The 143,239-nt window shown below is 46.4% G+C and overlaps 2 protein-coding genes and 5 long non-coding RNA genes across 9 annotated transcripts; all 7 read left to right on the top strand.

Moving 5' to 3' along the window:
* The first annotated feature begins 19,024 nt into the window (after nt 1–19,024).
* On the top strand, nt 19,025–20,061 carry LOC122480678. The gene is made up of 2 exons (XR_006296623.1): nt 19,025–19,224; nt 19,833–20,061. It is a non-coding gene; the product is annotated as an uncharacterized LOC122480678 (long non-coding RNA).
* Nucleotides 20,062–34,834: 14,773 nt separating this feature from the next.
* Nucleotides 34,835–39,135, top strand: LOC122480674. 2 transcript variants are annotated; one of them, XR_006296621.1, is made up of 3 exons: nt 34,835–35,744; nt 37,070–37,266; nt 38,775–39,135. It is a non-coding gene; the product is annotated as an uncharacterized LOC122480674 (long non-coding RNA). The 2 variants fall into 2 exon arrangements; XR_006296622.1 differs by having other exon boundaries at nt 34,838–35,538.
* Nucleotides 39,136–46,722: 7,587 nt separating this feature from the next.
* AMER2 (APC membrane recruitment protein 2) lies at nt 46,723–57,132 on the top strand. Of its 2 annotated transcripts, XM_043575344.1 has the most exons (2): nt 46,723–48,473; nt 48,852–57,132. In XM_043575344.1, exons 1-2 carry the CDS (start codon nt 47,579–47,581, stop codon nt 49,742–49,744), a joined length of 1,788 nt encoding a protein of 595 aa, XP_043431279.1. In that variant the 5' UTR covers nt 46,723–47,578; the 3' UTR covers nt 49,745–57,132. The 2 variants fall into 2 exon arrangements, with proteins under 2 accessions (XP_043431279.1, XP_043431267.1); XM_043575332.1 differs by having other exon boundaries at nt 46,723–57,132.
* Nucleotides 57,133–71,619: 14,487 nt separating this feature from the next.
* On the top strand, nt 71,620–92,632 carry LOC122480671. The gene is made up of 4 exons (XR_006296616.1): nt 71,620–73,092; nt 85,184–85,303; nt 86,611–86,784; nt 92,091–92,632. It is a non-coding gene; the product is annotated as an uncharacterized LOC122480671 (long non-coding RNA).
* On the top strand, nt 73,441–75,892 carry LOC122480665 (methylglutaconyl-CoA hydratase, mitochondrial-like). The gene is given in 2 exon segments (XM_043575311.1): nt 73,441–74,710; nt 74,713–75,892. Coding segments are annotated over 2 exon segments (756 nt in total). The 5' UTR covers nt 73,441–74,517; the 3' UTR covers nt 75,276–75,892.
* A 2,337-nt stretch (nt 92,633–94,969) lies between the features above and the next one.
* Nucleotides 94,970–97,288, top strand: LOC122480657. The gene is made up of 3 exons (XR_006296613.1): nt 94,970–95,171; nt 95,512–95,610; nt 97,176–97,288. It is a non-coding gene; the product is annotated as an uncharacterized LOC122480657 (long non-coding RNA).
* Nucleotides 97,289–98,593: 1,305 nt separating this feature from the next.
* On the top strand, nt 98,594–103,507 carry LOC122480650. The gene is made up of 2 exons (XR_006296609.1): nt 98,594–101,689; nt 102,242–103,507. It is a non-coding gene; the product is annotated as an uncharacterized LOC122480650 (long non-coding RNA).
* Nucleotides 103,508–143,239: the final 39,732 nt, after the last annotated feature.

Genomic DNA, 143,239 nt, shown 5'->3' with positions numbered 1-143,239 from the left:
GGTGTCAGGAAGGTGCTAGAGGAGAAATGGTAGTTGGGTTGAGTTTTAGATGATGAGTAAGAATTCACCAGGTGGAGAAGAACATTTAAGATGAGAAGAGTGAGCAAACATGGAGGAAAGAGAAGAATCGTGACTAGTCCAGCCTCTGGTATGGCCAGGGCATTGGGGGGAATGGGTACGTGTGAGGGGAGGTCAGGAAGGCTGCAGTGCCCAGATCGTGCAGGCTGTATACTCTGTTCTAATGGGTATGGGTGCTATGTTGCAAGCTCACTGAACTGGAGGATTATAAATTGGGCAAGGGGGGTTACATAATCAGATTTATATTCTAGAAAGACATTTTAAACAAAGGTAGGTTCAACTGAGTAGGTGGCAGATATTTCGGGTGCCTGGCCCCACACCCCTTCACCTTGCCTTGTAAGTGCAGGAGATTTGACACCCTCATGGTGAGGAATGGAAACCCATGGGTAAATGCTTCTCCTGTCTCTTCACGAATAATACCAAGATGAAATCTACATGTGCCTGAGAATGGGATCAAGCCCCAGCTACCCACAGAGGTGATCTTGGTCACTCATCTTTATATGGGCTTTTCTTCCACCGTTCTCCCAGCTCCCTCATGCCTATTGCCTAGACTACTTCCAACGTCAACAGAACCTACTCACGGGTTCTAATCAAGCTCTGCTTGGGGGAGAAAGGGGGACACCTGGTCTGGGACAGAAAGTGTTGAAGAAGAAGCTCTTGCAGGAGTTCAGGAGAAGATAATGAAAGACCAAAGCAAAAAATTGATTGCCAAGATGTTACACAGGGGAAGGAGTGGACAGAGTGGCGGGAGTGAAAATGGAAAGGTCTTGGTGGCCAATTCAATGTGTGGAGTGGAGAGGGAGGGATTTCGGACGCCTCTCGGATTGCTAATAAGGATGGTAGTGTCATTGACCAAGTTGAGAAATAAAGTTGTGAAAAGCAGGTGTATATGGGGAAGAATATGGGTTCTGCTTTTCATGTGAAGGATGTAAGGCACTCTGGGAAACACAGGCAGAGATTGTTAGTAGGAAGTTGGATTTAAGAGTCAGGAGCTCCGGGGCACCTGGGTGGCTCAGTCGGTTGACTGTCTGACTTCAGCTCAGGCCATGATCTCATGGTTTGTGAGTTCAAGCCCCACATCGGGCTCACTGCTATCAGTGTGGAGCCTGCTTCGGATCCTCTGTCCCCCAGTCTCTCTGCCCCTCCCCCGCTTCAATTGCTCTCTCTCAAAAAATAAAACACTAAAAAAAAAAAAAAAAAAAAGAGTCTGGAGCTCAGGAAAGACGTCTGTACCTGGCAGTTTTGTGAATCATGAGCATACAAGAAGGAGAGGGTTCAATACACGTATGTTTATTGAAGTGTCTAATATCAGTTAAATGCAACTCTTTCCCCAGACTTTGAGAGGAAAGGGAAGGGTGTGGCTGAGAATGCCCCGGAAGTACCCCTATTTCCTGTATCCCACCGTATTACTTCCTGTCCCTGTTTTGTTCATTTGTTTGTTTTTTCCTAAGACAGCATTTGTTCGTTAAAAGTTCAATTTTCATAGCTTTCTGTTTAAATACTGTCTACCTCAGGAAAGGACTCCCGACCGGGTCCCTTGATCACATTTGAGAGCGGTGCAGGAGGTAGAGGAGGGCAGACAGACATGTTCACGCCTCGGTTAGGTGCTTGGTTTTGCTCCCAGTGTGCTGGGCGGTCGTTGGAAAATGCAGCCACCGAGGACAGTGCGTGCTGGGGAACTGAGACGTGCTTGGAATTGGGGGAGCATATTGGCTCTGCCAGGGTAACCCTCGTCCTCGCTCCGTGATCCAGTTCCAATCCTCGGACCCGTGATCCAGCAGGAAGACTTCCCGCAACCCCCAACCAGGGCTGAGTGGTTCACCTGTGATCTCCCAGGAGTTCAGGTAAATCCGCGTGTAGTGAAAGCGTCCACACGTCTGCCTCAAGGACGTGATGAGCTCCTCGAGGACAGAGGCCGAGGCCGGTTCCATCTTCGTCTCCTCCATGCCCACGTATCTAACATACCCCAGGCACCGAATCGTCATTGAAAAGAACGGAGTAGGACACGCAAGGGAACGTGTCAGGTATGGGTAGGGCAGGAGATACTGGAGGAGACTCAGAAGGAGCTGCCAGAGAGCAAGGAGGCAGTCAATGAACTATGACCGTCGAGAGTAATTTATGTTGTGTGCTAGCAGCTGGTAGTTGCGGCGAAGAAACCCAGGGGTCAGGAGGAGGGAAGGCCGTGGGTCGCGTGGGGTGAAAACGGTGGGCCTCGCCTAGGAGGTGCTGTGGGAACAAAGACGGGCAGGGCATGAGGAGTCGCCATCAGGTGGGAAGGCCCCAGGGCAGGGGCTGCCTGGAACAGGGGTGAGAGTGGGTGGGAGCGGACGTTGGCTCCCGTGTGCCCCTGTTTTTGCCCACCCTTGGGAGCCACTTGCAGCATAGGCCTCTTAAACTCTCCGTTGGCTCCCTTGAACAGATGTGCCCCATGAGGACAGGGGTGTTGGTGTGTGTGACGTCACTCCGGGGCTCCGTGTCTTGTGGACGCCGTGGGACTCGTCGAATGGACAAGTACACGCGGGAAGTCAAGAAGGAGCAAGGTTTGAAAGGAGAACGATCCACAATGTGAAATGCGACAGAGCGGTGGCAGAAGACACACCCTGAAAAGAACCTTCGCCTTCGGAAACCTCTCCCTGACGATAAGTTGCTATAAAGAAAAATACTCGAGTTATAAGGCCAATGTTCTGTGTGATTCTAAGATTAAATCATCTTCCGGGTGCCTCAGTCAGTTGAGCGTCTGCCTCCGGCTCAGGTCATGGTCTCCCGTTTCGGGTGTTTGGGCCCCGCATCGGGCTCTCCTGACAGCTCAGGGCCTGGAGCCTGCTTCGGATGCGGTGTCTCCCTCTCTCTCTGCCCCTCCCCTGCTCATGCTCTGTCTGCCTGTCTGTCTCTCTCAAAAATAAGCGAACATTAAAAAAAAATTGTTTTCATTGTAAATTAAACCATCTTCATTCTCCTCGGGCCACATTATTTACTTGTGAACGGCTATCTCTTCCAGCTTCTGTCTCTTGATTTGAGTTCATATGGGCCCCATTAAAATCAAAGCTCTAAATATTTTTTTCTTATTTATTTGAATTTATCTACTTTCGTCGTCTTCTATTTACTTATGGTCTCAAGGTTTGACCTGGAGAATGCTCAGTTGTTGTCCACAAGGGTTTTAGTAGTGTGTTTGGAAAATAGATGGGAATGAGCTACTTAAAGAATTATCGTAGAGTCCTATACCAGGGCTCAAATGCAGAAACACAAACATCTCCACTCGATGATGTGACTTCACATCCCAAATCAAATGCAGTAGTTCACTCTTGGAATATGGACTTCTTGTGTCTGTTTCTTCTTGGGTAGAACTCATGGTTCACATGGAGATGAAAATGATGGTCAAATGACCTTTCATAAATAGTAATGTGGTGAAACCCCTTCATCTAGGGTTCTAGTCTCTGGCATTCATTTTTTAGATCTAATTTATACCTAGGTATCTGTCATAGAGATTTGACATTGTAGGGAATGTGCAAGACGAGAATGCCTCCCTCTTTCCGGAGTGACAGTCAGTCATCTGAAAGCCAAAGGACAAGGTGAGAAGCGATTGTCCGAGGCATGCAGGGAAGGACTTTAAATTCTGGGATTCACTTTTGGTGGTAAAGTATAGTTGTTCTGACAGGGAAGGCATGCTTTTAGTCATGTCAAATATTTCTGTATTTGACTTCTTTCCAACTCATCCATAGAATAGGAGTACATTCGAAGATAAGCGTTTGAACCGTAGAGAAAAGAAGAGGTCCCTGATGGGGAAACACTAAAAATGTGTGCTCTGGATGGAAAGGACATGTTTTATTCAGTAAAAGCAAAAGTGAATATGTAAAATACCTTCACTAGTTTCTGCAATTATAGGGATAGATGGGAGAAAAAAAAAATTGGAGGTCCGCATTAGTGAAATTCACATAATTTCCAAACATATTAAGTCCAATTTCCTCACGCAAGATGAGGCCATATCTAGGAGGGTGGTTCTGTTTTGCTTAGGAATGTAGGGAGTATGGTCCCTGCTAGGTGACCCACTCCTCAGCCTGCTCAGTCTATCTATCTGAGCGACCCTTGCCCCCCTCTGCAGACCCTGGGCATCTGATGAACCTTTCCAGCTACCTGGGGTTCTCTCTGAGTACCAGCTTTAGAGTGGGATGTAGTTTATCTAGCTTTTATTCTTTTTTTTTTAAATAATTTTTAAAATCTTTATTTTTAAGAGAGAGAGAGACAGAGACAGAGCATGAGCAGGGGGAGGGGCAGAGAGAGGGAGACAGAGAATCTGAAGCAGGCTCCAGGCTCCGAGCTGTCAGCACAGAGCCCAACATGGGGCTCAAACTCACGAACCGTGAGATCATGACCTGAGCTGAAGTTGGATGCTTAACCAACTGAGCCACCCGGGCGCCCCATCTAGATTTTATTCTTACATCCTCTGAAACAAAAGCACACACATGCTATGGGGATTTACTGCTACAGAAATTTGAAATGTCAAGGAAGTTTCAAGTGCTCAAGAAGTCTCAAAAAGTTACCAATCACAGTAGCTGATGGTCTCCCTTTCAGTGTGGACCCACATGTCACCTGTCCTCAACCCTCCAACATTCCCTTGTGCCTCCTTCCTCACAAGGCAGGTGATGGCTTGCCTACCCTCTCCACCCACTGAGAAAACAGAGACTCCATCAGAAGGAGTGGCCTTAGCTTCTAGTTCCCCCATGATCTCCCTGTTGGCACCTCCAGTGGCCAGCTTTCATTGCTCCCCTTATCTGGTTTTCTAGGAATATTGAACATGTTTGTGGAACTTTTTCTGCTGTCAACTTCTATGTATTCCTCTGTCACTGTGTGCAGCTCTTGCTGTTTCAACAGGGCTCTGCACAGCCACTGGTTCTTCCTGTCACTGGCTTCTAACTTAGAGTCTAGTGTCCATGTCCTAACGCAAAGGGGGGTGGGAAAGTATCTGGGATTTGCATTTAATATAGAGTAGGCAAGGGACGCCTGGGTGGCTCAGTCGGTTAAGCGTCCGACTCCGGCTCAGGTCATGATCTCACGGTTTGTGAATTTGAGCCCTGCATTGGGCTCTGTGCTGACAGCTCGGAGCCTGGAGCCTGCTTCCAATTCTGTGTCTCCCTCTCTCTCTGCCCCTCCCCGGCTCACACTCTGTCTCTTTCTCAAAAATAAATAAGCATTAAAAAAATAAAAAACAATAATACAGAGTAGGCAAGTTGTGTTTCATATGATAATTCCTTGAAAGAATGACAATTATCCACATGGAACCTTGACCTAGTGACATTTGGGTCATTGATATAATGCCATCAGTACTCCAAAAGGTAATGTCTGGTGAAACGAAGATTTTGCTTCCTATCAGATTTATGGGATACACTGAAATCTCTAAATGTTTTTGACTTTAAAGGAAGCAACAAACAAATGAGCTAAGAATCAGAAAAGAGCAAGAGGGCAAAAAGTAAAGAGAAAAGTAGAAAAAAATCCTGGAGGTCAAAACACCATTGATGAATTATTAACAAGAGAACATTAGAAGAGTAAGTCAAGAAACGCAAGAGTTGTTTCTTAGACAAGAGCGATCAAGTAGGCAAACTTCCAGCATAGCTACCCAAGGGAGAAAAAGACAACTCGAATACTCTGAGAAAAGGGATAGGGCAACACCTTCACTTCTGCCTATGCAGCCACTGAACCCCCAACTAGTCTCCCAGCTGCCACTCTTGTTCTCTGCCCCAACACTTTGTATAACGGCCAAATAGATCTGCTTAAAATGTATGTTGGATCATGTCAACAACGCACAAAACCCTCCAGTATCTTCCCATATTGAGTGATCTCACCTGTGCCTGCCTCTCGGCCTCCTTGATCATTACCTATCTGCTTTTTCTTCCTGTCCTTTTTGTTCTTCATTCTGCTTTCTTCTAACTTCGGAGGCTTGGCCATGCTGGCCCCTTGGCCTTTGGAAGCCTGCTTCTCATGAAATCTCGGCTTCTTTGGCCACCATGCTCCAGACAGGCATGCTTCCTCATCTCCATCACATGGTCTTGTCTTCCCATCTTTTTGTCACTGCAATCATCTGTTTGCTTCATCTATGGTTTCCCCCACTAGGAAGTAAGCTCTTATCGGAAAGGACTTCTCGAGGCACATTCACAGCTGTGTCACCAGCCGTTAAATCAGTGCCAGGCATAGTGATTAAATCCCTAAAATGTGGAGTCTCTGTGGCAGACACCTTATTATGAATTGAATCTATAAAGGCAAATTCAATTGCTATTTGTTGAACGAAGGAAGAAATGAATAAGCGTAGAGGAGTTTTAAAAGATTATCTAAAAACAGTAAGTGTCAATAGATAGGAAAGTCTTTAACTGGACAAAATGGAAAACTTGAATAGACCAATAATAAAAAATAAGTTTAAAAAAATTTTTAAAAATTTATTTTCCCCTGGGGCACCTGGGTGGCTCAGTTAAGTGTCCGACTCTTGGTTTCCACTCAGGTCATGATCTCTTGGATCAAGGGTTCGAGCCCTGCCTCTGGCTCTGTGCCGACAGTACAGGGCCTGCCTGGAATTCTCTGTCTCCCTCTCTCTCTGCCCTTCCCCTGCCCATGTGTGTGCGCTCTCTCTCTCTCTCTCTCTCTCTCTCTTTCAAAAATAAACCTAAACCTAAAAAAGAAGAAAAAAGAAATTAATTTTCCCCCCAAATTGTAGGCCAGACTCACCTTTTAACATAGATGTGAAATCCTACATAAAATACAGTAAATTAAATTTGATAGCACATTTAAAGAATAATTTATTATGATTGCGTAGGATTTATTACAGAAATACAAGAATAATTACATTAAAATATATTAATAAACCAAATCAACAACTCACAAAGGAAATAGTTTATCTTGTTAGATGTGGAAGAGATATTTGTGAAATTTAAGGCTCTTCTTGCCCGATTGAGATAAGAAAAATCTTTAAAACACTAGGGAGATTAAGGCTCACATTTGGGATAGAATATGTAACTCCATTAAACAACATTAAATATGAAACTCTAGAAGTGTTTCCATTAAAACTGTGGAGGAACCCCAAGGATGTCTGCCTTAATTATTACTCACCATTGCCTGGAAGTTCTGGGCAATACAATTAGATATCAAAGATAAATAAGATATATTATAATTATTTAAAAGGAGGAAAAAATTGCAATCAACATTGTTGTCTATCTAAGAAAGCACCAGATAACCAACTCAAGAACCATTTCATTTGATAAAGAATCAGCAAAGTGGCTAAATGCAAGATAAATATATAAAAACTGATAGCTTGCTTCTGTACCAGCAAATTGTTTTTACCTGGTCTGAAACAAAGAGTTTGCCATCATTCCAAAGTAGACAGAGCCGTCTTCACTGAGAAGATATTATCCCCCCACTGATGGTGGTATTGGTTTTCTTCCTCACTCTGGGAAGTCGACCATATAATGTCATCCCACAGAGAAGTTTGGAAGCTGAAGAAACAGCTCTACTTAAATCTTAAAGTTAAGAGGCACTTAGATGAAGTAGAGGTGAGGGGGGTGGGGCACAAATATACAACACAGTGTCAAGGAGTCAATATCCGTTGGTGCAAGTTGAATAATTTAAGACTTATAAGTGTTCCTTTTTGGAAAAAAAAATCAAGAGTTAATTCATCTCTGGATATGATCAATTTTAGGAGGCAATGGAATCGCCTGGAACAAACAGGGTGGAATCTCTTCCTGAGCAAAGGCGTCAGGAGACTATGGATTTAATGGTCCTTACTTTTACTGGGGCAGAGATGACAAAAAAGAGGCTTCAGCTTCCAAGAAAAGAGCAGCATACACATTTGGTGCAAAATTCTGTTGCTTCCACATCATGCTGTGTATCCCTACCAGTTAAAAAAAAAAAAGAGAGTTTCTGGTTCTCCCGGGTGGCTCAGTTGGTTAAGCAGCTAGGTCGTGATCTCATAGCTCGTGGGTTCGAGCTCTGTGTCAGGCTCTGTGCCGACAGCTGGGAGCCTGGAGCCTGCTTTGTATTCTGTGTCTCGCTCTCTCTCTGTCCCTCCCCTCCTTGTTGTCTGTCTCTCTATCAAACATAAATAAACATTTAAAAAATTAAGAAAAAAAGAGACAGCATTCCTGTCAGGAGGGTCATCTTTCAGCCCAGTGGCTCCAAACACCAGCTAACCTGTGGGCTGATTTCAGGCCATGGGAAGGTTTTCCCAGTCTGGCAAAATGAATGAAGGACAGCATGGTGTGTATATATGTGTTTGGATCAGGTTGCAAACTGTCTTCTCCTGTGGTGGATGATCTTTTTTTCTGATTTTTAGCTGTTGTAATCTCTCTTCTTTGTTTTTGTTAGCTAATTGCTTAACAACCTTACTTGGAGTCATGGGATGCTATTGTTCTATTTGCCTAACTCTGCCTCCCCTTATACTCTTTTTCTTTTTCTTTTTTTTAACATTTTTTTACACTTATTCATTTTTGAGAGACAGAGCATGAACTGGGGAGGGGCAGAGAGAGACAGAATCTGAAGCAGGCTCCAGGCTCTGAGCTGTCAGCACAGAGCCCAATGTGGGACCTGAACCCACAAACTGTGAGATCATGACCTGAGCTGAAGTCGTACATTTAACCGACTGAGCCACCCAGGCATCCCTCCTTACACTCTTTCTAATACGTCTTATTGTTTTGTTTTGTTTTGTTTTGTTTTGTTTTGTTTTATTTTATTTTATTTTTTGTTTGCTTGTGTATTCATTTATTCCTTTATTCAACATGTATTAACTGACCATGGAATTTAGTCGCTCTTAGGCCAAAACTAAAAAGAAAAACAACAACAAAACTTTGCCCCTATTGAAACATACTTTGAGCTTCAACATTTCCTGAAATCTCAATGTGGGTAAGTCTTAGATTCTTTCCTGAGAAGACTGAATGGGGAGAGAGAATGAGTGAGTTTGGGATTTTAAAGACAGTGTAAATGACATAGAAAGATGCACAGGAAGTCACCACATTAAACTTTGTCAGTGTCCCAACTTTCCTCAAGCAGCTGAGTGGACAGGTGTTGACTTTGGTAAATTCACTAGCGTCAGCCAAAGAACTTGTTCCTAAATCATACAGACTTTAAAGACGACTGAAGGAGACTTCAACACATGAAAAGCTGCAGGATCTCAAAACCAGAGACAATTGGGGTATCCTTCTGTAGCTGTTTTCACTTGGGGTGAGTTTGAAAAACATTTAAAAGCCAGCCGAAATTGCAATGAGTCTTTCCCAACCATACCCACTCTTCCTGTCTCCAACACTAAGCTGCGGGCGTCTTAAGGGCAGGGGCTGGGCCTTGATCATCATTATTCCTGATGTTTAGCACAGTGCTTAGTGCATTGCTAGTATTGAATCAGCACTTAATAACCGATTGAATGAGAAATTGCTGCATGGTGGCCCAGAATGCCAAGATCCTTTTCCTGAATTAAGCCTTGATTCTGTCTTACAGTGGGATCCCATGAAAATAGCTGCTTGTAGGGTAAACCCTTCAGGAAATCAAGACGTTGGGAAATTGTTTCTCTTGACCCCAATTTTCTAACATGTCATTAAAATTTATGAGGGAGAAGACAGAGCCAATAAACTTTCCCCCACTTCCAGGCAGGTCTCTTAAGTTCGCCAGCACACATTGTCCTTGAATGGCTGCACCTTCCGATGACTTCCCAGTGTACTCGGAATAAAAACTAACCCCCTCACTGCACATGTCTCCTCTTCCCTGCCGGCCTCCCTCTTGTGCGCTGCGCTAGAATGTGATAAAAAGAACCTTTGTCCTCACCACGGGGAATGCAAAATCAAATACACTGTCAAAACCATGATATTACCACTTTTAGTATATGAATGCTTTGCTCATCGAAAAAAGACAGCGATAGGAAATGAAACAGTGGGATGGCGGAAAGAAGGGGCATTTTTCACAGCACCCTGGGCCTGGCCTCTCCTCTCTTCAGAAGGCCTGGGAAAAGAGCTATGTTTATGACTGAGTAGGCTCTGAAGAGCAGGACCTTCATTGTGCTGAGCTTGGTTCCCCACTGAGCTGCCACTCAAATGGCAGCGTGACTGGAAGTCAACAACCCCGTTGCCATGGCCAAGTGGGCGTTGGAGTACTATCTCCTCTGGGGAGCCGCTGTGGGAAAATGCGTCTGCTCCCACCAGCATCACCGGTATCATCCCCACCAGCACTTTTGGAGTGAAAGCTCCAAAACTCTAAATCCCCTTTTCCACTCCCATAACCTAAGATCAGTTGCTGCTGCTGGTGAGTTTCATCAGGTAGCCAAGAGACACGACTTCCTTGGCCATCCTTTCCGGAAAGAACTCATCTACTGGAGGAGAGCAGTCTGATTCAAATTCCTTTGGTGTCGTTGCAAATGCCATTCACAGTTCAGAGACGTATTCAACTGGGATTACCCAGCAGGAAAAGGAACAGAATCTGAAACTCAAAATTTAAATTGAATCATGGTCTAGTTAATCTTGTATAATTAATTACTCCGTGTACTGTCACTGAAAATTCAAAATCCTAAGTCTCAAATGTGAGGTAATTAGCATTTGGTAAAGTCGTTATCAGCTTCTGAGTCTATTTGTGTCACCTTCACTACTCTTGGAGGTCCAGGATCCAGGTGTCGTTAAGCTTAGACGTTTTTTTTTTCCCCATTCCTTAGTCTTATATAAATGGTAAGCCATTATATTGCTGTAGCTTAGGTTCATCTAATTGTTTTAAAAACGTTTGGTTTAAAAAACTTTTTTGGGGGGGCGCCAGGGTGGCTCATTCGGTTGAGCGTCCGACTTCGGCTTAGGTCACGATCTCGCGGTTCGTGAGTTCGAGCCCCGCGTCGGGCTCTGTGCCGACAGCTCGGAGCCTGGAGCCTGCTTCGGGTTCTGTGTCCCCCTCTCTCTCTGCCCCACCCCTGCTTGTGCTCTGTCTCTCTCTGTCTTTCAAAAATGAATAAACATAAAAAAATTTTTTTTGAACTTTTTTTTTAATGTTTGTTTTTGAGAGAGACAGAGCATGAGTGGGGAAGGGGCAGAGAGAGAGGGAGACACAGAATCCGAAGCAGGTTCCAGGCTCCGAGCTGTCGGCACAGAGCCGGACGCGGGGCTCGAACTCAAGACCTGTGAGATCGTGACCTGAGCCAAAGTCGAACGCTTAACCGACTGAGCCACACAGGCACCCCTAAAAAACACTTGATTTTAGAATAGTGTTGGGTCTATGGCACAGAGACTTCCAGACCCTGTACCCAGTGTCCCCTGTTGTTAACTTCTTACATTTACTACCTGTCACAACTGAGGGTCTAACATTAGTATGTCACTACTTAACTGTATACTTTACTCCTAATGTTCTTTTTCTGTTCCAAGATCCTATGTAGGTTACTGTATTCCACGTAAGTGCCGTGTGTTCCTAACTGCCTTTGGTCTGTGACAGTTTCTCAGCCTTTCCTTGCTTTTCATGACCTCGGTGGTTTTGAGGGGCACTGGTCGGGTATTTTGTAGAACGTCCCTCTGCTGGGTCGTAAGAAATCGCGGCGCCCAGAGACCCAATATCACAGGGAGGGGCCCTCAGCGATGAGATGCCAGGTGGAGAGGGAGGGGCTGGAGACCTGGAGGGACCAGACGTGGGAGTGACGACGTTGGCTTGGAAGGTGGCCTCAACTCTATCTCTCCCCACCTGACGCTCGAAGACCGGAGACGGGTGGCTCAACCACGCCTTCCCTGCACCGTGAGCAAAGTCAAACAGTAATTTCCAGAGAGTAAGTTTGGGGGCGGTCTCGGAACTGTTAAAGGGAAATTTTTGTGACACACGTGAAACCGGCACAAAGAGTTTATTCAAAACAGTCGCAGAAGGACTGGGCTGCGGTAGGGGAGAGAGACCGGATGCAACTGGGAATACAGTAGGAACCATGGGGATTTATAACCAACTGGTAGGATGAGACCCTGGATGGAAAATTACTAGGAGGAACTTGGTTCGGTACCGAAGTTGAGGGGGTGGGCGGGGAAGAGGAGTTTGCTTGGATATCAAGGGTAGGGGCCTCTCAATAAAGTGACCTAGAATCTTCACTAACACTGGACTCCATAGACCGACAACAGGGGCCAAAGATGAAGCCTGGCCGAAAAGAGGGCTGTGGAGCCTGGCCAAAGTTCGGTCAAGGAGGGCGTTCGTGTCTTGTGCGGCAATGAGACCGGAGGGCAGGAGGGAGGGGGGCTGGCAAGCCTGGGAGGGGGCGGTGTGAGCTTCCCCTGAACCCTGCTGGCTCCTGACTCGGGACTGACTGGAGGAGCTGGCCTCCTTCCCTCTGGCCCCCGGAGGAGACTTGGCTCAAAAGACAACGAGAACTTCAGCCCCTTTCCACGGTCTGAAGAAGGATCAGGGGGCGGAAACGTGGGGTGATCGCGTGGGGAAAGACTGTGCCATGGCCATGGTGGCCATGAGTGATGGCCATGACCATGGACACGAGTGATGGTGTCGGAACCACGAGCCCCGCGCTGTAGGAGGTGCCGGGGCGGGGGGTGGGTGTGAGCCCTCATTCTGCCCGCTCATCAGGTGCCGAGGAAGGCTTCATGGCAGAGCTCATGTCTGGGATCCTCACTTCCTCAGGTCATTTTAACACTAAATTGATTGCTCGCCTCCCTCTGTGAGCGAGAGGGACCGACACTGTGGCCCAGGACCCTTTGCTCGTCCTCATTTGCACCACTGTCCTTGAGAAGCCATCTGCCGTAGGATACGTTGCCTATAACAACGTCAGTCTTCCCACTGCCGTTGCCGAGGAACAGATGCATTTTCTGCGAAGGTATCTTTGCAATCATCACTGGTCCCAGCGTGATCCCTTCTGGTCGTGGCACGAGGCCATGGCCCTGTGAGAGTGTGCGCGGGGCGCAGCTATGCCCACGTCTCTGATGAGAGCCCCCTGACAGGTGGAAGCCTACTTAGTACCAGGGGCAGCAACAAGGACCCCTGTAGAGGGTGTTGGCACCCCCCCGCCAACACTTCCCGATCCAGACAGGTCCTGGGATCCGCCGCAAATCTGGAATTGGCCCCATTAGCCCCTCTTGTGTTCGCGGCCAGAGGGCCCCCGGAAAGTTCCAGGGGAGGTGAGATTCCCCTAGCACCACACACTGTCATGAGCCATCCCTACCTCTCCGTCAGCATCTTGGAGGAGAGCAGGAGGAGGGGGAAATATTAGAGAGACGCAGAATGTCTCTTAAGAGACTGAGCATAGAGCAAAAGCTTAAGTGGTTGCCTGATTACCTCAGACTGAATTTACCGAGTCCCGGGAAATTGAGATCCTCGCCTTTGCTTCCCTGCAGGGCACGGGCCTCCTGAGGAAGAGCAGCTCAGGAACGGAGAAGTGGCAGAGGCCAGTTCTCTCTGCGTGACTGCGGGGAGGGCTACACGGGCCACGCATCCCAGTACAGTTTACATCCTGGGCCACGGCGACGGGGGGGGGGGGGAACCCAAAAGCCATATCCTAAGTTCCACACGCCCGGCACATCCTTAAGTATCAGCAGTATAGATGGACTTCCGCGCGTCCTCGTCATAAATTTCATCTTTAATCATCACTCCCGCGAAAGGGACTCTCTACTGGCTTCGAGATCATCGCCGAATAATGTGATGAATGGAGCCCAGAGCCATAGACCTACTTCATGTGACATGAGCACCGTGGCTGGCCTAATGAGTTAGATGAGATATTTATGACCCTCATGTTTCACTTTTCACCCAAAGCCTAGAACATTTCACAAATATTATTTTATATCAAAGCTTGCGGGATCCGTATTCCAGAAGCATTTCATCAGGCCCGTATTTCCTCTCTGAAGTTGCGCTCGTGAGATCAGGGTTAAGCGTGTGGGTCTCACGTGGGACGTGCAATAGGCCAGCCGACCCGACGCACGGCCCCAGGGCTGTTGTATAGACAGCCACCCCTGGAGAGGAAAAGTTGGTTTCTGCTCTGCTCCGCCAGCACCAGTGTTGTGCATGGAAAGGGATGAAGTCTGAGACAGAATTGGAAAAGACCCCTGGGTAGGTCCTAGGTCTCCCCCCTGCGCTGGGGGCACACGGCCAAGCCATGTACAGCGCCACGGACGGGGGGTGGGAGGGACCAGAAGTGCGCTCCCCGCCGCCAGGGGTGAGGTGTTAGGGTTACAGAGCTCCTCCAGGGAGGGGGTGCGCTCACTCCCATGTTGCAAATGAGGAAGGAGAGTGGATCAACGTCCTGGGGCTGCTACGTGGGTACTGGGGCTCATCACCAGAAGCCTATAGGTTATGCTCAGCAGGAGTGTTCTTCTCATCTGAGTCAAAGAACCGGAAGCCCAGAAAGACCAGTCTCCCAGTTTAAAGCCGGTGCTGAGCCCTGATCCCTGCTGTGCTATTTCCGAGCGAGCGGCAAGGGGTGCTGGGGGGCCGCTGGCTCTGGTATTCACCTCCCCTCCTCCTCCCAGGTCACAGCCGGGATGGAGGCGGGGGGCTTGGAGGACCGATCAATCTGTGTGAGCGTCCCAGGGTCGCCCTGACAATCTGACGGGGTCGGGCTGACCTCCCGGAAGTTGATTTGTACCCCTGCCCCAAACCTCAGCTTCCTCTTTTGTGCAGTGGGGATGTGATAAATCAGCGCCCACACACAGCCGTCCTGAATTTGCTGTGAAGATGTGATGCAACGGGCTGTGAAACGGTAACGCGAGTCAACTCACGTCTAGAACTTTCCCGTGGGCTAAGCATTTGATGTGAATTGCCCCTGGATCCCTACAGCCCCCTGAGAGAGGTGGTAATATAACCCTGGCTTTAGGAAGGAGAAAGCCGGGGCACAGGGGGGCAGGTCCCTCCCTGAGGTCTCTTGTCCCTCAGCAGAGCGGTGGACATGTGGTGGTTTCCCTGGTCAGTCCCGCCTCTCAGGGTGCCTGGCATGTGGTGAGGCCCAGGAGGACAGCAGTCGCCCCTGGTTTTATAGCCACATACGTCCCTACACAGAGCTAGGAGATTTGGGACATGCCCCTGCCAGTCCCATGGGGGGAGGGGGGTAGCCTCTCAGTGTAAACCTGGCAAAAAGCAGGCTCCAACAGACGCCTTGTTTATTCTCTTGTCAGAGGATCTACACTGTTATGCTCAGTGGGTGTAAATTATTTATTAAAGAAATGGCTTATTTAAGGGGCTTAAGCACCAGGGCGCTTTTCTGACGGAGAGCCTTTGCGAACATTTATCCTTAATGACATAGACTGATATTAAAAAGTAATTAAGATGGTAAAACCAGTAGTATTATGAGAAAAATTCCCGGAGTGGCTATTTCTTGGTAGAGCACGGGACATAATGAAATGAGTCAGCTACCGAAGCCATCATTTTGTTCCTGGCGGTCTAAAAAAATTTTTTTAATGTTTATTTATTATCAAGAGACAGAGAGACACGGAGCGTGAGCAGGGGAGGGGTAGAGAGAGGGGGAGACAAAGAATCAGAAGCAGGCCCCAGGCCCCGAGCTGTCAGCGCAGAGCCCGACGCGGGGCTCAAACTCACAAACCGTGAGATCATGACTTGGGCCCAAGTCGGTCTGAGCCGCCCAGGTGCCCCACAAAGCTTACGGTTTAAAAGGAGGGGACCGCCATCCCAGTGGGCACATGTTTCCAATGGAGGGACGTGCTGTGAAAGTGCAGGGTACGTGACTGTTCAGCAGGGGACCTTCTTCGAGATGGTTCTCAGGGTTGGTAAGCTGTGAACTGAGCGCCAAACTCACGCGGAGCAGGAAGTGGGACGGGGTGGGAGGAGCCGGGGTGTGGGGAGACTGAGGCCAGGCGGCTGGGGCCTAGGGGACGACGGGACAGTGGCAGGAGTCGGGGTACGACAGAGAGCCAAGGGCCACGTCTTCAGGGACCTATGGACCCTGTTAAGGATTTCAGACTTGACCGTCCTCAGAAAACTGGGAAATGACCAGAAGGTTGTAAGCGGGAGAGGGGCTTTATTCCCAGAATCTCACCACTGAGGACAGAAAGGAGCCGCTAGCATGGCTGTGTGCAGTTTCTGTCACTCGTTCTCCAGCCCGTCCGGTAGGACCTCCGCACCCCCTGTACAGGTGATGTCGCTTACCGGGGCCTGGGTGCAGCTAGCTGGGCCAGGACAATCCTCCGCGATGAACACGAACGCTGAGTTATCCATTCAACAAAACTTACTGAGTCCGTCCTGCGGGGAGTGACAAACGACAGTTCCAACTGGGTGAGATGCAAGAGCTCTTTTTGAAGCGAGGGTTGTTTTGCGGGCTGTTGGGTATTTTCTCCCCATTTGTCATTCAGATAACTGGCCGCCTCTTCTCTCCCATTTGGGATGTGGGGGCGGGGGCGAGTACCAAATAGACTTTCCGGGGAAACCAGTGGTGATTTCTGTCCCCGCAGACCCATGGCTGTTTCTGCCTGACAAAAAGAAGTATCTGGGTGTCAGCATACAAAATATAAGGGGAAACAGAGCTAGGCCAATTTCCCCTCAGGAGACACCCCCCCTCCATGGGCATAATACATTCTGGAAGGCCGGGTTAGCTCCTCCAGAGTGGTGAGGAGAATTTTGTTATTGTGGAGAGTCAAAAAACATCATGGAGTCTTTATAGCTCAGTGCTTTATTCTTGTGCCCTATTTTGTTTTATTCAGATTAATAAGATAATTTAAGGTTTGTGAGTCTGAAGTCAAGGCTTTGTTTCCCGCTGGGGATTTTCTATCTTGGATCCATGTTTCTTTTTTTTTTTTTTTTTTCAACGTTTATTTATTTTTGGGACAGAGAGAGACAGAGCATGAATGGGGGAGGGGCAGAGAGAGAGGGAGTCACAGAATCGGAAATAGGCTCCAGGCTCTGAGCCATCAGCCCAGAGCCCGACGCGGGGCTCGAACTCACGGACCGCGAGATCGTGACCTGGCTGAAGTCGGACGCTTAACCGACTGCGCCACCCAGGCGCCCCTTGGATCCATGTTTCTTGGTGAGGGCGTTCAAGCGGGGCACAGTCCCTCCTCATTGTCCTAAGCATGAGCTGCTGAGGGAGGTGTGGGATAGACGTTTCACAGACAATGACAGTTGCCACTGTGTTTGGGTGGGTCCCATGCAGGGTGTCACAGTCCAGGCAGTGGTGATATAAAAATAGCAAATAGGAGCACATAATAATTCTTGGAGTATAATGTCCAAAAAGTAGGGCAAAAAGTAGGAAAATCATTCCTCCTTTTGAAGGTGTGCTTAGAGCTTATTTCTCATGTCAGGTTGGAAGGATTCTGATAGAACACATGAATCAATTGGACTCTGAATGACGCCACTTCCTAAAAATACAATTTAAGTGATGTGCACTTGAACCCAGCATTCAAGTCTTTGATTTTGGCCTTGAATCAGCCAATTAGTGGCAGCAGACCCTTCTTGATTATTCAAAGTATAACCAGCAAATGCTTTGGCACAATCCCTCATGCTAAAAAACCCTGGCACCTTTCTAGAAGTCACATTTCCTTCCCTTGGAATGCATCTGAAACCCTGGCACGCAAAAGCTCTCCCATCTAGGTGGCTCTTTTGGATAAATCCTGTACGACGCCGTTATAGTCGTACTTGGCCTCAAATACCTTTATTACTTTTCAGTTTTGAAAGCCAAACACACAGCCAGCACTGTCCAGAATGCAGGCCTTGTCCCAGCTGCCCCGGGGCCTTCCACACCCCCCATCAGGAGCACACAGAGCCTGATTTGGGGTTGGCCTGCACGTGCAGGAAGCCCCAGGGCCAAGGGGTGGCTCTACACGAGCGTTTCTGGCGGGAGAGTTTCGGGTTGTCCTGAGGCCTGGCCACCGGTCTGGGGACGACCTGGTGGCATTGAGAATGGGCGCTTTCGTCTGCCCAGGGAGGACCCAAACACATCCAGGGGATCCCTGAATTTCTCTCCCATCCCCACCAGGAAGCAGATGGCCTTGGGGTCCTTTCTCCTCCCCAGAAGCCATCGAACGTCCTTCTAATCTTTCTTCCTCTATACTTCTCTTGCTTCTGGTTTCAGCTTTTCTATGCTGTTTTCTGAGGCGTAAAATATTCCGGATCGAACGGTGACACGTTAATGCCACGCTGCTCATCCCAGAAACCTCATAACCTGGCAGCCGGTGCAGATTACATACGTGTTGCGTGAACGGGTGAACCGATGAATGAATCCATAGTTCGTCACGCAGGAGCACACCATCCGTCCCCGAGCCCTCCCGACAACGGCATCATGAGTGGAGAAGTGGAACACAGCTCACCGTCAGAAAAATGTTCTTACTGATTTGGGGTGAAAATCGAGAAGCAATACTTCGAAGGATAAAGAACAGTCAAGGGCCAACCAATGATCTTAATGAGCTCTTTCAGTGCTCTCGAAAGGGACTCATCTGGTTACTGGTGTGTCAGGAGGGATAGGTGAGGAAATAAAGAGGTAGGTGCCACCTGGCAGGGGACCCCGGAGGACAGGGTAGGAGGCCGGCTTCCTCATTCTGCACGGCAAAGCGGCTCTCCCGACAGGATGGCCTGGTCCCCCGGGCACCCGAAAGCGGCTGAGCTCCGTCCAGGCCTGGGCACCTCCGTTCCTGACATTAGCAAGCTCATCTTGATCACAGAGCGACTTCTTTCTCTCGTGATTCTTTTGGCCACTGCTTCCTCCCTGCAAACCCCGGGCCCCTGCCCCGCTGGCCTCCGAAGCCCGCCTTCAGTCCTGCGCTGCTCTGCCTTTATTCTCTGCTAGCTCCCTCTTTGTGTTTCCCATTCAAACTCCCCAAGGGGAGGCTCGGTCGGTGGTGGAAATTAAATGAAGCCCCAAACCCAGGGCCTGCCAGATATGCAAACGAATTAAAACAAGCCACACCCTGACCTGCTGAAGTGTTGGACAGAAACCAGAAAGCAGTAGAAAACAGAACTGGGAAGTAAAATCTCCCAAGAGTTGCCCTGCCAATCCAGACGGAGAGGGCCCTTTCCTCTCTCCTTCCCTGCTCCCCCACCCCCCCAACCCCTGCGCTCCACCTCCTTTCTCCCCCTTCTAGCTTCCACCCAGAGAGACGGGCCCGCACAGTCTCCCCAGTGGGGGGCGGGGGCGGCGTCTGCCGAGCAGAAGCCCTCGCCTTGCTTCTGGCTGATTTTCATTGCCTCCCGGGCATCCCCTAAACGACATCTGCGTTTCTGTTTCGACCTCGCGGTCCGGTGAGTCCTCAGCAGCGCCCCCCTCCGGCCGACCAGGGAAGTCAGAGGGAGGGCCCGCTGGCAGTGAGGCCCAGGGGAGCGGCGGGGACCCTGCAGCCTGGGGACCCGCGTGGGCCCTGTGGTGTCTCCTGCTCTCTGATTCAGCCCGTTCGGGGACCTCAGAGGGGCATCGGGTGCAGAAACAAGCCTATTTAAACGGCAGAATCCACTCACGCGTGTGACTGTTTTGTCCCTGACAAGGACTGATACGTGCTGTCTCATGACTTGCCCTGGGCAGAGTCATGAAATAGAAGGAGGTGGCATTTATCTTTGGAGCCTGTGAGGACAGCGTGCTGGTCTAGCGACACTCCGTCATTTCTTTCCCCGGTGAACGAAATCCCAGTTTTGTTCTGGGATTGGCTGCCTGAAGGAAGTTGGAACCAGCTCCAGAGGATGAATCACGAGGAGTCTCAGACTAACCTATTCCCTTTGTTAGTGATTGGGTTTGGGCAGCAGGGAACTGGGGGGCGGGGGGAGAGGGGTGTGTGTGACCCTGTCCTGACCAATGAGATGTAAAGGAAAGTCTGCTGGAGAATTTTGGGTAACATTTTCCCTTCTGACGCGAACAGAGGTATGTGAACGGAATTTGTCCTCTCCTTCCTGGCTTTGTATGTTATGGTGGATGATGTGATATTTGGAACTGTAGCAGCCATCTTGTGACCAAGAGGATAAAAAAAAAAAATCAAGAGAATGCGGAGAAGTTGACCTAGAGCCCTGATATCATCAAGCCACTGGATCAACATGGAACTTTCTACCTCTATACTTATACGTAATAATAAATCCTTATTGCTCAAGCTACTCTTAGTCAGATATTCTGCTACTTATTGCCAAAAGGTCCTTGACAGGCATATCAGGCCCTGACATACCTTTGGGCCTTCTGGGAGAGGCCCACAGTGGTGGATCTAGTCTGGAGAAACCTGTTGCATACGTGGCAGAGAGGAAGGATGATAGGAAAAAAATGGAACAGGTTCCCCTTTTGGTAATCCTTAGCCAAGAAACAGCACTAGACCTCATCCCCAGGAAACATCAGCATCCACTGTTGTCCCCACCACATCCCAGATTACCACCTCAGTCAAATGTGCCTACTTGTCTCTCTTGGGAGAATTTGGGAGGGAAACAAATGAAGGGACCCCAAAGTCAAGGAATACCATCTATCTTGTTCCTGAGGCATTGGGCTAGAATGAGATGTGGTCTACATAGAAGAGAGAGCCAGACTGGAGCCATCTTTAAAAGGACTTCATCTGAGAAAGCCACAGGCAACGACATTGGGGGCAGTAGTAACAGAGAGTCTGTGTATTCGTGGATGGGGGTTGTGTGGCTGGAAATCCGGAACCTGTGGGGTTGGGGGCGGTACCAAATGGCCAGCCTGAGGGGACATTGCCCATATTAAGGTGCCTGTGTGTGAGAGAGCCCTGCCTCAAACAAAAGTGAGCTTTGAATACCTGCCAGTCCCCAAAAGCACCCAAGGGCACCGTGAGGTGAGATGGTTCTTGCAGGGCAGGCTGAAGACCCATGGAAGAGTTACAGCAGCAGCTTGAATCTGAAGGCAGACTGGAGGCAGAATTCCCGCTTCTTCAGGGAGCCTCAGTCTTTTGACTCCTTCAGCTGATTAGACGAGGCCCACCATGTCATGGAAGGTAATCTACTTTAATCAAAGCCTACTGACTTAAATGTTAATCTCATCGAAAATATGTCTTCACAGAAACATCCAGACAGGTGTTTGACCGACTGTTGGGGTACCGTGGCCCGGGCAAGTTGACATATCAAATTAACCATCACAAGGCCTTACCTAGAATGAGGAAGGCAGGGAGCACCTCCCTAGAAGAGGTTCACTGTACTGTCGGCTAGAACCCCTGTAATAAATGCGAGTCAGTGGCTCTCTAGCCTGAAGGCACGTTGAGCTGGAGACGCACCCGGTGCTTGTGACAGGGGATACGGTCATTCACCTGAAGAAGAAGGCAGAGCCGGCCTCCCCGGCAGAGGGAGTAGGTGAGCAGTTCGCGTGTAACTGAGGTGCCGGGATCTGCCAAGTCCTGTTCAGGGAACCTCCCTCAGGGGTCCTGACAGCTGCAGGGCAGGCTTGAACACCAGTGCCGCCAGATGGGGGGTCTGATGAGGACACGCACAGGGCTGGAGAGGCCATCGTTTGTGCGTCCTTCCTGCTGGGTAGCGAGTTTGAGGCCAGGACCGTGACCCGCTGGCCGATTAAAGAGGGCCACGGCCTCTTGGATGCCGCCGTCACCTAGAGGCGGAAGGCAACTGCCCCGGCCCGTGAGTCTGTGCCGGCCTTGAAACTCACTTGGCCGATGGCGTGCGGCTACAGGGTCTCCGTGGCCCTGTCCCTGGGAAGACTGAGGGCCTCATCTCTGTGTTCTTGGAACCCGGCCACCGTGCTGGGAGGACGTCCGAGCCGGCCTGCTGGAGAGAGGCCACGTGGGGTGGCCCTGGAGCTTGACAACATGTGCACAGAAAGAGGGCTCACGGGGAGCGTGTGAACCGAAGCCCTCCGGCGGACTCTGGGCCCCAGCCCTGCCGTGTGCGAGGGACCTTCTCAGGCCTCCCAGGCCAGGCCACACCCACGTGGACGCGGAAGTGTGAACCACCTGCCGGGAGAAGAACCCCCCCCCCCCCCCCCCCCCCCCCCCCCCCCCCGTCAGACCGCAGAACCACAGAATCACGACAAAGAGGGTTGTCTGAAGCCTCCGTGCTTTGGGGTGATTTGTTTCTGCAGCAGATCACTTGCAAGGCGCTCAGAGCAGAAAAACATGGCCAGAGGCCAGATTAAAGAAATTGATTCAGGGAAACATTCTGCCCTCCTAAGAAAGGGAGAGTAAAGATCGGGTGGAAGGAAATGATTCACTTATGATCTGCTTGGACATATGCAAAGAATATAAGACAGGGTCTCATCACTGGAGCAGGAACTGATTTGGCGGCATGAAAGCTCTGGGATGCTGGAGGGGATGAATCTCAGCTTGGCCGTCACTGGCCAGGAGACCTTGGACCATAAATGCTCGGATCTGTGGCTTGGAAGAACACCCCTGAAGTTGTAGCTTCCAGAGCTGCTAAAAGAAGACAGTTGTCACGCGGGAGAAATTACTCCGGTGACACCTGTGTGGCAGCCCCCAGGACCCCACGGCCCCATGAAGGGGAGTAGCAGGGAGCTTTGATAAGATAGTGAAAGAAAACAAAGATGTTCTGGTTGAATTGCATGGCCCTGGGAGGATGACCTGGGGAATCAGGAGCCCAAGGGTAAAGAACTGAGGAAGAAGGTACACCGAAGTCTGGTTATTGTGAAACCCCATCAGCAATGGGCATTCCCAGGAGACCCCGGGCTTCTCTGCCCCTCCCCTGCTTTCTTTCTCTCTGTCTCTCCAAAGAAAGAAAGAAAATTACAAGAAAAAAAAAAAAAAAAGAAGTTAAATCCAGAACGATGAAAGTAGGTAGGAAGCGAGTGAAGTGATTAGCTGCCTGCAGTGTCTCTGCAATCCGAAATACAAACACGCCCCGAGGCTGGCTAACACCGGAGCCAAAGGAAGTACTTTGTAAAAGACCTTTCCGACAAAGATGGGAAAACCAGCAGGCACTCTGGCTCTGGGAGCGAAGGGAAACGCTTCATTCAGGACAGAGAGCAGAACGTAGGTGGGATGGGTGTCCTGCTGAAGGCCCTTAGGCTGCAACATCCAGTGGATGGTAGTGGTTTGGGGAAAGGCCGTCAGTGTTAGAGCAAATGCTGTGGACGTGGGGGTCCTTCATTTGGAACGGTGACAAATAAATGTGATAATGTTATCACTTGAGCATGTTTTGTCTTTAAATGTTTTCTTTTTTTTTTTTATTTTTTTAACGTTTATTTATTTTTGAGACAGAGAAAGACAGAGCATGAATGGGGGGAGGGTCAGAGAGAGAGGGAGACACAGAATCGGAAGCAGGCTCCAGGCTCTGAGCCGTCAGCACAGAGCCCGACGCGGGGCTCGAACTCGTGAACCACGAGATCATGGCCTGAGCTGAAGTCGGACGCTTAACCGACTGAGCCACCCAGGCGCCCCTAAATGTTTTCATTTTTAAATGTGGAAGGTGTTCCAGTTTTATCTTAAGAGACAATCTTCATTTCATTTATGTATGGTAATATTTACTGTCAGAGATTATTCATTTTCACCTAGTCACATCTTAATAGCTTCCTTTCCTCATTATATATTTTTGATCGGCTATTTTTTCAGAGTACTTTTAGGTTTGAGGCAAAAAAAGTGAAAATACAGAGATTTCCCACATACCTCCTGCCCCCACCCGCCCAATAACATCTCCCACTAACAAAATCTTGCACCAGGATGGTGTATTTGTTATTATTAACGAGCTTGCATTGGCCCATAGTTATCGTCCGAAGACTGTCATTTACGTTAGCGTTCACTCTTGGTGTTACACCTTCTTATCGGTTTTGACAAATGTATAATGACATGTATCCACCATTAGAGCATCATACAGAGTAGTGTCACTGCCTTAAAAATCCTTTGTGCTGTCCCTATACATCTCTTCCTTCCTACTGACCCCTGACAACCACTTGATCTGTTTACTGTCTCCGTACTCTCACCTTTTCCAGAATGTCAGATAGTTGACATCAAGGCAGTATATACCCTTTTCTGACTGCCTTCTTTCTCTTAGTCATATGCATTTACGTTTCCTCCATGTTTTTTCACGGCTTGATGACTCATTTCTTTTTATTGCTGGATACTATCCCACTGTCTGGATGTACCACTGTTTATTCACTCCCTGAAGGATGTCTTAGTTACTTCCAAGTTTGGGCAGTCCCACGTTCGGGCAGGTCTTTGGGTGGATGTGAATTTTCAGTTCATCTGGGTAAATAGCAAGGAGAGTGATTGCTGGGTCACTTGGTAATTTTTCGTTGGGTTTTGTAAGAAACTTCCCAGCTGTCTTCCCAAGTGGCGGCGCCATTTTGCATTCCCATCGGCAGTAAGCGAGCGTTCCTGTTGTGACCAGCATTTGGGGATGCCCATGTTGGATTGGGGCCGTTTTTAGCAGTCGTGTAGGGACATCTCACTCTTGTTTAATTTACAGTTCCCTCACAACAGACGATGTGAAGCATCTTTTCATGTGTTTATCTGCCATTTGCACGTCTTCTTTGGTGAGGTATCTTATCACTTTTGCCTATTTTTTTAAAATGAGTTGTTCCTTTCCTTGTTGTCGAGTTATACAAATTCTTTGTGTGTTTTTTACAACAATTCTTTATCCGCTGTGTCTTTTGCAAGTATTTTCTCCCAGCCTGTAGCCTGCGTTCTCATTCTCTTGACATTTCCTTTTGCAGAGCAGAAGTTTTTAATTTTAGTGAAGTCCGGCTTATCATTTACTTCTTTCCTGGATGGTGTCTTTGGTGGTGGATCTAAAAAATCATTGCCATACCCAACATTAGTTAAACTTTCTAAGAGTTTAATAGTTTTGCATTTTACATGTAGATCTATGGTCCATTTTGAGTTACTTTTTGTGAAGGGTGTAAGATTTGTGTCTGGGCTCATATTTTTGCCTGTGGATGTCCAGTTCCAGTACGATTTATTGAAAAAACTATCTTTGCTTCATTGTGTTGCCTTTGTTCCTTTGTTAAAAATCAGCTGACTCTATGTGGGTCTATTTCTGGGCTCTCTATTCTGTTCTATTGATCTGTTTGTTTTGTTTTGTTTTGTTTTGTTTTGTTTTTAACAGGTCCACACTGTCTTGATTACTGTAGCTTTACCCTAAGTCTCAAAGTCAAGGATCGTCAGCCCTCTGACTTTGTTCTTCTCCTTTATATTGTGTTTACTTTTCTGGGTCTTCTGCGTCTCCATATAAACATTTGAACCAGCTTGCCAATATCTTCAAATGACTAGCTAGGATTCTTATTGGGATTGCATTGAATCTACAGATCAAGTTGAAGAGAAATGACATCTTGATAATATTGGATCCTCCTATCCATGCACATGGGCTATCTCTCCATTAATTTAGTTCTTTGATTCTTTCATCAGAGTTTTGTATCTTTCCTCATAGAGATCTTCTACATATTTTGTTAGGTATATACCTCATTTTTAGGTATTGTTTTTGACCTCATTTGGGGGAGTGCTACCATAACTGGCACTAGGTTTTTTTATTTCATTTTTTAAAGTAAATTCTAGGCCCAATATGGGGCTAGATGCTTCATGACCGCAAGATCAAGAGTCACAATGCTGTACCTACTGAGCCAGCTAGGCACCCTTGTTTAAAAATCCCACTTGTCCACTGCTGATATATAGAAAAGTGTTGACCTTGTATGTATTAACCTTGTTTGCTGCAGCCTTTCTATAACTGTTTATCAGTTCCAAGAGGTTTTGTTTGATTCCTTCAGATGTTTCACACAGATGGCCATGTCATCTAGGAACAAAGGCAATTTTATTCTCTCTTCCTGGTTGATAGATTTTTTATTTCTGTACCTCATCGTACTGTATTAAGTAGGACTTCCAGTACAATGTTGGAAAGAAGGAGTGAGAAGGGACACACTTGCATTGGTTCCTAATCTTAGCACGAAAGCTTCTAGTTTCTCGCCGTTAAGTGTGATATTAGCTGCAGATATTGTGTGGATGTTCTTTATCAAGTTGAGGAAGTTCTCCTTTATTCCTAGTTTTCTGAGAGCTTTTATCATGAATGGGTATTGGTACGTTTTTAATTAAGGTCACTTATGATTTTTTTAATACTTTTAAGGTTTAAAAAAATTTTTTTTAGTTAAAAAATTACTTATTTATTTAAGTAATCTCTGCACCCAACGTGGGGCTTGAACTCATGACCCCAAGACCAAGAGTCAATGCTCTACAAACTGAGCCAGCCAGGTGCCCCACTTTTATGGGTTTAACTTTACACTTTTGGATTTTTTTTTTTCTTTTTTGCTCTGGTATGCATTGCCTTAGGGGTCTTTTGTTTTTTTAAGGATTTTATTTTTAAGCAATCTCTACACCTAATGGGACTTGAACTCACACTCTGAGATCAAGAGTCGCACGCTCCACTGACTGAGCCAGCCAGGCACCCCCGTCTTTTTCTTTTGTTAACTAGAATCTGAAGGAATTTTCAGTGCTATGAAGAGGAAGGAGAGGCAGAGAAGGAAACAAAGGAAGAGAGGGACGCCAGAGGAGAGAGGGGAGGACTGTGGGTGGGAAGAGAAGAGGAAGAGAATTTGAGACGAAGGATGAATATGGGGAAATGGTAATTGGTCAGAAGGGAAGTGTAGAACCAATGAACAGCAGGTTGACATTGAAAGAACAGCAGGTTGGCATTTCCCTGGGGTACCGTAGCAGCAAACTGTGCCACAAAGACTGGGTGGCTCAGTCAGTTAAATCCTTGACTCTTGGTTTCAGCTTAGGTCATGATCTCACACTTTGTGGGTTCAAGCCCCACATTGGGCTCCATGCTTGGGATTCTGTCTCTCGCTCTCCCTCTCTCTCTGCCCCTCCCCTGCTCTCTCTCTCTCTCTCTCTCACACACACACACACACACACACACACACAATAAATAAATAAATAAACTTCAAACACTTTAGGATTTGAGTTCCAAGTTTGGAGGCGTTTGCCTGTCCATGGGTGGTGGGAAGGGTGCTGGCTTCTGCTGCTGGGACCAGCAAATGTGTCCCCAGCAAAGGACGCATTTCAGGCAGACTCATGATGGCTATTCTCCTTCCTACGTCCTTGCCCCAGATGCCCGCCCTGAGGCAGAGCCACACCGCACCTGGACGACAGGGGGCCCGACAGAGGGCAGGCTGGGCACTGCTGGGCCAGCATCCTGGAAGAAGACAGATTCAGATTGTCAGTCATGGGGAAGGCCCACCAAGAGTTCCCTTTCCCCCTCCAGCCTGGCCCTGCTTTATCTTCTGGAGCTGCCTCCAGAGCCCCTCTTTCTACAGGAGAGATGCTCCCACAGTTGGAAGGGACTCCCCAGCCCACCCACTCCAAACCCTCCAAAGCCTTTATGGCCACATTGTATTTGTTTCCTTTACCACAATTTAAGGGTGGAGATCCCGCGTCATTTACACTACGTTCACTCCTTTGATAAATATTTATTGAGTGCCTACGACATACGTTCAGGGCACTGTGTGAAGCATAAGAGATACAGACGGACTTGGCCCCTCCTCTCATGAAATTTGCAGCCCGGCCGTGGCCACAGATGACTAGGGAATAAAAATTAAGTGGGACAATTATTTTACTTGGAGATTCACCCTTCCACAGGATTAATGTAGTGCCTGACACTCCATTTTTATTGAGCCAAATGCTCCTTCGATGCAAGCAATGATATCGATGTCATATTCCTACCGAGAGATTATAGGGAAATTAATTTCATGCTTGTTTTCAACTGCTCCCATTTCAACCTCAGAATTAAAATAGAAGTAAAAACACATTAGTCTAGTGACACACTTGAACCGAGCTCATATGAATCTTAAATCAGCTTAAGCGTTAATCCAACTCGTGCATCTGTTGTCTCCCAGAGGACCCCGCCATGTGTCACCTGTCCCGCCGTAAGTTCTTGTTCTTGGCTCAGCAAATGACCCGATGGCAGTGAAGTACCATCTCTCTCCGACATCAGACTAAGTTCAGCGACGCAAATTCAGTTGCGTTCTCCTCTTCTCTGCCTAGAATCTTCTCTACTGAGGATTTTCAAACCTTGGGTGAAAAGCGCCCCATCTGGACCGTTGTGACGCCGTGGTAAATAGCACAGAGCTCGCCACTGTTGCGCGCTCAGCTGATGCCATTTTGGTTCGGCGGGCGACCCCACCCAGGCTCTGGCAGCACATCTGTGGTTGACAATGGGTCTGATTTCACAGTTTGGCTCCGCCATAGGCATTGTCATAGGAACTGAACGCATGCCCAAAGGATTGTGAACAAGGAGCTATTCAGCAACAAAGAGCAAAAGGGAAAGAAAAGAAAAGAGGCGTTTTGTGTTTCTCTGTTCGGAAACTAGAAAAGTTGCTCTGGGGTCCTTCGCAAGCCTTCATGAAAACCCTCCACCATATTGGTTCCCACCTAAGTGTTCAAAGGCTTCTCTGGAGAGAGATGGCAGCCTCAGTCTTGAGGGAAAATGCACTCCCTCCAGTATCCAGTATGTCGCCCTATCGGACTTTGTCCAGATGCCCCAACGTGAGACAGCCGAGTGTGGGGGGACAGGCCAAGACTCTAACAACAATGCTGCTGGGGTCACCAGTAGGAGAATGGGGGGGGCGGGTTACTGGAGTGGCTCTGGTCCCTCCTGCCTGCTGTTGAAAGAGTCGAGGGTCACCGGGGAGAATTATGGGCTGGTAGAGGTGAGTCCAGAAAGAAGGGGCAAATGGTGCTCCCGGGGCAATTCTCCTCTCAGAGCACTCCCATTCAGGCGGGCAGCTCTGATCCACGTTCTCTCTTTACTCCCATCCACGGGGCTTCTAGAAGGTCTTCCTCTGAGCTTGTCTTTCCTTGAGCCCGGCCATATTCACTCTGGGGTCCTCAGGGACTCGCAGTATTCAAGGTGTGGGTCTTGAGCACGCTGCTTGCCTACGGGGCTCATTCAGCCTCTGCGGCCCTACGGTGCACACAGAAAGGCGAACAGAAACCACAAGATTGTCTAGATAGGGTCCCCAAATGGGGCTGCATGGATTTTCTTCTCAAAATACACAGGATACCACTTTTCCACTAGCGGGGTGACCAACTCATCCTGGTGTGGCTAAGATCTTCCTTTACAAATGGAAAGTCACACATTTTTCAGCCTCAGGCAACCCGGGATGGCTGGTTACTGTCTCTGCGAGGCGATTTGGAAGACTTCCGTACGTTCTCTGAGACGGGTCTGTGTTCTCCTGACCTTTGTATCCCGTGAATGGCACCTCCGGCCTTGCACACGGCAAATCGGGGCTCCACCACGATTTGAGATGCCGTGTGCTGACCGTCACACTGTCTCAGCAGTGTTTTCCAGTGGCAACCCTTCCTGTACACTTAGCTGAGCTGGAGGGAAGTCGGAGGCCACAGGACAGAGATCTTTCCTTCGCAAGAGAACCTGAGGGGCTCCTGGAGCCCTGGAACCGCCTGGCTCAGATGCCCCCCGACGGGCCGGCTGGGCACCTTGGGTGAGGACAGACCAGTCTGTGCTCGCTTTCCTCACTTCCAACGGCGGGAGTCCCTACCTCTTGTGATGGCGAGAAATTAAGTGATAATCTAAACAAAGCGCTCAGCATAGGGCCTGATGTGCTGAGCAAGCTCCCAATGAACATTACCCCTTATCGTTAGTGGTGGTATTGCTAACCAATTGGACTGTTTGTAAATGGTGCCTGTATTTTCTAATAATGCTTAGAAATCAAATTGCATGGGTGAAACACAAAACCCTCTGAAGGGAGGAATAGGCGATACTTGAAAATCGTCTGATATTAATATTAATATGGAAAAGACTCAGTGAATGAATCAATAAACTCCAAAGGGGAAGAATGACTGTCTCTCAGTTATTTGAAAAGACAGGGGAAATAGTTCAGTAACAACAGTCTGGATTGGCAGGAAGATGGAGGGACTACACAGAACGGTGCCTTCAGTCTCTGGGTTTTAGAGGCTTTCCCAATGTTACGAGGATGTATGTGTCCCAGGAAGACAATGTGATACTGTTTTGAAGGTGAACTAGCGAATTTTCCTAGTTTATAGACTATGAGGCCGAAGGAGAGAGCCGGCTTGGTCTCCATTTTATCAACCTCAGCCCGTCTCAGGAGACATCTGTACATGGTAATTATTTATTATCAATTACACAAGAGAAATTTGAGGATCATCTAGGATCTTTCGGGACGAAGGGGCAATTTGGGCACAGCTTGTTCATAGTAAAAGGTGTACGATTGACTCATTTTAAAGGCATCAGTCTGGCTAGTTTTGCCCCAATCTGGCGGAGGAAAACCAGTTCCTTGCCTAAAGTCTCGAAGAAAAAAAGTCACAGAAAGATGTCGCTCGGCTCATCGATCGCAAAATAGGGCACATATGTCACAGAGTCACAATTATCTATTTACTCGGGGATTAGACATAGGGCTAGACCAAGAAGAGATTAAAATGATCTGACTTCATTAGCTTAATTAGGGAGTCCCAAATTAGATTTTTGCAGCTAAATTCTTCACCCACTCGGGGCGAGCAGCTGTTGCCAGGCGCCGGGCTCAAAGGTAGAGGCCCCAGCGAGGTCTGGCGAGCCCCTGGCCCTCCCCAAGCTGACCTCAGTGAATGACTGCGGGAAGCCCACGGGGCCACGTCCTTGCAGCCAGCATTGCTTTGACCTAAAGAGCCATTTCAAACGTTGCTTCCAGCAGAGACCCCTCTGACCTTTTCCATTATTACTGACACATGCGTTTAGCTCTGCGGCTGCATAATCTGCAGGGCCCCGGTGCACGATGAAAACGCAGGGCTCCCTGTTCAAAAAGTGTTAACGATTTCAAGACGCAGCAGCAGGGCATTAGCCCAGCACGGGCCCCGGGCAGCGGGACACGCCCAGAAGCTGGCCCTGCCTTGCAGTCTGAACCGTTCACAGACTCGTCATCTAGGATGGGGTTTCTTCTCTCGGGGTCTAACGCACCCTCCCCAGATGCTCCCCGCTTACGATGGTTCGAGTTAACGATTTTTGACTTTACGGTGGCGTGAGAGCCATACGCATTTGGTGGAAACCGAACTTTGAATTTTGAACTTCAGTCCTTTCCTGGGCGACAGATATGCAGTAAAGATCCTCTCTCCTGATGCTGGACAGCAGTTGTGGCCCCTCGCCAGGACTGGCAGCCAGCACGCGAGTAAGCCACCAACACACGGACAACCGTTCTGAACCCACACGACCGTGCTATTTGTCACTTTCGGTACAGTATTCAACACATTACGTGAGGTATTCAACACTTTATTATACAATAGGCTTCGTGTTAGATGACCTTGCCCAACTGGAGGCTAATGTCAGTGTCCTGAGCACCTTTACGGTAGGCTAGGCTAATCTCTGACACTCGGTAGGTTAGGTGCATTAAATGCATTTTCAACTTGTGATATTTTCAATCTATGATGGGTTTATTGGGAGGTAACCCCATCACAAGCGAAGAAAGATCTGAACTCAGGAAGCGACGGCTGAGGTCTGTAGTAAGTGGGTTTTGTACACAGCGCGTACATGATTGGATTGTTTGCCAGGTGGGCACCTTTTTATTTATCTCGATATACATAAATACAGCATGACACAATCCCTAGAAGTTCGTATTCATGAAAGGAAAGGCACCATCACAAACCAAAGAATACTAAAAGGTATACCAGTCTAGGGTTTGAATATCTTTGAATGACTTGGAGATAGTCTGGAAGACCTAAATACTATTCACAGAGTTCTGGAAGCCTAAAAATGCCAAGCTATCAACTGATTTAAACAAACTTGAGGACTGACAAGCTCATGGACCAAATGCTACAGCAGAAATTTTTTTTTTTTAATTTTTTTTTCAACGTTTTTATTTATTTTTGGGACAGAGAGAGACAGAGCATGAACGGGGGAGGTGCAGAGAGAGAGGGAGACACAGAATCGGATACAGCAGAAATTTTGTCAAGGATCTTTCTCAGCCACAGCAAATCATATTCCTTGGGCACCAGAGCGTCCAATGAAGTAGAGAAGAATACCCACACAAGCAAGCCAGAAGGTCATTCGGAACGTTGTCAAGACAGCTGTGTGTCAAGGTGGCATAACGTTCCAAGCAAGTCAGAGGTCAGTCGAGCAAAGATACCGACCAACTATCTTGATAACCCTTCTTCTTGTAACTCCTTAACTATGGGCTTTCTCCTTCCCTCCTCTCTGCTTCTGTAGTATCCTTTCTCGGCAATTTCATGCGCCGCCTTACTTTGACTCTTATCTCCAAGAAGAAGGCTCAGGGAGGGATCCCAGGCCTGTCGTCCCTGAGCCTTAGCTGCGCCTGGGAGGCACCGCCACCCTCGGGTGCCGGGTGCACCAGAAATTCAGTGAGACGGAAACAAATGGCAGCTTTCGACCCTCCTGGTCGTGAAAACTCAGCACGCTTTACCTTCTGTTCTTTTCCTCTGTTCTTCACATTCAACCAGATAATAACAATCATGGCTCCACACCCAGAAGGTTTCTCGAACCTACTTTCCTTAACCATCTAGAGCCAGTCCCGGGACTGATCACTAAGTCCCGGCTTTGCCTGCGTCAACTACCTGCAGCAGACAGTAAACTTTCTTAAGCTCCTATACTCTCCTGCTCGAAAACCCTCAGCCCATTGAGTAAATTTCTTTCACTTGCATCTATAGCTTCCTTCAACTGATCTTCATCTACCTTCCAGTTTTTTCTTCCAGTAATGACTCCTTTGTGTGGATCTTACCCTTCAGCTCAACCACCACTCGTGACTTTTTTTTTTTATCCATTTTGAGAGAGAGAGAGAGAGAGAGCGAGGGAGAAGCAGAGAGAGAGGGAGAAAGAGAGAGAATCCCAAGCAGGCTCCGTACCATCAGCACCAGAGCAGGACATGGGGCTCGAACTCATGAACCACAAGATCATGACCCCAGCTGAAACCAAGAGTCGGGTGCTTAACCCACTGAGCCACCCAGGTGCCCCACCACTCATGACTTTTGGATATGCTTGATTCTTTCCTGTCCCCGTGGTATTCCTGTCCCTTTCGCCAGCACTTTGCCTAGAAAGCCTTCCTCCCGTGCGTGCTCACCAGGACCGTCATCCTTCACGGCTGAACACCTCTGGGCCTGCTGCGTGGACGCACTCCTGGATTGCCCCAGGCAGTGGTCGTTTCCCCCCGTCAGAGGATCTGAATTCCTGTGTGCTGTACTGTTCAAGGCTCTTGTCCCATCTGGTCATGTGCAGAATCTCCCGTTCTAGATTTTACAAGCAGCTCGAGGACAGGCCTTTTGTCTTATTTTCCTTTCCTGGGCCCAGTAAATTACTGACTAAATAATAGTAGTGATTAAACGTAGGAGTGGTCATCATAGATGTCACATCCAGCTTTGCAATGGTTAATGTTTTTGTTTTAATTTATTTTAATGTTTATTTATTTTGAAGGAGAGAGAGAGAGAGAGAGCGAGTGCACATGAGCGGGGGAGGGGCAGAGAGCGAGGGAGACACAGAATCGGAAGCAGGCTCCAGGCTCCGAGCTGGCAGCACAGGGCCCGACGCGGGGCTCGAACTCACAAGCCGTGAGATCATGACCTGAGCTGAAGTCGGATGCTTAACTGACTGAGCCCCCCAGGTCCCCCTGCAATGTTTAATGTTTAACTTAGGAGGGACCGTCGCTGACCACAAGGGCTGAGAGCTCGGTCCGTTAGCACACGTTGCTGCCCCTCACTGCCTCCGTGGCTACACTGCGCACCGCCCCGGCCTCGCCAGCCCGCGGGGAGGGACCGGGCCGCGCGCGCGCCCGGACAGACCAGCAGGTGCGCCCCTCAGTCCGACCCCGCCGCTGCCCCCGCCGCCCAGAAATCCTGCCGAGGCTCCAAGTGTCAAAGAGCCGGTCTGGCAACACGATGGGAAGTCAGGTAACTAGTCAAGCTTTCGCTCGGAGGCTGGCGGTCAGCAGCGCAGGCAAGGAGGGCTGGGCATCATTCAGGAGCGCGAGGGTCGGTAGCCCGCCCTCCCTGCCCCGCGCTGGCTTTTCCTCACTTCTCGACTTCAGTTTTTCCAAAAGGTGACATTACTTTCCCCAGCACTTGGGCCCCGAGTATCTTCATTATCCTTCAAGACTTGGCAAATGCAGCAGCGTGTATTTAGGAGAACAAAAATCTCAGCCCACCATCGCCAGAGAGGGCCACGGCTACTGTTGGGCTAAATTTGCTCTTTGAGGCCCATTGTGTTACGCAGTCGAGATTATACCGGGTCTAATTTTACGATTGTGTCTTGCTTTTTTCCTGCTGAGCTCACGTTATCTTAAGCATTTTCTCACGTCATAAAAAATTCTTCGTACAATTATGTGAGAGGGAAGTGTATATTCTTGGCAACTGATAGAAGAATTCCTTTTAGGGAAACATTGGCCATTATTGAGAAAAAAGCTCTGGGGAGGAGCAGGGCGCATACTTTGTCAATTGGTGCAGGGAGTTGAGGGAGGGAGTGCGTGAGGGCGAGAGGGAGCCGGGCTGCATAGTCTGAGCCCCCTTGACGGGTCTTCTCAATGAGAGGAAATCACCCAAATCACAACGTGCCTGTGGGGAGCAGAAGCTGAACGAGGCGGCCCTGGACAGGAAAGAAGCGCTCGGAAGGAAGGAAGCTCTTGGCAATCTGCACAATTAGTGGGAAAGAATCGCACTGTCACAAAGGGTGGAGAGGAGAATCGAGGTGTGTTAATCAGATATCTGAGAGACAAGGGAGGGCCTCCTAGGGCCCTGAGCTGATATCGGGTTCACGTTCACAAACAGTCTTTTGATGGTGGCCCGGTGTTCCGTTCAAGGACACCATCATTTAAATGACACTTTGAATAACGTCGTGTTTGGATTAATTCCTCGGACACTGAAAGCACTATAGCTCGAATGGTGCGAGCATTTTAAAGGAATCTGTTACATCGCCGCCTGGTTGTTTTCAAGAATGTCTGCAAACAGGCAGCCGTGCGAGAGGCCCGTCTCTGTGCTCTCGCCAGACCTTACCTGCTATTTAGGAATTATTCCACACGCCACTGCCTCCCGGAACCTTTTTTTTCGGCCCACGTAGAAATCGTGTGTCTTATGCACCTTGTAATGGCTCACTTCCACCCCCTAAACGCAGCGACTGTAGTTAATTTTATATTATTGTTATCAGCAGACATGCCTCCCCTTGAACTATACCGTAAGCAGTCTGAAGGCCCACTCTGCCTTTCTTGCGCTTGCTGTGCTGTGCCATCAACATTGCCGGGGAGCAGAGAAGCCCACATTTCTTGAAAACAGTGGGCAGCTTCACGTCTCCTGACCCAGATTCCTAAGAGGATCAGGTTCTAGGGGGAGCTGCGATTTAGTTTGGTGACTGCACCACTGAGATGCTCCCTGGGGAATTCTGGAGAGGACAGGGAAGGCTGTAAATGGGTGAACAGTGCGCTGCTGTTCAGAAACAGGCAGGAGGCAGAGGAGGTGGGAGAGAGTCCAGCATGGAGCGTAAACAGGATGATTTGCGAAGGGGAGGCTGTGATCGCCAGGAGTCAGCAGGGGGCTCGGTGAGAAAACTCGGGCTGACCTAGTTTCTCTGGCTGCCAGTGTTACGGTTGTGGCACACCAGAGAAATGCAAAGAGGAGGGAGTCTCCAGGACCTGGTTCAAGTGCTGGCAGTGGTTCTTCTGACCCTCCCGAGACAAAGTGTAAAAAGGTGGGTTGGATGACAAGCAGGACGAGGTGGTGAATCCACAGCTGCCTGAATAAATCCGCCCACCGGTTTGCAGAGCTGCAGATCGATGGCTAGATGTCAATGCGCAGAGGGGTTGTCTTTTAAGAGGTGTTCCTCAGCGCTCTCTTCTTGCGCCTGAATGGGCCCGGAGTCTCGTCAGTGGCTTGAAGCCTGTGTGGAGGGAAGAGGTAAGTCATGAGTCAAACGTAGGTTTGGGAAGGAGCGTGAAGACAGCGGAACCCCAAATCGGGATCTAGAAAGGCCCGGCGAATCAGAGCGCGAGGCCAGATTCTGCAAAATGGAACTTAGCTTGGGTCCCTCGAAAGAACTGCACAGGTACGGAGTGAGGGGCTACAAATTTCAGGGGCCAGAATTTCTACGCGATGCCGTGGGGCAGTCGAAAATTCCCACTTGATTCAATATCCACATCTAGCAGACACGAGGCCATGGTCATTCTGCTGTGCACCCGCCTAGGCATACCCTGGGATGTGCCATTACATGGTGGGGTACATGGCGGGAGAAGGCTAGGATGATAAGGGACAGTTCAAGAACCAACGGCTTACCTGAAAAACCTAAGTCTCAGAGAATACTCGAAAGGCAGTTTCCAGAAGAGGCGTCATTGGGAAGTACATGCGAACTTATTTTCTAGAAGAAATAAGTGGTGGGTTTGGTAGACGGTGTTTCCTCGGATGGTCACCATGCTCTCTCCCATCTCACATGTTTTTTCACGCTACGATCTTGCCACTCTTTAACAAAGACATCGAGTTTAGTCATCCTCCCCTTGAGTCTGGGCTTCCCTGGGACTTATTTTGACCAATAGAATTTGGTGGAGGTGGTGGCATGTAACTTCTCAAGCTGGACCTGAACGGTTAGGCAGTTTTCAGCTTTGCTGATTGAAATGCTCGCTTTTGGGGTCCAGTGCTAGCCGCCATCGCACCGCAAGCCCTGACAAAGCATCTGAGCCGCAAAATTCTGAGCAAATAAATGGTCGTCGTTTGAAGCCGCTACGTCTCAGAGCGGATGACCGAAAGAGTGATAAGGAAGGTAGTCGATGGGGGCGCCTGAGTGGCTCAGTCCATTGAGCGTCCGACCTTGGCCCAGGCCCTGATCTCGCAGTTCTCGAGTTGGAGCCCCGCATCTGGCTCACTGGTGTCATCCTGTCTGCGCAGAGCCTGCTTTGGATCCTCTGTCCCCCTCTCTCGGCCCCTCCCCTGCTTGTGCTCTCTCTCAAAAAATCAATGAAAAACATTAAAAAAAAAATGGTAGCCTATGGTGCCACACTGTTTACCAGCCATTAGATCTGAGCGAATCATTTTACTTCTTTGTCCCAGTTTCCTTTTCTGCTTCACTGGGAGAGCCAACCCCCTGTGATTATTGTGGGGATGAAATAAGGCGTGAGAATCCTGTGGAATAATACCCGGCCTGTCTGAGCTGGTCAGTACTGGAGTAGTAGCAGGACTAAGGGGGAGAAGCTGTGAAGACATAAAGTAATTCAACTCTATTTTTTTTCAAGAAACCTCTGTGATGGAATTGTCCAAACGTGGGGTAAGCTGCTTCTGGGTGTGGTGAAACCCGCTTTCCTGGAGAATTCCGATCATGAATGGTGGCTGTCTGTAGACTTTGGTTATTGATGACCCTGTCAACTTTAAGATACTATGTTCTGTCGTGCTGGGGCCAAGTCTTTGAGGAAGGAGCCGCTCTATGTGTTCGGTATGCTTTTCCTGAATTGACCTGAGCTAGATATATTCATTAGGAAGATGTACTCATCTGGCTAGATCATTACAGTGTTGAGATTACCAACATATTTTACTTGGCATAATGCTTTCTCATCAGCCATTAATGTTTCTGAACACATCCTTCTGAGGTCAGCATCGCCATTCCTGTAAGATAAAAGACTTGAAGCAGAAGAGCTAAGTGGCTTATCAATTATTAAATGAACCGCTTAGAGCACCTTTCTGCCTGCGAATTCAAGCCTGGGACCCAAAGCCCAAGCCACTAGGCTTCCTTGCCCGGCAAGGTGGTACAGAGACCATCCCGATCTCCCCAAACACAGGGGTGAAAAGGCACAAAGACACAAGACAGACCTTCCTTCACTGCTCAAGAAACAGCCCAATGTGGCCCCTGAATTACAAAAGCTCGAGAAAGGAGGAGGTGCCTATTCAGAAGTTAACAAAGGAAAAGGGGATCTGGGATGGAAACCTTCCTGTCTGTTATTAACTAATACAATGCCCCAGACCTGTTCCCAAGGGCCCTAAGAGATGACAACCCCAAAGTCACTTGCAATTCAGCTGACCATTTCTTGCCAGGGCATTCTAGGGCAGGGCACAAGATAAGGAAAGAGAAAGAGGAGGGGCAGAAGTTGGGGGGTGGGGGTGGGGGCCCAGCTTGCTTCCTGTGCTATTCAGCTTCTCCACACTGGCATCAAAGACAGCGATCTTGGGACTCTAAATGAGGACAGACTGACCCAAGAAACAGGGACAGGTGGCCACTTTGCTACCCACTCTGAAACCCCACATGGGGTATTTTAATAGTGTTCTCCATCTGTCCGACCTCGGGGGCTAATCCCTTCCTAATCTGAGCTGTAATATAATAATTGGGTAATCAGACAAGACACTCCAAAAAGCTGAGGCCGGAGTTTTGCTGTTCTTTTTGGCTAGACTTTCCCTTTATTAGAGCAAAGTACAGCTGACCTAGAAATTTCCCATTTGAGCTTCAGTCTTCGCTAAACAAAAGCAGATACTCCGAAGTATGCGTGTTTAGAGAGCACAGCCCTCCTTCTCGAGGGTGATTTCAGTCCCTGCTCCCTGCACATACAGGAAGGAGCTGCTAGGGGACCATATGATCTTGCTCTCTGCTGCAAAATTTAAAAAAAAAAAAAAAAAAAAGACCACGACGACGAAGAAGAAAAGAGGCAGGGAGGGGGGAGGGTAAACCTCATGGTTAGCCTGGGCTAATGAGCTCACTGGTGTGTGCCCAGGAAACATTTCAGAATGAATACATCTGCTGAGATTTCTCTCTTTTGAAAAAAGTAACCTTGTTGTGGTGGATGGAAATGAAACATAAATGAAAGCTGCGTGAAGCCAGATCAGGGACTGAAACTGAAGCCCACGCAGAAAACCCAGTAGGTGGTTAGGATCTGGGACTGAAGTAAGCCTGGCTATTTGGGGATTAACCCATTATGGAGGAAAACATAGATTTTTTTTTTTTTTTTTCCAAAGGAAGAAAAAAGAACACTTAAGCTGCGGAGGGCTGATCATACTGGCCTAGCACCTGGGAGGAAACAAAGTACTGTGAGGCCAGTTGGCTGGAGAGTTTCACATTGAACTAAGGCTCACACTGGGGAGTCTCCTGGTTGCTCTCGAGGGCAGTGTCATAGATTATTCATAACAGTCCCCAGCACACAGTAGACACTCAACAAATGCTAATGGAGGCAGTCTAGAGGTGGCAATAACCACAGTCAGCACTAACTTAAGTCCGTTTGAAACATTTGCTAATTGTATTTGCTTTAAAAAAAAAAAACATGTAATGTTTACTTTTGAGGGGAGGAGGGGCAGACAGAGAAGGAGACAGAGGATACAAAGTGGGTTCTGCGCTGACAACAGAGAGCCTGACGCGAGGTTCAAACTCACGGACGGTGAGATGGTGACCTGAGCCGAAGTCGGACGCTTAACCGACTGAGCCACCCGGGCGCCCCTAAATGTAATTGCTTTAGCCAGAAAATGTTCTCTCCACAGAAGAAGGCTAAAGGAAACGAAGGGAGCTGGGAGGGGGCGATAGAGGTTGGAATGGGATTGGAGGGGAGGGTCTGGAGATCGAATGTGCCGTCTTGTAGGAGGAGGGAGCATGAGAGATGCGAGATGGGGAAGGCTTCCTTGCCCCAGCATGGCCGCAGAGTGGGCCCGTAGGCAGCAGATTCTGCTGGCTGGCCGCTCTAATCTCTCCTTCCATAGTAATAGCAATGTGACCAGGCACATGGGGAGACCAGATTTCCCACCCTTTCTTGCAGCGAGATGTGGTCGTAACCCTCTGAACACGAGAGGAAGGGATAGGCACGGTGCCTGAGTCTAAGCTTCTCCCGGGGTCTCTTTGCCTCCCACTGGCTAGAAGCAGACGGCCACAAGACCCCAGGGGAGATGTGAGGCTCGAGACCCTGACTGAGCATCTGAGCATGCGCAAGAGACCCCTGCCCCATTGGCTTGAATACCTACTTCGAACTGGTACCTGAGCAAGACATACACTTGTTGGGTTGAGTCATCATTTGGGGGGACCCGGTACAGAAGCTAAGACCATCCTAAGTAACGCTTAGAATTCCAAGGGAAGTAAACCCCCCCCAACACACACACCCCGTGTAACTCACAATGGGGAGGTCATGGCCCCAGAAGTGAGTCATCAGCCTCTGATTGAGATGACAGAGCTCCTCACCTGCCTCAGCGCCACTGGCTGGGGGCTCTGCTTGTCACAGAGGGAAGTCCTCCTCCCTGTCAACAGCATCTTCTGCCCCTCTAGGTCCGAGTCAACTTATGGGAAGTGGGCCCTGGGCCACCATGATGATTGAAGCAGTGCAGAAAATGCCTATCGTGGGAATGTGCTACACCTCCTAGAGACACAGAGAAACCGGGGTCCCAGCCACTTCGTGGGGAACGCATGGGGTACATCAGCTGCGAAAGTGGGGCTCCCATGCCCCAAGTGATAGCTGCAGTGTGTACCAAGCCGATGGGCAATGATACGTTTGGGGAATTTGCTCAGACTTGCCAGAATATAGACTACGCTAGAGAGCAAGTGTTTGTGCGTTGTGTGTAGGAGGTTTGGGATGGGACAGGGCTGGGAAATTGGACGAGAATAGGTCGTCAGAGATGCAGAAACCAGAAAACGAAAACAAGTGAAGACGCTTTTTGAAGTGCAAAATGAAGTTTTGAAGCCCATGGCAGTATCTTCCAGTATAAGAGTTTTTTACTTGCACGAGGCAGGGTCATTTAAACTGGAAGGGCCAAGGTCCCAACCTAAGCGATTAACTTAAGAGAACACATGTGTATTTTGCTGGCCCAGACTACTTAAGACCCCCAAGCTTTGGGGAGTGGGAGAAAAGAAGTTGGAGAGAAGGAATGGCAGGGTCTTTAAGAAGGGGGCCCTGCCACAAAGGAGTGGGTGTGACACACGCCTCCCCGTGTCGCGGGGGGGCTTGGGAGCCGAGACCAGAAAGGACCCTGCTGCTGTCTGTCTGGAGCCCTTATGTATGTCCCCTGCGCCATCACGGCAGGGACAGGGGAACAGGTGTTATGATGTGGGGCAGGGGCAGAACCAGAGTGGCCCAGGAAAGCAGGGGAGCTTGGTGTTTGTGGGACTGAAGTTGAAACAGCCGAGAAAGGGAGCCGGTGATCCGGAAGGCATCGTGGTGGCAATGAGGAGATGCCCTGGCAGAGAGCACCTCGCTCATGTGGCTGCAAACCAGGTGGGAAGGAGGAACCTGGACAGGGGGGCCTCCCTTAGCTGCACGGGCTGCTTCGTGCTCACTGTGGACCTGCGGAAAGAGCTGTGCCAAGCCTGTGTGTGAGGCTGCTTTGCGTCAGAAAGCAGACACACAGTAGAATTTCCTTAAAGACGAGCAAAAGTTACCCCCAAGGGGCCGGGTGCTTGAGCTTTAATTCATTTCTTGCAGCCCCTCTGGGCTCTCGCTTTTGAATTCCTGTGCCTTGCGTCCTCCATTAACACCTGTGGGCCTCCTCTTGGAGTCTGGCTGTGGTTTCCACGCTCGCGAGGATCAGACGATCCCCGCTGCTGAGTCTGGTCGCTCCCTGATGTGCATTCACCCGTGCCCCACACCCTGGCATCCCGTCCACACGGGCCCCTGTTGTCTGGCCTCCTTCTGCCTGGTTTTGGCTTCCTCGTGCCCACCTTGGTGCTGACAGCTTGAGGGCCTCCCACCCCACTCTGCAATCTGAGACAGAATATTTTCTAAGAGGGGCTCTGGCCAAACAGTGACCCAGGAGAAAAGGGAACTAGGGGGAGGAGCTGAGTCGCGGTGACGGGGTAACGGGTTTCTCGGGCCACCCTGGCTTATGCGCAGAAATTGGAGAACAACAGTGGCCACGGTGTTTCTCTTAGTCTATCCCATCCACCGCATGGGAACTCGGGCGGCCCTCTTATCCTCCCGGATGATGCCAAGAGACGCCAGCGGTCTCACGTCTAGTGCGCCAACATCTAGTCTTCTTGGACCACGCCATTTTCTTTCCTGTTTGCTCCGGCTGCCAGTGGTCCCGTCCCCTCATTGCTGGCGACCCCAGGAGCGCCATCCATGACCTTGAAATCTACCAAGGGCCGGGGCGCCTGGGTGGTGCAGTCGGTTAAGTGTCCGACTTCAGCCAGGTCACGATCTCGCGGTCCGGGAGTTCGAGCCCGGCGTCGGGCTCTGGGCTGATGGCTCAGAGCCTGGAGCCTGTTTCCGATTCTGTGGCTCCCTCTCTCTCTGCCCCTCCCCCGTTCATGCTCTGTCTCTCTCTGTCCCAAAAATACATAAACGTTGAAAAAAAAAATTAAAAAAAAAAAAGAAATCTACCAAGGGCCTACACTTGCCGGAGCGACCCATACCCAGTTTGGACCCGTCGAAGAGAGTCCAGCCACCATACTGTCTGTGCCGAGGGCACTGGTGAATAGTGAGGTGCATGCTGGCACCCTTGCTGGCAGTGGTGCTTACTGTGGGTTGAACGGTGGCTCCAAAGATGTGCGGAGGTCCTAACCCCGGTACCTGTGAATGTGACCTTATGTGGAAATAGGATCTTTGCAATTGTGACTGAGATATAACATGACGAGGTGAGGCTGGAGAGGGGTCCTTACTCCAGTGTGACTGGTGTCCTTGTAAGAAGAGAGGAGACACAGACACTTGGGGGAGAACGTCACGTGAAGATGGAGGTGGTTTCAGGGCACCTGGGTGGCTCGGTCGGTTAAGCGTCCGACTTCGGCTCAGGTCATGATCTCGCGGTCCGTGAGTTCGAGCCCCGCGTCGGGCTCGGTGCTGACAGCTCGGAGCCTGGAGCCTGCTTCGGATTCTGTGTCTCCCTCTCTCTCTGCCCCTCCCCTGCTCCCTCTCTCTCTCTCTTTCAAATAAATAAACATTTTTAAAAAATTAAAAAAATAAACATTTTTTAAAAAGAATAAAATGGAGGTGGTTTGGAATGATGTGTCTAGAAGCCAAGGGATGCCAATGATTGCCAGCGAGAAGCAGAAGCTATGAGAGAGGCACAGGAATGACCCAAATACCAGCTTCCGCACGGCCCGTGCCTCTGAGACCCACCAACATTACAGATAGGTGCTCATTTTGCTTTTATTTGGTCTTTTCTTCACACCCCCTTGCTCTATGATCCGGGTACAAACCCACAGGGGCTGGGCCAGGGTGACACCTGAGTGGTGTGACCTGTGGAACCCAGAACACCTTACCCCCTGAGCTTTCCGGTCATTCCAGAGCCAACATGGGATTCTGTGTTCTCTTGAGATAAGCCCTTGCCCCTCAGCAGCCTCAGCTGCATTCCAGGGTTAATGTGGAAAATTATGAGTTGGACTGGGCTTTTCACATTGCATGTTACTAATTAGAAATGAATTTCTCCTCTGAGTAAGCATATACCCAGAGCAGCTATTACCCCACACTGAAAGCTGGTGCTCAGGCCAGATCAGCAATCAAAATATGCATAAGAGTACCTAAGAACCTCGGTCCAGCTCAGGCTTACTGTGCTTAGAGCTCTCTAGTCCTTCTCTGCCAGCCGTCACCTAGAGCCTTGTGTTCCACAGAAAGGAGGGCACAGAAAAATGCCAGTAGCATGGGCCCCTGGGCCAAGCTCCCTGCCAAGGGGCATTGGCATAGTTCTCCCCTGGCCACTGGGCGCTTCACCCGTGGTCTCTCTCAGCTTGTGGTTGCCCATGGCATCCCTTGGAGGGCGAGGACAGGCCGTGGTTACACGGACAGAGTTAACTGCTGGATGAGGGTCAAAGCTGGCAAAGCTGGGGCTCTTCTGGATGGTCCTCTTAACAAAGATATCTGAGGGTCTTCACTCAGCTCGCCTTAGAGGACAGTTATGGTGGCGTGGGGTTGGGGGCAGAGATGGACAGGAAGGGGAAGCCAGCGTTGCCAACTGGGCTGGGTCCACAGCAGGCTGAGTGGTCTGGAGACAGGAAGTGTTGGTCGCAGTTCAAGCATCATTTCCAAATGACATTGATTAAGCATTATTGCTTTAAAGACCTTAGGCAAATGTAAGGTAAAGCCAGTGGCTGTGACAAGAGGAGGTCCACGGCGGCTGCTGCACCATGGCCTTTTCCGCAGAATGTTCTGGGTGATCCCCCTCAGAAAATTCCACCCAATAAGTTTAGGACAATGGCTGGAGCTAGGCTGGTCAGAAGACACCCTGAAGAGGAATTTGATGATGATCACGATGGTAAGCTTTCAAATGATTTCTCCTGTGTTTCTCTTATCTTGTCTCTTGTTTTGATTGTCTTCCTCCAAAGACGCTCTCTACCCAGAGAGAAAAGCTGTGACTGAATAACAAACACTCCCTTGTGCCAAAACAGAAAAGCATGCACATGTCTCCAGCAAAGGCAGCTTGCTGTTTACATTTGTGAAGTATCCTATCATTCTGGACCAGCTTTTTTCCTTTCTTCTTCTTTTTTTTAATTAAAACAATTTTTAAATGTTTATTTATTTTTGAGAAAGACAGAGAGTGCAAGTCGGGGAGGGGCAGAGAGAGAGGGAGACCCAGAATCTGAAGCAGGATCCACGATCTGAGCTGTCAGCACAGAGCCCCATACAGGGGCTCTAAACTCATGGACCATGAGATCATGACCTGAGCTCGTGTCAGAAGCTTAACTGACTAAGCCACAGAGTCACCCTCTAAAATGTTTTTTAAAGTTTATTTATTTATCCTGAGACAGAGACAGCACGAGCGGGGGAGGGGCAGAGAGCGAGGGAGACGGAGAATCCCAAGCAGGCTCTGAGCCATCAGCACAGAGCCCAGCGCGGGGCTCGAGCTCTCGAGTCACGGGATTATGACCCGAGCCGGAGTCGGACGCTTAGCCGACTGAGCCACCCAGGCCCCCCCGGAACAGCTTTTTTTCTGAACATTTCTCCTCAGCTTCTTTCTACTTGAATTTTCTGTTTGCTCTTTCAAGTGGCAGCGTGGGGGTGGGGACAATGGTGGAGTTGGGGAGAAGGAATGAAAGAGGAAAACATAACCCCCTACAGGGATGCTTCTGGTAAACTTATCTTCACTGTCATGATCTGTCTTTCAGGGACTAAAGTCACCAGTTTGTGCAGATGCAGATTTTGCTTCCCCCACTCTTGACTGTGAAGAGCGATTTAAGGTTGCATAAACCCCTGCCATGGTTCATAACCATGACCTTTGGCTTAAACCTGCCACCCAGCAGGCTGCCTGGAACTCTTAACCATCCACCTCCCTTGCTGGCTCTTGGGCCCCGGGAAGGGGTGCTCTCCCCGAGTGTCTGGTTCTTCTGGTAAGGTCCTTGCAGGCTGGCCACACTCTCCTTTTTGACAGTCCCTGTAACCAGGACCTTAGGTTAGAGGACATTTGAAGACCCCCATTCACATCTTGACTTCTAAAGCTCCCTTTGCTGGAGGCCTTTGGATGGTTCTGAGTGTGGTGCCTTCTTCTGCCTCTGGGCCAAGGACTGAAGACTGCTTTGTCCCTTTGTTTTTGTTGGAGTCTCTGTGTCTCAAAGGGAATGATATTCATCCCAGAGTCCTGGCCACATTTTTCCAGGGGGACCCAAGGATTGTCATGCTAATGAAACTCAGATTGGAGTCCTGGGAGATCAGAGCTCTGCAGTAGATAAGCAGTCCACTTTCTCCCAGCGCCAGGCTTGGGGAGAGAGCAGGGGAGAGTTTGTATAGAGTGCTTCACTTTTCCCAGATTCCTGCCATGAACGCTTGTGGACGGACAGTTACGTCGTCGTAACCCATCAGTCAGAGCAATTTCAGGATGCGTATAAAAGAACTGAGAAAGGTTTTCAACCGCCTTCCAAAGGCTGGTGGAGAAATAACACTTGCGTTTCGCTTTACAGACCTTCATAGCTCTTCCCTCCCTGCGGTGATGTGAAACCTGATTCCTCATGGCAAGTGGGCAGTTAGAACTGGCAAAAGACCTGGGTCTTAATGTTACACACCCTGTCCAGGAGAGACGTGTGCCAAGAATTGCAGAGACCCGGTTGGATTCAAACGCGAGAATGAAAACCTCTCTTGAATCCAAACTCCCTGCTCTTTAAATTTTACGAAACAGTGTTCTTGATCGAAATCAGTAGAAAAGGGCACGGGTGCAACTAACAACCCCAAGGCCTAAATTCAAACCAACTGTGTTCCGTGTTCCAGGAGCTGCAATGGCCAACACGTCAGTAGTAAAGCTGCGGCTCCAACCCATAGAGAATGGAGTTTCGGGGTAAAATGCAAAGCTCATAAAAAAGGATGCTCAAGGGGCACCTGGGTGGCTCAGTCGGACTCTTGATTTCGGCTCAGGTCGTGATCCCGGGGTTGGGGGACAGAGCCCCAAGCTGGCCTCCGCGCTGGGTGTGGAGCCTTGCTGGGGATTCTCTCTCTCTCTCTCTCCTTCTCCCTGTGTCCCTCCCCTGCTCAGCGAGTGTGAGGGCTCTCCTCCCCCCACCCCACCTGTCTGTCTCTAACAGCAACAACAACAAAAAACAACAAAAATGAATCTCGAGATGATTAGGGGAAACATGGCTATTCACATTGATGTAAACATTACATATCCCTAAATAATATTTATGAATAAAATAAATGGTATGTAAGTATTATTACATATTTATCACGTTCTTAAATAATATTAAATGTATGTGTTATGTGTGTGTGTGTACATGCTTCTCCACATTTCTTCTTTTATTGCTAATAACCCCCCAGCCAGGATCACGGAATTAGGTGGGAAGGTTACAATATTAGCAGTCACCTTCCAAGTCAGATTGAAGAAAAGACCCCCAGATTGGGCGGTTCTCTGGGGCAAGGTTTTCCTCTCCCCAGATCATGTGGGTTGGAGCAGCCGCAGAGACTCTTGGGCCCTCAGGGATGCTGCCAGGCTCTTCCCCGTCCGGAAGGGGGAGAGGGCTGCAGGAAGGCCTGGGGGTGTTGAAGGGGACGGGGTGGGGGGACAGGAGTAAAGCTCGTGTCCTGCGGAATGAAAAAGAAGGCGGCAGGCCCTGGCCTCCGAGGACCACCTGTGGACCTGAGATTCTCAAATAGGGTGTCCCACTCTGCACTCGTCCGCCGTGGCCCAGGGCGGGCCAGGCAGTGGCTCCCGTGGCCCGCGCCCCAGGAGCTGGGGTCTGAGATAAAAATCTATGGCTGTCCCTAAGGACCAGTCCACGTCCACCCTGCAGAACTGTTGCACTTTCCTTGCGGAGCGTTGCTACTTGGTGTTCGACGGAGGGCTGGCGTTTTTGCGGCCAGAATCAGAACCGCAATAGCGAGGATTCCACCTCCACCTGCAGATTTGTGCTGCGCTGAGCGGCGGGCGAGCCGCAGAGGCGAACAGACGCGCTGCCTGCCTGCTGCTGCCTGGGGCCCAAACGGTAGGGCCAGACACGACAGGCTGGGGGCAAGACACACACACACACACACACACACACACGCACACACGCACACACAAAGAGAGAGACTCATGAGGCCCGGGACAGGCGCGGAGAGGAGGAACCATTTTGCTGGGTCGAATTTTCGCGTTTCTTTGTCCGTGTCGGGGGCGTTCCGTGATCCGCGACCGGGCTTGCGGAAGGAGCATCTCTAGAGGACGACCGCGAGGGCGGCGGGCAACACTGGCCGCGATCCGAGCGCCACCATGACGCCTCCCGGGTGCGCAGCCGGCTCGGGGCCCCGTCGCCTGCCCCCGCCGCGCACACGCGCCGCGCCGGATCCGAAGCGGGCTGGGGAGTTATGTAAGCCCCTGGCGGGAGGGGAGAGGGTCTTTGATGTGTGCGTCTCTCGCGGCGGCGGCGGCGGCGGCGGCGGCTCGAGCGGCTCAGGTTGATGCAGAACCCGATGACAGGGGCCTGGCGCGAGCGCACGGCTGACGAAAGCGGCTTAGCCCGCTCGGTTTCCATGGCGACGAGCGGGCGCGGCGGCGGCGGCGGCGGCGGCGGCGGCGACCGCGCGTCCGCGGGGGGCTGCAGGAGGAAGGCGGCGGCCGCGGCCGGGACCCTCGCGGCAGACATGGACTCGCACTGCGACTGTGCCGCCGAGACGCCGGCCGCCGAGCAGCCGTCGGGCAGGATCAACAAGGCCGCGTTCAAGTTGTTCAGGAAGAGGAAATCGGGCGGCGCGATGCCCAGCATTTTCGGGGTCAAAAACAAAGGGGACGCGAAAGGCGCGGGTCCGACGGGGATGGCGAGGAGCCGGACCCACGACGGCCTGGCCGAGGTGCTGGTGCTGGAGAGCGGCAAGAAGGAGGAGCCGCGCGGCGGCGGCGGCGGCGGCGGCGGCGGGGGCGGCGGGGGGCGGCCGGGCGCGGCGGCGGCGGCGGCGGCGGCGGCGGCGGCGGGGGGCGCCCCCAGGGCGGCGGGCCCCGGCGGGGGCTCCGCGGCCCCCAGCGCCGTGGCCAAGTCGCACAGCTTCTTCTCCCTGCTGAGGAAGAACGGGCGGCCGGACAGCGGCCGGGGCGAGCCCGCGGACGCGAGCAGGGCCGGCGGCAAACAAAAGAGGGGGCTCAAGGGGCTCTTCAGCAGCATGCGCTGGCCCAGGAAGGACAAGCGGGCCAAGGCGGAGGCCAAGGGCGAGCGCGCGGGGGCGCCGGGCGGCCTGGTCCTGCCGGGCTCGCTCACCGCCAGCCTGGAGTGCGTCAAGGAGGAGACGCCCGCGTCCGCGCCCGCGCCCGCGCGCCAGCCGGAGCAGCCGCGCGGGGACGCGCCGCCAGAGCCAGCAGCAGGTGAGCCCGGAGGGGGGCAGCCGGGGCCGGCCCCCGCCGCTCGCGCCCCCGCGCCGGACCGCCGACGGGCCCCCGGCCCCGCCGCGCCTCGGGCCGAGGGCGCCCGGGGAGAGGACGCCGCGGGGCGCCGGCGCGCCGAGGAGCCCCGGGCACCCCCGGAGCCGGGCGCGGGGGAGGAGGCGCACACGGCCGAGGATGCCTGCAGGACAGGTGACGCGCCGGCACCGCCCGCCCCCCTGCTCGACGCGGAGTGCGGCGGCCGGGCGGCGGCCGCCCCCGACCCTTCCTCTGTCGATCCGCCCTCAGATTCGGCGGCCGATCGTATTTGTTTGATGTTTTCTGACGTGACTTCACTGAAAAGCTTTGACTCTCTTACAGGCTGCGGAGATATTATTGCAGACCCGGAGGACGAGGCGGGTCCCAGCTGCGACAAGCATGCCCCCGGGCCTGGCAAGCCAGTCCTGTCTAAAAAGAACCCCGGCGTGGTGGCCTACCAGGGCGGCGGGGAGGAGATGGCGAGCCCGGACGAGCTGGACGACACCTATCTCCAGGAGTTCTGGGACATGCTGTCGCAGACCGAGGACCAGGGACGAGGGCCCCAGGAGGCGGCGGCCACGGCGGCGGCGGCGGCGGCGGCGGCCCTGGACGCCCAGGTGGGGCCGGAGACCCCCAAAGACGCCAGGTGCGCAGAAGGGGCCAAGGACGTGCCGTTGGGCAAGCACCGGAGGCTCAACCGGGTTCCCATGGAGCTCCATCCCAAGGAGGAGCCCAAACCCCCGGAGAAGGAGCAGCAGGAGGGCGTCCCCAACAGCGACGAGGGCTACTGGGATTCCACCACTCCGGGCCCGGAGGAGGACAGCGCCGGCGGCGGCGGCGGCGGCGGCAGGAAGGCGGCCATCCCCCGGGATAGCTACAGCGGGGACGCGCTCTACGACCTCTACTCCGATCCGGATGCGGGCCCGGCCGTCGTCCCCGCCAGCGAGGAGACGGCCTGCTTGTCCCGGCTAAAGCCCGTGTCCCCGGTCACCATCACCTGCCCGCTGCGCACACCAGGCAGCCTGCTGAAGGACTCTAAAATCCCCATCAGCATCAAGCACCTCGCGAACCTCCCGTCCAGCCATCCCGTAGCGCACCAGCAACCGGTCAGGAGTGAGATGCCCAGAACAAAAATCCCGGTTTCCAAAGTGCTGGTCCGCAGGGTCAGCAACAGGGGCTTGGCTGGGACCACCATCCGGGCAGCGGCGTGCCACGACACGGCCAAAAAGTTGTGAGGTCTCCGAGGCCGACGTGCGTGGACCACACGTCAAGGAATACAACTTTCCCTGGGAACCACTGAAACAAGTTTTGCTTCCCCCTAAACGGAGGCTCTTAGGACCGTCCCTGCTCCAGAGCCTAGACCCAGGAGGTCCCTGTGCGGCCAGCAGGGGCAGCAGGATACAGCGTGGAGGGGGTGCTACACATGGGATTCTCCTCTCAAGATAAGTTTCCTGAGAATTATTTTCAAGCACTTTTAATTTTTTTACCTTTCAAAACAAAAAATCTTTGCTTTTCCTTTTTTTGCTTTGATGCGCTCAACACTTGGAAGTCACCTTTACTTGCCTTTGCAGAAAACAGGACTTAACCAAACAAACCTAAGTAAGCGTCATGCCGTGATACTCGGCCGTGCCAGGCAGGGTGCAAAGAGGGCCTGGAGGAACCACTGCCAACCCCAGAGGAGCCCCTCCTCTCCCAAGACACTTTCCTTCCTTCCTTCCTTCTTTTCCTTTTTCTTTCCAGAAAAAAAAAGAGAGAGAGAGAGAGAGAGGGAGAGAGGGTGAGATGAAAGAAAGAAAGAAAGAAAGAAAGAAAGAAAGAAAGAAAGAAAAGAAAGAGAAAAGAAAAAAAAGACCCTTTGCCGTACCACTGTGTGGGAAACACCCCCAAAGCTGAAAGAGTCTGGTGTTCACCTGATGAGCAGAGGGGATCAGTGATTGGCAGAAAATTTGCCTACTTTCAGTTGTTGGGTATGCAAATAGATCACTATTTACCACCAGGACCATAAAGGAGCACTTTGGTTTGCTTGGTTTAGATCATTTGTTTGGGGAGAAGTAAAAAGCTCAACAGAGCAGGATTTCTTTCTTTCTTTCTTTCTTTCTTTCTTTCTTTCTTTCTCCTTTTTCTTTCCCACCCAGTGAAGAAATTAGGATCAGGGAAAGATTTCACTAAAATGCCAAGAGACACAGTATTTTAGCATTTATAAACTGCAACCTTTTCATGTGTACATAATGCATATTTTACAGTTTATCCAGCTGTTAACATTTTATAATCTATCAGTAACCTCGAATTTAAAATCTGGTTTTATAACTAGTTATGATAACTGTCCCTGAACTATTGATGTTCTTTTATGTACTGTAACCTAAAGCAATTCTGTTTTTGTTTTATATGGGTTCTCTGGCTTTCAATGCAGGGGTAAAAAAAACAAAAAAAAAAAAAAAGAAAGAAAGAAAGAAAAAAAGAAAAGTCTATTGTGTTGACCTCCCAGAGGAATGGTTCTGTCTTGTCTTGGGTAAGAGACTATTTATCAGAGATTTTTACCTTGGTTATAAAAATTTTGGATTCCACCATTCTACAATATAGGGAGCCCCAAATGAGGAACATAGAAAAACACAGTTTTTCATGTTAGTTGACTTTTGCTTTATGGACTTGTGATTGGGACAGGTATGTTCAGAATATGACACTGGCAAGCATATGTATCATAAACACTCTATGCCAAGATTTTTTTTTTGAAAAGTGGCTTCCTTATATGTATGTTTCCTGTTATTTTAGATGAAACATTTATTTCAGAACAGGTTACCATATGCCTGGATACTTTGAGTGATTAACTGAAGCAGCTCCTAGAACGCTATTAGCCTCTAATGATTATGTAATATCCTCTGTGAAATGTTCTTCAGTGTGTGTAATCAAAAGACCAGAGCTCCTACTAGGAGGTGATTCATGGTGTCAGGACGACTAGATATTCCCAAGCAAAACTACATGCATGTGAACGGCATAACATTCATACACTATATGAGCTATATAGCTCCCATCTTCCAGAGAGATTGCCTAAGTAATGAACTGATGGTACATGTTTTTAAAGCTTGTGTTCTGTTTCATAAAGGAAGGAAAGAGGCAAGCTGAGTATATGGAAACCTATTTCAACAGTACGAAAGGAACGAAATAAACAGACATCAAAGGAAAACAAGTTTGAGCCAGTAGCATAAAGCAGATTGTTCCCATTTTAAATTTGCAGTGATTCAATTGGAAGAGGTGGTAGAGATTTGTTGAATTTCATTATTAGTCAGATTACTGGCTTTTATTGCATTGTGTCAGATCCTTAATGTCATTTCAAAGTACTGTTTTAATATTTAATTTCCTTCTATAGATGAGGTCCTATAATCAGACATAGCCTTAAGCACTCTGAACCCACCACCAGGAATTCATAAAGCCACTCGCACGCACACGTGCTGATGCACTCAACTGTGCACAAACTAACACACAAAGGCATCTACTGCACACTTGGAAATATTTTACACGTTCTGTCTTGAGAAAGGGATTTAAATTTGATTTCACCCCGATAGCGCTAGTTAGACTCCAGCTGCATTCATTTCCCCCCCCAGCGAATGTAAAGAACGTACATTTCTTTCCTAGCCGTAAAACAAAGGATCTTGATTTTCTTCTCGTGCATTTGCTTGTGAGGGTTGTAGTCTCCTCTGTGTGAATCCATGACAAAAGTTCTGTTTGCTCATTTGTTCAACTGTACAGGAAAGTTAAGGGTACCTGAAGTACTGATGAGAATATTGTAACAGTAAAGGCAATCTATTGATAAATCTCTTTTATAAGCACTGGGACAAACTATTTTTGCTTTCACAGTTCTGGGACTCCTTTCTCCAATTCCACCACGATGCTGTGTCTTCTTTTATAAGTAAAGGAAAGTGTCAGCAAAGTTTACCTTCATTTTCTCTTGCCTGGCAATTAACCAGTTATGCAAGATGTAAAATATTTTCTCTTTTTTTTCTTTTTTTCCCGTATGTTTTCCATTTAAAAAAACCCCAAAACCTCTATATCTTTAAGAATTCCACCCACGCCAGTCAAAATGAAGGATGCAGGCAATTAATTAAATGGCCTCAGTAGGTTGATGGGAAATCAGGACCAATGCAGGAAGCCTGGATCGTAACCTTGTCCACCTATAGGCAAGGAATCATAGTTGCTTTTTTTGTGCCAAGGGCTACTTTCATTCATGTTCCTGGAGATTGAAGAGTTGGCTTTTTTTTTTTTTTTAGCATTTTAATAGATTTATATTCCAGTTATTATTATGCGTTTCCTAAATTGGCCATATTTGCTGATTTTTTTTTTTTTAATGGGAAGGATTAAATGTGGGCTGATGATACCTTTGCTATGTTGTGTATGATTCTGAGATGCTTGGTTGATTAAGTCTGTTTAGTCAGAGAGCTGAACAAATTAGGGAGGAGAAAGTCAAATCAATTGTTGGCCCTGCATTTATCAGTGAGTTTAATGGCTCTGCACAAAGACAGCCTGACTTTAATGTCTACATCACACAATGTTACTTGAACTACTCTGGCATCAGTTCTAATGGCAGTTGGATGCTTTTATTCTTCCATTAGCACTGACCGGGAGAAATTTTACTATAGCATTTTCGATAATTGCAAGAGGAAATAGATTTTTATTATTTCACCTAATAACAACAAAGACATATAGGACATTAAGGGCTTCCTTTAGATACGTTTTCCACAGATTATCTGCCTATGTAAATACAAAACGTTTCACGTTGATGAATGTGACGTTTTACTGAGTTTTAAGGGTTTCTTCATTCATCTCAGAAGTAAGTTTTGAAGTATTTGCACTTAAATGAATAATATTCAAAGTACCCTTTGCTTACACGGTTACCAAGGTAAAAAGGCTATGTTAGATATCAAGGTTTCTTATACGGATCTTTCCGAGTTTTCATTCCTTACATCTTTGTCAGATTAGTCTTCAGAGACTTTCTACCATTCACTTTGTATGCAGAGATTAATTAAAGCAGCTTTCTCCCCGCTCTCTCCGTACCCACCATGTTTACTTGGTGCCCTCAGATGGCAGTAAGGGGACACTTCTCGCGAGGGTGGAGTGTTTTGACACTTGCGTAGTGGAACACATTTCCTGAGGGTAGTCATTCCAGATTTCTCCCCTGAATGATGACAATCTGGCCTTGGTCCCCTGTGCTCCGTTTCTACTGAGGCGTGTTCCAATATATTTGCATATACTTTGTGCTCATTCTTAAGCAACTAATCATTCTTAAGAAACTAATTAAAGAATTTTATACTCTTAAACATAAGGAGAAAGCATCACAGTTGCCTCTTCTCACCAGTGGCAATGGCTGGTTTAAAGTACCCGAATGAAATAACAGGAGGAACCCAAATACCTCGGCCCTACCCGTTTCCCTCCGTCCTCTCCAGGCAGCCCAAGGGATGAACAACATAGTTCTTATTCGTGGAAACTCGGCCTTAGGAATTTTTGATTCCCCACGCACAAATATGCATGACAGCTTGGGACCACACGCTAGCATGGCCGACTGGTGACCTACAGACCTGTGTGGGAAAGCAAGAGGCAAGCATTTGCTTCATAGAAAGACGTGTCTGTAACATGGTCAGGGGGTAAGTGTGGTTCCCCCTCAAGGGCGGTCAGCGTCTGGCTCTGAGCATCTCCTGACGGCTGGCATAAATTGCTTCTCAAAGCCTTTGCACTGTGCTGGTGATATAAAGGAGTCAGCTTCTTGCAAGAATAGTCCACTTATAAGGAATGTTTTTCTTTCACTGCAGAGAATGCTTTCAAGGAGCGATTCAGAATGATAGTTTCATGATTACGGAAAGGAGTCCCTTCTCAAACTGAAAAAGGACAGATTAAAATGGCCACGAAGCCTCCGGAACTGAAACTGGGCGCATTTTATGACCGATGAGTACTTAAATTCAAAGCAACCTGTATTCGTGGGGCATATACTGTATCTGATACTTCATAGAACCCCCTTCAGTTTGGAGTTCACACGTAGCCGTACCGTGATGGGACTTTCTTAACAGTCCCTAAAACATCTTTCTTTTATCGAGGGCTGGGCAATGTTACTCCCCTCGTGTGCCATCTTTCATTCCTGCTTTTTGTTTGTTTCCATCCCGTTCCATCTTTACCCCTCCCCCTTCCCTTCTTTCCCTTTCTCTCTTTTTCCCTAGTGTCTGGGACAGGAATATAAAGTCTTCACTAACTTAGGGTGACACAAGAGCTAAAAACTACTTCATGGCATGACCGGCTCACTTCCAATAGAAAAAAAAGCCAACCCAAGCCATGAAGCTGAAAATTGGTTTTGTGTCTGAGACGATGGTGCTCCCATCACTGGCAGAGAGACGTTGCGCGTGGTTCTCTATCATCAACCCAGCCCAGGCTTGCTCTGGGTGTTCCGTGTGGTTTGTTGAAGTAGGAACTAGCTGAGCGATCCCTCGCCTCGATACAATCCTGAACTTCAGAGACAAGCCCCTGGCTCTTTCAAAAGTAGCGCATCCTACCTTCTGTCTGTGGCCATTGAATTCTGGCGCCTATTTCCCGATTCACTAATTCATTCAACTAAGATTTACTGAAGACCTAGAAAGTCAGCCACCGTGAATTTGAGGGTTGTATATTGAAGTAAAACAACTAACATATACCATGTGTCGACTCTGTGCCGGGACGATCCTCTGTGCATTGTTATCGCCACGGTCCGCAAGAACCGTGCAGGGTGGGTATTAGCTCCGTCCTGCAGAGGAAGGAAATAATGCGCGCAAAGGTGAGACACCTTGTCCAGAGTCGCCCATTTCATACGTAATGGACAGGATTTGAATGAGAAACCTAACTCTATAGCTCCTGCTTTAATTACACATCTTCTTTTTTAGCCGTATGATTCCATTTTTGTATAAGTCGTTTTAAGTAAGAAACTGATCAAAGTTCTGAACTGTGAGAGCCAAACCAGATTTTTATAATTGTGGATACCATTCAACCGATGACTATTCTGACTCTTTGAGTTAAAAGTGAACTTGTTTTGGTTTTTTGGTTTTTTGGTTTTTTGGTTTTTATTCTTCGATGGCTTTTATACATGCAAGTCTAAAAGATCTCAGAGTCTAGCGGGTTTTTTCCTCACCTGGGCCAGTCAAAATTGTGGACTATATTCCCCAGTTATTCTCGAGTTACACACAAGCAGGTCTGCCTACAGATTTTGTAATCTGCTGTCTGTTTTGTCAGTAACAAAACCAAAAACAATTTCAGTAGTGAACCCAGCGGGTTGCAAGCTGAGTTTTCTTCCACTCCGCTTCTGTTAATACTCCTGTATTTAGGGACAATCCATTTGAAATTGTAACATGGTCACAAGGTTATTTTACTAATCGATGACCTGCCTATGCTTGGCGAGATGCTTTTAAAATGGATTTTGGACCTCGTATTAATAAGATGTAATGAAGAGTTCGGTGACAGGTGGTCATTCTATTGAATCGTAAACTGGGGTCCTTTTTGGTAACCACCCAGTAATTGGTAGAGTAACTTTCTGCTTTGTGTGGGAAGATAGTATTTTTAATAAAATACAGCCTAGGTGACTGGCTATCAGAGACATATGAAACTTTCTCAGATACCTACCTGGATCATCTAATAAGCTAAAGCAGAGATACTAAAAATACCTGGTCAAACCGCATAGGGGCATAGAGCAGACACACAGCAAATCCTTGTGACATGCCATGAGATGGCCCTGGGCAGCCTAAAGGAATTAGTAAGCCTTCTCAGATATCGACACTGCAACCATTTATCCCCCACTGCACAGTTATTTCTAAAGAAAGGAAGAGAAATGCTAACAAAGTAATAGATGACATTGTTACTGCTTCTAGGATGAAGTTAACTGAATGCGAAGGATCCGAGAGTGGTCGTTCTATCAAGAACGTCAGGGAAAATGGTTTTGACGCTATAGGCAAAGTAAATTTTTGTCATTTTTACTTGACTCCAGCTCTCTGCCGGGCTCATTGCTAACTTCAGGTTTTGACCAAGTTATTTATATGAAATATCTCAGTGTACCATAGGGAATTGCAGGTTCTTTGAAAATAATGACAAAGAAGACCCAAATGAGAAATTCCATCTCTATAATTAGTTTTCCTGAAAGTCGGGCATGTCTTTGAGGACAAGCTTTTGGCTGTATTATTTTTGTGCACAGGAGGAAAATGGTTAGTAGGTTTATAGATATTATTTTTATAATAGAATGTTAAGTCCCCCCCAAAACATCAAAAATTGTCTTCTAGAACTACTCTATGTTTTTAAAACTTGTTTTACAAGAGGATTCCAGATAGCAATAGGATCTTTTCTCCTTCCTCCAATGATTTAATGGGATAAATGAACCAATGTTTATATTTTTAAGCCTGTAAATATTTTATTTTGGGTATTTTGTATATTTGTTGATATAATTCCATTTTGTGCATATGTATCATTGTGCATGTTGCTGTTTTTGATAGCCACTCTTTTAATGAATGTAAGAAGCTTGAACTAATAGCACTTTTCTTGTTTCATTCAAACATCTTAAAATGAAAATACAACACTGCCATTTTAACTGTTGTGTTCAATTCAGCCAATAAATTTTGTTGCTCCTTTACATTTAAAGTGAATTCTGTAGGTTATTTTTTCGGGATGAATCTTCTTTCCACCCTTTTCAGTTTTTAGAACTGATTCGAATGATGGTGACGGCAGTGTGATGTGTGTGTGTGTGTGCGTGTGCGTGAAATTGGTGGAAAAAACCAACAGTGGGCCCGTATTTCTTTTCACACTTTGTAAACAAGTGAAAAACTGTTGTTTGCCTTTCGAAAGCCTTGTTATTCTGACGTGGATCTGATCTCTGAGCCTTTTGCTCAGAAAATCTCCATTTCTCATAAGCACACATGAGGCCGGCTAATCTGCTGTGACTGTTAGGACCAACCAACGGGAGTCTTTTGTTTTTTTTTTAACGTTTTTTTTTAAACGTTTTTATTTATTTTTGAGACAGAGACAGAGCATGAGCAGGGGAGGGGCAGAGAGAGAGGGAGACACAGAATCGGAAGCGGGCTCCAGGCTCCGAGCTGTCAGCGCAGAGCCTGACGCGGGGCTTGAACTCACAAACAGCGAGATCATGACCTGAGCTGAAGTCAGACGCTTAACCGACTGAGCCACCCAGGCGTCGCGACTGGAGTCTTTTAAAGAGTCGTTTTCTGGTTTTTATTTTGTTCTGTTTTTTGGAAGGGGGGGTGTTAAAAAACAAAATTCAACTGAGTGAATTTGAAGATCGAATTGGCTTCATTAAGCAATTGGTGAATTAGGCAGCACTCCCTCCCAGCAAGTAGAGAGATGCTCTGAGCAGTAGTACAAAATAGAGGGTTTTTACAGGAAGGATCGTGGGGCAAAGAGTTATTATTAGTAAAAGAAATAAAAAAGGATTATTTCAGGGGCGCCTGGGTGGCTCAGTCGGTTAAGCGTCTGACTTCGGCTCAGGTCATGATCTCACGGTTCGTGAGTTCGAGCTCCACGTCGGGCTCTGCGCTGACAGCTCGGAGCCTGGAGCCCGCTTCGGATTCTGTGTCTCGTTCTCTCTCTCTGCCCCTCCCCTGCTTGTGCTTTCTATCTCTCTCTCTCTCTTTCAAAAATAAATAAACATTAAAAAAAGCACTTATAAAAATTAAAATTTCATGAGCTGGAGTTGAACAGAGAACTTGCTTTTATGTGCATAGAGATAAATACTGATTTCTTGGATTGGGAATGAGGTATGGAGTGGTGCAGGATGCTTATATACAAACAAGCAAACAGAAGGGAGTAGAGGTGGTCTGAAGCGTGATCTTCTGAGACAGGTTATTCTGAAATCAAAAGCCTACATATAATTAGGAGAGACTAAGGGGAAAAGCCTAGTCTTTGTGGAAGAAATCAAGGACAGTAGCTGAGCTGGTTGGAGTGTTGGCATCTAAAACAGCAGTGAACAGACACGATGGTGCTGAAATCAGAAAGGCGCTTCCCCCCCCCCCCCTCCCCAGATACCAAACAAGGGGCTAGAAGAGAGAGAGAGAGAGCAACCATGATTGAAGGCAGGTGGCTGGGTGGTTGAGTACACACCCGCTCAGCGGAGAGAAATCATTGATGTATTTAACACGGAAAAAAAAAAAATGTAACTCTATGGGCTAGAGAGAAAATAATTTAAATCAGAGAGCAATTGCCTCTACCATTTCAAGCCACGGACGTGCAAGGCCCATGTACTGAATCAGCCTCAGTTGCTGAATACTTCTCATAGAGTGAATATTGCTCTGCCCTGAGTGGGATGTGGGATTCTGGGATTTAATGATAGCACCATTTTCATGTGACAGAGCAGCCAAACTCAGAGAAACCCATCTGTTCTGACGCAGAGGGAGTAGTTGGCCACACTAGACTCACTGATAGATGTCAGTCTCCAATGTGGGCCTTCACAGGAGAATTCTAAGAGCATACACGATTTCAGCCTTTCATGCTGTTTTCACCGCGTGGAGAACTTTAACCTGAAGGTTTAGAATCCCGAAGAAGCAACTGAACCAAAGGGGAGTGAAAACCTGTGTCTCAGAAGGAAGAGGTCAATGTCATAAAGAGAACAAAGCAATGGAAAACGGCCCTTGAATTTTTCTATCCCGCCATGCTTTGTGCTCACAGACTCCTGCACCCTCCAGGACATGGCGGGTGCTCGTGAGCCAGCAGTCACATGGGGAAAGGGATATTCCTGAGAAAGGATAGAAGTCTGGGCAAAGACCAGGACCCAAAGCGACAGACACATTCCGTTTTCCTAGTTATCCCCCAGGTGGGAGGGGGTTCTCATTTTAGATCATTTAAGATTTTATGCTTTTCTGGCTTCTAGGTCTAAGATTTGAGAGCTTAATTTCCTTCTTAGCTCCTGAGATTTCTAGATTCCCTACACCCTGTATAAAAGTGGCCTTTTAGAAATAATTGAGAGTCCTTGATGGTTATTCTCGGTGTCGGAAGCTGCCTCCGCGTTGGCTTTGTTGCCCAGGCAGCATAGGAACTTACTAGGGGATTCTGGTTCTCTTGGGAAGCTCAAGGACAACTCTTGGCCAGGTCCTCCAGTGGTCCCACGTCTGATGCCACAGTCTAACTGCAGCTTTCCTCTGATGAAAAAGTTATATCCATTATATGTATCAGAAAATAGATTCATGTCATTTGGTTTAGTTAACAACCATCGACTACTTGCTGTGTTAGGTCCGTGCTCAGCTTGGTGGGTATACACGAGTGAGACATAACACTCTCTGCTAAGGCCACTTAAAGCTTCCCGACAAACTCCCTGAGTACAAATCTCTGTCTTGGTGTCATTTCCTGGGGAATCTCAACCTCAGATATTATTATTTCCATTTTTCAATGAAAAAGTGAGGCTTAGAGATCTTACATGTTTCTGGCAATACAGAAATTTAGAGTTTTAAAATTTTCTTGTACAGAACACTTAAAAAATGCCAATGTTTACTTTTATTTCTCTATATGCATATTGAGCTATCAAAGGAGGGAGGCCAGAAATCCCTGGATGTTACTACTGATTCCTGGAGGCCTAGAACTTTCAACTTTTGGTTCCAGGGCCTAAGAATGGACTGGGGACCATACAGTAGGCAGCTGAATCCACAATCAGAGTGGATGAGCTGTTTGTAGAACTTTTTGGTAATTGGAAGATCAAGCAGGCACAAAATCAGTACGGATAAAGATTTGAGAAAGACTTTTGGACACATGTAATCCTGGAAGAAACAATTGGAAAATCCACATTCTTTTCAAGTACAAATAAAACATTTATTAAAATTGGCTACATCCTAAGCAATGAAGTAAGTCGTAAAGCTTCTCCAAAAAAAAAAAAAAACAAAACAAAACAAAATCAGTTACATGCAGAATATGTTCTTTTACTACAAGTATGCTAGAAATTAGCAGAGATAAGATAACTAAAACCACTCCATACATTTGGGACAAATTTTAAATGTGCCTTTCAATACCTTGTGGATCAAAGAATAAATGACAATGGATACTAGAAAACAATTAGAAATGCACAATCATGAAGACATTATATATTAAAACGTGAAATACAGCCAAAGATTACTTAGAAAGAATTTTACAGCCCAACATGCTTACATTAGAAAAGATAAAAGGCTGAGAATTAATGAGTTAAGGATCCATTTTAATCTAATGTAAGAAGTTGGAAAAAGAATAACAGAATAAACCCATAGAAAGTCTAAGTAATATAACTTAGCAGAAAGTAACGAGACTGGAAACAAAGATACTCTAAAGTGGATCAACAAATAACAAAAATTGATTTTTTTTTTTGTAAAACATTTATAGTATTTATCAGGAAAAAAGAGAAAGATTCAGAATGGGAAGATGGGCATAATCTCAGTTGTGGCATCGATAAAAAGAGAAAAAGTGCTATAAAGCTATGGCAATAACTTCAACATTTAGACAATACATACAAATTCCAAAAAATATATAAATTGCTGAAAGTGGCTTGGGAAGAAATAGATAACATGAAAAGTCCTAAAACTGTTATAAAGACAAGGGAATCGACAGTGAAAACTCTCCCGCCCCCTCCAGACAAAACAGTAAAACCAGATAGCAGAACCAATGTCCTACCAAACATCTAATGATCAGGTAACTTCAATCTGACACAATCTCTCTCTATTTATTTTATTTTATTTTATTTTATTTTATTTTATTTTATTATTTTTTAAAACATTTATCCACTTTTGAGAGTGAGAGAGACAGAGCATGAGCAGGGAAGGGGCAGAGAGAGAGGGAGACATAGAATCCAAAGCAGGCTTCAGGCTCCGAGCTGTCAGCATAGGGCCCGACACGGGGCTTGAACTCTCGAACCTCGAGATCATGACCTGAGCCCAAGTCAGACGCTTAACTGACTGAGCCACCCAGGCGCCCCTCTCTCTCTTTTTTAAAAAAGTTATTTATTTATTTATTTATTTATTTATTTATTTATTTATGTAGAGAGGGTGTGCGTGAGCGGGGAAGGGGGCAGAGAGAGAGAGAGAATCTTTAGCAAGCTCCACGCTCAGTGCTCAGCATGGAGTCTGACGTGGGGCTCAATCCCACAACCCTGGGGTCGTGACCTGAGCTGAAACAAGAGTCGGACGTTCAACTGACTGAGCCACCCAGGTGTCCCTAACACAATCTCTTTAAGAGAAGGAAGAACCATTCGTTGAGGAAAATTAAAAATGTATCTCTATCATGGAATTCAACATTTCCATATTAGATCAGAAAACTGCATCCAGGGGTGCCTGGGTGGCCCAATTGGTTGAATATCCGACTCTTGATTTCAGCTCAGGCATGATCCCAGGGTGGTGGGATAGAGCCCCCTGTTGGGCTCCACACTGAGTGTGGAGTCTGCTTAAGATTCTCTCTCTCTCTCTCTCTCTCTCTCTCTCTCGGGGCGCCTGGGTGGCACAGTCGGTTAAGCGTCCGACTTCAGCCAGGTCACGATCTCGCGGTCCGTGAGTTCGAGCCCTGCGTCGGGCTCTGGGCTGATGGCTCGGAGCCTGGAGCCTGTTTCCAATTCTGTGTCTCCCTCTCTCTCTGCCCCTCCCCCGTTCATGCTCTGTCTCTCTCTGTCCCAAAAATAAATAAAGGTAAAAAAAAAAAAAAAAAAAAAGATTCTCTCTCTCTCTCTCTGCCCCTCTCCCCCACTTTTGTGTGTGTGCGCTTTCTTTCTCTTTAATGAAACTTAGAAAAAGAAAACTGAATCTGGTAGTGTGTAAAACCAACACTCATCATATCAAGTTGGGTTTACTCCAGGAATGGAAATATGGTTCAACATTTTAAAAAAGTCTATTACTACAACTTGTCACATTAAAAGATTCAAGGAGAAGCATATGATATCTGAAAGCCGTAGATTCCCATGCCTGAAGGCACTTTTTAAAGTTCTTTAACGATTCTAGAATTTGGACACTTAATTCCTGTCATGTTCTTAAAGGATTCAAGCTACTCAGGACAATGGGGGGTTCTTTAAACTTTCAACGTTTTGTCTCATAACATTTTAAGCAATTGTCCATATTTCATCGAATCTAAGGTTCTACAGATGTACGTTCTCTTATGTATCATAAAGGAAAAAACAATGCTGGCAATTATAATTGTAAGACACCACTGATTCAAAGACGTACCCAGCTTTAGAGATGGAAAACTGTGTGAAAATATGCATCCTAGAATGGATCAAATATTGATGTATATATTAAAAGTTTTAAGGATAATATTCTTCACTTATCAGTGAAGGTTTATGTGAAAAAAGGCAGTTATCCAAATGTTGAGTCTACAGATACTAATACTTGGTGAAGAATGTATCAAACAGACCCAAGCAAGGTCTCAGTGTTTAGGAAAATTGCATATTCCTTTTTGTACAGAATTATACACTTTTCATGAAATGCACATAAAAAACCCCTCACATGCACACAGGGTTATTTTCAAGGCTCCCACTTTGAGGAAAATGAAGGCCTGTACATTTGACATCTTTGGCCCTTCCTTCATTTACCCGACCCTCCAAGGGGGCAGGCGAGAAGACGGGGATAATCTAAAAAGATCTTTCTCCGCTAGCACCTCAGTGTTTCCCAGAAGACACCAGTGTCTCCTAGATCTATGTCTTGTACTTACTTCCAGATGGCAATGTGTTTTTCTTAACAAGCTTCTAAATCTTTCTTTTGCCCATGGGACTGCATTGCAGAAGATTCTTGTCACATCTTGCTTTCTCAGTCTGGCACATATGCCCCAGGTCTGATGCATGACCATACCCATCAATTTGTGCCTGCCTGGTGGGTGTGAGGGAGATCTCTTCTAAGTGGAGAGCCCCATCAAAGTCCAAATCCAACACTGTGTTCAAGAGAATACTGGTCTTCTGACAGCGACATCTCTCAGCCTTAAATAGGAATAAAAGGTGAGACCCTGGGTGCCTGGGTGGCTCAGTCGGTCAAGCAACTGACTTTTGATCTCAGCTCAGGTCTCGATTTCAGGGTCGTGAGTTCAGGCCCCACATTGGGCTCTGCACTGGGCACCAAGTCTACTTAAAAAAATAATAAAGAGGCGAAACCCTACTTGGGCTCCATTTTTTCTGATGGTCTAGAGTTTCCCCACCCCCAAGGACTTGCGTCTTTTTAATCCTTTCTCTTATGACTGTACATTTTGGTCTTACTCTCTCCTTCTTCCTGCCACCTTTGTTCTTTGTTCTCCTAATAACTTTCTCTCATATTGACGTGTAGCTCAGAATTCTATCTCCAACAATTCGTTTGTCCTCCTTTAGTGGAAAATCCATATAATACCTGATTTGTCCGGGAGGCTTATCCTGAGAATCTTGTGTCCATAAACCAGCATTGTTAGGGGTTATAATAGGGTTTGTCTGATGTATGTTCTTGCTTCCTGAAAGATAACCTCGAAATCTTTGGAATTTCCTGGATGATAGGAGTGTCTTTGTTATTCGTGGTGGGCCCCTTATCCACACCTAAGCTTATGCTAAGGAAGTGACTCAGGATGGGACCTGTTATGCTAGAGAGACCAACCATGTGATTAGAAGCCTGGGCCCCAAACCTTGTGACATCAGCCTGACACCCTACTCCCCCCCCCCCCCCCCCCCGCCGCCACTTCCAGGGAGGGGAAGGAGACTGGAGATTTACTGAGTTCAACTTTGAAACCAATGATTTAATCAGTCGTGCCTATGTAATGAAACCCCAATAAAATCTCTGGACACGGAGGCTTCTCAGGGTAGCTTCCTGGTGGTAAACACATCATTGTTCTGGAAGGGATGACAACCCCAATTCCATGAGACAGGACACAGAGGTCTGTGTCTAGGACCCTCCAGACCTTGCCCTATGTGACTCTTCACTTGGCTGGTCCTGATTTGTATCCTTTTTTAATAACTCTAATTGTAAGTACAGTACTTTCCTGGGTTCTGGGAGTCATTCTAATGAATTATCCAACGTGAGGGGGTCTTGGGAACCCCCCAAACTGGTAGCCATTTGGTCAGAAGTGCAGGTGACCACACTTGCAGCGGGCATCTGAAATGAGGACAGTTGGGGACCATGCCCTTCACCTGTGGAATCTCTGCTGACTCCAAGTGACTAGCATCAGAATTAGATTGCAGTATTGCAGGGATGCAAGGGGGGGGGTGGTGGTGGTGGTGGCTTAATTTTTATCAGGCCCAAATAACACTTTTAAAAAGTTGTTTTTGGGGGTGCCTGGGTGGTTCAGTCGGTTAAGCGTCCAACTTCAGCCCAGGTCATGATCTCATGGTTCGTGGTTTCGAGCCCCATATCGGGCTCTCTACTGACAGCTTGGAGCCTGGAGCCTGCTTCGGATTCTGGGTCTCCTCTCTCTGCCCCCCACTCCCACCCCACTTGTGCTCTGTCTCCGTCTCTCAAAAATAAATAAATGTTAAAAATTTAAAAAAAAAAAACTTTTTGTGGGGCGCCTGGTGGCTCAGTCGGTTAAGCGGCCGACTTTGGCTCAGGTCATGATCTCGCGGTCCGTGAGTTCGAGCCCCGCGTCGGGCTCTGTGCTGACAGCTCGGAGCCCGGAGCCTGTTTCAGATTCTGTGTCTCCCTCTCTCTGACCCTCCCCCGTTCATGCTCTGTCTCTCTCTGTCTCAAAAATAAATAAACGTTAAAAAAAAAATTAAAAAAAACCTTTTTGTTATAGTAGCTATAAATAAATTGATATGAGTTATGAGTTAAAGTCTCACAACTTACACACACGCCCAATGGATCTACCAGCTACACTCATTTCTGTTATTTTATGAGGCTATTTCTCTGAACCTTCAGAGTTACTTTTCCACTCCCTGCTTGTGGCTTTAACTGGATATTCTCAGAGGTATGCTTGGTGGCGCTGATCTCCTGTAGGGCCCAGAGTGGCCCCTGGTTGGGGGATCCACAGAGTGGCTCGGGCAGGGGGTAGAGAGCCTAACATCATCCCGAGGTATTCACGAATGGATGAAAAGCCTGGGACTCCCTGGAGGGCTGGAAAATGCAAGCAGGGGGATCCAGCGCCTGGAACCCCGTCTCTGCCGCTGCTGCCCACTCCATGGACGAAGGGTGGAGGGCAGGGCTGGGGGGGGGTCTGTGTTGGAAAAGGGCAAGAAGCAGGGCTCCGCAGCCGAGGGGCAGCCCGGCGTGAGGCGAGGCAGGGCTCGGCGGGGCCCCGATCTCTGTCCCCCCAGTTAGCAGGCTTCTGGCCAAGGGCATCTTCAGCGGATCCAGTGTCCTCCGAGGGACTGCTCGCATACGTGAGATCCTCCAGGGACAGCTGCCACTTGAGGGGCCATCGGCGGGTCCAAGTCCCGGTGGGTCTGAGGTCCATGTGCCCTGATCACAAAAACTTCGGAGCTGGTAGACCCTTTCAACTTAATTCCAACTGTTATAAATGTTTGAAAGGTTTGCAAAAATGGTTTTCAATTTTTTATCACCCATTTGGATGAACATGTTTCCTCCTGGATGGAGGCCATCAAGGGTTAGAAAAGGAGGGTGGGACCCCCTGAGGCTTAAAACCTTGAGAGGAAAGCCGTGTGCATGGGGAGGGAGCTCTGATCTCTCAGTGAAGTCCTTTAACAGAAGAGTTTTACAGAAAGGCAGTCTTAAATATTTTCTCTGATACTTCCTATCTCATTTTTCTTGACGTAACTGTGTGATGTGATATGAACAAAATGTAATGTTTTTACCAAGCCCCATATAGTGGGTTGTCCCTGGCTCCCCTCGGGTTAGCCCCCCAGTGCTGCATAAATATCATTGTTTTCTATGAAGGCTGTCATAGGAAAAGCTTCGGGGCCCCTGCCCTTCACACAGTCATGAAGTCCCCAGACTCATGTGAGATTTACTGGTATTTTACGGAAACTCAGGACCATGACCAGTAATTTCGACTATCCTCCCTACTTGACATCAGGATAAATCTATTTATATTGTTTCCTTTCCCAAGAGCTGCTAGATAATCACAACAAGAGCACTGACATAATAAATCTCAGCGGATTCTGGTGTGATATGTAGTAGCAAACACAGGCTTAATACAGGATTAATACATTTTTAATTTAAAGTTTAAGAAATGTGTAATGTTTGTTTTTGAGAGAGACAGAGACAGAGACAGAGCACGAGCAGGGGAGGGGCAGAGAGAGGGAGACACAGAATCCGAAGCAGGCTCCAGGCTCTGAGCCGTCAGTTTGAGCTCACGGGGCTTGAACTCACGGACTGCGAGATCAAGACCTGAGCCGAAGTCGGATGCTTGTCCGACTGAGCCACCCAGGCTCCCGTCTACATTTTTAATTTAAAAAACTCAGAAGGTAATAAGTACAGTTGTGTTATGTTACTAACGTAAGGTAAGTGATCGCTGGGGTTACCTGGTCCTCTGGGTTTAAATAACATCCTTCAAATGGCGGGAGATCCAGTTAAGCAAGGATGTAGTTTGGGGGAAAGCTCCTTCCTCCTGGTTCCACAGGGAGAATATACTTCACTGCAAAGTCTATCCCACCTGGAGGCGAACAGGGTTTTTGTGCTCCTCACCAGGCAGCCACTAGCTGGGAGACCTGGCAGCTGTTTCCATATTCATTGGCCATTTGGGTTTCTTTTTCTATCCCCTGCCAGCTCCCATTTTCCTCTTCTCTCCCAGTCTCCTAGATGAACACGCTCTCCCACTATCCCCCGATAGGCCGATAGGCCGGTTCAAGGGTTTTCCTAAACAGGTGTCTCTCTGATAGAAATCTGGTGCCAGCTATTAAAACAATTTCCCCACCCTTGCTGCCTAAGTAATGGAGAGAAAACAACAAAGGAGTGAAAGGGGGCGTTGGGGGGAGTCTTTCATAGACTGCTCAGGTGATCCTGCTAATAATGACTCGGGCCCGTGACCTTCTCTGAAGGTCTTGCCTGTGTGATTGCAGCCACCTCTCCAGGCCTGCATGGAAGCTGTCCCCCAGCCCACCCCAGTGACGGGACAGGGGTCCAGTAGCTCTGCTCCCTGGGCTGAATGCGTGTGACTCTCCTGGAAGCCCCTGACTTCTTAGGTTTTAAATCCCTAGGCATAGGATTAATTAGTGTGAATTCATCAGCGTTCCCTCCAACAGGCACTGAAGGTACAGTCATTTTAATTTGCACACTAACCCCGTGAGATAAATGGGGTAGGGACAGGGTTGTCGGAACTAGAGTTCCAGAACTGTTGAGCTGGAAGGGCTTGGAGGTTATGTAGTCTAACCCCTTCCTTTCACAAGTGAGGAAACTGAGGTCCGAAGAGGAAAAGTGATTTCCCCCTGGTGAGTGAGATGGCGTGGTAAGGGAGGGGGCAGGTTTAAAGCCAGAGCTGAATGAAGTCAGCTCCTTGTCTGGTTCTCCTTTCCAGTGATAGATGGAATGCAGAAGAGCATTTCAGGCTTTTGCTATATGTCCAAGTAAGTCGCCCGCAATTCCTGAAAAGGGCGTTCTTTTTTTTTTTTTTTTTCCAACGTTTTTTTTTAAATTTATTTTTGGGACAGAGAGAGACAGAGCATGAGCGGGGGAGGGGCAGAGAGAGAGGGAGACACAGAATCGGAAACAGGCTCCAGGCTCTGAGCCATCAGCCCAGAGCCCGACGCGGGGCTCGAACTCACGGACCGCGAGATCGTGACCTGGCTGAAGTCGGACGCTTAACCGACTGCGCCACCCAGGCGCCCCAAAAGGGCGTTTTTAAGGCTTGTGCAGGGGCGCCTGGGTGGCTCAGTGGGTTAAGTGTCCGACTTTGGCTCAGGTCATGATCTTGCGGTTTGTGAGTTCGAGCCCCACGTCAGGCTCTGTGCTGATGCCTCGGAGCCTGGAGCCTGCATTGGATTCTGTGTCTCCCTCTCTCTCTCCCCCTCCCCTGCTCGTGCTCTGTCTCTCTCTGTCTCTCAAAAATAAATAAATGTTTAAAAAAATCTTAAAAACATTCAGGCTCGTGCAGAGGAGGATGGAAAGATACAGGTTCAAGACAGATTCAGGAGGAACTAGCAATACTTGATGACCCATTGGATATGAAAGCAGAGAGAGATGACAGACAATTCAGAAATTTCTAATTTGTTGAAAGATAGCTAGTAATTACTTGAAGTAGGGAATATTGAACAAAAAGCAAACGTTAAAGATGAGTTCATTCGAGGTGTGTTGAGTTGTGATGTTTTCAGGACCTTGAGATAAAAATGCCCTTTAAAGATAGGAAACTGGAGGGGCGCCTGGGTGGCCCAGTCAGTTGAGCATCCGACTTCAGCTCAGGTCATGATCTCATGGTTTGTGAGTTCAATTCCTGCATCAAGTTTGCTGCTATCAGCGTGGAGCCTGCTTCGGATCCTCTGTCTCCCTCTCTCCTGCCCCTTCCCTGCTCACACACTCTCTCTCTCAAAAATAAATTAAAACATTAAAACGAAATAAAGAACCTGGATCTGGGTGGAGATCCTGCTTTGGATACTGACAGGTAACACCAGGTCATAATGCATTTTTTCCTCTATCCCTGGAACACATTTAAAGAAATTGGTATTAAGGTAGTCACCTACTCAGATCTGTGTGCCTCCTTCCCAGAAGATAAGCTACACTAAGGGAAGAGAAAATACAACCCTGACAGAATTGCTCAAAATCATGCTTGCTGGGAATTAAGACAACTGAGATTAGATATGACCACTGAACCTTCCTTAAATGAGATAAATGAATAAGTAAATATCTCAATTGAAGATCCCAAGGATCAAGAGGCCTATTCCTGAAGAAGAAGAATATATTTTAAAAAATATTCGCTTTGTGGGGGCCCCTGGGTGGCTCAGTCGGTTAAGTGACCGACTTTTGATTTCAGCTCAGGTCGTGATCTCATGGTTCGTGAGTTCAAGTCTGGAGCCCACTCGGAATTCTCTCTCCCTCTCTCTCTGCCCCTCCCCCCCTCAAAAAATAAACAAACTTAAAAAAATTAAAAAACAATATTCCCTTTGTGGACAAAAATGTCTGTGTCCACCATTTGGGCAAAATAAACTGGATTATCTGACAGCGAACAGTTCCATTTTTGGTAGAGGACCAGAAGCACTGCGAGTCATTTCAGAATGTCATTTAACATGTTTTTAAACAGGGGAAAAAAAAGACTGTACCCTTCCTCCTTCTAAAAAATCCCTTTAAAAAAATTCCTTTCAAATGCACTGTTTTTGTTTTGTTTTGTTTTGAGAGAGAGAGAGAGGGCACAAGTGTGTGAGGGGCAGAGAGAGAGAGAGAGAGAGAATCCCACAAGAGGCAGACGGATGGGGGGAGAGAGAAGGAGAGAGAGAGAGAGAAGCAAGGCTCACCCAAAGCAGGGCTCAAACTCACGAACCGTGAGATCAAGACCTGATCTGAAGTCGGATGCTTAACAACTGGGTCACCCAGGTGCCCCTCAAATGCACTATGTCTTTTGTTGAATTTTCTATTTCACTGGATGAAAAAAAATCAAAGTAAGGTTTATTCCAGACAATAGCGTTCTAAATCAGACAGTAGTTGAAACCACAGAAGTAGTTGAGATTATCCCAAGGGAATCTGGAACAGAAGGCGGGATGCAGAATTCTGGTGGAAGGGACAGCTCTTAAACTCGCCTTTCCAGGATCCATTCTCCCTCCTCTGGGTAACAACATACTATTTCCTCTGGAAAGCACCTCCATTCCTACCCCTCAGTTCGACGTGTTCATATAGGGATGGCCCCACATTCTGGACCTAAGATGGGACACATCACTCAAACATGGTGCATCAGAGTGCTGCGAACCTGGTTACGATGGTTGATTCAAAGAGGAGCATCTGACTCACTAGTCCAAGGAGACGTCACTCTGGGTCTTCTGCTAAAACTACTTGGGAAAGGAGGCTCTTTGTCTGCTGGGGTTGCTGTACAAGCAGGATATGAACAGGGAATTGCTGTTGGCCAGCTAGTCACTGCAGGAGCATCTTGCCTGAGAGAGAAGCAGTGGGGAACAGAGCTAAGACAATAACAGAGACCCTGAGTGGACATGTTCTGACAAAGCTAGTTCTGTTCTTGCACTTCTTGTCTGAGCCAATAAATTCCTTCTCCTATGAAAGGCAATTTCAGGGGCGCCTGGGTGGCTCAGTTGGTTAAGCATCCAACTTCAGCTAAGGTCACGATCTCACGGTTGATGAGTTCAAGCCCCGTGTCGGGCTCTGTGCCGACAGCTCGGAGCCTGGAGCCTGCTTCGGATTCTGTGTCTCCCTCTTTCTCTGTTCCTCCCCCGCTCGCACTCTCTTTCTCTCTTTCAAAAATAAAGATTAAGGGGCGCCTGGGTGGCGCAGTCGGTTAAGCGTCCGACTTCAGCCAGGTCACGATCTCGCGGTCCGTGAGTTCGAGCCCCGCATCGGGCTCTGGGCTGATGGCTCAGAGCCTGGAGCCTGTTTCCGATTCTGTGTCTCCCTCTCTCTCTGCCCCTCCCCTGTTCATGCTCTGTCTCTCTCTGTTCCAAAAAATAAATAAACGTTGAAAAAAAAATTTTTTTTTCAAAAATAAAGATTAAAAAAATAATAACAAAGGCAATTTCGATTGTGATCTGACACTTGTAACCAAAAAAAAAAAAAAAATCATGACTAAAGCACTCAGGAACATCAACATTTAAAATGTGTTTCTTCAGTGTTTGAAGTTTGCGTTTACACATGCATGGTGATACAGCTGACTGATTAGCCCAACGGCTGTCTGCTTAGCCTCTTTCTACAGTGCCCCGAGCAGGAAAGGTGGAAGCCACATCTCTCACCTCCTTTGAAGCCAGGATTCTGCAGGAGACTGAGGCTCTGCCAGAAAGATGAGCCTGGGAGAGACCCTGATTGGAAACCGGGTCGTCTGAAGACACTTGCCCTCATGAGGGACTTGATCCGCACAGAGTTGCATGCGGAGAGAGGCACAGGGTGCGGGGCACCGCGTTGCCGGCACAGTTCCCGCTAGAGCTGCTTGGTGCCAGCAGCTTGGCGGTGGCTTTGATTCAGGAGCCTTCTCACTGGGCAGAGGCAGAGCAGTTCCGTTGCGTGTGCGGGGTTCCTGGAAGTTTCGCACTCCCGACCTTTATGTGAACTGTCTGTGCTCTTAGGCAAGCCCCTTTTGATTCCACCAGCTGGAGTATATTTTTCAGTTTGTTACTAACAACCTTGATCAATACCCTGCAAAGTACATGCTTCTAGGGAAACAAACAATAGGCCTCGTCAATTTTTCAACAGGTTTTGTAATCCAGAAAAGGCAACACGTTTGTTGGCTTAAGCGATAGGAAATGGAGGAAGAAGCCCTGAAAAAAAGCAGTAAAATCTATGAGGGAAGTGCTCAACGGGCCATTTAGAAGAGGACACAGCAGCAGAATCAACTGTTACAGAGGAGTGAAATGTTGAAATTAGGCCACTGCACTTGGCAGGTTCAGGGAAGTAGAGGGGCAGAATTCTAATTGCAGCAGTGAATTGAGAAGGGAATGAACGGTAAGAAAGTACAGGGAGTAGCGAGTATTTTTTGAAGCGAACACGTTGTGAAGTAAAGGAAGGAAAAAGGATGATAGGCTGATTTTCAGGAAGAAGGAAAGTTCTTTTAATTTCCTTCTTTTCTTTTCTTTCTTTTTTAGTTCATAGACACAAGAGAAAGAGCCACTGGGGCAGGAGAGATTGAAGATAAAAGGAAGAAGGAGTACTTGATAAGGCTAAGTCCCAGAGGAGAGCAGCAGGGACAGGATCCGGAGCAGAGGGGTCCCAGCTCACTCTGCACAGGAGGAAGTACTCCTCCGAGGACAGTTCAACAAAGATGGTGGTCAAGATGCACGAGAACTCAGAGAGAAGTGTGGACTTTGTGCAGGATGGTTTCCCTTTCTCTGCGGAGGAGGGGCAGGCCACCTGCCGATGGCGAGAAGGACGGTGACAGGGTCTGTGTGGTGAACTGCAGAGGCCGCTTTGGGGCGTGTGAAAGGACGCTGGAGCTGTCACGCTTGGCCAACAGCAGGTGACAGAAAACCTTGCTCAAACTGCCTGGGACGAAAAAGGAACTCCTGGTCCATGTAGTGAAAAGTCCAAGGCCTGAGCGGCACCTAGGAGTTCAAACAATGCCAGCAGAACTTGGTTTCTTTCCCTCCCTCTGCTAATGTTGGCTCCAATTCTCGGACACCACTGCCCAGTCCCTGACAAGGGAAAAAGGAGTGGTTTTCCTCCCGGAGGAGGGCGTGCCCAAGCGCTGACAAGGAGCTGGACCAGACCAATTTGGGCCTTAAACTCATCCTCCAACCAATCACCAAGGCCCAGATTTGGAGTACTCTGATTGGCTGGCCCCAGGACATGTGATCGCCTCTGACCCAATCACTGTAGCAGGGGGATTTCAGCGCGCTGAAGAGCCCGCCCTGCGGACGGTGCGGGGACGGGTTCTAGGCCAATTTCCCTGACGGCGGAGGGAAGGACCTGTAGTGCCAACCCCAGGCGTTGGTTTAGGACGAGGAGGGCTCGTTATGTTCTTCGTCAGGTGGAAAGGGGAGCCTCCTGCTGCCCGAGCCAGGGAGGAACTTCGGATGACTGGCCGTCTGAAACAGCCCCGCCGGCACCGAGAAGAGGAGACAGCAAAATACGAATAAAAGGATTGTGAGGAGGGCCCCAAGGTTAGCACAAATACCTGGTTGAGTCCGTCAGCACCGTTATGAAACTTTTGTTGTTGTTGTTGTTGTTGCTGAGCAGCACCTCCTGGCCCGCCCTGGAGGATAAGGAAATGTTGATAGAAATACACGCGCAGGGGCCCCTGGGTGGCTCAGTGGGTTAAGCCTCCCACTCTTGATTTCGGCTGAGGTCATGATCTCGTTGGTCACGGGTTCCACAGCCACGTGGGGCTCTGTGCTGACAGCTCAGAGCCTGGAGCCTGCTTTGGATTCTGTGTCCCTACCTGTCTCTCTCTGCCCCTCCCCTGCTCCTCTGGTCTCTCTCAAAAATAAATAAACTGAAAGAAAGGAAGGAATGAAAGGAGGAAAGAAAGAAAAAAGGGAAGGAGGGAAGGAAGGAAGGAAAGAGAAGGAAGGAAGGAGAAGGAAGGAAGGGATGCACCCACAGCAGAGTTATGGCCAGGTTGCAGAGTGGGAAATTGCCCCGACTTACCCTTGAAGGCACTCGTTTCTGACATAGGCAGTCCCCAGTCGAGGAGCTGACGTGACCCACAGCCTCCTGCGCAGGCAAATTTACTCCTGGGAAAAATGTAATGACATACTTTGGAATGGTCCCCAATGAGGAACGAGTGAGGGTCTGTGACATGTGTGCCTTTTTGGATTTGATGTGCTCCCCTTAATCACATGTAGCTAAGCCAGGACTTGAAAGAGCTGGGCCACCAGGGAATTGGCATGGGATTTGCACAGCATCTGCTTTGAGTTTTAATTTTATGTCGCTCCCCTTAGGGTGTTCTTAATAGGAGCGATGTTTCTTGATTCCCGAACTCATCCCCGCCCTCGGTCTCAATTTTTCCCATTCACTCCGTGCAATAACCAAAATCTTCCACACCACACAGCTGCAGCTGAGACAAGAAACACTGAGTCTGGTGGCGGGACAACTTTGAGACTAGGCAGGGAAGACATCAGAGGATACGGATGGACTTAAGTACGTATCATGGGAAGAACAAGAGAGTGAAGTTTTATGTGCCTGGTAGAGTAATCTTTCTAGAACACAGCTCTGACCACTCTGTCCTCTGCTCACTTTTTTTTTTTAATTAAGTTTGCACAAACATTCTTAATGCCTAAAGAATAAAGTTCAGAACCCTAGGCATGGCATTCTAGATCCTTCAAGCTCTGTCCCCAAACTTTCCTTTCATGATTTAAAATTTTTATGTTTAAATATTAAATATTTCAATACACAGAGAAGTTCAGAGAAGACGATGATAGGCACCCAAGTGCCCACAAGAAAAATTAGACTGTTCGTTGGTTTACCATATCTGTTTCATCTCTTTGTGTAAAGAAAGTCTAAGACAAGGCCTCGGGGGCACCTGGGACCTTGGGCACCTGCATTGGCCCCACAGGTTGGGGGGGGGGGCACTGCCTGGTTCCTTGATGGCCTGTGGGTGGGCCAGGCATCTAGGGTGGGGCTGGGTGCCTGCCATCAGCCAGGGGGTCGGCCCCATGGAGGGGTACCGCTCTGAGGTGAGGACAGAGGACCAGCAGCCTGTTCGGTACCTGGAAGAGGAGAGCCGAGGAACTGCGGTGCTTGGGATAAACAGAGCCGATGCCAAAAACCCATTCAGTAAAAGCTGATAAAAATGCTCTCAAAAGCTGTGGATGCTTTCAAATCTGATTCAAAAGCGCGGACGGTAATAGTCAGGAGTGAAGTCCCAGGAATATTCTGTGCTGGTGCTGACCTTAAGAAGAGAGTCCAAGTGAATCCCAGTGAAGTTGGTCCTTTTGTCTCCAAAATGAGAGCAGTGATGAATGAAATAGAGGCAGGGGGGTCACAGCCACTGCCAGGCGGTATCGGGATGGTCCTCATCAAAGACTTCATCTTCTCTGCACGTGTGCTCGATGCCCAAGAAGCCAAAGCAGTGGGCTTGATCAGCCACGTTCTAGAACAGAACCAGGCAGGAATGCTGCCCAGCCCACGCAAGGCCTTGGACCTGGCAGGAAAGTTTTTACCTCAGGGACCTGTTGCAATAAAAATGGCAAAATTATCAATTAATCAAGGGATGGAGATTGATTTAGTAACAGGATTCGCCATAGAAGAAGCTTGTTATGCTCAGACTCTTCCAACAAAAGACAAGCTTGAAGGTCTTCTTGCTTGTAAAGAGAAAAGGTCTCCTTGCTCTAAAGGAGAATAGAAGAAACAGAAATCTTTACAAGGCCAGTGTAATAAATGTACTTCCAGAAGTGTCTTTCAGATCCACATGTGCCTCAGACCCTGGAGTGCCAATGACCAAGGTGAAGAGTGAGTTATCTGTAGAGTGAATTAGCATCTGGAGTGGACCCATATGAATACTTTATCCAAATGTGTCTCGTGTCGTATGCATTCAGATTTATAAAGCTGGTCGTGGGTGCTGTCAGAGACAGATTCAAAATTAGACACACATTTTTAATATCCCCTGCATACAAGGCTTTCTGTCCTTAATTTTATAATGTGAATAACTAATGTATTGCACACTCGAGGAAGTAATACGGATTGTATGCCTGCTGTGCCTCAATACAAAATAAAATTATTTCTATCTACCAAAAAAATGAAAAGTCTTACAGATAGAGTGGAAGCTCCCAGCTACCCTGCATGCCCGTGTAGAGTTCAAAGTGTCATGACCGTCCCGGAAGGAATCACTATCCTGAAGTTGTTCTGCATCATTGTTATCCATGTTTATGTGTTTTCGTTAATTATAGGTTTCTGTAGACACCATATAGTATTATTCAAGGAGATTTAAACTCCTGTATTAATTAAATCACACTATACATATCACCTTCTAACTTGCTTTTTAAATTCAATGTTTTTGAAATTTATCCATGTTAGTAATGTCGATCTAATTCATCTATTTATTTCAACAGTTATACTGTATTCCCATGTATGGCTATATCAAAATTTATCCATTCTTTAAAAAAAAATTTTTTTTAATGTTTATTTCTGTTTGAGAGAGAGTAAGAGAGCACAAGCTGGGGAGGGGCAGAGAGAGAGAGGGAGACACAGAATCTGAAACAGGCTCCAGGCTCTGAGCTGTCAGCACAGAGCCCAACGGGGATGGAAGCCAGGAACTGTGAGATCATGATCTGAGCCAAAGTCAGATGCTTAACCAACTGAGCTACCTAGGTGCCCCAAAATAACTCTTTAAAAAATGTTTATTTTTGAGACAGAGAGAGAGCGAGCAAGAGGGGAGACGAGTAGTGAGAAAGGGAGACAGAGGATCCGAAGCGGGCTCTGTGCTGACAGCAGGGAGCCCAACTCAGGGCTCTAAGTCACAAACTGTGAGATCATGACCTGAGCCAAAGTCAGACGTTTAACTGACTGAGCCACCCAGGCGCCCCACAGAAATAACTTAAAAAAAATTTTTTTTAAATGTTTATTATTGAGAGAGAGAGACAGACATAGTGCAAGAGGGGAAAGGCAGAGAGAGGGAGACACAGAATCCAAAGCAGGCTCCAGGCTCCGAGCTGTCAGCACAGAGCCCAGCACAGAGCCCGATGTGGGGTTTGAACCCATGAACCATGAGATCATGACCTGGGCCACAGTTGGACGCTTAACCAACTGAGCCACCTAGGTGCCCCAAACTTTATCCATTCTTTTAATGATGAACATTTATTTTATTTCTGTCCGGCAGTGCTATGACCAGTGCCCCCACGCATGCTTCCTTGTGCACATATGTGAATTGCTCTAGGGCAGTGATTTTTCTTTTTCTTCTTTTTTTTAATGTTTATTTATTTTCTGAGACAGAGAGAGACAGAGCATGAATGGGGGAGGGGCAGAGAGAGAGGGAGACACAGAATTGGAAGCAGGCTTCAGGCTCTGAGCCATCAGCACAGAGCCTGACGCAGGGCTCGAACTCACGGACCGTGAGATCATGACCTGAGCTGAAGTCGGATGCTTAACCGACTGAGCCACCCAGGCACCCCAGGCAGTGATTTTTCAAAATTGTGTTCTATTACCTATTTTGAAAACAATACAGGTAAGTGCAGAAAGTAATGAAACAGAAAACACGACTGTTAGATTACTTAACAAATCCCTCAAGAAACTGCCATCACAAGGCACAATAGAGAATTTTCTCTCAGGTTTCATAGTTGAAAAACACTGAACAACTGAACCATTCTTTATTCTGTGAACTTTGTAATAATGGGAATGTGCTTTTTGCTTTGGCTACTAAGAAGACTGGCACCAAATTTGTTACCCACCATAGGAACTCACAGCACTTCATGGTGTATATTCTATATTCTAATCTCTCCCTGGCTTCATTCTTTTTCCTCAGCTTTATCACCTCAAGTATTCTGTGTGTGTGTGTGTGTGTGTGTGTGTGTGTGTGCATGCGCGCGCACTTCCTGGAAGCATTTGTGGAGTGTGGCATAAATGAATCAATGAATAAATAAACAGATTATGACAGCAAGACAGCAAGACTAGACAGGATAGAATGGGCAGATCAAATAATCTGTACCCATTACAGAATTCTGCCTTAAAGCTAATTTTTGTCAAGACATACTCCTCTTCCATAAATAATGTAGTTTATAATTTCGTAACTTTGGCATTTTCTCGTGGAGAGCTAAGCTCATTCCATCTCAACCATCTCAAAGATTAAAGGTTAGGTTTTCACGTTTCCTTGCATTGATCAGAGTGTTAAAACATAAATCAAAAGGACCATTTGGGAGCTTGCAAACATCCAGCGGTTAGGGGCAGAAATAACAACAGCTGTCCATACTGCTGGTCAATGGATCCTTCTCTTTGAAAAAAAATAAAATGAAAAGTTCAGACTTGTGAATGCCATAATCTGCCTGCAAAAAGATTGTATGGAAATCACATGCAAATTACCTCCCCCCCATGCTGACAGTGACTAAGAGCAGTTATTGTGTCTCCCACGCTCAGCTAAGGAGAAATGTGGGGTGTGAGTGGTTCTTTAATAGTATGTTGGGAGCTAAGCCGTTCTTTGGCCTTCAGTGAATAGGACTTTTATACGTCTTGCCCTGATTGGCCTTTTGTCTTATGTGTTGGAGTCTTTTTCCACCTCAGTTTAAGAATGTCTTCTGATGTTCAGCCACTTCATTTCATTATAAATGTCCTATTTTCTTTTTTCTTTTGTTATTATGGAAACCATCCGTTGTATAATGTAGAAGGTGTTTTCAGTGCATCCTTTTTTTCCCTCTGACCTGTTCTGCTTCGGTTGTGTTTTATGCACAGATTGGTTCGGCAGTTTTTAATGACTTGGCAGTTAAGAACAGTTTCTGGGAAGAAAAAAGGAAAAAAGAAAAATTTGAAAGGGAAAAGCCAGGCAAACCAGAAATTTTTTTGGCCCAAGTGACCTAACCAGTCACGGCGATTGCTGTCATTTTCTGGTTTAGTGAACAATGAAGTAAAACTTAAATGAATATTAAAAACCCTACTGAAATTATTTTCGCATGGATGGATTTTCTTGCCCCTCTAAATGTTGATTTCTCTTGGTGTGATTCTATCTCGTGCATTTGCAAAGTGACTTGGGTGGGGACAAATTGGCCCACTGGGTGAATGGAGAGAGTTTGAGGGTCAGTGAATTTCCAAGTGCTGGTTATCTTGTTTAAATTAGTAGCCGAACCCTGTGCCACCCTCTGGGTCGATTCGTTTCCTTCCTTTACTTATGGCCCAAACCACACGATAGAAGATTTAAAACGCAAGAGAACCATCTGAGATCATCTGATATCATCCCCTCCCGGTGGTAATTCTTGTTTTTCTTTTCAGAGAATTTGTCCACGAGCATACTTTGTACGTAGTTGCCTCCAACAGCTTCCCCCCGCCCCCCCACAATTCATAAAGAATGGCATTTTATCTGTGAGCGCATACATTCTGGACACAGGGTCTTTTTCCAGGGTTTTCCACCTCGGCGCGATCAACATTTTGGGTTGGCTAATTCTTTGTTGTGGGGGCTGTCCTGTTGTTCGTTGTGTGATATTTAGCGTCATCCCTGGTCTCACCCGCCACCAGGTAGAGGGGGTAACCCCACCCCCTCCCAGCTGAGACAGCCAAAAACGCCTCCAGAGGGTGAGGGGTGCGGGACTTAATATGGTTGCCCCAGTTGAGAACCACTGGCCCGTTTTTCCTTATCTGAGGAAAGCAAAGGGTGTGAAGGATAAAATCCCATGTCCAGCGAGGCAGAAAGGAATATGCCCCAGTGCTGGCGGAGCCAGCCTCTGGGGAAGGCATGCCGACCTCTCCACCTGACCCTCATCGCGAAGCCAGTCGGATGGGCACAGGATCCCCAAATCCAGCTCTGCCCAGATCAGGAACCAATAGCCACTCTGTGGGGAATGTGTGCTGTTCCAGGCATTGGGTCTTACCCATAAACCTCTGAGGAAGGTAATCCTATCCGTGTTCTACAGGTAGGGAGACTGAGACTCACAGAGGTTAAGTTAACGTGCCCAGTGGCAAGTTGGGGAACTCAAGATTCAAACTCTGAGCAGTAAGGATGGTAAAGCTTACAGCGTACCTCCTACCACCACACAGAAGGGTATCAGGTGTGATCCAGTCCAGCGGGGTGTGGCCGGAGAGGTAAGCCGGGGAGGAGGCTGAAAGGGAGAGAGGGTCTGGTCTGCCGAGAAACCATCCCTTTTGTTCAATTACTCTTAGGAAGTCAAGGGCCTCGAACTCTGGTTCACTTCACGTCATGACTGATGGAGGGAGTCGATTTGGACATCTCCAATATTCTCCTTAAAATGCACCAGTGCAGGATGGGACAGAAAAACCAGTTGTCTGCTCGAAGCCCAAGGGAAACATAGTGGAAAGTTAAGGCTTTGGAATCAGGGGCCAGCATGGGCAGCCCTGAACCCCTTGGCCATGCAAACTTGAGCAGCCCCAGAAACACTGCGAATGAATGTCATTTCTCACACTAGGTTTGCCTTGTGTTTCTTCCTTCCTGGAGGACAGGAGAGAGGAGGACAGAGAGATGTGACTAGGCCACGGTTGTGGGGCTTCAGAACCACACCAGCCGTTGGGCCAGGCAGGGATTTGCTGACCACAGCCCCATGTTGGGAGATGTGGGGCATAAAGCCGAGGGTGGGGTTGGCTTGCTCCCGGCATCCAGCAAAGTCTTTGGAATCTGTGTTTCCAGAGAAGAGGTGAGGTTGATTACAGTCCAGGGAAGTTTTCGAAGAAAGAACTGGGGTGTTTAATGGGGAAATTCTACTGTTTCTGCTGTGCGTTGGGTGCTGAGACGTCTGCACTGAATCCTCATAAAATCTCAAATGAAATATGTATGTTTCATATTATTGCATCGTGGAGTCGGGTCAGCCACCGGAGACGGGTCAGAGTGCTAAGGTCTAGAACGCTCAGGGTGGGTAAGAGGAGTGAACAGAGGCAGCCCACGCGGGGCCGGTCCGTCCAGTTGCTGTTACGACGGTAACATCTTATAGGAGAGCATGTTAGAACACATCAGGAGAATAGTTGAGACAGAATCGCCAGGGGCTTCCGGTGGACCCCACGCACTATACTCACTGGCAGCTGATCCTTGTCACAACCTTATGAGGCAGGCGATTACTTTTGTCATTTAACAGTTACAGAAACTCAAGCTCAGAGAAGTTACGCAACTTTCCTGAAATGATGCAGTGGTAAGTAGCGAGCAGAGATGTTAATCCATCTGGGATGGGCTGCAAGCCGGCGCCCTTGTCTATGCCATCATGCTGAGGAAGAAGAGTAGGACTGGAAATTTCCTTTGTTCTTCGATTTCTTCCCTAGGCAGAGGTGTCCTGGATACTGAGGCACTGACACGAGGGTCCCTACAGGAGCTCCACACCTGCCAAGCCCCAGCCTCACTTTGTGGGAAACGGGGCAGGCCCCCATCAGCGTGTATCGGTGAGGTTTCTTGTTGTAATTCTTACACCTGTCCTTAACGCCTCTGCCCTGAAGTCCCGGCAGACACACGACTGAACTCAGGCCCCGTGAATCTCAGGAACCTACGTAATTGTTCTAAAGAGAAAAAAATCAGGGGTAGGGACGGCTAGATCAGTCCCCTCAAGTGAAATCTGTTTGGGGAGCTACATAAGGATAAGCCCATCGATTTCGCCAGTTCCCAGCCTTTTGGCCAGTTTGCTTTCATTGACCATGCCTTGGCGTACAATGGATATTTCCTAACAGCTGACCTTGTTCCCTGTCAGCTGTTAGTTGCATATAATTGCACATCAACCACTGGCACTGTGGAAAAGCTAGTTATATCACCTTTAGTTACTCTTTGGAGGTTAAAAGAAGCACATCGAAGAGAAGCAAAGAAGAAACCAGGGCCCTTTCCAACTGGGTTTGGAGACACAAGATCCGGGGCGAAGCAGAAGGAGCCCACAGGGCCAGGCCAGGACCCAGTGGACCAGAAAGAAATTGGCGAAGCTGAGAGCAAGAATCTGATGAGACTAAAAATACACAGAACTCTAAGACCCTGTTCCAGCCTTCATGGAGCCTTACAGAGCTCATGCACTCAGAAAAAGAAAACTCACAAAAATCTGTCAACAACTCTTTGAATTCAAAAGAGGAAAGAGCCTTCACATTCATTCATTCATGTATGCCAACGTGCGTGTGTATTTGAAGGCAATGTAGATAATAGAAGACCATATACAAATATGTATAAACATTTGTATATGGTCTTCTATGTGCTACAACTTTTCCAGGTGCTCGGGATAAAACAATGGACAATATAAACCAAAAAAAAAAAAAAAAGCAAAAAACAAAAAAACCTTGCTCATGTGGCGATCACATTATATCTCTATCTGTATTTCTATCAAATCTCATCCACTTGAGACCATACTAGTGGCTAATAAAGCACTGATGAATCACTGTTCTTTAAAGAATAGATGATAAACATCAATGTTTTTTATTTTAATTTTTTAAATGTTTACTGAGAGAGAGAGAGAGCACAAGCGGGGGGAGGGACAGAGAGAGAGGGAGACACAGAATCGGAAGCAGGCTCCAGGCTCGGAGCTGTCAGCACAGAGCCCGACACGGGGCTGGAACTCACGGATTTGGGGATCATGACCTGAGCCGAAGTCAGACGCCCAACCGACTGAACCACCCAGGTGCCCCAAACATCAACGTTTTAACTGACTTTGCAAATTACATTGCAAAATGCAAAAGTGCCTGCTCCTTATAGGTTATTATCTTGTTTATACTACCAATTGATTTAGCCACCTCTTTATGAAGAAATTACGCGGTGGAAGGTACATTTCAGTAAATCAGAGATTTGAATGACGGAGTTTTTACTGCCGCCATTTTCAGCAGAGCAGGGTGGGGCTTTGGGATTTGCTGAGTTTGGACCAGATTTTGGGAAAGCACAGATTGCCTCAAGGTGTTGACATTCTTTAAATAGAATAAGATATGTACGGGAATGACTCATCCACTCAGTGAAAGCTTTTTTTATGGAAGTTAATCTAGTTTCCTATTTAAAGACTTGGAAGAGAGTCCACTGCAGTTTGAAAGGCAAACTTCTGCCATTTAACAACCACGCTTCCTTTCCTCCCACTTTCGCATCCCTATCTTATTACTAAGAAGCAAGAGCACTGGACTGTAATATTAGTGTTAGGACACAGAGCATTTTGCAAGATGCTTTGCAAACACCGACCTTGGGGGCCTCTCCCTCATTGCTGATGGGAGTACAGATGGTGCAGCCAGTTTGGAAGTTTCTTACAAAACTAAACATACTCTTACCATATGATCCAGTAGTCACACTCCTTGGTTTTTACCTAAAGGAGTCAAAAACTTCTGTCCACACAAAAACCTTGCACACGGTTGTTTATGGCAGCCTTATGCAGAGTTGCCAAAACTCGGAAGCCACCAAAACGTCCTTCAGTAGGTGAATGGACTATCGAGCCACGAAAAGACACGGAGGAAACTTAAATGCCTATCACTAAGTGAAAGAAGCCGATCCGAAAAGGCTACATGCTGTGTGATTACAACTATATGAGATGCTGAAAGAGACAAAACTGTGGAGACAGTGAAAAGATCAGTGATTGCCAGGGGTGGGAGAGTGGGGGTGGGGAGGGATGAACAGGCAGAGCACAGACGATTTTAGGGAAGTGAAAATACTCGCAGGGTGCTATCATGGTGCATACGTGTCATTATGCATTTGCCCCAAACCGTAGAACGTGCAACACCGAGAGTGAACACTAATGTGAACCATGGACTTTGGGTGATAATGATGTGTGAGTGTAAGTTCATCAGTTTTTATAGGTGCATCAATTACAACACATGTAACACTCTGGCAGGGGATGTTGATAGTTGTACAAATGTGGGGGGAGGAAATCTCTGTGCTTTCTGCTCAATTTTGTTGGGAACTTAAAACTGGCATTAAAAATGAGTTTTATTGGGGCGCTGTCTCTCAAAAATTGACTCTGTCTCAGAAATAAACACTTAAAAAATTAAAAAAAATTTTTAAATAAGGTTTATTAATCTTTTTTAAAAAAAGCTTTAAAAAGCTATGCGTTTAGGGGCGCCTGAGTGGCTCAGTCGGCTGAGCCTCCGACTTCCACTCAGGTCATGATCTCGTGGTTTGTGGGTTCGAATCCCACATCGGGCTCTGTGCTGACAGCTCGGAGCCTGGAACCTGCTTCGGATTCTGTGTCTCCCTCTCTCTCTGCCTCTCCCCTGCTCGTGCTCTGTCTCTCAAAAGTGAATAAACGTTAAAAATTTTTTTTTTAAATGAAATTATGTGTCTAATGAACTAGAATCTGATCGTACAAATATTACCAACTAGATAGGTCTGTTCCTAACCCGCCCTGGTGACTGATAACAGATTTGTACAGAAATGTTTGTGGGCGAGGCCTGCAGCTGGCTCCCTGAACAGGAGTGTCTTTTTTTGCCTTGAGCAAGATTTGCTGGTGCCGCAGTGGTCCCCTCTGGTTTTCGGCCCTGAAAGCAGCATTGTGTAAGTTCAGCCTCCGTGCCCGCTGGCAATTTTCACTAATTGTTTACAGTGCTCTAATTTTTACACTCTCTTTAAAGGATCTTTGTGTGTGCTGATTGCAGAAGGTAATATTTCGGGCATCAGTAACCATGGTAATGAATCATTCTCCTCTCAGAATTGGTGCCAGCTGCACTGGCGTCTGGATGGTAGCACCCCGGTGTTTTGCTAATGAGCGACTTTTCATTTGCTGTAGGAGGACGGTCCCACTTCTTCGCATGTTTTGCTTGTGTTTCGTTAAAGGCTCTTCCTTGAGAACAACGTTAGAAAAAGTAAATCCCATTTGGTAAAACCTGGATCTCAAAAGGAAGACATTCCCAGTCCCAGAAAGCAAGAGCGTGCAGAATGAAAGCCTTTGAAGGTTCTATGGGGAGGCCATTCCCGCTCCAGGCTGCGGTGCCCCTCCCCCTGCCCCCTCCCCCATCGGCAAGCATCGATCTGTCCCTTTTGGGCACGCACAGAGAGCTTTCCATCAGCATTCTCCTTTGACTACTGGAGAAAGGAGTTTAAATATTTCAAAGATTTATGTTATGAATAATTTAAGAGAAATAAAGAAAACTCCTAAACTCTCTTTGAATTGTGTAATGGGAGCTTTGAAACATGTTAGCATTTTGCCTTATCAGATTAAACTGTTTTTTTGTGGGGTTTTTTTTTTTTTGTGCGAGAAGATTGAAGTGGAAATGTAAGCTATTGTCACCCTTTATTTCACTGACTAATGATGATTCTAGAAGAGACAGCTTCTTAACCTTGCAAGAGATAAGAGCCTGCAGTAATGGACCCTCTTTCCATCTACTATATGTGCTGTTTAAACAAGCAGTTCACAGGACACCCTCACCAGCTTTTAAAACGTTTGAATCCCAGGCCTCTGCTAATTCTAGCCTGGATGGCATTTTGACGAGAGCTAAGGAAAACTGATATCCAGAAAACCTGCTGAGTTTTCTTCCTTCCTGGTCATTTAGCTATGGACACCCGATCATACGATTCTGGTGCGGATACTGCCTTTTATGCTGAACCTTCACCAGCAGTGTTAGGTTGGTGACAGGCGAGTGCGGGGTCCTGTCCACGCTTTCATATGTGCTTTCCGTGTGTTAGCTTATTTTATTCTCATGGTGATTCTATGATGTAGACATTATTCCATTTTACAGATGAAGAGGGAGGCACAAAGAGGCTATGTAACGGGTCCAAAGCTCCCTGGATGGTAAATGGCAGGGCCAGGATTCACCTCCAGGAAGTCTGTGTGTAGAGCTCTTGATATTTATATATCGGTAAGTCCTTATATCCATTGAAACACTCTAACATGCAAGAAAGCACACAGGAAATCTCATTTTTAGTTTTATTTTTTATTTTATCTTTTAAAGCTTATTTGGAGAGAAAGAGAGAGTGTGTGAGAGTGGGGAAGGGGCAGAGAGAGAGGGAGAGAGAGATGGAATCCCAAGCAGGCTCCGAGTTGTCAGTACAGAGCCCGATATGGGGCTTGAACTCACAAACCGTGAGATCACGACCTGAGTTGAAGTTGGATGCTTTTTTTTTTTTTTTTTGATTTTTTTAACATGTATTCATTTTTGAGAGACAGAGTGCAAGTGGGGGAGGGGCAGACAGACAGGGAGACACAGAATCCGAAGCCGTCTCCAGGCTCTGAGCTGTCAGCACAGAGCCTGACACGGGGCTCGAACCTATGAACTGTGAGATCATGACCTGAGCTGAAGTCAGGTGAAGTCGGATGCTTAACCAACTGAGTCACCCAGGTGCCCCAAGAGGGCTCAGTTTTAAATCTCAGCTCTGCCCCTGGCCATTTGTCCCATATAAGTTTCTTTCTCTTGCTGCATCTCAGGTTCCCCATGAAATGGAAATAGTAGCTCCTGGTTCACAGGGTTCTGAGACGATCACATGAGATTAAGCATCTGTCTGAAAGCTTTTTAGATACTCAGGAGGTGCTGTGCAAGTGAGTGTATGAAGATGAAGATTTGGGGCGCCTGGGGGGCTCAGTCGGTTAAGTGCCCGACTTCAGCTCAAGTCATGATCTCGCGGTTCGTGAGTTCGAGCCCCGCCCCCGGCTCTGTGCCGACAGCTCGGAGCCTGGAGCCTGCTTCGGATTCTGTGTCTCCTCCTCTCTCTGCCCCTCCCCACTTGCGCTCTGTTTCTCTCTCAAAAATGAATAAACATTAAAAAAATTTTTTTAAAGGATACAACTAAGTGGCATAAATGGTACCAAATACACAGTTCAAAGATATGCTTAAGAGAGAGAGGGAAGCACAAAAGGCAGAGAGAGAAGGAGAATCTGAGACCAAGAGAAATGATAGGATTTCAAGTTTAAGGCCCAATTAAAGTCTAAGTGTCCAAATACAGGAGGTTCGGTTTTCTTCCTTCCAGACTCTGACTTTTTCCCTTTGGATATTTTCCCAGTAGAAAAAGCAAGGTGCAGGCATATTTAGTATACTTACAGAATTCCCTCCAGCGGACCGAAATAATCACTTGTGTTAACGTGGGGATTTGTTTTTTGAACTTAGGCAAAAACTCAGTGAACTGAGTCACCAATCTTGTTAAATCTTGTCTTATTGCAACTGTATTCCAGAACCCAGCTGACAGGTGGGAAATACGGAGGCTTTGGTCCGGCCCACGGCGGGTCACGGTGCAATCAGCTTCCCTGGTAACGCAGACAGAGCACGACCATATTCCCTTAAAACGTCGACTGTGGTATTGCACCCGCGTGTCATGAATACTCATGCTTCTGAGCAGCACAGGACAGGTAAGGACACGTTCGCTGGCACACTGGTGAGGGTGGGGAACAGAACAGCCCTCCTGGCAGTGAAGCGTTTTCTCGCACATTCATCCCACTTCTAAACCTGCGAACCTCTTGGAAGGGATCCACCAACGCACGTTCGAAGGGACAGATGGTGAATGAAGGGGAGCATGTTACGGGAGAAAATGAATTCACTTATTAAGAAATCAGCTCCTTGATAGAACATGGCACGTTTCCACAGACGACCACATGGGCTTTGACTCAAAGACGACAGGGCTTTCCCAACAGCTTGCTCCTAAGTAAGGATCTGTGTTTGAATCACCCTGATTTACAGTCATTTCGCAAAAGCCTCCCCTGCGAAGTCTAGGATTCCCCGCGTTGGTTCCTCTGCTCTCTCCTCCTCGGCCATTCCTCTGGCGCCCTGCTCCCCTCTCCTCTCCATTTGGCTCCTGCCCAAGGTGCCCAGGCCGAGAAGCGTCGACGACAGCTCCTCCATCCCGATGCGTGGCACTAGGCTCAAGGAACAACCCAGATGCCTGATGGAGACACACATTCTCACGGCGCTCACATTTGGAGGCGGGGACAAAAGGGGAGACTGAGTGTGTACAAATGAAGCAGGCCAGGGAGCCGTGGGTACCGCGGCCATCTGGAGCGAGCAGTGTGAATATGCAGATTTTTGTATGAAAATGTCTGAGTTTTAAAACACTTATGGTGAAGCAAAACACACTGAATTCAGCCTGGAGCCTGCCAATTTGTACATGACAGTGACAGGTGGGAGGGCACGAAGCCGGGGGATGAAATGGCCCAGGACGCACCAGCGTCTTCCCCTTATTCCTCCTTGGAACAGCAGAGTTAGGATGTGATCCTTTTTTTCTTTTCTTTTCTTTCTTTCTTTTTTTTTTTTTTTTTTTTTTTTTTTTTACATTTTATTTATTTTTGAGAGAGACAGAGACAGAGCACAAGTGGGGGAGGGGCAGAGAGAGAGGGAGACACAGAATCTGAAGCAGGCTCCAGGCTCCAGGCTCCAAGCTGTCAGCACAGAACCTGACGCGGGGCTTGAACCCACAAACCGTGAGATCATAACCTGAGCCGAAGTTGGATGCTCAACCGATTGAGCCACCCAGGCAACCCCCCTCCCCTCCAAAAAAAAACCATTAATGAATGTTAGCAAAGTTTATCTCTAGGTAGTGAGCTTTAAAATTTTATTTTTATTTTTTTACATGTATTTATTTTTGAGAGACAGAGTGTGAATGGGGGAGGAGCAGAGAGAGAGAGAGGGAGACACAGAATCCGAAGCAGACTTCAGGCTCCAAGCTGTCAGCACAGAGCCCGACCTGGGGCTCGAACTCACAAACCCTCAGATCATGATCTGAACCGAAGTCGGACACTTAACTGACTTAGCCACCCAGGCGCCTCCTTTTTTTCTTTTTCAAAAAGTTTATGTATTTATTTGTTTAGAGAGAGAGAGAGAGAGTACATGCATGCAGGGGAGGGGCAGAGAGAAAGGGAGAGTCCCCAGCAGGCTCTGCACTGTCAGCACAGAGCCCGAGGCTGAGCTGGATCTCACAAGGGTGAGATCATGACCTGAGTCATATCGAGGGTTGGTCCTAAGCCGACTGGGCCACCCAGGCACCCCAGGATGGTTATCTTAAACAAACAGACAAAACCCTCAAAGGGAAACAGTAAGAACAAGAAGCTGATAGAAGCAGCTTAGGATGCTATGAGGCATAAGAGCAAGGCCATAACAAGCTACAGAGGCAGGGGTGGCACCGCCTGGGTTTACAGCCTGGTTCTGGGGCTCCTGGGCGGCTCAGTGGTTAAGCCTCCCACTCCTGATTTCGGCCCAGGTCATGATCTTGCAGTTGGTGAGTTCAACCCCGCCTCGGGCTCCGTGAAGGCGGTGCAGAGCCTGCTTGGGATTCTCTCTCTCTCTCTCTCTCTCTCTCTCTCTCTCTCTCTCTCTCTCCCCCCCCCCCACTCCCATCTCTCTGCTCTCCCCTGCTTGCGCATACATTCAAGCACAACCTCTCTCTCCCTCTCTCTCTCTCTCTCTCAAAGTAAAGAAATAAACTTAAAAAAATAATAAAGCCTATTTCTGGGGCTTGCTAGATGTATGGGCTTGGGAGAGGCACTGCCTCTCAACGCCTCAGTTTTCTCACCTGTGCAATGGGAGAATATTAGTCACCACTCTGTGGGTTGTGGGGATGAAGTTAGTTGCTGCACGTAAACTGCCTGGAAGTGTGTCTGGTACTATATAAGTGTTATAGCTATTATTACAGTTTAGGCAGATGATTTCAGACTGTCAGGGTCTCAGAAAATGCAGTGAAGAGGTTTCCTAGACAAGAGATGGCTTCACCCTCCAGACTGTCCTTTATAGCAATCTTTACATGTTCTGTCTCCTCCAGCCCTTGTCTCTACCCTCTATCTTCTTTCCAGCTGTGTCCTAGATTATAGCTTCTTTCCAGACCTAGACTTTCCAAATCTATCTTGGGCTCTATCTTTTCGGATCTAGACCAGCACTGCGGAAGCTGTTACGAGCACGTGAATCACCTGGAGATGTTGCTACAAATGTACATTCTGGGGCGCCTGGGTGGCTCAGTGGGTTAAGCTTCCGACTTCTGCTCGGGTCAGGATCTCGCAGCTTGTGGGTTCAAGCCCCGCATTGGGCTCTGTGCTGACAGCTCGGGGCCTGGAGCCTGCTTCGGATTCTGTGTCTCCCTCTCTCTCTGCCCCTCCTCAATTCGTGCTCTGTCTCTCTCTCTCTCTTTCTCTCAAAAATAAACATTAAAAAAATGCATATTCTTATTCTGTGCATCTAGAATAGGACCTGAGATTCTGCACATCCTTTTTTTTTTTTTAGTTTATTTATTTTTGAGAGAGAGAGAGAGAGGAGCAGAGAGAGAAAGAGAATCCCAAGCAGGCTCTGCAGTATCAGCACAGAGCCCAACTCAGGGCTCCATCCCATGACCATGAGATCATGACCTGAGCTGAAATCAAGAGTTGGACGCTTAACCGACTGAGCCATCCAGGCACCCCAGGCAACACTTTGAGAAGTGACGGAGCTAAACAGTAGGTTGCTTCAACAGCGTCTTCCAAACCAACTTTATATCAAATCTTGCTTTTTAAACTTGAAGTCTCCTTTAGCCCTGAGGTCTGGCCCATATGAAGACACCCTGCCTTCCTATGTCACAGCTGTCTTGCATGGCAGCTGTGGAAGACGGACCCTGCACCCATAGAATCTTCCAGCTTTTGTTATTAGTTCCATCTGCCTCTTCGTGTTTTCTGTGACTCAGGAACGAACCTCCTCCCGTGGGAGTGTTCTAGTAGGTGTCGAGTATGAATAGAGTTTTCAAAATCATCCTCGAGTCTCACGACACTGGGAGGAGAATCATTTTTCCCCCCCGGATTAAACACAACAAAACAGAACCTGGTGTTACAGGGTATTCTATTGCCTGTGGATCCGTCTGCCTTTCTTTCGAGACAGTGATCTCATGGAGGCGAGGACGTCTTGTTCGCTCTGTTAGATCCCCCGTGCAGAGTCAATCCTCGACAAACGTGAGGAGGATGTGAGTGCCTTTCCACCTTGCATGAGCAATTTGGCCACCTCCCACACCACACTTCTGTTCCAAGACGCCCGAGCCACAGATATCTTATGTATTTATGAGGATGTCACAATTCTTTTGGCTCAAACGTCCCCCAAACGCAGGAAAATGGAACTGCCAGGTTTCTCTGTTAAGTTGGCTTGAATACATCCCAGCCACAGAGTAACAGAAAAGGGTGTTATTAACAGAAAAAGGAATCTGTGAATATGTATTTTTAAAATGGGAAAATGACAATAACTTAAAGCGTGGTAATATTACACAGTCTCCAAGGCTCAGATGTAATTAGCCCCCGGTGGCATTTACTTTTGCACTAGGATCGAGGCCACTCTCGGGGGACTTTTATGGTGGCCTCTATCCCCACCCTGATCCCACACAGCTCGGGGATTAGATATCACATCAGTGGCTCTCTCCTGTCAGTTCCGTTCATGTATTCACCGATTTGTCCGTTCGGCAAACATTTATTTCAGTCTGTTAGCTGGCTGACACGTGGGAGGAGGCAATATAGTAGATTCACGGCAGAACAAGAGGAAGAGATGACAATTCTCTTAAACACGGACGATGTGTGTGTCTTCCGTTGAGGAGTTTGGGAAGCACAGAATTGAGGTCCGGTATGTTCTGCCTGCCAGCCCGTTCCTCTGGGGACCGGCAAAGACTGAAGGTGTGACCCCATGCCCCATGTTGAGAGGCTGGCCCTGGACCGTGTCAGCTCAACCCAGGGCCAGAGACAGTTCAAGGGCAGTGAGCGCAGAGGCCCTGGGGGCCAGGAGCAAAAGCACCACCGACTGAGGTAGGACAAGTCCTCTGGCCCGGGAGAAGTCCCAGTGGGGACTCCGTAGGGCTGGAGTGGCCCGAATCCATTGCAAACCTCTCTACTGCCCGCTCCGTCTCTGAGTGACGGGTTTCTCCAGGAGGCTGACAGAGCGGGAGCTCAAAAAGAATCTGCTGTAGAGAAACACAAGGGAATCGAGATGTGGCTGACAAATAGCACATGAGACCCAACATGGAAAGGCAGCGTCTGACTTTGGGGAAAACAGAGGGAGAAAAACACATCAAGAAGGTAACGGACATTAGAATACAGAGTGCGACTTAGAAATCACAAAAGACTCTGTGGCCACATACTCTGTATGCCTAGGGAAGAATCTAGACCATGTTAGTGGGGGCCACAAAAGGTTTTCTAGGGAATAACAGAGGCTTTATTCACAGAATGATGCTGCAGTTGTACAGGACTTTAAATTGACTACATGGGCTTACGTCAGTGGTGTCTCTTCATCCCCACTGAGGCCCTGGCAGGGACACAGGAAGGCGTCACCCTGAGCTACCCCACGCGAGGCCAAATGCAGCTTCTGCAACGCTGGTCCACGGGTCACCCGCGTCAGACTCACGCGGGGAGCACTTGGTTAAAAATTGGGTCCCTGATCTTTGTCAGAATCGCTGTGGTAGAACTCAGCACTTGGCATTTTTAACAAATTCTCCAGGTGACAAGTGCCCTCAAGTTTGAGGAGCAGTGGCTCCAGAGGTTAAGGGACTTCACACGCACACACGCACACACATGCACACACGCAGCCAGCGTCAGAACCCAGCTGCTCTGGTCCAGCGGCTTTCCCTCTCAGCCCCTCTGTCTCTCACTAAGTCCCGGGGCCCATCGTCACCCATCCCATGCTGGCATTTCTGGGGTGCTCACCACCACTCAAATCCTGTCTTTCTCTTTAGGGAGCAGGATGCAGACGATTTGGGGGCAGGCATATGAGTACAAGCTGCGTATCTCTTAAAAGCAACCCACTGCTCGTTCAGAGCAGCCCTGCGGTCTTGGTCATTTGGTGTCTTAGAACCTGACCCTCCGTGCATCTTTTACCCCAAAGCAAAAGGGGCTGGTGGAACACAGAAGGGAAGCTGTATGCCGGTAGGTGAAACTCTTGTCTCATTTAGCAAACCTGCACATTCCATGTTCTCAGTCTCCACGTGCAGGAGGGTACCCTCGTCCAAGCTTCAACAGCCCTTGCGTCCGGATGGGGGGCGTGGGAAGGTGCAGCCCAGTCCTCTCCTCCTCCCCTCGACGCCCCGGCTCCTTGGTGGGAGAACACATCCCACACGGTTCCTTGTGCCGCAAGTTTACCAGCGTCCGCCCGGGGCATGGACCCGGTGGGCCAGCTGCCCATTGGGGGTCAGGCGTAAGGAAGCCCACTCTCCCACAGACAGAAGCCACATTCTCCAGGAGTGGCTTTGTCTATAATAAAGGTAGTGTCCTGATGTGCCATCAGCCTGATTCTCTCTGTCTGAATTGAATTACCTGTATTTAATTGAATTTCTGATCCTTTCCACTGAAAATTTTGCAGAGCTAAGAGGAAACACAAGTTTGCCTCCCTGGGCTATTTGCAAGAACCCTAAACGTGTATCTGCTTTAACGGAGATAGTTAAACAAGGAATTTAGCTGGGCAAGACTTGTGCCCCTACACTGTGAGCTGTTACCAAGGCAGCAGAATTGTGGCAGCACCGAGCCCCCTTCCTGTGTGCAGAACACACACAGCAGCAACCCTTGTAAAAATATATATATAACTTATATATATACAAGTGCGAGGATTCAGGCCAAGATGACAACCACGGTTTGGACCACTGTCGTAGAGTGTGGCGTGTGTGGTGGTCTGAGAACGGTCTTCATGGCCGGCCCTCCCTCTTCCCTTTCTGTCTGTGCCTTCTTTTACTGGGAATCAAACTAAAAAGTGACGTGGTCTCCCAATTTTGCTGCCACACTCAGGACGTTTGAGTACTAATAAGATCGTAATCCGTGAAGAATGGCGAATGCCTCAGTCAGTCACGCCCTCATAATCGAGGCAAGTGCTCTATTCTAGTTTCCGAGCCCCGGATATCCTCATACTGCTCTGGGCTTCTGTCACTCTTGGCCTGAAGCCCCCCTGAGAGGGAAGAGGCTTCAGAAACAGGCTGGGTGTGAGTGACCTGATTCTCAAAGGCCGCCGGCCCCCTCTTCAGTCTGGAAACTTCTAGAGGCTCCTGGATGTCCAAATGCCCGGGAAAGTCATCGATTTAGATACACGACTGACTGAGTTTATACGTGTGCATGTGGCAGATATAATGTGGGAGGGGCATATATTCTAGTTGGAGGATTACAGTAGTACATAAAGTATTAGTAATAATAGAGGGGGACAGAGCCTGATCAGCAAGCACTGAGAGTCAGAGGAAAATTAGGACAATAAATATTTGAGGGGATTGGGGATTTGGGGGGAAAGATCCCATCAAGCTGGAGGGGTCAGAGAAAGATTTTAAGAACCGGCCTTGCAGAGTGGATAAAATGAAGATTTGCACGTAGGAAAAGGAAGGCTGTGCTACCCGGGGAACGAAGACCCCTGCCGTCCGCCTCCCTGTTGTCAACACCGGCCTGGTAGGTGTCTTCCAACCTTTCCAACGTGTGGGGCGCCAGCTCCGTGCAGAGTACTTTGGTTTTAGGTCGTGAAGGGCCACAATCCGCTGCTGTGATAACCTGGGCCGGGTGGGATGGAACCTCTCCCCTCGGCGTGTCCAGGGAGGCCTTGCCGTGTGGCTGGATGCTGTGTGTGTCTCTGTCTATGTGTGTGCCTGTTTGGGGGTGTGTGTGTGTGAGTCTGTGCCTGCACCCTGCAGCCCGCCCTCCCGTGCCTTGAGGAGCTGGCCCTGGGGCCCTGCGGTCCCCCTCTAAGGCTGCACAGCTCTCCCGCCCTGTGTGTTATTATCTGTTGGGTTGAGAGTTCCATGGCCCCTTTTTTCTTGATTCTCTTCCTCAACCTGGGGGCCGTCATCCCCTTACTGACCTCTCTCTTCTCATTTATTACCTGGGAAAGTGTCCTTTTCTCTCCTTACTTTATATGCTCCTTCTGAGCGGTCTGACCTACTTCAAACACTCACGACTGTCACCGTATACCCCGGCAACTCCAAAATCAATACCTCAAGCTTTATTTTTATTCTAAATTGAGCTGCAGTCACATTCCCGTATTTCCTCTTCCTGAGGGACATCGTTAGGTGTTTCAAATCGAACATGTTAAAAATGGAGCTCATTTCCTTCTTCCTAAAAACACCCCTCGTCTCCTTCGCCCTTCACCTTCCTTATTCAACTTGTTCCGAGCCGTGTCAAGTGTATCTCAGATTTGTTCCCCAAACTGACCCGACTTCTTATCCTGTGTCATTACCAGACCACCTCTCAGCAGGTCAGAAGCCGTGAACTCAATTGGCTGCCTCCAGAATCTCTCCTCTTGGGTTCATTTGAACATTGATTTTCCTAAAAATAAATTCTGGCTTCTCAATGAAAACTTAGACCCTTCCATATCACCTTCCTCCTGTCCCCATCCCATATCTTACGTTCTTTTATATCTAACTTCTCACCATTCTATACACTATGAACCAGCTCATGCCTCTGTATGTGCTGTTCCGGTATCCGGAATGCCTTTCCTGTTATTTCTCTTCTGATGAGCTCCTATTCATCCTTCAACACCTGTGGGATTTTGTTTTGTTTTAATTTTTAAATGTGTATTTATTTTTGAGAGAGACACAGAGCACGAGTGGGGGAGGGACAGAGAGAGAGGGAGACACAGGATCCGAAGCAGGATCCCAATGCGGGGCTCAAACTCCCGAACTGCAAGATCACGACCTGAGCCGAAGTCGGACGCTCAACCGACTGAGCCACCCGGGCACCCCGACACCTGTGTTTCGATCAGAGTCCCTTCCATGAAGATGAAACAGGCATCGCTTGAACTCCAGGAAGGCAGAGAGCTCGGCAGCCCCCCATCACGGTGTGGAACCATCCAGGTAAGGCTCTCTGGCCCTGCTGCTCTCGCTGCCCCTTCATTTTCTTGCCCGCCCTCTCCCAACCGTCACCTCCATGTCTTCAGCTCATGGAATGGAGAAGAGGAGCCCTAGGACCCAGGGAGCACACGTCCCCTTCCCCCTCCTGCTCTTCTTCTTGATATTCTCTGAGGGATCTTCCCCGAGATGATATTCTTGGTTTGCACCAGGTGTTGTGACGCGTTCAGATGGCCGGGACCTCCGGGGGCCTCCCTCTCGCCAGCCCCCTTCCAATCACGTCCTCCGAGTGTTAGCTTGATGGTGATGATGCCGAGTTCAAGGGACTGTCTCCTTCATCTGCCAGGAATGCTGGGACCAAGGCTTGGAGAGACATAGGGCATGGCAGAGTGGAGTGCCGTTGGAGGACTCTGGTCCCCCCCAACAGGTGCCCTGGAAGGACTTGGTGAGTGGAGCAGGCTCTTGCCTTTGGGCTCAGAACAAGAGTGTGGGCTGGCCAAGCTTCCTCAGTCTCCTCGCTGCACTGAGAGGCGGTCTGTGTGGGCTTCCAGCTGATGGTGGACAAGTTTATCAATCTCTGTATTCCCAAGGCCCGTGTTCAATGAATGAGTGTTCACGGAATGAAAGTCTGGGTGAATTTATTAGAAGAGCTTCAGGGGTTTTCCTTGGTTTTACTTTTTGAATAATGTAAGAAAGGGGCAGATTCTCTGAGCAACCCATTGCCCAAGGGGTGTTACCAGCGCAGGGTGCAGGAGCCATGGGACCCTGAGTTCCAGCCCCCATACACGGCGTTCCTCTGTCTTCTCTGACCCTTCGACAGGGGGAAGGGATCCAGCAGGCTTGCGGTCTTCAGCAGTGTTAAATAACTAACAAAAACCCAACTGAGGACGTTTTAAAGATCTTTATTAATGAATTCGAGAATCAGGCAGCATCCCACCTGGCAAGGAGAGGGGAACTCAGAGGAATTGTAAAATCTGGAGGGTTTTTAGAAGGAGGGTGTGGCAAGAACGTGATTAGCAAAAGAAAGGGATTGTTCCAGGCCAAGCCCCTTTCCCTTAGGGGGAAAGGTGGGGGTTTTACCAAGTCAGTCACCTCACCTTCCTTCAGGGGATGAGGAAGGCCCCAGAACCAGGCTCACCAGCCTCGACTAAACAATTCCCGACGGAGGGGTTAAAAGCGCATCTCCGCGGGAGGTAAAAACTGCATCAGCTGAGCTGGTAAGCCCTAGTTTGGGATCTTGGTCTCAGTAACACCCATTTTCGAAAAAGAAAAGCCTGTGGATTTCTTTTTAACAGCAGCATGCCACGATCAGGGCAGACTTCCGCATCTCAGAGAGGAGACGTCAGTGTTAGATGTGGCCCAAAGGACAAAACTAATGTTACTGATGTGGGAACAGAGGCAAAAAAAAATAGAGATAGAATTAAATTTCCTTGTAACCCACAGCCCACTGACAAATACTCGAGGCGGGCAGAGTAGGACCTTCCCCCGGGAACTCCCAATGTCTTAAAGTCAATGCTTTGCTGGAGGGAAAAACAACCTTAGCCTGACAATAGCTAGGCCTCCAGGATCCTGTGAGTCTTTAGCATACGAAAGTCCGTTTGGAAACTTCGCGTCTTCACTTCCCCCAGTTCCCAAGTATGTAATCAGTCACCCCTCACAATCCCAGTGCAGCACTTTCTGCCCAAGGGTCCTGTCCCCATGCTTTAATAAAACTACCTTTTTGCATGGAAGGCATCTCAAGAGTAGGCTGCAAACCGTAACATTTCCACGTCATTACCACTTCTGCCTGGAAGGCAGGAATTGAGTGACCCTTTTGAGCCTCTGCTCTCTCCCCTGTAAAGCAGAAGCACAACTCCTTCAGAATTACAGAATGCGGGAGCCAGCGGGGAGACCTGGATCCAGTCCCCAGGGACCATGGCTGTAACTTCTGCCCAGTAACAGTTGTGGTGTGCTGTATTTACGTCTGTCTGTCCCACCATAACCAACTCTTCTCTGTCTTTGAAACCTCAGTGACTTAGACCCAGAAAGGCCTCAGGTAAATGTCTGTTGAGTAAATAATGAATACAAGAAGAGAGAGAAAGGAATCGGTGAAGTACAATACAGCCTTCCACAGGACCTGTGAGGTACTTTGTTGCGTTTTGCTGATGGGTTTTTCAAATCTTACTCATGCGTTGAATTATTGGTGCCAAAACTCCCAAGTATTTAGAAATTATTTGTGAAAGGTGGGAATTGTGAGAAGTGAGAGGATTCATTTCCAAATACCAAATAAAAGCTGTGCTGTCTAGTTAACAAAAGGTTTACAACCTATTTACAATAGATTTACAACCTATTACAACCTTACAACCTATGCATCAACCAGAGTCCCAAACGCTTAGACACTTCACTTCCTGGTTCTAATCCCTGCCCCTTCATTTCGCGGGCTTAGTTTTCGCGGGCTTTGCAATGAGCATGCGCCAAAGAACTGAAATGTCTGCCACACCTCAAGGAATGTACATTTGTTCCAATCAGACTACTTTTTGCCTTACATGGGCACAGGTGACTTCCGGGTAAGGCTGTAACCCCTGTAGTGCTCAGCCACTGAGGAAACAGGGGAGGGATTTACCTGTGTAGTGCTCAGCCAATGAGGAATCAGGGGAGGGATTTGCCTCTGTAGTGCTCAGCCAATGAGGCTGAGCATACTAGGGGGAGGGACTTGCATACTAGGAGATAAATTGTCTGCTGCAAGTGCCCCGAGCGGGCCTGTTCATCAGACACCCGGTCTTGCAAGAACGTTGATTAAAGCCTTGCTTCACTGTGCTCTGAGTCTCCGTGTCCCTCCTTTGATTGGGGCAGTGGGCTTATTTCTCACAAAATCAAGCCTGTGGATTTTATTTCTTGACCTAGAGAAGGAGGTGCCTTCAGAAGGTCCTGGGGGTGGATGCATGTCTCCATTGCACAGGGAGGGGGGGTGGTTTTGACAGGAGAACCTGCCCCAAATAGGGGAACGCGTGGGAAGTAGAGGGAGAGGATGATTGAGGCCTGAGCCCATCTGGAGCAAGCTCTCGGGTGTCAGAGTTTGGCCCGGGAAACAGAGAACCCTTCCTGGGAACCTGAACTGCTGCTGGGGAAGCATGTGCCCAAGCTGTTGGCAACACCTGGTCTAGAAGTTGCGGCTCATCATGGCACAGACCCACCCACAGGCCAGTTGCTGCTCTTGAGCCAGGCTCACCCCCACTGCAGTGCTGGGGACCCTGAACTGTGGGAGTCAGTGCAGACACCCCCTTCCCTGGGTCTGGGATTCACTTGGAGGACTGCCTTTTAAACTTCCTTTTTTTCTTTTTTTTTTTTTGTGTGTGCATTTATTTATTTATTTTGAGAGAGACAGAGCAGGGAGGGGCAGAGAGAGGAAGAGAGAGAGTCCCAAGCAGGCCCTGTGCTACCAGGGCAGAGCCTGATTAGGGGCTTGAGCTCACAAACAGTGAGATTATAACCTGGGCCGAAACCAAGAATTGGATGCTCAACCAACTGAGCCACTGAGGCACTCCTGCTTTGTATTCTTCTTAAAAGTGCTTTTTCAAACTCTACCTAGAGAATTTGCCCAGGAAACAGGATGCACAGATTTGAAAAAAAAATGCTAACTCAGAAGTGAGGATAAGCCACTGTGGAATTTACCACATCACCTTTGGCTAATAAATAAAAATAAGATTCTTACTGAGTGAGATAAGAGGCCACAGGAGCACCTAGAACATCATGACCTTGCAGAAAGACGAAGCTTTCTGCAGACGTTCTGGCAAAGCACTTCCTTCTTTGACATCTCCATAAAACACAAGATTATCTGCAAAGCTGATCTGAGGGGAATCAGTGTTTCCATTATTAACAGCTCAAACACCGATGTCAAATAGGAGCTTGGGAGTTCCTAATTGCTAAACCACATCACATAAGAAGGTAACAATTAAAAGAAAAATCCCAGCATGGTAAAACGTAAAGGAACATTAGCAAGAAATCAGGTCCAACCCCTGTATTTTCAGATGAAGAAGCAGAGGCATGGAAAGTTCCCATAGCCTTGATTGGCAGAATGGGGATTAGAATCCCCAATAATCCCTAATTTGGGCCTCTTTCTGCTATAGTAATGCGTCCCTGAGTAACTTGGATAGCAAAATATCTATTTTGTGATTTCTAAATATATATCTAGACATTCCCATTATCCTGTGGCCTTCTTAGTTTGGCATACAAGTTGCACCTAATAAATGTTGCTGAAATGAGATCATCAGCATTTATAGGAACAGAGTCTTTCCTGAAAGGGATTAACCCAGACCTAAAACTTGTTTTGGGTTTGGGGGAGTTCCTCTGGTGCATTTAATCAAGAATGGAAAACTTGCCTGAGAAGTAATTGAGACCAAGAAGCGTCATCAGGTGGTTTAAGGACAAATGCCCACTGGGGTGCGGGGGGCCGTGCACAGCCTTGCTTTGGAGATGGCAGGAAGTGGGGTGAGCTTCGCGCAGCTACACTGATCAAGGAGAACGAGCAGCTCCCAGAAGTCCGCTCCACAGTGCGTGGGGAGGTGGAGGCAAAGCCGGGCCGCGGGCTGACAGCTCCTCTATGACAGAGAACGCAGGCGGCGATGGAGATGGAGATGGCGATAGAACGCAGGCCCGGTGTCACAGCCCCCATGCTGAGCTGGCTCAGACGTTCGGCTCGCTCCGATTGCACTGGATTGAAATCCAGACACTGCGAAGCCTGAGCCAGTAACAAGGGCACGAAGGTCAGCCTGCGGCGATGGAGAAGAGCGGAGCAGGAGCAGAGAGCTGCGGGCTCTTCAGGAAAATGAGAGAAACGGTGTCATGTGTGAATGGAGGTGCCGGGTTTTCCAGAAGACAGCTGGGGCTGTCAGTTGGGGCATCGGCAAGACAAAGGGCACGGAAATGAACTTCATCCGCCCAAGTCCTGATTTGGCAATACAAGCACAGCAAAAGGCTATTTTGATTTCAGCTAGTGTGCACCTCGTGTCTTGTGTGGTTGAGTTCTTTGTCCATTTGATGGAGTTTTGGAGCAGTGGGGGTCCAGAGCCGACAGCCAAGAAAGAATGCTTGAGACGTCTTTGGTGCAATAAGGTGATTTTATTGCATGGAGGCAGGACCCGTGGGCAGAAAGAGCTGCACTGGGGTTGTGAAGAGTGACTGGTTATACACTGTGCAGTTAGGGGAGGTTGAGGCAAAGGATCCTTGCTATTGTCGGGCTAAGGTGGTTTTCCCACCAGTCAGGCATTACTATTAAGGCGGTAGGGGGTTCCTGGAGAAATGTTAGACTCTATTTGCCTCAAGTATTTGTCGATGGGCTGTAGGTTATAAAGAAATTTAATTTTACCCGCCATTTCCTTCTTGTCCTTGTTCCCTACAGCACTCCGGAGGAGAGGGTGATGTTGGGGCTCCAGGAAAGTGAGTCTCTAGGTTTCTGGAGATTAGGCTATTGATAAGATTGCCTCTTTCTTGTAGTTTTACTAAGACATTTGTTAACTGATGGAGACCCGTGTCCTGCATGTCTGGAATCTCTGTCAGTTAACCGTTGATCTTGCCCTTTCCTTTGCCCTTGGGCAGCCGGGAGTGCCTGAGGAATGTCACCTACATCCCACCCGGGTGGGGTGAGGGGTTGCGAGCTGTGCTTTGCCCTCAGCTTGCTTTACGCTCCCTCATCACATTGATGCTGTGTTTGCAGTGATTTCGGAGCCTTGAACACCTCAGGACCCGGGACTGAGGCTCCGTGGGGGCCGCGCCAACACAAGGCAGCAAAACCGCGTCAGGCTATGGAGGCACTCAGGAGAGCATGCCCCTCCCGAGCTGTGTGAAGCTGTAGTGACACCCCGGTTAAGGCCAGAACTCCCACTCCCTGCCTTTTCACACCGTGCCCCTCTTCTCCTCCTTCATTGCCCAGAAGGAAGGATTTGGCCCAGAGTTTTGCCTCAGGACAGCCTTCCCATGGCTTATTCGATGTGGACCAACGGTGTTTGGAGGAAATGACCTTTTCTACTTAATTAAATCATGGTGCCTCTTTTATCTCACGCCCCGCCGATTTAATTCCCCTTCCTACAGATTGTTCCCAAATACCATCTCTAGTCTGACCATCCACTCTTGACCCAAGCCCCACCCCTCGCATCTGAAGGTCTGCCAATCAATGACACTTATGTCTCCCTGTCACTTCACATCATTCCGTCTCAAAGTGCACATGTCACCTTGCCCCTCACACTAGCCCTGCTGACTTCTCTATTTCCATTACGGGCCCCCTGCCCATCTCCTCGTCATCTGGGTTTATGAGTATAGATCATTTTTATTCCATCCTTTCTCTGTTTCGTGTTTGTGCACTGTAAAGCTTTCTTTCCTTTGTCTTTTCGCATCTGTATTTTCCTTTCTAGAAACAAAATCGCCTGGAGAATTCAGGCTCGTGCATTCAGAATTAGTTCACATTTGGCAATTAACAGCGTCAGCCAGTCAATGTTTGCTGGGAGAAAGGACGTGAGAAAGAATCCAGAGTCTGCAAGCCTTCGTGACACGTGAGTCGCTGGAGAGGCGGGAGCAATGTCTGAATCATCCCCAGCACCCAGTTGAGTAGCTGGCACAGTTAACTGAATGCTGGCTAGAAGGAAGATGCAGACAGACATTTACTTGGTCCAGTCTCCGTTCTGGCTGATCCAGCTTATTAAACTTCCACAAATAATTTGTATTATTAGGTTTCTCCCTTCTTCAAAGATTGCAGTTTCCCGTTAAAAACTTCTTTTGTGTGTCATTCAAGGACTCCTGCATTTGGCTTCAAGGCAGAGGAGAGAGAGGAGTGTCTGTGTGTGTGTGTGTGTGTGCGCATGTGTGCATTTGCGTGTTTGTATGTGCGCATTTGGTGTGTTTGTATGTGTTATGTGTATGTGTATTTGCGTGTGTTTCTGTGTCTGTGTGTGTTGGCATGTGCATTTGTGTGTTTGTGTTTGCATTTGTGTGTGTGTTTCTGTAGTTGGGGGATAGAGAAAGGGTGAGACGAGGCTGTATGAGGAGGTGCAGTGAGGATAAAAAATAAACCACCAATCCCACACACGTCTCTCCTTGGAACGCAGGTCACTGAGTTTCTGAACCTTGAGGACGGTGCCTGGATTGACCGACAAGCACTTCCTCTCCTTATTTCCACGGCAAGTCCTTTCTTGAGCAGCCTCCTATGATGGGATGTTTACCCAGTATTTCCATTTGGTGGCGGATCTGCGGTTGGTGACAGCTGAGGCTTTACAAGGTGAGCTGGTGACTGCGAGCGGGGCCTCTGAGGACGTCTCCCGCATTGCCACTGAGTTACGACAGGCCGAACGGGAGGACGCGGTCAGAGCCGGCCACTGGAGCAGACCACAGTGTGCCCTCCCCAGTGAGCTCCCCTGAAATGGCCTGGAACCTGTACAGAGGGGGGAGGGAAGTACCACCGATGGTGAGCGTGCCCATGACCTTGACCACAGAACCGCATCAGGCAAGCTGACATCCCAAGAGCTGCTCTCCGAACCTGCACCTGGCCCACTCACTGGGGCCAGGCTGGCAGGCAGCATCGGGGAGTCGAGGAAAGGGGACAGTGGTGGCTTCAGAGGCTACACGCAGAGAGAGAAGCAGAGGCAGGTGGGAGGGCTGAGACAGGATTTCATGGGCTCTGATCCTGTTTCAGAGTAAAACGGCCCAAGGGAAGGAGAAGCCAGGATAGCGCGGTTACATCAGGAGAGGCTCTTTCCATTAGCTATTGTGCAAGACAGCAGGAATGATGCCTTCCACTCCACGATTGATTCCTCGTGATTTTCCTTTCATACATCAGAAAGCCAGGCTTTCTCCGCTGCAAACACACCGGGAGCAACCAAAGTAGCAACACCGGCTTTTTCAAGAAGTGAGGTTAATTATTCGGAGGCCGTCTGAGTTTTAAAACCATCTGGTCAACATTGCAGAGACAGGAGTCTCCAGTAGATGGCAGCACTAAGACAGTAGCGCCACATAGTCTCAGACTCCAGAACATTCACATCGTGCGTGAGCAGCCGCACTCCTCGTGTTGGAACCTGTGTTATGACTCATTACCAGTGAAAATATTCACTAAATGTGCTACAGTCATAACAGGATGAGTCATTCATTCAATCTTATTCACTTGTAAAATAAGAGAAATAAGAAAGTCCACTTTTCCTGCAACCTCTAATCCGAGGGCTGTGTGTTTGCGTCCCAATTTCCAGAAAATAAACGTGGTGAATACTGTTGAAATTCATTGCTTCAACCAGGAGCACTGTCTTTTGCTTGGACACTTGCTTTCGCTATAAGATCTGAAAAACTGAAATTTTGGATTTCTCCTATGTAATACAGACTTTTGGTAAAAGGGACATGCAGTATTTTGGGTGTCTCAGAAAGTAAACTGGTCTTTTTTCTGGACAACAGAAGATTGAACTTAGTTGCTTTAGTGACAGGTTAAGAGTTAAGTATATTCCTAGAAAGGCATATGCTCTTTTTGTTAAAATAAGTAGGCTGAAGTATAAACCTAATTATTATTCCAAAAGAAATGCAGAGCTTCCAAAATAAGTGTCTGTATATGCATGTACTTTGTAAGCGTATATATTTATAGCTTAGCATATTTTTCTTATTTAAGAGTTATATATCTGCCATGAATCTCTGGTATATAGAAATAGATCACAATTCACATCGTAGGAAAAGTTCTTTAAAGTGTAATTTCATTTTATACTAAGACTGTAGATGGATGTTGCCTTAGAGGTCTGTCCTTGGGCCAAGCGGTATTTTTTTTAAGTTTATTTATTTGAGGGGGAGAGGGGCAGAGAGAGACAGAGAAGGAGGCAGATAGAATCCCAAGCAGACTCCACACCCTCAGCACAGAGACTGCCACAGGGCTTGAACCCACGAACCGTGAGATCATTACCTGAGCCAAAACCAAGAGTTGGACGCTTAACTGACTGAGCCACCCAAGTGCCCCAAGCCAAGTGTTATTCTTAAAAGCAAGCCAGCCTATGGCTAGCTGTTTGTAGCTGGCAAATCCCAGAGCTAACCGTGAAGCACAGGGCACCTTACCTTAGTAGATTGCCCCGAGTGGTGGAAATTGCATTTGGGATAAAAGACAGTTCATCTGAATGTACCCGAAATTCCTTAGAGGGCCATGGTGGAGACAGATAGTCGTTCTCTGAAAATGGAATATGCTGACTCTTGCTGTCCACAGTCCTGTGTGCAGTCTGTGATATTTTGTTATCATACATCTAAGAAAAATCATTTTTACAATTGTTTCAACTCTATCGCAGAGGACCTGAATCCCAGTGCCACCAGCGAAACTTCTCGATGTATTCTGTAAGTGGCACACAGGCAGAAGGGACGATAAAGGGTCTAAAAGCTTTAAAAAAAAAGTCGCATTCAACCTTTGCCTCCGTTTCTTTGTCTATAAAGTAAGGGCTGTGGCTGGTGTGGCTTCTAAGGGCTCTTTCAGCTTTCACATTTCAGTATTTCCTCTTCTGGAGGTTCTGGGAGAGGGTTGAGGATTTAGCTCCTCCCCTTCCTTCTGTGCAACTCGGCCAGAAGTAAGAGAGAACGTTCTTTTTGTTTCGGCATATTCAAATAAGCTGGCCAAAAGGATAGTATGGAAGAAACGTAGTGGGCCTTCCGTGATTCCCCAAAACCTAAGTCCTTATTTTTAACATACAGCTTTTTGTACTAGCTCCCTAAGTCTCAGATCCTTACAAAGGTAAATATTGTGCTCTCTGTAACTACATTCAGAAAACCAATTCTCTATATCTGTCTGGATTGCCTCCTGGCAGGAAGCAAATGTCAGCTCATTCCTGTGTAATCGATCCGCGGCATCTTAGTTTCGAGGCTTAGCCAAAGTAGTTACTAATAGATTTTAGATGACAGATATGGAATTTTCTTCTCTTGTCCTTCAGTGGGAAAATCAGAAGGACAGAACTGCGATAGTAGGGTTTTGATGTCTTCGTGGTAATGTGAGGGAGGCTGAAAACAAGGTTAAGAAAGAAAATATTGGAATATGTATATATCAGTGATGTTTCACTTGTCTTCTTTTTTTTTTTTTTTTAACATTTATTGATTTTTGAGACAGAGAGAGACAGAGCATGAACGGGGGAGGGTCAGAGAGAGGGAGACACAGAATCTGAAACAGGCTCCAGGCTCTGAGCTGTCAGCACAGAGCCCGACGCGGGGCTTGAACCCACGGACCGTGAGATCATGACCTGAGCCGAAGTCGGCCGCTTAACCGACTGAGCCACCCAGGCGCCCCTCACTTGTCTTCTTAATGAACACAAATTTATTGAATAAGTCTGGCGGGTAAACTAAATTTGTTTGCATTATTGTCAAATTTCATTAAACTGGGGACCAGGTTTAAAAGCACCAGAACAATGCATGGAACACAGTCACTCAACAAATGTTAATACCATTGTTTATAGAGTATACTTGAAGGGTGATTGTTTGTAATCATCTCAGGAATATCTAGAGTATTTACATGACAGCAGCTCACATTAGAAGACTGAAGAGAAATAGATAGTCTTCAATGAACGTTGGCTAGTTTCACACAGTATTTTCTTAGACCTTAGTGTAAGACCTAAGTCTGATGAGGCCTAAGAACCTTGAAGATGAATTATCCTGAAATATCTACAATGAAATATTCAAAACACATGTGGCCCCTGAGGCCTATTTTACCCCCTGTGGTCCTCATTCCTCTAACTTCAAATACAAGGGCGCGAAGATCAATGTCTCCAGGAGGTTTTGGTCTTGAAGTTTTCCTTGTAAACTCTAGAAACATGGGAAACATGGCATAGGTACCAAGCGTTCGCTAGGGTTTCTCAGGGCACGAACTCTCGAGAAGAAATAAAATTTACTACTACACAAGACGGATCTGCCGGCCCCAGTAGTTAAGCACACTTGCTAATAGGTGTTATATTTTCACAAGATCTGCACCAAAAGAGCCTTATTTCTTGATTGATGGCTGAAACTTCTCTCGGTGATTACCAAACAGCTGAGTCTCAGTGTTCATGACGTGGTTAAAGAGACAGTGGAGATGTTCTATTCATTCTCAAGGCGCCTCAAGATGCAAAAAGACAGGAGAGAACATGGGGCCCGGAGATTCTGGGACTTGGGTGCTCATCAATTACGACCAGAGAAAACAAAAGCCTTTTTCGTTTGCGAGATTGCTCTGACAAGGAACGTGCCAGGGTAATGCGAGTCACGGCCTACGCTTTCTTCTATCACCATAGTTGCTGATTTACGGAGTTGTCTTAACTCTCTGAAGTATCAATATGGAATGACTTTATTTTTCCATTAACAGCCATTAGCTGTGCTCTATAGAATACCACAACCTCCTTCTCTCCATTGGACGAGCCCTCCTTAATCAGTCCAATTATATAAACCTTCAGTATTTCCAGTTAGTAGAACAATCTCATGCTAAAAATAACCAGTCCTGTTTATTTTCTTTAAAACCTTAAAATTTTTTTTACTGAGGTAAGCTTTATGCAGGAAAATGCATTGTATCTTACACGTAAGATTCAATGACTCAACAAGTGTATATACCTGTATGGGTTGCAAAATGAATACACAAAAATCAGTTGTATTTCAGTATACTAGCAGTTAAAAATCTGCAAATAAAATTAAGAAAACAATTTCAGGGGCATCTGGGTGGCTCAAGTATCTGACTCTTGATTTCAGCTCAGGTCATGATCTCACAGTTCATGAGATCGAGCCCCACGTCAGGCTTTGTGCTGACAGTGCAGAGCCTGCTTGGGATTTCCCCTGCCCCTTCCCTGCTTGTGCGCGCGCTCTCTCTCTCTCTCTCTCTCAAAATAAAAATATAAACATTAAAAAAGCCCAATTCCATTACAGTCGCATAAGACAAGAATAAAATATATAAGATCACTTTACGAAATAATGTGAGATTTGTGCCCTAAAAAAATGATGATACATTGTTGAAAAAATTTGAAGAAGACTAAGTAAGAGGGAAGACATCCCATGTTAATAGATCAAATGGCTTCGTATTGTCAAAATGGCAATATACCACAAATGGATCCATAGATTTAACATTTAACAGTTTTATCAAAATCCCAGCTACCTTTTTTTTGGCCAGAAATTAACACACTGGTGCTAACATTCATATGGAAATGCAAGGAACTCAGAATAGCCAAAACAATCTTGAAAAAGAATAAAGTTGGAGAACTCACACCTCCCAATTTCAAAACTTACTTTAAAGTTCCAGTAATCAAGATAGTATGAGACTGACATAAGATAGACATAGAGGTTAATGGAATTAAATTCAGAGCCCAAAGGTACACCCTTCCATTTACGGCCAATTAATTCTTGAAAATAGTGCCAAGACCATTTAACAGGGAAAGAACAGTCTTTTCAACAAATGGTGTCAGGACAACTGAATATTTGCATTAAAATAAAATAGTTTGACTTCTTCTCACTCCACATGCAAACTTAACTCAAAATGTATCATCGTCCCAAATGTAAGAAAGAAAACTCCAGAGTAAGCTTCATTAACTTGAATTAGGTCATGGTTTCTTAGCCATGACACCAGGAGCACAAGCAACAAAAACAAAAACAAAATAGAAAAATTGAACTGCATCAAAAGAAAAAACTTTTGTACTTCAAAGGACGCCACCAAAAAAGAAGGGGGAAAAAAGGTAACCCATAGAATGGGAGAAAATATACACAAATCGTATCTTAAAAGGGACTTGTTACATAAAAGACACAAGTCAAAATGAAGATTTGAATAGACATTTTTCCAAAGAAGGTGTGCAAATGGCCAATAAGCACATGAAAAGATGTTCAACATCACCGATGATGAAGGAAATGTAATCAAAACCATAATGAAGTGCATAGACAAGGAAGCCATCCACAAAATGAAAAGGCAACCTAAGGAATGGGAAAAAATAGATACTCTTCCAAAGAAGACATACGTGTGGCCGACAGGTACATAGGAAGATGCTCAACATCACTAATCGTCAGGAAACTGCAAATCAAAACCATAATGAGATCCCATCATAACTGTTAGAATGGTTATTGTCAAAAAAGCAAAACATAACAAGGGTTGGCAAGGCTGTGGAGAAAAGGGAGCCCTTGTGCACTGTTGGTGGGAATGGAGACTGGTACAGCCACTATGGAAAAGAGTATGGAGGTTCTTCAAAAGATTAAAACTAGAACTACCATACGATCCAGCAATTCCACTTCTGGGAGTTAATCCGGATACAACAAAACACTAACTCGAAAAGATATCTGCACCCTCAGGTTCACTACAGCATTATTTACGATAGACAAGATATGCGAACAACCTAAGTGTCCAACAATAGATGAATACATAAAATGTGGTACATATATACAGTGGAAAATTACTCAGCCATAAAAAAGAAGGAAATACTGCTATTCACGACAGGCAACATGAATGGACCTGAGGACATTATGTTAAGTGAAATAAGTCAGGAAGAAAAAAACAAATGCCGTATGATCTCTCTTATATGTGGAATAATCAATCAATCAATCAGTCAGTCAGTCAATCAAACCAAACCCATAGATACAGAGAACAGATTAGTTGTCACCAGAGGCAGGGGACTGAGGGTGAGAGAAATAGGTGAACTGTTTTTGTTTTTGCTTTTATTTTTTAAAAGTTTTCTTACTGCTTATTTATTTTTGAGAGAGAGACAGATCGCAAGCAGGGGAGGGGCAGAGAGAGAGGGAGACGCAGAATCCGAAGCAGGCTCCAGGCTCCGAGCTGTCAGCACAGAGCCCGATGTGGGATTCGAACCCACAAACCATGAGATCATGACCTGAGCCGAAGTCAGATGCTCAACCAACTGAGCCACCCAGGCGCCCCTGTTTTTGTTTTAGTTTAAATAAGTTGAATTAAAAAATAATTTCTCCCCAAATATTATTTCCTCCTCTGCCTCCATCATGTCTGTGGCATTCGATCATTTCTCCTGCTATCACCCTAGCTCAAAAACATACACTGCATGACTGCAATAATCTCAGTGATTCTCAGCTCTGATACCACATTGGAATCACCTAGAAGAGCTTTAAAAACATTCTATGTCTGGTCCCAACCTCAGAGATTCTGGACCTGGCTGAGGCCCCAGTATTGGCATTAAAAAAAACAAACAAACACCTGCTTAGGTGTTTCTAATATGCAGCTAGGACTAAGGACCAGCAGCTAACCAGTTTCTCCCCATCTTTAATCCATTTTGCATATTGGATTATGACTGTAAAGGAGTCTTGCTTCATATATACCCACTGAAAAGCTTCAATTCATTAGCACCTACGTGATAATTTCCAAACTCGTGCTTTAACTTCTGCTACCCCATAACCTGACCCCGTCCCACCCTCTTAGCATGAATCCGTGATTTGCTGATACTCTATCTCCTGGACCAGCCTTGGAATTTTCTGCCTTCATGCATTGTTGATATTCTTTCTCCGTGTACTTATTTCTGCCTGCTGAGAATACGTTCAACATTGCTGGGTTTCCAGCCCAAAGCCTTTCTTTATTGGGCCACCTGATCACGTCTTCCCCTAAAATCCAAATCATTTCCAACTGATGCCAGACTCCTGGCTCTTTTTTCACCACGGTCTACTTGCTGGTTGAAAGGTCAGGCTTTTGCAATACACAGAACACCTCCCGTCCTGGTTTCTCTGGCAGAGTGACTTTAGGGGTGCAGTGGGGTCTCCTTGAGTTTTGTTTCTACGTCTGTTAAACAAGAACACCCACCTCTTGAGGACAAGGTTAAGTGAAATAACATAGAAAATGTCCCTCATATAAGAAGTGCTAGATAAATGCCAGCTAGTTATTATTTTCATTACTGTTATCACTGTCTACCTGTGTGTGCCATCACCCCAAATAGATTATAAGACGTTGGAGTAGAAGACAAAGGCTTACAAAACCTCTTACGCTCACAGTGTCTGTTGTTGTTCTTTGAACATGGTAAGTGTTCAGCATGCTTATTGAACAAATAATTTTATAGCTAGTTCTAAATATATCAAATGCAATTTAAGTGACTGTGACCTCTAGCCTGGCTGTAGAACTCTTTGGTCGTGGATAGATTATATATGATATTCTGCTTTAAAAGCTTATCTTTTGGGGCACCCGGCTGGCTCAGCCAGTGGAGCATGTGACTCTTGATCTCGGGGTTGTGAGTTTGAGCCCCACTTTGTGGAATTACTTAAAAATAAAATCTTTAAAGAAAAGCTTATGTTTTTAGAATATTGTTTAGAAAGAGATATAAAAATACCTTGAAGCATTTAAAAATGTTTACAATTCCCTGGGTGTAGTTCAAATGTCACTCTTTCTAGATCCTTAAGTATCCTGAGATTCCACTAAATATATTTGGTCTATCCTCCCCGAAATGAATGTTCCTATAATCCTAACAGGTGGAACATGAGGTGGAATTCTTTTGAGGCCAATTTCCTGATTTTTATTAAGAAAAGTGACTTATTAGTATTGGGCATTTTTTTGTTTTAGTATTTTATTTTTAAGTAATCTCTACACCCAATGTGGGGTACCAATGTGAATAAAAATGGATATCTTTTTCTTGTTTAATTGATAAGGAAAGCATTTAATATTTCATCATTAAGTGTGATATCCTAGGTTTTTTGTTAAATATATTTTATTTCTAGTTTCCTGAGTGTTTTGGGGGCGAGGGGGGAGGGAGAGAGAGAGAGCGTGCGCACACACCAACGGGGGAGGGGCAGAGGAAGAGGGAGAGGAGGATAGAGGGATAGAGAGGGAGCGAGAATCTTTTAATTTTTTTTAAAAATGTTTTTTATTTATTTTTCAGAGAAAGAGAGACAGAGCACAAGCAGGGGAGGGGGAGAGAGAGGGAGACGCAGCAGCTGAAGCAGGCTCCAGGCTCTGAGCTGTCGGCACAGAGCCTGACGCGGGCCTTGAACTCACGAACTGTGAGATCGTGACTTGAGCTGAAGTTGGAGGCTTAACTGACTGAGCCACCTAGGTTCTGAGAGAGAGAGACAGAGAGACAGAGAGAGAGAATATCTTAAGCAGCTCAGCTTCAAGCGTGGAGCCCTGACGAGAGGCTTAATCTCACAACGACCATGAGATCATGACCTGAGTTGAAACCAAGAGTCAGATATTTAACCAACTGAACCACCCAGGAGACCCTCCAGAGTGTTTTTTATGACTGGGTCTCAAATTTTATGAAATGCTTTTTTAGCATATATGGATATATGACTTTTCTCATTTATTTCTGTTAATATAATGAATTACACTGACTTTCAAATGTTAAACCAACTTCTTATTTCTAGAATAAGCCCCAATAATCTTTCGTGTTAACAACAGTCCTAGAAAAAGGAGGTTTCCATATAAATAAGGTTTATTATCACCCTAAGAACAAAACGTTTCTCTAATCCTTTTTTTGGGTGCAGTGAGAATATTTTTAAATTGTTTTGCTGGCTTTTGTGCCCCTATAATCATAATATAATGAACACAACTACATTTTTTCCTAATGGCGGAGACATATTGTCACAGACATTTATTCCACAAATATTTGCTATGTGCCTTTTATTCTCTGTTCTGGTTAATGAATTAATGACCGTTAGTTAGAATATTTAAAGGATATGAAGTGCATTTAATAACTACATCACACACTAGGTTTGGTATTTATTTATTTACTTATTTATTTATTTTAACGTTTTATTTAATTTTGAGACAGGGAGAGACAGAGCATGAACGGGAGAGTCAGAGAGAGAGGGAGACACAGAATCTGAAACAGGCTCCAGGTTCTGAGCCGTCAGCACAGAGCCCGACGTGGGGCTTGAAATCACGGACAGTGAGATCGTGACCTGAGCCGAAGTCGGACGCTCAACCGACTGAGCCACCCAGGCGCCCCTAGGTTTGGTTTTTATTGTTGCTGCTGGTGTTGTTTCTGTCGAGTGTTTATGTTGCTTTTTACCTGTTTCTTGCTATCTGACTACCAAGTATTACTTCTTGCTTCTTCTAGTGTGTTCGTTTCTGGCATTCTCCGCCCCGCTCCCTGCCTTAACTTGGTTTTTAATGAGAAAGAAATAGCTCACCAACCTTGTTAGAACTATATGCAAAGTAAGAGTAACTCAGTTCTGAGTGAGGGTATATCCATTGTTCCTGGAGAAATGAATTCAGGGTCTTTGTGTTACTTATATGGACTGCTTGAGGCCTTGTTCTTATAACACTCTGGTATTCAATTCTGTTTTAAATAATTGAGATCGCTGAAGAAGTGACTATTATGATATTTGAATATATCACAGACCAAGCAGAATTGACTTAATTCAAATTTGAATAACTGAGAGCAATAATAGTGAAGTCAAATACCAGTCATGCACACATTTTATAGAAAATATAAAAATTTCATATAAGATATAAAATCAACTTCTTGTATACAACATAATTAAAAAATTGTAGCTTATAAATTCAGTTAATAAGTTCTACTTATTTATAATAACAAACCAGATCAGTTAGAAAGATTTTAATTTTTTTTTAACATTTATTTATTGTTGAGAGACAGAGCATGAGCAGGGGAGGGGCAGAGAGTGGGGGAGACACAGATTGGGAAGCAGGTTCCAGGCTCTGAGCTGTCAGCACAGAGCCCGGCGCGGGGCTCGACCCCCAAACCGCGAGATCATGACCTGAGGTAAAGTCGGTTGCTGAGCCACCCAGGCGCCCCTAGAAAGATCTTTGTAAAAGCCCTATTCTCAAGAATAGCTTATATGACCTTGTCACCACTTAACCATCACCTAGCACTGCCTTCTGTACGTTTGTTTTCTTTTTTACTTTGCTTTACCCACAGCTCCTGGTACCGTCTCCAGGCGAATCGCTGGAGCGTTTATCAGATACTATGTACCAGTTTTGCTGGAGTCACCAGGAACCCGAAGTCGAAAACGCTCCTCAAATTGTTCACAGTCTAACGCGATGGTGCACATCTGGGGTGGGCTTGCACGTTCCCGCTCCCCCCGGGGACTTTTGGCAATGTCTGGAGCTGTTTTGATCTTGGTTGTTGCAGGACTGGGGGGAGGGGTGGGAGATGCTCGCTCTGGAGCTACTGGCATCTGGTGGAGAGAGGGCAGGGCTGCTGCTAACCTCCCAGCTCAAGCAGGACAGGCCCCACAGCAATTATCCAGGCCCGAAAGTGGCGAGGCGGAGGAATCCTGTCCTAAAGTGACAATGATCACACAAACAGGTAGAAAACCAAGGGGTAGAAATGGCAAACCAGGGAAGGGCTGTTTTTGAGGATATCTTTTCTTCTTCGATCGGTTTGTTGAAACTTTTTTATCATGAGGGCGCCTGGGTGGCTCAGTCGGTTACACACCACACCGACTTTGGCTCAGGTCGTGATCTCGTGGTTCGCGGGTATGAGCCCCGAATTGGGCTCTGTGCTGACAGCTCAGAGCCTGGAGCCTGCTTCAGATCCTATGTCTCCCTCTCTCTCTGCCCCTCCCTCATTCACGCTCTGTCTCTCTCACAAAAATGAAAAAACATTAAAAAATTTAAAAAAAAACCTTTTTATCATGGAAAATTTTAAACATATACAAAATGCAGAGAAGAATATAATATACCCCATGTACTAGCTTCAACCATTGTCAACGCGTTCAGTCTTGTCTCAGATATACGTGGCCCCCTCACTTAGACAGATTATTCTAAAGCAAACCCAGACATCATATACTTTCATTTGTAACGACTTCAGCATGTACCTCTAAGAGATAGAGGGCTCTTTTTCAAAATCATAATTCTTTATTTTTATTTTTTATTTTTTATTTTTATTTATTTAAAAATTTTTTTTCAACGTTTTTTATTTATTTTTGGGACAGAGAGAGACAGAGCATGAACGGGGGAGGGGCAGAGAGAGAGGGAGACACAGAATCGGAAACAGGCTCTAGGCTCTGAGCCATCAGCCCAGAGCCCGATGCAGGGCTTGAACTCACGGACCGCGAGATCGTGACCTGGCTGAAGTCGGACGCTCAACCGACTGCGCCACCCAGGCGCCCCATAATTCTTTATTTTTAATCACAGCAGAAAAAATCATTAATCCGTAAATGCTTTCTTTACACGAAAGAAACCTGACCCCATGGATTTTTTTTAATTTTTTTTTTTAAACGTTTATTTATTTTTGAGACAGAGAGAGACAGAGCATGAATGGGGGAGGGACAGAGAGAGAGGGAGACACAGAATCTGAAACAGGCTCCAGGCTCTGAGCCATCAGCCCAGAGCCCGACGCGGGGCTCAAACTCCCGGACTGCGAGATCGTGACCTGAGCCGAAGTCAGCCGCTTAACCGACTGAGCCACCCAGGCGCCCCTGGATTTTTTTTATTCGATGCTATTGATAGATATCTGCATTCCCTGTGTCTTCTAGTCTCCAGGTGAGCAGGAGAGTTGAAATCTTTCTTTTTTTGTGTACCTTATCGATCTGTACAATCTATCAAAAGAGTCCACATTGGTGGGTGCTATTAGAACAATGATCTAACCTGCAAAGTTTGCCCGTTTTTTTTTTGTTTTTTTTTTTTTTGTTTTGCATTGGCATGATCCATAGATCTGATGAAACTTCTGCTGCCTATCCAAATTGTCTGGTTACGACAAGACTAACAAGTAACTGTGTCCTTATTCCAAGTTCATTATTCATGCATCAGAACAGGATGTAATTTCTCAACATGCCTGGCTGCCTTCACTAGGAATAAATTAATCCTCATGCAGAATTTCAGCTGGCTCCTGCACTGGGGGGTGGGAGGGGCAGAGGGGTGGAGGGACATTTGTCTTTGGTGGGAGAGCCAACGAGGGGAAATCCACAATGGAGCTCATGAAAATGAGTCAGTAGAGGGCAAAGCCATGAAAATAAACTTCTTGTTTCCGGATTCCCTTTTTTTGTGAAGTGTGTCTGGGGAATCTGAGCACAGCAGAGAGCTCTGAGGGCGTCCCAAAGGCGTGGCATCCACGGCTGTGGAGTGAGGATTCTTGGGTTTGAGATCTCTTTTTTCCTTGCTCCAGTAACTACTACTGTCGGGCCTGTTTTCTGAGCTCTAAAATAGGCCAAGAAATATTACCGGAGGGTGAACAAAATGAGAAAATTAGCACAGCACGCTTGTTATGGTGTCTGGTAAAATAAATGCTTAATAAACGGTAGCCGTTATTATCTGCTGTAAGGTGTTCATTCCAGAAAATGGGTTCGGGGAGTGGATGTCCGGGCCTGTGCTAACATGTCACAGCAGCCACATGTGACGACTGAGTGCTGGAAAGGTGGCCGGTCTGAATTGAGATGTGAGGTAAGCGTGAAATTACCACCCGATTATAAAATCGTAGTTTGATTTTTTTTTTTTTAAGAATGTAAAATACCTCGTTAATAGTCTTTATATTGATTACGTGTTAAAATAATGATATGTGGATGTTCTGGCTTAAAGAAATCAAACTGCTGAAATTCATTTTACCTCTTTTTAGTTTTCACCACGGCTTCTAGGAAACTTAAAAGGAAACATGCGGCTTGTATTCTAGTTCTCTGCCATAGTGCTGGTGTAGACGGTGCCTGCCTAGACTTGACCGGGATTGGGCCGGCCTGGGTGCGACGCTTGCCCACAGATGAATGTGTTAAGGAACACACGGGCGCTTCTGAGTCGGGGCGCTGGGCACGGACACAGCGCCACCATAAGCCGACATATCTGCTCTCGTGGCCGGTGGTGTTCAGGCCCCAGAGAATCCGTGTCTCACATCTTAATGCCACGAAGGTTTGGGGGGTGCCGTGGCTGACTTTGGGGATGGGGATGGCTCCAGATCCCGGGGAGAATCGGGGGCGGAGGGAGAAGGGAGATGAAGCATTCTGATAAAAGGCAAATTCACTAACGCGTCGGAGCTTCCCTCTCAGCACACTGCAGTCAGTTTTGGGTAATGAACCGTCACTTTCCAGCAGTGCGGCTTACCCACTGTCCTCCTCTCGGCAGCAGCTCTGAATGTGCTCCCGAGTTGCTCAGACGCACGCAGGAAGGAGCACAGCGACCGTGGCAGACAGATTTACCTTCCCAGCCGCACACCCTCTCCCCCCCCCCCCCATCCACCCTGCCCCCGCTTAGCACGCAGCCTGCTTGGGGTTCTCTCTCTCCCTCTCTCTCTGCCCCTCCCCCATTCACAGTCTCTCACTCTCTCCCTCTCTCTCAAAAAAAACTAATACTTTATTTTTTTCATTTACTCTACACTTTAATAATATATTGAAAGTTTTCACACTTTTAATACCGTTAAATTTTATTTTGGATCCCTTAGATTATTATTGCCAAACAATGGAAATTATGTTAATGTCTTTTTGTAAAGTAATCTCTATACTCAAGTTGGGGCTCGAACTCACAACCCTGAGATCAAGAATCCCATGTTCTTCCTTCTGAGCCAATCAGGCACTCCTGTGTTAATGTCTTAATGCTAAAAACCTAAATAGTGATTTTCGGACTTGACTCATATATAAATCATAGCTCTGAGACACTTATTTTCCTATTCCACTGTTATGAAGCTATATTTTAAGGTAATAGATACATTTTCTTTGACTGTTTCTTAAGTTGATTTATAACTTTTAGTACTCAGACATAGGTAGGCCTCTGTTCTCATGACCGCAAATCCATAAATATCAGATGGGCCAGTGTCACTCTGGAGGGCTGGGTGGACATCTGGTGGCCTGCTGACTTCTGAAGTTTGTGACATGAACTATTTTATAAAATGCATCAGAAGAAAATAGCTCCTTTTAAAATGCCGCGATAGACATCTCCTTGGGCAATTGATGTTTCTCTCCCCAGCTGCTTGCTTAGATCCATCCACCTGATGATTGCAGTCAGACTCCTGGTTCTAGTTCACATGCGTATCCTGGCATTGTGTTAGAAACATCAAAGCATATTTCAAAGTATGTGCCGTGCCCAATCTTGGTACTTGTCTTCTCTTTCTCATAAATCCCCCTCGAGGCTGCTTCATGGTTTCCCTGCCCACTGACTTCCCGCCCCTTAACAGCACAGTTGTGTCCCTTCCTCGAATACTGTTGAGAGCAGTCTGACGTAGAAAGCCCACGATGCCTGTATCGATGCTGTTAAAGTACCTCATTTCACTGTGGTCTAAATGCGTTAACGTAAACATGCTCTGCCTATTTAGTCTTAGGAAGCCACAATTGCCCTTGATCCACGCCCCAGATTTCTAGCTACCACGAAAGCTCATCCTCAACAGATACACAAACCTCATCCAGATACACACAGTTCCTTGTCCTTTATTAGAGAATGCTAGTCTCAAAATCTTTGCAGCCTTTTCCTTAAAATGACAGGTATTTTTAAAAAGGTAAAGCCAGCGATTCATGAAAATACTCCATCTCATGGCAAGTCGTGGTTTGGGCAGAAACGTGCCCTTGGCAAAGTAGATCCTGGGTTTATTTCTCCGTGCCTGTCTCCTCTAGGCTGGCTGTTGGCTAGTATGGTTCACCGTTTTCCTCAGAAGGGAAGTAGAAGCCGAGGGATGGGACAGATAGTCGGTTACTCTTCTTTCCAAAGCGCTTACCAATGTGGCTCTCCATAAATCATTACGATAAACGCTCTCTCTTTACTCTAGTGGCTCTCAAACCCAGGTGGTAGATCCCAATTGTGTCTGGATGCTCGTACAGCCCTGGGTGCTTTGTGTCAACATACATTATTGGTGTAGGCTTCAGGATCGTGGGTAATTATGTAGATTTGTGTGCAGTTGTATGTACAAGTCTTAACAGACATTTGATTTGAGAGTGGAATAGTCACTATTTATTTAAAAGCTTCTTCTCGACTTATCCTAAAGGCCAATGGTTAAATGTTAACTGGCCAGTGTCAACTTTCGTCCAGTGATATGATCAGAGTTGACATTTATTTTCTGATTGAATTTCGGGCCAATCTTCCAGAAGGTGGGCCTGTCACCTACATGGACTTTGGTCTCCTTGAGGGAGTCCAATTACTTCCCATCGCCCATCAATTGAATTGCCCAGAAAGCCCCAGTGGCTGTTACTTACACTGTTAGTACTGTCTATTAGGAGTGACACTCTGGGTAGGGGTTTCCCAGTGAGCTCTTAGAAATGAGGAGAGTTTTACGCAACATTTAATTATCCAGTCTTTCTCAGTGTTACGGGTAGCCATTGATTGCCCCAGGGAAACAGCACTAAGGGTTCTCAGCTGCAGACCGGGGCCTTGGGTGGAGGCTCATCCTTTTAGGGGCATATTTTTCTCCTCTTGCTCTCAACCTCTAGGCCATGGCTGTTTTGCCTCCCCTACCCCACTGGATAATATCCTTTCAGGGAAATGTGTAGCGAAGGAGATAAGTATATTTTTTTTCTTTCAACATTTCAGTTGATTAGAAACTTACTGTCTTAAGGGTCTCTTGATGTGTCCCCCCCCTTTGTGTCACAAATGTTGTGTGTTGTAATGATGGGACTGCAGCCCGTTTATCTCACTTCGTGCTTTCTTCTCCCTCCAGGTCCTGGGTGCAAGATTCAGCTCCAGCTTTATTCCAGGGAATATGACTCCATCCGCCTTTAGACCGACCTACTATGTGGAAATGTCCAATGTAGAGGTCTAGTGTATAATTTGTTCATCGGGACAGTTCAAGGCAAGTGTTTCTAGTTGGTCAGCAGCTTTGTTCCTGGGGTGACTTGGGGGCCCAGGATTCATCCATCTCTGGTTCCTTTTTCTCCAGGAGATGGAGAAAGGGAGGATGGAAAATACACCTGTTTCTTCAGCCTTGCTTCAAATGACACATATCCCTTCCACTAACACTCTCTGGGTAAGAACTAATGACATGCCTTATCCATATTTTTTTTAAGTTTATTCATTTATTTTGAGAGAGAGAGAGAGAGCAAATGCATATGTGAGCAAGAGAGGGAGGGGCAGAGAGAGAGGGAGACAGAGAATCCCAAGCGGGCTTTGCACTGTCAGCACAGAGCTCAGCTCGGGGCTCGATCCCATGAACCATGAGATCATGACCCGAGCTGAAATCTAGAGTTGGGCACTTAACCAACGGAGCCACCCAGCAGCGGTGCCCCCAATGACCTGCCATATCCAGATGCAACAAGGAACTGGGAAATACAAACTTTGGAAGGGTAGCCACTTTCCAGGGACAACTGCCTTCCATGGAAGGAAAGGGATTGTAAAAGCTGGTGAGCAGTCATCTGCCTTTGCTTGAATTCCCTGGACTTTGTAACACCTATTCTCTTCCTGTCTATCAAAATCCTACTCATCTTTAAAAGCTCAGCTTAAATGCCATCTCATTCACAAAGTCCTCCAAGATCTCATTGTTGGAATTCATTGTCCTTCTCCCACATACTTGGCTCATGCCTCTATTATGATACAAGACATGATTTGTTTCCCTGGCTGCCTCTCCAGCCATACAGGGTGAACCTCAGGACTGTGGACTGGAAGTTCTTTCTTTCTATACCTCCCACATCACCTAGAATATCTCTGTACACAGTGTTCCCTCAGCTATTCTGAGAAATGTTATCGGAATTTAATCGCTTGAACGTTAAGTATATAAAATTCCTCAGGAAGTATGATATTGGCCTACCAATAAGCATTTCTTAATTACCTGCTATACGAAACCCACTTCCTGAATTTAAGATGCTTATAATCTAATAAGGATGTCGGACATAAGCCCTTTTAAAAAGACAGAAGAAAATACTTAAATTCTTGAGGTACTGCTAACAAGCCCATCAGTAAACTGGTATTTAACAACTCGGAAACCAGTGACATCTGAGGGTTGCAGTGCTGTTATATATACAATATATACATCAAACATTATCTGTCAGTGAATAAATAATAAAATTCAAATCTTTTGTTATATTTTTTCAAATATAAACATTCTGATTTTATGGGCTTTAAAAATCATTTAGGTATAATTATGCCATATATACAGAATTTATACAACCATGATGAGGTTCTCCGTAATTTACCTCTAGATTGAATCCAAAAGTTAAAATCAATAAATAGCATTTATGCTATTTTGGTTACATAGATATACACTATGTGCAAATGTTTGTATGTATATGCACACCCATTATATATATAGTGAGTCTGTCTATATAGCATATTGCTAAGTCATATGATTATACTTCTCTCTCTGTGGTGCAATGTCATGGCCTCTGCTAATCTCAAAGGAAAAGGCTTAAGTGGGCTATCCTTTTATACATTTCACCAGATGTAACATTACTGAGTATAATGACAGTATAATATGAATGTTTATATTAACTTCTATTACCAGTTAAAGAATGAAAAATAGTGATACTTATAACTGGAAGAAAGGGGAGGAATAGGTGAGGAGGGGATAGATAGATAGATAGATAGATAGATAAATAATATGCTCATCTATTATAGCAAAAAAGTCAATAGTTACACTGCAAGATTCATAAACCAAGAAATAACTGTATGATTATGATTAATGAAAACCAACTACTAGAACACTAAAAACAAACGCCTAAATATCCGATAAAAAGTTAATAGCCAACATATACAAAGAACTCCTACGAATCAATGCAAAAAAACAAATAACCCTATTTAAAAAATGAGTAAAAGACCGGAATAGACATTTCACCAAAAAAGACATACATGGCCAACATGTATATGAAAAGATGCTCTAATTATCAGGGAAATGCAAATCAAAACCACAAGATGTCACCTCACAACTGTTAGAATGGCTATTCTCACACAAAACAAAACAAGTGTTGGTGACAATGAGAAGAAAAGGGAACCCTTGTGCACTGTTGGTGGGAATGCAAATTGGTGCAGCCACTGTGGAAGACAGTAGGGAGGTTCCTCAACAAAATTACAAATAAAGTTACTCTTTGATCCATCAATCCGACTAATGTGTATATATCCAAAGAAATTGAAGTCAGGATCTCAAAGAGATATCTGTACTCTTGTATTCATCGCAACATTATTTATAATATCCAAGAGACAGAAGCAAACTAAATGTCCGTTGAAGGATGAATGGATAAAGCAAATATGGCATATACATAGAATTGGATATTATTGCACCTTAAAAAATCAGGAAATCCTGCTACTTGAGACCACATGGCTGGACCTGGAGGAACGCTAAGTGAAACAAACCGAGCAGGAAAGGACAAAGACTGCGTGATCCCACGTTTATGAGGAATCCAAAATAGCCAAACTCACGAAACCAGAAAGTGGAGTGGAGTTTGCCGGGGGCTGGGGGGAGGAGGAAATGGGGAGGTGTTGGTGAAAGGGTACAAAGTTTCAGTTATGCGAGATGAATAAACTGGAGATTTTTTGTACAACAGGGAGCCTGTAGTTAACGATACCATCCTATATTCTTAAATATTTGGTAAGGAGTAGATTTTATGTTAAGTAGCCTTTACCTTTTACCTTTTCCTTTACAAAAGGAAAAAATAAAATAAAGAAGCAGAAGGAAACTTTTGGAGATGATGAATAGATTATGGCCTCCATTGTGGATAGTTTTAGGGGTATATCGTTAGCCCTAAACTCATCACATTGTATACATTAAATATATGCAGCTTTTTGCCTAGCCATCATACCTCAATTAAGTGGTTTTTAAAAAGCAGATGGTTGAAAGTGAATATTGTGATCAGGAGCAGACATAGCCACCTATTCAATTAAACTTTTTAAATTACATGTGTTTGTATCTTTGATTAGTTATCTTTAAAAAAACAGAATTTTTTCTGTTTCTGCTCATGGTCTCTCTCTCTCTCTCTCTCTGTCTCTCAAAAGAAAATGAAAAAAAATTTTTTTAAACATAGAATTTAAAATTAATTATGTTATAATTTTTAAAGTGTTGCTGAATTTATAACAGCTATTTTATTATTATATAATGTACATAATGATATCTGTTTTTATATATTATATAAATATATAACTATAAAATAACTATGTGAAATATATAATCAATACATAATGTTAATAATATATCTTTATATTCTCTTGAGGTCAGCTGGAAATTCACTTTAAGTATGAAGTTTATACTCAAAGGTACACAGCCTTAATCTTGGGACCTAATGTCGTTACATATCTAAGTAATTGACAATCTGAAATCATTCTGTTTAAGAAAACCCTTCTAAAAAGGTCCAGCCCTACAAGGAAGATCAGTTGGGAAGGTCTGTTCATATTACAAAGAATTCAGAACAGATCTTCAAATCCTCGTCTTCACTAACACAAGATTCATCAGAGGTTTAAAAATTAAATCAATACACAGCTTTTCAGGAACACAGTCATCATGTTAAGAATGCAGTCGTGAAAAAAAGCAAGCCCAGGAAGGGTGTGATTATTTACAAATGTGTGGTGAATTTTCTGCCTCATTAACGAATGCAAAATGCTCTTTTCTTTCAAAGAAGGCAGCACAATAAAACCATTTCAGTGTGTAAATGGATAGGAAAGCAGATCACAAAAATGTGAATATAGACTAGCTTTTATTTCCTAAAAATGCTGCTCATAGGCTATCCACTTGGGTGGAGTTGAACTGGGATGGAATCACCAAAATTCTGGGCTGGAGACCCATGATTTAATTTATAACTTCACTTTCAAATTTTCCCAGAAGTTCTGAGGATTGTAACCCCATGCCCAGTGACACTAAGGCATTTGAAACAAGGCTAGACCGGGGTGCCTGGGTGGCTCAGTGGGTTGAGTGACTGACTTCGGCTCAGGTCACGATCTCACAGTTTGTGAGTTCGAGCCCCGTGTCAGGCTCTGTGCTGACAGCTCAGAGCCCGGAGCCTGCTTCCGATTCTGGGTCTCCCTCTCTCTCTGCCCCTCCCCCTCTCATGCTCTGTCTCTCTCTGTTTCAGAAATAAATAAACATAAAAAAAAAATTAAAAAAAATAAAAAAGAAACAAGGCTAGACCATGCATTAAAAGGTCATTTCCACTGGACAGCCAATCTGTCCATTGTATTATGGTTTATAGAAAATCTTGATTGTGACTGGCAAACAGATTGATTTCTGTGGGAAAATTTTGCCTGGTAGGAAAAGGAACTGAATAGGTCAAAAGGATATATGTCTTCCAAGATGGTTCTGATTTATGTTGGTTGGCATATTACGTGGTTTAATCAAATCTCTTGGGTCACCATGGTTTCCAAAATAAGAGGGAAAATAAATTCACTTGCCTAAATCCTACCCTTTTCTCTCTTCCCTATTTTGGAGCTTTTCTTTCATTTCATGATTTTCACCAATTACAGGTTTGAATGCTCATCTGCTAGACAGCCAATGATCCGTAGAGAACCATCTAGTCTTAGATGCTTTTGCAGATAAAATTTAAGGTTGTCTTATGCACAAATAAGGCAGAGTGAAGTCGTTTCTTCTGTAAAAAGAAGAAGAAAAAGAAGAGGAAGAAGGAGGAGGAGGAGAAGAAGGAGAAGGAGTATGAGAAGGAGAAGAGGAAGAAGAAGAAAAATGAAGAGCATCAAACACGGGCTGTCAAGATTAACTAATGGCGTATTATTACTGTCAATGGTGTTGAGTTGTTCGGTGGGGTTGCCAATGTTGCAACCGTGTATATTAACTTGTCCAAATTACAGAAGTACAAAATCGCACCTTTGTACTTGTCCGAATAGGGAAGTACAGAAATGCACACTTTTGAGGCTATGAAAATCAGTGTGTGTAGAGACTCAAAGCCAATGAGCAGAGAGAGAATCATACCTAGGGCAATTCTCGTGGGTCAGAGTCCTGTGAGGGGTTAGGAGCCCAAGAATAAATGTATCTAATCACATCTCATTAACCAAGCTGGGAAGCAAAGGCTACAACACCTGCTCTTGTCTGTTTTTGCTACATGAGGACAGAAAACATTCATTGTACCACATGGGGGACAGTGAATGTGATGAACCCATTGTTAAGTTAAGGAGTATTGCTGAAGTAACATACTAGTATCTGTCAGTCTGGGGTTTCGCTTTTAAGAATGATATGTCTTTACGTTTTGAAAATTGTGGATAGGGGATATAGTTACAGGGCTCGACACCTTTGCAAATATAAGAAAGTATATCATGACCAGCCTCCTTCCCACCTCTGTCGCTTATCCACCCAGCTGTCACCACCCCTCACCTTTGTCCCTCAGGTAACCACCGTGGCTAGTTTCTTGCATCCTTTCAGAGCGTTGTGTTTATATACACGCAACTTCAGATATATATATATATTCTTACTTTCCTTTCTTGTTTACGCCCTACAATCCTTCAGAACCTTGCTTTTTTCAATTAGCATTTCCAATTAACTTCATGCCAGTGAGCACACAGAGCACATTTTCCATGTTGGTTTAGGCGGCAAAGTACTCCGTTGTATGCGTACATCATAATGTATTCAGCCGGTTCTCCATTGTCAGATAGTTTGTTTGGGGGTTTTGCTATTAAAAACAATACTGAAGTGGAAAGTTTACGTGGACATAATTTCTCACTTGTGCAAATATATCTACAGGGTAAATATACAGGAAGAAGATAGCTAGATCAAAGAGTGAATACATTTGGAATTCTAATAGCACCAAGAGCCCTGCAGAGAGCTGGTACCAATTTGTACTCCTAAGAGCAGAGTGCGTGGTAGAACCCGGTTGGCCACAGCCTCACCAGGAATACTTTACCGTGGTTTTGAGCTTTCCTACCTGATAAGTGGACAGCGATTTCTCAGTGTTGTTGCAATTTGCAGTTCTCTTATTATGAGAAAAGCTGAGTTATCTTTTCTCTGTTTTTTTTTTGTTTACATATTTTTATTTTTGAGAGAGAGAAAGAGAGAGAAAGAGAGAGAGAGAGAGAGAGAGAGAGAGAGACAGAGCACAAGTGGGTGAGGGGCAGAGAGAGAGGGAGACACAGAATCTGAAACAGGCTCCAGGCTCTGAGCTGTCAGCACAGAGCCGGCGCGGGGCTCAAACCCATGAACCGTGAGATCATAACCTGAGCCAAAGTCGGACCCTTAACTGACTGAGCCACCCAGGCACTGCGAGTATCTTTTCTCTGTTTAAAACTCGTTTGCACTTCTTTTTCTGTTAATTGTTCTGGTCATTTTTCTATTGAATTGTTGGCCTTTCTTTTCTGTACTTTTCTTCTTCTTCTTCTTCTTCTTTTTTTTTTTTTTTGGTCTTTTTTTTTTCTTATAGATCTCTAGGAGTATGTTGTTTGATTCCCACTTTACCTTTCAACATTATTACTTCCAGTGGTGTTTGGTAATACAAGATTTAAAAATTTTTTATTACTTCTGGGTTTTAAATTATAATTAGAAAGTCTTTTACCACTCCATAATTATAACAAATGCTCTCATAATTACCTTTAATATTTTCCAACTCCACATTTACACTTAAATCTTTGATTCATTGGGAATTTATCCTTGTGTATGTTGAACTGCATGGATTCAACTATATTTTTTTCCCCAGAATGCTCCCTGTTGTCTCCCAACCATTTATTTAATAGTCCTTTTCCCCACTGATTTGAGATGCAATTAAAACAATTTTTTTTTAATGTTTATTTCTGAGAGAGAGACAGAGTGCCAGTAGGGGAGGGGCAGAGAGAAAGGAAGACACAGAATCTGAAGCAGGCTCCAGGCTCCGAGCTGGCAGCACAGAGCCGGACACGGGGCTTGAACTCCCGAACTGTGAGATCATGACCTGAGTCAAAGTTGGAAGCTTAACCGACTGAGCCACCCAGGTGCCCCTTGATGCATTTTTGTTTTAAACTAGGCTGTACACCCAATGTGGGGCTTGAACTCGCCACCCTGAGATCAAAAGGTGCATGGTGCACCAACCAAGCGAGCCAGGTGCAAGTTTTATTGTAATGTCTCATAAGTATTCGTGTATATTTTCTGGGCTTTTTGTTCAATGACATTGGTGTCTCCTATTCACATGCCAGTACCACAGGTTTTTAAGACATTAATGATAATTTTATGTTTTAACATTTGCTTTTCTTTTTCAGAGTTTTCCTAGCTATCCTTATTTGTTTATTTTTCAACATAAATATTAAAACTGGTACGTTCAATTAAAAAATGAAACGATAACAGTAGTAGCAACAAAACAGTAAGAATACCTGTTGGCATTTGATTTATAAGTTAACTATGGAATAGGGCACCTCGCTGACTCAGTCAGTAGAGCATGTGACTCTTGTTCTTGGGGTTGTAAAGTTGAGCCCCATGTTGGGTGTAGAGATAAAAAATAAAAATCTTTAAAAAAATAATAAATTAACTATGGAAGAATTGACATCTTTACAGTGTTGAGTCTTTTTGTTCCAGTACACAGAGATCTTTCCATTTGTCGAAGTCTTTTGTTGCTGTTGATTTTGAAGTGTTTTTACGTGACTCCTACAATTTCTAGTGTGTGAATTCCAGTGGGATTATTATTTTTTTGGTGCTGCTGTGAGCGAACTCTGTATCAGTAAGGGTTCTCTTAAGAAAACAAATGGTCCCATTTCAGTTGGATGGCTTGGGGAGATAAGAGAAGAGTTGTATTTGCAAATATGTGAACAAGGTATAGAAGAACAAAGAGCACAGAGTAGTACCTTCGGGAAAGTAACAGCAGTTGTAAGGTCCTTCGTCATCTTCACACCTGGGCATGGATGGTAGAGGGCAAGGAGTTGCTGTAACCCACATACACAGCCTTATTGCAGATAGGAGTTATACTCTTGCTCCAGGGGCACCACTGGCCCACTGTGGTTCCAGCAGAGAGGACAGTGGTAGAGGAAGAAATAAGCACGCTATCTCGGGGCACCTGGGTGACTGAGTGGGTTAAGCATCCAACTCTTGATTTTGGCTCAGGTCACGACTTCACTTGATTTGTGAGATCGTGAGATCGAGCCCTGCGTCCGGCTCTGTGCTGACAGTGTGGAGACTGCTTGGGATTCTCTCTCTCCCTCTCTCTCAGCCCCTCCCACCCTTCTCAAAATAAATAAATAACCATTAAAAAAAAAAATGTTACCTCCCCTAATCCTTTCCTTCAGATCTCCTGCTGGAGCTTTCCATTGGCCAAACCCAACCAGAGGCAAAAGGATAAGAGAGCCCATTGATATAGTCAACAGGCAATATAATTAAGCCTATCTGGATGGAGAACAGGGTGGAGTCAGGTGGAGAATGAATCTGGAGGGCAAGACAGGATATCCAACATATTGTCCTTTCTTCCACTGGATCTTCTACTGGCTGATTAGAAAAAGAAAGAAAGAAAAGATACTGATTTTTTGCATATAGATTTTTTTTTTTTTTTGGCAACTTTTGAGATACATTGTCTTCAATAAAATTCACAGAGTTTAAGAGTATGGTTCTATGAGTTTGGGAAATGTATACGATCATGCAAACCCCACCAAAATCAGAAGAATTTCACGTTCTCTCAACAGTCAATCTCTTCTTCCAGCTCTGGCCCAAGGCAACCACTGATCTGCTTTTTGTCCCTATGATTTTGTCTTCTCTAGAATTTCATACAAATGGAATAATTTGTTGGCTTTTGTGTCTGGTTTGCTTCACTTTGAATATTTTTGAGTTTCATCCATGTTTTTTTGCATGTATCAGTAGTTCATTCCATGGTCTTACCAAGCAGGGTTGCATTGTCCGGACATACAACAACTTGTTCACCGATTTACTACTTAATGAATATATTGATCGTTTCCAGTTTGGGGCAATGGAGCATAATGTTGTTATGAACATTTGTCTATAGTATCTTTGTGTGTAGATATATGTATTCATTCTTGGTTATATAGCTAGGAGTGGAATTGCTGGGATGAATATTGAGTGTGTGTTTAACCTTTTGAGAAAGCACCAACTTGTTTTTCAAGGGGATATAGTATAGTATAGTATAGTATAGTATAGTATTGTTATAGTATAACCACTAGCAATATTTGAAAATTCCAATAGCTTCATCCCCATGCAGATACCTCATATTGTCAGGCTTTTTAAATTTTAGCCAATCTAGGAAGTATATAGCAGTATCTCTTTGTTGTTTTAATTTGCACTTCTTTGCTAACCAGTGACATTGAACATCTTTTCGTTCCTTATTGGCCTTTTATATATATTCTTTTATGAAGTGTCTGTTTCAATCTTCTGTCCATTTTTTGACTGAAGTGTGTGTCTCCTTATTGGTAAGTTGTAATAGTTCTATGTTCAGGACACAAGCCCTTTGTTGGATGCTTTGCAAATTTTTTCCCCATTTTATTTTCTGAAGAGAGTCTTTTGAAGGGGAAAAGATTTTCATTTTTATGAAATCCAATTTATCAATATTTTCTTTTGTTTCATGCCTTTATGTCTCAATAAATTATTGCCTGATTTTATATCACAAATATTTTCTCCCATGTTTTCTGCCTAAAGGTTTTAAGACTCAAGCTTTTAGGGGCGCCTGGGTGGCTCAGTTGGTTGAGCGGCTGACTTCAGCTCAGGTCATGATCTCACTGTTTGCGAGTTCGAGCCCCACGTCGGGCTCTGTGCTGATAGCTTGGAGCCTGGAGCCTGTTTCAGATTCTGTGTCTCCCTCTCTGTTCCTCCCACGCTCACACTCTGTGTCTCTCTCAAAAATAAATAAAGATTAAAAAAAAATAAAAAAAAAAGACTTAAGCTTTTAAACTTAGGTCTATGATCCATGTTGAGTTAATTTTGGCACATGGTAAAAGAGTCAAGACTTTTTTCCCCCCCAATATGGACAGTACGGCACAGTTCCAAAGCCACTTGTTGAAAAGACTATCCTTTCCATCATTTAATTATTTGGACACCTGAGTTAAAAACCAATTGACTACATATGTTTGGATCTATTCTTGGACTTGACTCTGCTCCACTGATTGGTGGGCCTGTATTACACTCTGGATCGCGGTAGTTTTGACACCAGGTGGTTTAAGTCTTCCAACTTTTTTCTTCTTTTTAAAATTGTTTGACTATTTTTGGCCCTTTGCATTTCCATGTCAATTTTAGAATCCACTTGTCAGTTTCTAAAAGAAAATGCCTGCTGTGCTTTTGATTAAGATTGCATTGAATCTGGGGCAGCTGGCTGGCTTAGTTGGTAGAACATGGGACTCTTAACCTCAGGGTTGTGAGTTCAAGCCCCACGACGGGTGTCGCGCTCAAAAAAGAAAGAAAGAAAGATTACATCGAATCTATTGATTCGGGAAGAATTGATATCTTAATATTGAATCTTCTAATTCTTAAACATGGCATATCTCTCCATTTATTTAGGTCTTCTTTAATTTCTCTCAACGTTGTAAAAATCTTCTACAACTTTCATTAAATTTATTTCTAAAGATTTTTTTTTAATTAAAAAACAATTTTTTTTCAATGTTTATTTATTTTTGGGACAGAGAGAGACAGAGCATGAACGGGCGAGGGGCAGAGAGAGAGGGAGACACAGAATCGGAAACAGGCTCCAGGCTCTGAGCCATCAGCCCAGAGCCTGACGCGGGGCTCGAACTCCCGGACCACGAGATCGTGACCTGGCTGAAGTCGGACGCTTAACCGACTGCGCCACCCAGGTGCCCCACTAAAGATTTTTTTTTTTTTATTATGCTGTTGTAAATGTATTGGTTTTTTAAATGTCATTTTTAATTGTTTGCTGTTAATGCATAGAAATAAAATGATTATTGCATATTGATCTTTTATCTTGAGGTCTTGCTAAACTCATTTATTATTTCTAGTAGATTTTGTATATTTCCTCAGGATTTTTTTTTTTTTTTTTTTTTTTTTTTTTTTTTTTAGAGAAGTGGAGGGGGAAGAGAGGTAGAGAGAGAGAGAATCTTAAGTAGACTCTGTGCTCAGTGCAGTGTCCCCCTCAGGGCTTGATCCCCAACCCTGGTATCCCGACCTGAGCCAAAATCAAGAGTCAAATGCTCAACCAAATAAGGCAACCATACACCCCCACCTCAGGAGTTTTTACATATGTGATCATGTTGACTGTAAATTTGGTTTTACTTCTTTAAAAACTCTATGCTCTATTATATGTTTTCTTGCTTATTCACCTGGTTAGGACCTCCAGCTGAATAATAGTGCTAAATACAAGTTGCAAGGGTATATATCTTTGTCTTGTTCATGTTCTAGGATAAAAGCATTTACTTTTTCAACATTCGGTATGATGCTCATGCTAAGTTTTTCACTGATGCTCTTTTTCAAGGTTGAAGATATCTCACTCTACTCTGAGGTTGCTGAGAGTTTTTATCAGGAATGGGTGTTGAGGGGCGCCTGGGTGCCTCAGTTGGGTAAGTCTCAGGTCATGATCTCGTGGTTCATGAGTTTGAGCCCTGCGTTGGGCTCTGCACTGCCAACATGGAGCCTGCTTGGGATTCTCTCTCTCTCTCTCTCTCTCTCTCTCTCTCTCTCTCTCCCTCTCTCTCTGCCTCTCCTTTGCTCTCTCTCTCCCTCTCAAAATAAATAAAAATATGTAAAAAATAAAAATTAAATTAAATGAAAAAGGAATGGGTGTTGAACTTTGTCAAATACTTTCTCTGCATCTGTTGAGATGATCATATAGTTTTTGTCCTTTATTCTATTAATATGATGAATTACATGAATTGATTCTCATATATTAAACCAATACTACATTTTTTTTAAAATTTTTTTTAATGTTTGTTTATTTTTGAGACAGAGAGAGACACAGCATGATCAGGGGAGAGGCAGAGAGAGAGGGAGAAAGAGGGAGACAGAATCCCAAGCAGGCTCCAGGCTCTGAGTTGTCAGCACAGAACCTGATGCAGGGCTCGAACTCACAAACCGCGAGATCGTGACCTGAGCCAAAGTAGGACGCTTAACTGACTGAGCCACCCAGGTTCCCCCAATAGTACATTTCTTGGACAAACCCTATTTGTTTATGATTCATGATGCTTTTAATATATTGCTGGGTTCAGTTTTTTCCCTAATATTTCCTTAAGGGTTTTTACATTTATGTCCACGATGGATATTGGTATATATTTTTTTTTCTTTTTATGTCTTTGTTAGGTATTAAAGAGTAATGCAGTAAAGTATTTCCTCCTCTTTTTTCTGCTGTAATTTGTGAGAGATGGGTATCAGTTATTCCTTAAATGTTTGATAGAATTACCATGAAATCAGATGGAAATTTAAACATTTTATTTGTTATACGTCTTCAGTTTTCCGAGTCTGTTTTTGTAATTTTTGTCTTTTTAGGCATTTGTATATTTCATATGGCATTGATTTTTTGGGGTTTTTTTTGGGTTTTTTTTGTTTTTTTTTGTGTTTTTTTTGAGACAACACGAATATGGGAGGGACAGAGAAAGAAGGAGAGAGAGAATCTAAGCTTAACACAGAGACTGACTTGGGGATTGATCCCACTACCCTGGGATCATGACCTGAGCCGAAATCAAGAGTCAGAGGCTTAACTGAGCCATCCAGGTGCCCCTGGCACTGAATTTTTTGGCATGTTCATAACATTCCTTTACTGTCCAATCTTTAGTGAGTGTAGAACTATAGTGAGAATCCTCTGTAATTTTTTTCATTTCATTGGCAATTTGTACATTTGTAATTGACCAGTTTACCTAAAAGTTTATGTTCCATTGAGATTTGCTAGGAAGCAGATTCCAATTTCATTGGTTTTCTCTTTAGTTTGTCTATTTTCTGTTTCATTGATTTCTACTGTTACCTCTATTATTTCTTTACCTGCTTTGGGTTTAATTTGCTCTTTTATTATTTCCTTAAGAAAAAAGTTTGTATCACTGGATTTATTCATTTCTTCTTCTCTTTATAAGCTTTTTAATGCTATCAAGTTTCCTGTAAGCATTTTCACTGTGTGCTTACATTTTTGTTCAACTCAAAATATTTTCTAATTCCGATGCCTTCTTTTCCTCAGAGATTATTTAGAATCATGTTTAGTTTCCAAATATTTGAGGATTTTCCAGGGAGTTTTTGTTACTGGCTTCTGGTAAATTCTGTTGTGGTCTGAGAAGATACTCTAAGCAATCCCATTACATTTATATTTATTGAGATTTGTTTTTATGGCTCAAGATATTCTATATTGGTGAGTATTCCATATGCACTTGAAAAGAATGTATTTCCATGTGGCAAGTGTTCTGTGAATGCCAATTAGGTCATTCATTGGCTGATGATGTTGCTTAGGCTTTATCTATCATTACTGATTTTCTGCCTGCTTTATCAATGTTGGTCAAATTTTCACTATACTGCTTTTCTGTCTACACGTTCTGTCGTTAACCGGAAGAGTACGGTTTCGTCTCCAGCAAAAATCATGGATTTGTCTATTTCTTCTTTCCTTTTCGTCAATGTTTAGTGTTTTGGAACTCTGTTATCAGGTTCATACACATTTGTAAATGTTCTATATTCCTGCTTTTTGATCTTGGTATCATTTTGAAATTCTTTGTCTCCAGTAAAAGTCCTTCCTACAGTATAGCTACTTGGGCTTTCTCATGCTGACTGTTTCCATGCTATGTCTTTTTCTATTCTTTTACTTTAAACTCATTTGCATATTTGCATTTAAAGAGCGTCTTTTGTAGACCGCATATAGGTTGGTTTTGTTTTTATATTCCCATCTGCCAATCTCTGTCTTTTGATTGGAGAGTTTAATCCACTTACATTTAATTCTTGATATGAATTATTTTAAGTCTGCCATTTTGCTATTTGTCACATCTCTCTCGCACTTTTTTAAATTACTCTACTCCTGATTTTTTTACCCTGCTTTTTGTGTATTAAATGGTTTTTTTTTTTTTTAGCAGACTGTGCAGTTAATTTATTGCCTTTAAGCTAATTTCATTAGCTTTTAGTGGTTGCTCTAAGATGACAATATTTGCTTCGTAAATGTCATTTTCAATCATTTGCTATTAATATATAGATATAAGATGACTATGATATATTGATCTTTTATTCCTGGTGATATTCTGGAGATTTTGTGCCCTCTTTCTGATCACCCAATCTTCTTAGACCCTATCTTTATTTAGCACGTGTGTGGTGGTCAGTGTTTGTGTGGGTGGCATCATTTTCAGGGGTCATAATGCCCTTTTAAATGACGGCATATATATTTATTTCCAAAAAACACATTCTTAATTTTTTTAGGGCAAAATGTTTCAGCTTTCCTCATCGTATAGCTGCCTTCATTTGCAATTCACCCACAGAAACGCTTACTTCCCACTCTCACAATCTGTTAACATCAGCGAAGCTTATAGAAGCTTTACCTTGTGATGGAGATTTAGTCTCCCTGCAGATCCCAGTTCGAAGCAGATGGCCTTAATTATCAACAATGGGGAGCTGAACCCATCAATTAGTGCCCGCAATTCTGGCCTAGGGATACTGTCCGTATATTGATGAGTGACTAGGAGGAAGAAGAGAAATTTATATCTTAATTCTACGGTCTGTGTTGTATAAAAGGAACAGGATCCCAGCAAACATGAGAAATTTAAAATATGAGGTTCCTTCAGTTGAGAAGCTATTAATAATGATATGCAAAAGCCTGCTAAAGTCCATTAGGCATCCATTTACAGATGATTACAACTCACAGATTCCTAATACACATCGTAGACGAAACTCAGAAACATGATGCTCAGCAAAATAAGGCCGACACAACGGAAGACAGGCTGACTAATCTATGGGGCTAGGAAACAAAATAATGGCCACTTCTGGGTGGGGAGGGAACTTCCTAAAGTCAGAGAAATGCTCTACACGTTTATTAAGGTGGCAGTTACATCGGTGTGCACGTTTGTCAAAGCTTATCAAACCACATGTAAGATTTGTGTGGCTTATTGTAGGCACTATGCCTTAATTAAAAAAAGAATGATTCCTGTGTTAGCTCAGTTCTCTTCAGGCTTTATCAGGGAATTTCTATTTACTAGGAAATGCTTTCATCAGAGCAAGCTTGTCTTCAGGGAGAATTTTCTGCTTCATGAATGTTGTCTCGACTCACACAGGGAAAAGCCGTGAAGAATGTGTAAGCTTGGAGGTAAACCAGTTTCAACCAGTCATGTGAATTTGGCCAACTTAATTTAACCCCCAGAGTGTTTTGGGTTTTTTTAAGTGTATTTATTGACTTAGAGAGAGAGAGAGAACGTGTGCACACGAGGGGGTAGGGGCAGAGACAGAGATTCCCAAGTAGGCTCTGTGCTGTCAGTGGCTCGTCTCTCCCGAACTATTTTAAAGGCCTCAGTGGTCACTCACAATTTCCATGACCCGTCTCCACACTGCGCGGGCCCGTTCCTTCAGAATGCCTCCCCCCACCTCCCCAGTCATCTTCAAAGAGTTCGTGGCTAAGAAGGTAACTGTAACATTGTCTGCTTGGTGCTCCGAGCCTGCCCACCTCTCCTGGGTCACCTCGCCCTCAACAATAAAACCACACTCGTCATTTCTGTAATTCAGTGTTGTAACGTCTACAGAAATGGCCGCTAGCTGGCCCCAGGTGAGCCCTGACCCACCCCCAACCATCTGGAGACTTCAGAAAGCCCCCAGCCCCGTGTTTTAATAGGCGCAGTGACCACGAATTTCATGAGGGCTCTACTCGCAGACACAGCAAACCAATCCTCAACCCGCTTATCCCGCCTTGCCCGCTCCTTCCCACGGAAACCACAAGAAGCCCCCCCCCCCCCCCCCCCCCCCCCCCCCCCCCCCCCCCCCCCCCCCCCCCGGCCACAGTTGGCTTTCCCCACCTGCCTGTGCTTCCCCCTGAGTGACTCTGCCTGGCGGGCCCAGAACACGGGGAACCTGGGGTCTAATCACCAGTGAAACTCTTTCTGGTCTCTTGCTTTGCAGTCTGGCCTCATCATAGCCACCTCCCCAGTGTGACACAGTTAAGGCCCCCAGTTCCTTCGAGACTTGGCAGAAGCCGCACATCCTGTCATGAGCACTCCTGCCTCCTCCTTGCAGCATCCTGTGGTTCTTTGCTGGGACACCACTCACCCCGGGAAGCCTTTCCTGAGTCCCTGCTCTGCCTCAAAGCACCCGCCGGGTTTCTCCACACACCATGTCCCCTCCCTCTCAGCACTTCCGGCCAGTGTGGGTTCACAGCTGTTTGTGTGACTAACTTTTCCGACAGGTTGCGAGCTCCGAGAAGACAGAAACCACATCCATTTGGAGTGGCCAGCCCCAGGCCGGGCAGACCGCTTATGACCTGCTCGCCGAGTGACGGCTCCTGCAGACTTTGCGCCACCAGGTTTGGGGTGTGAAAGAGGTCAAGCACCTTTTTGTGAGGATTCTGATGCTCATTTGTAGAAGAGATCGCGTGAGGATTGGAAGGCAGATAAAAGATTTATGTATCTTTATTTTAGAGAGAGCACCTGAGCTGGGGAGAGGGGCAGAGGGAGCGAGAGAGTCTCAGGCAGGCTCCACACCCAGCACAGAGCCTGACACGGGGGTTGATCCCACAACCCGGGGATCACCACCCCAGCCGAAGTGAAGAGTCGGACACTCAACCGACTAAGTCACCCAGGCACCCCAGAAGATTTTTTAAAAGTAAGTGAACATTTATCTGTCCAAGAAAGAGTAGATTAATTCAGAGACAACGGAGGTAGAATCAGGGGCGCCTGGGTGGCTCAGCCGGTGAAGCATCCGGCTTCGGCTCGGGTCGTGATCTCACGGATGGTGAGTTAGAGCCTCGCATCGGGCTCTGGGCTCATAGCTCAGAGCCGGGGGCCCGCTTCGGATTCCGTGTCTCCCTCTCTCTCTGCCCCTCCCCCGCTCATGCTCTGTCAACAATAAATAAAAATGGTAAAAAAAAATTTTTTTAAAAAGAAGTAGAATTAGGTTTAAGGAAATTTCCACATTTTAAACTCTTCCTTTCTCAATTTCTCTCTTTCTTAATTTCTTTCCCCTCTCGACTCCCCCCTTGACACGTGTATGCTCATGGGCAAACAAACCTACTTACTTTTCGTATCTTTGTTTTCTTCACAGGTAGCCAAAGCCCCTGTCTTGGTCGCTTATGATGCTTGGTTTGAAGAACACTTCTCTTTGTTAACTTCCCTCGGTTGATGTGACACCACAAAAACTAGAGTCAGGGAATCATTAGGTCTATCAAGCCTCAAATGGAATTATTTTTTAGTCTCTTTTGAAATGTAAAGTTTGGGTTCAAAAAAGGTTTTGTACTGCAGCAGTCAAAACTTATTTAAAGTCATATCAACATATTGTATTCTCCAGAGACATTTTATGGGCCCTCTTAGGTCTCATAACCTCGTAAAATCTCACGAAAAGTATAGATTCTCTACTTTTGACACACGTTCTCAAACAGTTGGCTTACAACTCTAAGAGGTTACAAAATTAAAGTTCATTCACTAACAACAAAGATCCGATGGTGAAATTCCCTACTCAAGAGCGATCTAAGGGTTGTCTGGGTGGCTCAGTCGATTAAGCGTGCAACTCTGTTTCACCTCGGATTATGATCTCATACTCGTGAGATCGAGCCTCATGTTGGGCTCCGAGCCGGATGTGGAGCCTGCTTAAGATTCTCTCTCTGCCCCTCCCCGCACACATTTCTTTCACTCTCTCTTTCTTGCAAAAAAAAAAAAAAAGGTGGGGTGCCTGGGCGGCTCAGTCACTTAGGCAGCCGACTTCGGCTCAGGTTCCTGGGTTTGAGTCCCGCATGGGTCGCCATGCTGACAGCTCGGAACCTGGAGCCCGCTTTGGATTCTGTGTCTCCCTCTCTCTCTGCCCCTCCCCCGCTTGTGCCCTGTCTCTCTCTAAAATAAATAAACATTCAAAAAAATTAAAAAGAAAAAGAGTGATCTAAATCCTACCAAGGAATATAATTATAAAACCCGACTTCGCAAACTTTACCTCAATAAAAAACGTTAGCAAACACAAACATTTTGTAACAGAAATAAAAGCACTCTGCAAATGTCCTTCGCATACACGTACGGAACTCAGAGTAGTGCACTGGCACGTGGTAAGTAACCAGTTGCATATTTATTTGGACCAACTCATGAGCTGTTACCAGCAACAGTAATGACGACCACTGTCCCCATGAGAGCCTGTCCTTCTGTGCCAGTCCCTGTGCTAAGCACTTTGTAAATATCGTCAGTAACCCGTGTAACAATCTGGTAAAGTGGGGATTTAAATTTTTTTAAACATTTATTTATCTTTGAGAGACAAAGAGAGGCAGAGCATGAGCAGGGGAGGGGCAGAGAGAGGGGGAGACACGGAATCCGAAGCAGCTCCAGGCTCTGAGGGGTCTGCACAGAGCCCGACGTGGTCTCGACATGGGGCTCGAACCTACAAACCGTGAGACTGTGACCTGAGCTGCAGTCGGACGCTTAACCGACTGAGCCACCGAGGCGCCCCCCCTAAAGTGAGGATTTTAAATTAGCTTTTATTTTTATCAGGGTAATGCACGCACATAGGTTAAAAATTCAAATGTGGAAGACCCAGAAGAAAATAAAACCATTCCCTGCTTTCACTTTTCCCCATTAAATCTGTGCTCACTGTTCACCTTTTTCTTTTCAACCAGTTTTAACTCTTTGAGATGTTTGTTCTGACAACTTAAACATGACCACAGTTCTAAAGAGTGTATGTATATTGGGTTTTAAAATCAGTTTCAACATGACTTACTGACTTTCTGTACTTCTGATCCCACCATCATGTTCTCTGCTTTTTCTTCTCCTTTTGTTCAAAATAGTTATAATTTTGTTTTTATTTATTTTTTAAGATTTTATTTTGTTTATTTTTTTAAATGTTTTTATTTATTTTTGAGACAGAGAGAGACAGAGCATGAGCAGGGGAGGGGCAGAGAGAGAGGGAGACACAGAATCCGAAACGTGCTCCAGGCTCTGAGCTGTCAGCACAGAGCCTGACGCGGGGCTCGAACTCACGGACCGTGAGATCGTGACCTGAGCCGAAGTCGGATGCTTAACCGACTGAGCCACGCAGGCGCCCCAAGATTTGATTTTTAAGTAAACTCTACACCCAACAGGGGCTCGAAGTTATAACACTGAGATCAAGGGTCACATACTCTACCGACTGAGCCAGCCTGGCACTCCTCAAAATAATTATAATTTTAAATTAAATCTGTGTTCACTGTTCACCTCTATCTGCTTATGTAACTATTTTTAAAATTTATTTTATTTTATTTTTAATTCATTAATTCATTTATTTTGAGAGAGAGAGAGAGCCCACAAGTGGGGGAAGAGGCAAAGAGAGAGAGGGAGACACAGAATCCGAAGCAGGTTCCAGGCTCTGAACTGTTAGCGCAGAGCCCAATGTGGGGCTTGAACTTGCAAACCGTGAGATCATGACCGGAGCCGAGGTTGGATGCTTAACTGATTGAGGCACCCAGATGCCCCTATTTTATTTTATTTTATTTTATTTTATTTTAGAGAGCAAGTGGGGGAAGTGGGCAGAAAGAGAGAGAGAGAGAAAGAGAGAGAGAGAATCCTAAGCAGACGCCAGGCTCAGTGCAGAGCCTGACATGGGGCTAGATGGCCCAACCCTGGACCATGACCTGAGCTGAAATCAAGAGTCAGGTGTTCAACCACCTTGAGCCCCCCAGGTGCCCTTGCATTTGCAACTATTACTCACGGTTAAATATTTAGTGTGCTCTGATAATTTCCTTCCTTCCTTTTTGTTTTCTGCAAGTCAATAATTCCCTGGCTTATCAATGGATTACTGATTTTCCTCATATTCTCCAATAGCCTCTCCCAAGACCAGGGAGTTCCAGGGTTCCTTGGCCATGACCTTCCTCAGGGTCTCCATCCATCTTTTGGGGTGATGATGTCCAGGCTGCTATTGCTGACGTCTGACTTTTTCTGCTCTTCCCTGTGCATTTGCTGCTCCCTAGATCTCATGTCTCCTTCTGTCTTGCTGTCGTCCCTTGTTTGGCAGGGGTTCATCTTCCAGTAGTTCACTCATTGAAAGTAGACACAGGGGCACCTGGGTGGCTACCGACCTCGGCCCAGGTCATGATCTCGGCACCATGGGTTCGAGCCCCATGTTGGGCTCTGTCTTGACAGCTCGTAGCCTGGAACCTGCTTCGGATCCTGTCTCCCTCTCTCTCTGTTCGTTCCCCACTCACGCTCTGTCTGTCTCTCTCTCTGAAAAATAATAAACATTTATGAATAAATAAATAAATAAATAAATGAAAGTAGGCCCGGAGGCAGGCACCGAACCAAGGGCCCTAGGCTCCATCTTTGAGGCTGGCCACTGCCCCAGGCTGGACTGCCCTCTGCACCCAGGGATGCCTTGTCATCTTGCACCAGCCCTCCCTGGAGGGCCCCTTTGCTGCTCTTCTCCTTGGATCCCCTGTCTGGGGTCTCACTTCTTTCCTCTTTTCCAGTTTACTTCCTCACTTGAGTGAAGACATTCGTAAGATACTTACCATGTGGATCTATTTTCGGAAAGAGAAACTAAGGCTCAAAGGCCAAAGGAATGGCCTCAAGTCTCAAACTGGTAAGTGCCGGCTGGACTTCGAAGCCCACCCTTTTGCTGACCTAAGCAACCCCCTTTCTTTAAAAAAATTTTTTTTTTCAACGTTTATTTATTTTTGGGACAGAGAGAGACAGAGCATGAACGGGGGAGGGGCAGAGAGAGAGGGAGACACAGAATCGGAAACAGGCTCCAGGCTCTGAGCCATCAGCCCAGAGCCCGACGCGGGGCTCAAACTCACGGAGCGCGAGATCGTGACCTGGCTGAAGTCGGACGCTTAACCGACTGCGCCACCCAGGCGCCCCTGCAACCCCCTTTCTGCAGTGTCACACAGAGTGGGCGAGGGGAGAATGGACGGCATCTCCGTCCACGAAGGGTAGAGACTGACAGCCCCCTGCCCAGGCAGCCTGAGGGCGGGAGGGGAACCCGGGCATTTGGGGCAGGTGCCTGGATCAGCTACCTGGCTCTGGGAGCTCTTAGGAGACTTGGAAAACAAGATCACAGTAGATCCAGTTTCAATTCTCAGACTTAGACAAAGTCAGGTCCAGAACTGAGCACAACTTAAGCCTTGAGCTGGGGGTCAGCCCACAGCACTGGCTTTTCCTCTCATTTTGCTGGCCTCTGGGTTCATCATTATGGTCTCTGGGGTGCAACCAACACTGTTATGTAACTTGCTTTTATTTTCTAAAAGAAAACAACTGAAGAAAGGGGCCAGACATTGACAAATGAGTGACAAAAAAAACAAAGCAATTAGACTAATGTGGGCTTAGCTGAAGGTATTAAGGAAAACATAGATACGCTATTGTCTATTATTGTTATCTTGTATATTTACGTCCATCGGCATCAGTATATTTTTCTCGTGATTTTTTACGATCATGTAAATGCAAATGGGGTTTACCTCAACCGGGACATTTAAAGAAAAAAAATTACAGACAAACAGGATTTGCAACAATTTAGTTTAGCCAGTTTATACATCTCATGTAACCATGATCTTCAGAGAAATTTGATTTGCCTTCTTTTACTGCCCTAACGTATGTGTGTGTGTGTGTGTGTGTGTGTGTGTTATATAATTGATCTGTTCTCTGCCTTTTTTCCAATCAAGGATGAAATTGGGAGGAAGCTTGCCTGGTGTCAAAATACAGATTATTTTAGAAACGTAAATAAAAAGATCCAATGACTTCTTCATGAGGACACAATGACCCTCTTGTTCTCAACGAAATCTTGGGATGGATTGGAAACATTGGAATACTCTCTTTGAAAGTGACACGCAGAAAAATCTAGAATGTTAGGCTATCAAAAAAGAAAGAAAGAAAGAAAAGGAAAGGAAAGGAAAAAATAAAGCAGCAGCGACAGCCTCAGCCAGGTCTGTTCCAGACTGTTTCCATTCTTCTGTCTCTGAGTTCCTGCCACATTTCTTATTTGGACTTATGATGATAATAGTATTGCTAATGGCTGATATTTACATAAATGCTTACCGTATGCCAAGCTTTGTTCTAAGCCTAAACAAATGTTAGCTCATTTGATCCTCAGAACATGGTGAAACAGATCCAACATCATTCTCGGCTCACAGAGGAGGAAACCAACACACACAGGGGCTAAGTAACTTGCTCGAGACCACCTCAGCGGGCAGGAGGCAGGAGCCAAGGGGTGCTACCCTATACAGGCTTTCTTGTTACACTCTCTGCTCTCAGAGCCCCCTCCCTCTCCCCAATTTCCACCTGCCCACAGCCAGTCTCATCTTCCGAGGCATAGTGCAAATGCATCCACCCTGAGAAACTTCGGTGGAAGGGGTTTCTCTGAATTTTCTTAACACTTACACACACACATCTCTTTCTCTTTTTCCGCAACCATCCAATGCGGTGTACTAGGTGCCTTTGCATTTCAGATCTGTGACCCCTGGGTGACTCCTGCCCTCTAGTAAGTAGTTCAGTCGGGGGAGCAGGGGGAGCAGGGAGGTGGAGAGGTGCACCGACGGGTCATTCAACAGTGAAATTAATGTTGTGCGGGAGCCGTGCTGGAGATGCTCGACTGAGCAGGACGCCCCGGGCTGGGAGGGCAGGGGTCCTAAGCTCAGCCAAGCCAGTGGGTCAGGAGGGCTAAAGGGTTTTCTTGACACAGGGTTTGCGGTGCCCCACGAAGAGAGTGAGGCAGTGAGCTCAGCACGTTGGAAGTTCAGAGTGAGACCCTAAGCTGCGTATTCATAGACAATTCTGATGGGCTGGCTGGGGTTTTAGTCACCCCATGGCCCACTTAGCCTCACTGAAGCCTTCCTCAGGGTGAAGATCTCCCAAGAGCAGGAGGTCAAGGTCACCTCTTCCTCCTCTTGGCTGATAACCCGACAGGGAGGGGGCTCGCTGCTGCGGAAGAGGGGCAGGGCCAGGCCGATGGCGGTTTCGGTTGGGGGGCGAGGAAGGCATGCCTGGGGTGCACTTTGGCCCACCAGCTGGACTCGGGGCCTTCTTCATCTGAGTCCATTTCCTCCCCCACGTTGGGACTCACGTGTGGCTTTGAGGCCGTCTGCATGGGGGGCCGCTCTTAGCACAAAATAGCAGACAGCGACTCCTTTCCAGCCTCACCTCGGCCTCTCTCCTCCCTCAGCCTTGCTGCCCTGTGTTTGGGCTGGGGTCCTGAGAACAGTGAGGCTGTGCCCTTCCTCCTCCGGCTCCTGGAGCTCAGGGGACCTCAGGGCCGCAGGGAGGTGGGGCCCTGGCGGTAGGTCTACAGCTGCGTGCCCACTCGTGCCAGAACACTGTCAAGTCTGACAGAATTTGATCTGCGACTCACAACCTTCCAAGCTGTTGAGATTTGCTCCGTTTAACACCCTTGTCTTCTGTCTATGACATTTATTGCTCCCGAATCCATTATCAGATGCAGCTTCCTTTTAAGAGATGTCATCTTAGATGACTTAACGCAGGGATCAGGATCTGGCATTAAGCCATATGGATTTTCAGTCCTGCACTCAGATATAGAGACTCCTCAGTGGATCCTATGTTCTGAGGATGTCTGCATTGTTGGTATGTTTCCTTAAGGAGGGACCATAGCTAGAAAACAAAAGTGTATGTCCACTAACTACTCATCATCTTTGTTTCTGAGCGTCCTCTAAATTCATCGGGAATCGTCATAGACACCGAGTTTCTTTCTCCTTATACGTTCACGAGGACTGAGGAGCAAGCCCTACATTTTGAAATTCAGAATTCAGTCACTAAATATTTTTTGAGCAGTTATCAAGTATTCCAGGAGCCAAAGTATAACAGAACAAAATAGACAAAAGACACTGGTCTTTCTGGTGGGGGAGAGGAGGGGCAATGCACAAAAAGATAAACATATAATACGTCCAGTGATCTTAAGTGGGATGGGAAAGATAAATGCGAACATGTCAGTGTAGGTAAATGGACCGAAAGCATGAAGATAGCTAGTTAAATGGCATAAATCAATGTGTCTAATTTTATATTTTCTCTGCTTTGTCTTTCTTCAGGCCATAAACACGTCTTGACTGAATATGGAGCCTTCTGTGCTCCTGAAAGACAAAGATGTGGGAGAAGATTCTTAAGGTGTGATTTCTTAGTTTCCAAAAGGTCTGTGGCGCGTCCACAGGTGCAGCGGGAAGATGGTCGGTGGCCCTCGACGCCTTGGAGCAAGGGACTCAAAGGGATTGTAACAGCACTCCGTCGAATGCTTTCGGGAGCTTTCTCCTGCCAGGGCAGCCAGAGAGCTTTCAGTGTCCATGAAATGAAATCACAAACGTCAGAGTCAGAGTGGAAAAGTTGAAGTTAGCCAGTGGCCGACACTATACTGCTTGGTGTCCCAGGTGACCCTGGGATTTTTCTCGCGGGCCCGTCACCGGTATCTTTTACATCCACTCAACTCTCTTACAAGAAA

Source organism: Prionailurus bengalensis, chromosome A1 (genome assembly GCF_016509475.1).
Source record: "Prionailurus bengalensis isolate Pbe53 chromosome A1, Fcat_Pben_1.1_paternal_pri, whole genome shotgun sequence".
In the NCBI taxonomy this organism is placed as follows: domain Eukaryota; kingdom Metazoa; phylum Chordata; class Mammalia; order Carnivora; family Felidae; genus Prionailurus; species Prionailurus bengalensis.
The sequence above is the reverse complement of the archived record's forward strand: the minus strand, read 5'-3'. Positions and strand labels throughout refer to the sequence as shown.

What these genes read in the sequence shown, in the direction of transcription:
- AMER2 (XM_043575332.1), top strand. Translation starts at nt 47,579, where the DNA reads ATGCAGAACCCGATGACAGGGGCCTGGCGCGAGCGCACGGCTGACGAA.